This window comes from Bos indicus x Bos taurus, chromosome 2, assembly GCF_003369695.1.
Source record: "Bos indicus x Bos taurus breed Angus x Brahman F1 hybrid chromosome 2, Bos_hybrid_MaternalHap_v2.0, whole genome shotgun sequence".
In the NCBI taxonomy this organism is placed as follows: Eukaryota; Metazoa; Chordata; class Mammalia; order Artiodactyla; family Bovidae; genus Bos; species Bos indicus x Bos taurus.
The window spans coordinates 110890373-111034551 of NC_040077.1; the positions used below are offsets into that span (position 1 = coordinate 110890373).

The 144179-nt window shown below is 41.3% G+C and overlaps 1 protein-coding gene across 2 annotated transcripts; it reads left to right on the top strand.

Annotated features, from left to right (window-relative positions):
* The first annotated feature begins 36781 nt into the window (after nt 1–36781).
* ACSL3 (acyl-CoA synthetase long chain family member 3) lies at nt 36782–111870 on the top strand. Of its 2 annotated transcripts, none has more exons than XM_027514648.1 (15): nt 36782–37030; nt 79010–79423; nt 89146–89323; nt 90485–90594; nt 91448–91586; nt 93188–93338; nt 94508–94631; nt 95374–95445; nt 97288–97427; nt 99336–99508; nt 101128–101202; nt 102252–102443; nt 104019–104133; nt 105509–105666; nt 109791–111870. In XM_027514648.1, the coding sequence occupies exons 2-15, from the start codon at nt 79046–79048 to the stop codon at nt 109946–109948; spliced, it is 2163 nt and encodes a 720-aa protein (XP_027370449.1). In that variant the 5' UTR covers nt 36782–37030; nt 79010–79045; the 3' UTR covers nt 109949–111870. The 2 variants fall into 2 exon arrangements, with proteins under 2 accessions (XP_027370449.1, XP_027370456.1); XM_027514655.1 differs by lacking the exon at nt 36782–37030 and adding an exon at nt 37471–37500 and having other exon boundaries at nt 109791–111521.
* Nucleotides 111871–144179: the final 32309 nt, after the last annotated feature.

Consider the following 144179-nt stretch of genomic DNA (forward strand, 5'->3'; position numbering starts at 1 on the left):
AGATGGTGACTGCAGCCATTAAATTAAAGATGCTTACTCCTTGGAAGGAAAGTTATGACTAACCTAGATAGCATATTCAAAAGCAGAGACATTACTTTGCCAACAAAAGTCTAGTCAGGGCTATGGTTTTTCCTGTGTTCATGTATGGATGTGAGAGTTGGACTGTGAAGAAGGCTGAGCACCGAAGAATTGATGCTTTTGAACTGTGGTGTTGGAGAAGACTCTTGAGAGTCCCTAGGACTGCAAGGAGATCCAACCAGTCCATTCTGAAGGAGATCAGCCCTGGGATTTCTTTGGAAGGAGTGATGCTAAAGCTGAAACTCCAGTACTTTGGCCACCTCATGGGAAGAGTTGACTCATTGGAAAAGACTCTGATGCTGGGAGGGATTGGGGGCAGGAGGAGAAGGGGACGCCAGAGGATGAGATGGCTGGATGGCATCACTGACTCGATGGACGTGAGTCTCAGTGAACTCCGAGAGTTGGCTATGGACAGGGAGGCCTGGCGTGCTGCGATTCATGGGGTCGCAAAGTGTCGGACCCGACTGAGCGACTGATCTGATCTGATCTTAACATGTGGGATCTTAGTTCTCCTGACCAGGGATTGAACTCACACCCCGTTCAGTGGAAGTGCAGAGTCCCAACCCCTGGACCACCAGGGAAGTCCTTGAAGACCTCACATTTTTATATCACACCTTCTGGAGTAGCTTTGCAAGCTGTGGGGTTTACCATCTCCTTGATGGAAATTGTGTAACTTGCCCATCCCTGCACCAATCTCTATGGCCAAGAGAGTGGAAGACATTCATAATCTTAATCAGCCTTTAACCCCTTCCCAGAGATGAGATTGATCCCTGGGCAGGGGTGAAATTCCTGCTATACCCTGTGAACAGGAAATGGGATCACAGATACAGAACAGGTGACCATCAGACACCATCCTCTTTCCTCTCCATCCTTTTATCTTTCTCATTGCCTTTTAATGGGACATGTGTGGACGTAGAAAAAGCTACCCAAGGTGTTGGCAGCTGATCTGACTGCTTTCAGATGGATGTCCTCTAGGGTAAACTTTCCATAGGGCAGAAAAAAAAAAATTTGTCCTTTTTTTTTTAAAATGTGTTTATTTATTTTTGCCTACACTGGATCTTTGCTGCTACACACGGGCTTTCTCTAGTTGCAGCGAGCAGGAACTACTCTTTGTTGCCATGGGTAGGCTTCTCACTGTGCTGGCTTCTCCTTTTGCAAAGCATGGGGTCTAGGCTCGAGGGCTCAGTAGTTGCGGTGTACAGGCTTAGTTGCCTTGAGGCATTTGGGATCTTCCTGGACTAGGAATCCAACCTATGGCCCCTGAAATGGCAGGTGGATTCTTAACCACTGGAGCACTAGGGAAGTCGTGTATTCCTTGTTGATGTAATTTAGTCAGTCATTAGCTCATTATTTTCCTCATTCATTTGCTTATTAAAAAAAAATATATATATATATTTATGTGTACATATGTATATATGTATATATACATATATTATGTATATTTATGTGTATATATATGTGTATGTGTGTATATATATATATACATGTGTCTGCCAGGTGTTGTGCTTTTATTCTCATCTCTTCCTTGAGGACTGAGTGAAGGTGCTGGGCCTGGTTGAAGGAGCTGAATCCAGGTAAAGCCAGTGTGCTCAGGGGTGACAGGAACAGAGGGGACAAGGTTTGAGTGATCTTCTTTCCAAATATGCAGGCCTCCGAGCGCTTTTTGTGATGCGTTTATAACTCCACTCCCACTCTTACCTAGAAACACCTGGAGATTTCAAGGGTTGTTAATTAACTGTTCAAAGATAATCCTTGGAAAATTCCTATTCTCAAACCAAGTGTCTTTTAACAGTATTTTAAAATTCTCTTCTTAGATAAAAGAGGTAATCACTGCCATTTATTGGACGCCTACAAGGCAGTACTTATTCATTTTAGTTACATTGTTTTAATGAATCTTTACAACAAAACTCCATGGTAGAAATTATAATTTTACCCACAAAAATATGAAAGCATACAGAGGCCTGGTAGATTTCCCAAGGTATAAAGCAACAGATCCAGGATGTAAAACTGTATCTGTACAAGGCCAAAGCCAGTACTTCTGTGGACTTCTCTCCCATATAGGTATACCGCACCCTGTTAGTAAATAACAAGTCATTTTCATTATTAAGTCAGCCTCAGCCTCATCAATCATATCAGTGTCTATTAAATTCAATTAAGTCACTCTGAAACTGATATCTGTCTGGACCTGGAATGAACCAACAAGACCATGCAACAGAACTACATTTTCCAGAACTTCGGTTTCCAGACTGACAACCCAGAGTTCTTTCCTGGACCCCACAAAAGAAATAACCCAGACCCCTCTTGAGCTAATGCTTGAGTCAGAGAATAAGGCTTACAGAAGATGACCTTACCCTTGGCTGTGACCTCTTTTGCTTTTCACAATTATTGAGAGAAATTGTCTCTCACATTGCCTCGTGTTCCACCTGGAGGAAATCCCATCAGAAGGACACGCCTGCGTTAGAATTGAGTTACCTGACTGGTGGATGGCCAGGATCCTGTACTTAATGGTGCAAGTTCCTCCGGTGAGTAAAATGAATCTATTTAAAATCTGCAAGGCTGCAATGACTGGCGCTTCACCCTCTTCCCTCTCTGCCAGAGCAATGCAAGGCAATGACCCCAGATACGTGCATCTGCTCAGGTGGTTGGTGCCACAGCTCAGACAATGATGTAGAAACAGAACATTCCCCAGCCCTGCCCTTTTGGCCACAGGCTTAACTCCATGATCTCCAGTCCACCGCCACTTTCATCTCTTACCTGTTACTCTCCTGCTCTTATTTCTCAGTTGCTCCAGAACTCCTCAGGGGAAGAAAGAGGTGTTATTATTTACTGATCTCTTCAGACTCCCCTGGTGGCTTCGATGGTAAAGTGTCTGCCCGCAATGCGGGAGACCTGGATTTGATCCCAGGGTTGGAAAGATCCTTTGGAGAAGGAAATGGCAACCCACTCCAGTACTCTTGCCTGGAAAATCCTGTGGACGGAGGAGCCTGGTAGGCTACAGTCCATGGGGTCTCAGAGAGTCGGACACGACTGAGCGACTTCACTTCTTTCAAACTCCCCAAATATAAAGCATCCACTTTCTTCTTTACTTAAAACTCAGCAACCATTGTGGCTTATTCTGGAGTGAAAAGAATGCAACATAAACCTTCTCTATTAATATAATTTTAATTTGCATTATAAATGCTTGGCAATGATTTGTGAAGACGTACTTTTTAAAAACATGTAACTCCTTTTCCTTGGGCCCATGGCAATTCATTTGACTGTAGTAGGGATCTGTGGTATGGGCTTCCCTAGTGGCTCAGACAGTGAAGAATCTGCCTGCAATGCAGGAGACTCAGGTTCAGTCCCTGAGTTGGGAAGATCCCCTGGAGAAGGGAATAGCTACCCACTCCAGTATTCTTGCTTGGAGAATTCCATGGACAGAGGAGCCAGGTGGACTACAGTTCATGGGCTCACAAAAGCTGGACACGACTGAGCAAGTAACACTAACAAGGGGTCTGTGGTGGCCTGTATCCCAGCCCACCACTCACTCTGATTTCAGCCACACTGAGTTGGAGGGTTGTCTGGCTCAGACCATCCTATCTCAGAGAGATACCCTGTGCTGCTCCATTTTCAACCTCAGAGTCTTCTCCCAAGCTGGACAGCTGCTCACACAACCTGCAAGAATATCCTGGAATGGTGGGGAGTCAGTGTCTACAGGGGCAGCCCTCAGGTAGGGTGGGAGTGGAGCCCGTGAGTACATAAATGCTCCAGACTCCGTATCTACCAAATAAATGCATGGATAATTCTGGGAGGCATTGGCAACACTTTGCAGGCGATGCCAAAGGAACTGAATGTCTTTTGCTCCACAGAAGTGATGGATCACACACCCTTCCATGAGCGCGTCTTCTTTCCTGTCTCTGCTCTCTGGCTCCTGAGGGATCACCTCTCAGTTCACTGCCTTTGGGGAAACTCCAAGTGAAGCAACGGCCAAAGAGGATATAACCTATCCTCTTTGATATAACCTGTCCAGGAAGAGCAGACGCCTCTTCCCTTGTGCTGGATAATCCTTTCCCAACCTACCTGGTACACTAAACACAGCCCCCCACCCCAAACACACATGCATGTGTATACATACACACTCAGCTACAAGTGTGCACACATACACACAGAGATAGACACAGAGACACACAGACATACACAGTGACACAAACACAGACACTCACAGAGACATATATATACAGACACACACATACAGAGGCAGACACACAGAAACACACACATAGACACACACAGAGCAGGCCCTGATCATTGTTTCAGGTCAGGTTTTACATCACTTTGGGCTAAGTCACTTCAATCATGTCCGGCCCTTCATGACCCTAGGGACTGTAGCCTGCCAGTCTCCCCTGTCCGTGGGATTCTCTAGGCAAGAATACTGGAGTGGGTTGCCATTTTCTCCTCCAGGAAATCTTTGCAACCCAGGGATCAAGCCTGCACCTCTTATGTATCCTGCATTGGGAGGCAGGTTCTTTACCACTAGTGCCACCTGGGAAGCCCTTTATGTCATTACTTAAGGGTAAAAAGAAAGATCATCTCTCCATCAAACTGTGCCTCGGAATGCTGGCCTTGTCTCATAGCCTGGGCTTGTCTAGCTATCTTCTTAATGTGTCCTGTTCGCTACAACCAAGCCACGGGCTCAAGGGCAAGAAAACATCTTATAAAACTGAGAAAATGTCAAGATTTTAGTTGAGCTGAATTACAATACAGTTTCAAGTTCCTTTGTTGGCTTATCCTTGCTGCTGCTGCTGCTGCTAAATCACTTCAGTAGTGTCAGACTCTGTGCGACCCCATAGACAGCAGCCCACCAGGCTTCCCCGTCCCTGGGATTCTCCAGGCAAGAACTCTGGAGTGGGTTGCCATTTCCTTCTCCAGTGCATGAAAGTGAAAAGTGAAAGTGAAGTCGCTCAGTCATGTCTGACTCTTCGCAACCCCATGGACTGCAGCCCACCAGGCTCCTCCGTTTATCCTTGCTAGGAACAGTTAAACTATATACATTTGCTCTCCTTTCCCCATTTTAGCCAATAGGCTGTCCCTTTAGATCTCAATGCCTAAGTTTTTCCTAGACTATCTTCATTCTTTTGTGTGCATTACTGTTATTTAGTTCCTTTTGGGGTTTTTGGAGGAAGACAGATAGAAAAATCCAAATCTTCTACTTGGATTCCAGGACTATTCCTTGAGATGCTGAATAAAACGTTTACTTTAGAAGCAGTGTCCCACACAATCTTTCCTGCTGTCTCACTAAACCCATAGTCTAGAATCCTACTTCATTTGTATCCGCATAGTGGGGTTTTTTCTCTTGGAGTCTCCATGTTTGGGGTCCTGTGACAGGTTGTGCTTCCCCAGGAGCATACACTGTAATTACCATACAATATATTTGTAAGGGAATATTCCTGAGGCCAACAGCTAGGGTAGGAGTAAGAAACAAGAGCAATACAGGGCAGAAGGAGAAGATGGGCTGCAATGCAGATGCAACAAGGCCTTAACTCACAGAGTCATGAACTAAGAAGGCTTTTGAGGGGTCCTCCTGAGTTGGTGCAAAAATCTGGCCTTCAAGATACGGAAGCAACCTAAGTGTTCATCAAGAGATGAATGGATAAAGAAGATGTGGTATATATATATATAATAGAATTCTATTCAGCCCCACAATAGAATGAAATTTTGCCATTTGCAACAACATGGATGGATTTGCAAGGTATGCTAGTGAAACAAGTCAGAGAAAGACAACTCCTGCATGCTATCACTTGCACGTGGAATCTAAAGAACAAAACACACTAGTGAATGCAACAAAAAAGAAACAGACACAAATAGAACAAACTAGTGGTGACTGGTGGGGAGAAGGAAGCACAGAAGGGCAAGACAGGGGCAGAGGATTAAGAAATACAAGCTACTATGTATAAAGTTGGAGAAGGAAATAGCGACCCACTCCAGTACTCTTGCCTGGGAAATCCCATGGACAGAAAAGCCTGGTGGGCGACAGTCCATGGGGTTGCAAAGAGTGGGACACGACTGAGCACAGCACAGCTACTGCTGCTAAGTCGCTTCAGTCGTGTCTGACTCTGTGCGACCCCATAGACGGCAGCCCACCAGGCTTCCCTGTCCCTGGGATTCTCCAGGCAAGAACACTGGAGTGGGTTGCCATTTCCTTCTCCAATGCGTGAAAGTGAAAAGTGAAAGTGAAGTCGCTCAGTCGTGTCCGACTCCTAGCGACCCCATGGACTGCAGCCTACCAGGCTCCTCCATCCATGGGATTTTCCAGGCAAGAGTATTGGAGTGGGGTGCCATTGCCTTCTCCACAGCACAGCAACATGCATAAAGTAAATAAGCTGCAAAAATATATTGTACAGCACAGGAAATATAGCCATTATTTTATAATAACTGCATTATTTTTTAAACTTATTTATTTTTAAATGAAACCGAAATGCATATTTTAATGATAACAGGTACAATTCAGGAAGAATTATAGACATCATAAACCATTAGAGACCTAATAACAAAGAAAAAAGATACATAAAGCAAAAATCAGAAGAAATGTAAGGGAAAAGAAAAAATATATAATCATAGTGAGGCATATTAACATTTCTCTGAGAATATTTTATCAAGTGCAGAAGAAATAAGAATAGGAGCATCTTGAATGGTCTCATTAATAATTTAAATATAATAGATTTGTATTTATATTAATTTTTATTAATCTTATACCCTACGTATAATAACTTTAAAAGGAGTATAACTTGTAAAAATTGTGATTTTCTAGGCTGTACCCCTAAAACTAATGTAATATTGTAAATCAACCATATCTCAATTACCTGTGTGGGAACCAGTGCTTGGATGCTGGCTGCTCTGGGAAGAGATAGTGACCTTGGGCGTGGCTGGGTGACTCAGGCCAGGCAATTCCTGAAGAGGACTGACAGCAGAGGTCTGCTGGCTGAGGGCTGAGGGAATAGATCTGTCTGCCTGAAGGAATGGGGGAGGGAGCTGAGACTGCGTCATCCTCTCTTCTTCAATCCTTGTCTCCTTATTTCTTCCCCAGTCAACCCTCATCGGCTGTGTCCCCAGCCCTCTGTCTAGAGATCTTCTGGGTGAAAATCAAAGATCTTGCTGTTGTTCAGTCACTCAGTCGTGTCCAGCTCTTTGCGACCCTATGGACTGCAGCACACCAGGCTTCCCGGTCCAGCGCCGACTCCTGGAGTTTGCTCAAACTCATGTCCATTGGGTCGATGATGTCACCCAAACATCTCATCCTCTGTCACCCCCTTTTCCTCCTGCCCTCAATCTTTTCCAGCATCAGAAAATCAAAGATCTAGCAATGTCTTTAAAAACAAACAAAAAAAAGCCTGTAAAAGTTGTGGTACGAGGTAGTCTAATGTCTTACAAAGGAAAAATTGAAACATCAAATCTTTTTTTAAAAAAATATTTTGGTTAATGAAGGTTTATGTTCCAAATTATATTTCTGAAACCTAAGACCTTCTTTTCCAGATACACTATATGAATTCCATAGGAAAGGGAAAAACCTTAAGAATAAACCTTGAAGCAATTTAAAAATATAGACGACCTTCCTTTTGAACCGATGCTAAAAGTTAAGCAGGCCCACAGGCACTGTGAACCAAACTTCTTAAGAGTTTAACCTTTGAAAAGATTGCAATACCAGATGTCCTAGAGTATGTGGCAGGATTCTTAAGTAGTTTAGGGAATACAGAGCAGGCATCCAGTTAGAAATGAACACTTTTTTCCCCTAAAATTAAATACATTCTAAAGTCCTTTAGTGTCTTTATAAAGTTATATGCAAGCCCATTTGGAAGTTTGAACAACTCAACATTCGAGCCACCAGAACTGAGACAATGACTGTTGTTTAAACCTCTCAGTGTGTTGGTTGCTGAGCTGTGTCTGACTCTTTGCGACCCCATGGACTGTAGCCTACCAGGCTCCTCGGTCCATGGAATTTTCTAGGCAAGAATACTGGAGTGGGTTGCCATTTTATTCTGCAGGGGGATCTTCCTGACCCAGGGATCGGGGCTGGGGTCTCCAGTACTGCAGGCAAATTCTTTACCATCTGAGCCACCAGGGAAGCTCTAAGCCTCTCAGTACTGGAACTTTATTACTGCAGCCCCAGGAAGCCACCCTGACAGCACCTTTTCCCTTCGGCTCACACAGTCTCCCATGAAGGCAGCTCAGAAGTCTGGTGGACTTGATCTCTTTTCATCTGGACAACTTACATAATTTTCTGAGCATATTTTCTCAGATGTAAAATAAGAACATTAATAATACTGACTGTAGCATTCTTTTGAGTATTAAGAATGCTAAAATGGAAAACTAAGGCAAAGAGAAAGTCTCATGGCCAAATAGCTACTACCTGAAGAACTGGGAGTAGATTTGAGCCCAAGGCCTTCCCCAGTGCTAATTAGATGATAAATACATTACTCTACCTACAATCTAACAAGATGGCCCAAATATAAATATCCATTTTTTCTTTACCACAATAGTTCCAGGTTAGTAAGGAAGATGGTCCCTGGGGGCCAAGTAAAGAAGCATTTCCTGCCTCTGAAAGGAAATTGAGCAGTTTTCTCAAATCCAATGGATTATTTGTAAAGAGAAGGTTTACCTTGAAAGTGCCACTGGAATGTTTTATGTATTTGTAATCTCAGTTGCCTGGAAGACAGTCAGAGATTCAGAAGTGAGCAAAAATCACCTGATAACAATCCATGCTGCTGCTGCTAAGTCGCTTCAGTCGTGTCTGACTCTGTGCGATCCCATAGACGGCAGCCCACCAGGCTCCCCCATCCCTGGGATTCTCCAGGCAAGAACACTGGAGTGGGGTGCCATTTCCTTCTCCAGTGCATGAAAATGAAAAGTGAAAGTCAGTTGTGTCCAACTCTTCGTGACCCCATGGACTGCAGCCTACCAGGCTCCTCCATCCATGGGATTTTCCAGGCAGGAGTACTGGAGTGGGTTGCCATTGCCTTCTCTGGATAATAACCCATAGGAAAGCAGAAATGAGGAAAATTATATTCAACTGGCTATTATGTTGAGGCTATAGCCTCTTTTGCTTATTTTTGCAAAGCCTTTTCTTATCCCAACTTCCACTCTGCAGCTTTGGCAAGGAGGAGCTGGTGAGGGCAAGGGAAAGAGATAGTTTTACAAATGACTATGAAGAAGACAAGGCTTCCCAGGTGGCTCAGTGGTAAAGAATCTGCCAGCCAATGCGGGAGACATGGGTTCAACCCTGGGTTTGATCCCCGGGTCAAGAAGATTCCCTAGAGAAGGAAATGGGACTCCAGTCCAATATTCTTGTCTGGGAAATCTCATGGACAGAGGAGCCTGGTGGCCTACAGTCCATGGGCTGGCAAAAGAATCAGACATGACTGAGCGACTAAACAAGTGAAGAAGAACAGCTTCCCTTCCTGGTGAGGCAGAATCCTCACTGTTCCCTTTCATGTTTGCTCCTTTCATTTTTGCCTCTTTTTTGACTCCTCTTTTTCTATTGGACTTCTAAATGTTGGTGGCGTCCAGGATTCTTCCAACTTCTCTTTTCATATTATACCCTCCCCTTGACTGACCCATCCACACAATGGCTTCAGCTACTCCTGGCCCCTGATGACATCTACATGTCCAGCCCTGATGGCTCTGCTGAACTTTGGGCCCTTGGATCCATCACACATCTCCAACAGGATGTCCCCAGCCATATTTATCCTTTTCCTCTGAAGCCTTGGTTTCTGTTGGAAAGACAGCATCAACCAAGCAGTCAGCCAAAGCAGAAAACTGAGAACGCTCGCAGACTCTCTTCTCCTCTCCCTTTTTTCTCTTTGTGCTCCTTAGTTTTTCTGCCTTATCAACTTCATCTCCTGTACATGGCTCATCCACTCCTCCTCCGCCCCCACAGTCTTTTGTTTTCGTCCTCCTTATCAAAACCTGCCAGCATTGGTCTCTCTACCTCCCATCTTATTCTTATGCAATCTGCCGTCCAGAAAATGATTAAACAAATAAACAAAGCCACAGTTGGTCATATTTTTCTTCTGCCTAAAAACTTTGAATAGCTAATGCTGCTTTCAAAGTAAATTTCAAACATCCAGACTTGGCATGGGTGACAAGCTCATTTCTGTTCCTTATAGCCTTGTCTCAGGCCACTTTCCTACACACTCCCTGTGCTGTGGTTCACCTGGCCTCCTTACAATTCCAAAAATGTGCCATGGCTCACCTTGCCTTTGTGCTTGGGCACGTACTGTTCTCTCTACCTAGAACACCACCCACACCTTCTCTGCATAACCTTTGTTAGTTTTTAATAACTTTTATTTTCTTGGGCTCCAAAATCACTGCAGATGGTGACCACAGCCATGAAATTACAAGACGCTTGCTCCTTGGAAGAGAAGCTATGACAAACCTTAGTTCAATTCAGTCGCTCAGTCGTGTCCGACTCTTTGTGACCCCATGAATCGCAGCATGCCAGGCCTCCCTGTCCATCACCAACTCCTGGAGTTTGCTCAGACTCACATCCATCGAGTCAGTGATGCCATCCAGCCATCTCATCCTCTGTCATCCCCTTCTCCTCCTGCTCCCAATCCCTCCCAGCATCAGAGTCTTTTCCAATGAGTCAACTCTTTCCAGGAGGTGGCCAAAGTACTGGAGTTTCACCTTTAGCATCATTCCTTCCAAAGAAATCCCAGGGCTGATCTCCTTCAGAATGGACTGGTTGGATCTCCTTGCAGTCCAAGGGACTCTCAAGAGTCTTCTCCAACACCACAGTTCAAAAGCATCAATTCTTCAGCGCTCAGCCTTCTTCACAGTCCAACTCTCACATCCCTACATGACCACAGCAAAAACCATAGCCTTGACTAGACAGACCTTTGTTGGCAAAGTAATGTCTCTGTTTTTGAATATGCTATCTAGGTTGGTCATAACTTTTCTTCCAAGGAGTAAGCATCTTTTAATTTCATGGCTACAGTCACCACCTGCAGTGATTTTGGAGCCCCAAAAAATAAAGTCTGACACTGTTTCCACTGCTTCCCCATCTATTTTCCATGAAGTGATGGGACCGGATGCCATGATCTTCATTTTCTGAATGTTGAGCTTTAAGCCAACTTTTTCACTCTCCACTTTCACTTTCATCAAGAGGCTTTTTAGTTCCTCTTCACTTTCTGCCATAAGGGTGGTGTCATCTGCATATCTGAGGTTATTGATATTTCTCCCTGCAATCTTGATTCCAGCTTGTGCTTCTTCCAGCCCAGTGTTTCTCATGATGTACTCTGCATACAAGTTAAATAAACAAGAATACAGTATACAGCCTTGATGTACTCCTTTTCCTATTTGGAATCAGTCTGTTGTCCCATGTCCAGTTCTAACTGTTGCTTCCTGACCTGCATACAGATTTCTCAAGAGGCAGACCAGGTGGTCTGGTATTCCCATCTCTTTCAGAATTTTCCACAGTTTATTGTGATCTACACAGTCAAAGGCTTTGGCATAGTCAATAAAGCAGAAATAGATATTTTTCTGGAACTCTCTTGCTTTTTCCATGATCCAGCAGATGTTGGCAATTTGGTCTCTGGTTCCTCTGCCTTTTCTAAAACCAGCTTGAACATCTGGAATTTCACGGTTCACGTATTGCTGAAGCCTGGCTTGGAGAATTTTGAGCATTACTTTACCAGCGTCTGAGATGAGTGGAATTGTGCGGTAGTTTGAGCCTTCTTTGGCATTGCCTTTCTTTGGGATTGGAATGAAAACTGACCTTTTCCAGTCCTGTGGCCACTGCTGAGTTTTCCAAATTTGCTGGCATATTGAGGGCATCACTTTCACAGCATCATCTTTCAGGATTTGAAATAGCTCAACTGGAATTCCATCACCTCCACTAGCTTTGTTCGTAGTGATGCTTTCTAAGGCCCACTGGACTTCACATTCCAGGATGTCTGGCTCTAGGTGAGTGATCACACCATTGTGATTATCTGGTCGTAAAGATCTTTTTTGTACAGTTCTGTGTATTCTTGCCACCTCTTCTTAATATCTTCTGCTTCTATTAGGTCCAAACCATATCTGTCCTTTATCGAGCCCATCTTTGCATGAAATGTTCCCTTGGTATGTCTAATTTTCTTGAAGAGATCTCTAGTCTTTCCCATTCTGTTTTTTTCCCTCTATTTCTTTGTATTGATCGCTGAGGAAGGCTTTCTTATCTCTTCTTGCTATTCTTTGGAACTCTGCATTCAGATGTTTATATATTTCCTTTTCTCCTTTGCTTTTCACTTCTCTTCTTTTCACAGTTATTTGTAAGGCCTCCCCAGACAGCCATTTTGCTTTTTTGCATTTCTTTTCTATAGGAATGGTCTTGATCCCTGTCTCCTGTACAATGTCACGAACCTCATTCCATAGTTCATCAGGCAGTCTATTTATCAGATCTAGGCCCTTAAATCTATTTCTCACTTCCATTGTATAATCATAAGGGATTTGATTTAGGTCATACCTGAATGGTCTAGTGGTTTTCCCTACTTTCTTCAATTTCAGTCTGAATTTGGCAATAAGGAGTTCATGGTCTGAGCCACAGTCAGCTCCTGGTCTTGTTTTTGCCGACTGTATAGAGCTTCTCCATCTTTGGCTGCAAAGAATATAATCAATCTGATTTCGATGTTGACCATCTGGTGATGTCCATGTGTAGAGTCTTCTCTTGTGTTGTTGGAAGAGGGTGTTTGTTATGACCAGTACATTTTCTTGGAAAAACTGTATTAGTCTTTGCCCTGCTTCATTCCGTATTCCAAAGCCAAATTTGCCTGTTACTCCAGGTGTTTCTTGACTTCCTACTTTTGCATTCCAGTCCCCTATAATGAAAAGGACACCTTTTTTGGGTGTTAGTTCTAAAAGGTCTTGTAGGTCTTCACAGAACCGTTCAAGAGGAGAACGGTTACCGAGAGGAGTTACCCCACATCTGAGGTCAGGGGCAGCAGTTGAAAGTGCCAGGCTGCAACAGCGCAGGAATGGCCGAGAGGAGCTACCCCACCCCGGAGGCCAGGGGCCAAGGCCAGGAGGACCTACCCCACGCCCATGGCCAGGGGCAGTGGTCAGGAGGAGGAACCCCACCTCCAAGGAGCAGTGGCTGTGCGAGTACAGGAGGGCCTAAAAGAGCTATTCCATGTTCAAGGTCAGGAGGGGCAGTGGTGAGGAGATACCCCTCATCCAAGGTAAGGAGCAGTGCCTGTGCTTTGCTGGAGCAGCCTTGAAGAGATACCCCACATCCAAGGTAAGAGAAACCCAAGTAAGACGGTAGGTGTTGCAAGAGGGCATCAGAGAGCAAACACACTGAAACCATACTCACAGAAAACTAGTTAATCTAATCACACTAGGACCACAGCCTTGTCTAACACAATGAAACTAAGCCATGCCCATGGGGCCACCCAAGATGGTTGGGTCATGGTGGAGAGGTCTGACAGAATGTGGTCCACTGGAGACGGGAATGGCAAACCACTTCAGTATTCTTGCCTTGAGAACCCCATGAACTGTATGAAAAGGCAAAATGATAGGATACTGAAAGAGGAACTCCCCAGGTCAGTAGGTGCCCAATATGCTACTGGAGATCAGTGGAGAAATAACTGCAGAAAGAATGAAGGGATGGAGCCAAAGCAAAAACAATACCCAGTTGTGGATGTGACTGATGATAGAAGCAAGGTCCGATGCTGTAAAGAGCAATATTGCATGGGAACCTGGAATGTTAAGTCCATGAATCAAGGTGTCATGAGAGTGTATGTTCCTCGGTTCTTTGTCTCGTCACAACAAAGATTTGGAGCAACGGACATTAAAGCCCTCGGCGTGTCACAGCTCTCGGGTCTTGGACAAACCGTGCTACAGATCTTAGGCAAATCAGTGTTACAGCTCCACTTTATTTAGAAGATAGCAGGAGAATCCAAGACTCGAAGAGAAGAGAGTGGAGGAGTGCGTGGGGAGGGAGAGAAAGAGAGTGAGAGAGAGAGAGAGAAAGAAAAGAGCACACGCACGCGGGAGAGAGAGTCCGTGAGAAAGCGCTTTGGCTCCTCTTTGTATATGTTTTTTCCTCCACCTGGGCCTGCCCTATGCAAATTGGGCTTAGCCAAGAGTGCTCTTTGTTCTGCCTGAAGTCTTCACTCTGGTCCTTGGATCTTCCTTTGACCTTCCTTATCTTTTAGCCACCACCATTTTGGACTCCTTTCCCCTGTTCTACCTACCTAACAAAGGCAAATTGGAAGTGGTCAAACAGGAGATGCCAAGAGTGAACCTCGACATTCTAGGAATCAGCGAACTAAAATGGACTGGAATGGGTGACTTTAACTCAGATGACCATTATATCTACTACTGCAGGCAGGAATCCCTCAGAAGAAATGCAGTAGCCATCATGGTCAACAAAAGAGTTCAAAATGCAGTACTTGGATGCAATCTCAAAAACGACAGAATGATCTCTGTTCATTTCCAAGGCAAACCATTCAATATCACAGTAATCTAAGTCTATGCCCCAACCAGTAATGCTGAAGAAGAATACCCTAGAACAGAGGCAACCAAGCCCTGGACTTCAGACCAGCACCTGTCCATGGCCTGTTAGGAACCAGGACACACAGAAGGACGTGAATGGTGAATGAAACCATCCCCTTCCCTACCCAACCTGTTCGTGGAAAAATTTACTTCCATGAAACTGGTCCCTAGTGCCAAAAATGTTGGGGACCACTGTCCTAGTGGGTGCAGGGGGTCTGAAACTATGGCCTGACTAGAGGAGACACATATTTTCTCTCCTTCCAAGGAGGTTTTTCAAAATTTATTTTGGATTTATGTTTATTTTAGTTACTAAGCTAAAATGGCAACCCTCTCCAGTACTCTTGCGTGGAAAATCCCATGGACAGAGGAGCCTGGTAGGCAACAGTCCATGGGGTCACAAGGAGTTGGACATGACTGAGCGACTTCACTTTTAGTTATGAAGCAAACATGAGTGCATTTTTCTTATAGAAATTAAAATACAGAAAACACATAACGTCTTCTGGCTTTTATTGATCACTCCCCTCCAGAGGTTACCCTGTAGTCAGCTTGTATTCTTTAAGCCCTATAACTCAGTGTAGACACATACAGGAACATAGTGGATTCTTTCACATGGTGTCTAGGTCGGGATGGTGGTTGTGATTGTGTAGGTTCTCATCACAAATGCACCAAGAGTAAAGTTACATTAAAAAGTCCCAACTACAGAAAACATTTCCCTCTAATTTTCATCTAACCCCAGAACTGTCTCTTCCTATAAACCCCGTTTATGTATTTAGTAATCTTTTCTAAAAGATTCTTTCTAATCTTTTATTAAAAAGTTTCCTGGATTGATACAGCCACTATGGAAGACAGTATGGAGATTCCTTTAAAAACTAGGAATAAAACCACCATACAACCCAGCAATACCACTTCTAGGTATATACCCTGAGGAAACCAAAACTGAAAAGACACATGTACTCCAATGTTCACTGTAGCACTGTTTACAGTAGCTAGGACATGGAAGCAATCTAGATATCCATCGACAGGTGAATGGATAAAGAAGCTGTGGTACATATATACAATGGACTACTACTCAGACATAAAAAGGAACACATTTGAGTCAGTTCTAATGAGGTGGATGAACCTAGAGCCTATTATACAGAAAGAAGTAAGTCAGAGAGAGAGAGAAAAACAAATATCATATATTAATGCAGACATGTGGAATCTAGAAAGATGGTACTCATGAATATATTCACAGGGCAGTAATTGAGACACAGACATAGAGACAGACTCACGGACAAGGGCAGAAGGAAGGAAGGAGAGGGTAAGATGAATGGAGAGAGCAGCATGTAAGCATATACACTATCATATGTAAAATAGATAGCCAATGGAAATTTGCTGTGTGACTCAGGGAACTCAAACTGGGGTTCTGTAACAACCTAGAGGGGTGGGAAAGGGCAGGAGGTGGGAGGGAGGTTCAGGAGGGAGGGGACATATGTACACCTGAAGCTAATTCATGTTGACATATGGCAGAAATCAAACCAATATTGTAAAGTAATCATCAATCACTTAAAAATAAATAAATATAATTTTAAAAAACTTTCCTGGAAAAGAAAGTATAAGTTAAACTACATTTCTTCTCACTCATTTTGTAAAAATTACATATGAACACATGCTTAATGTGAAAGATTAAAAATATACATAAATACATGGAATAAAGTGAAAATCTGCCTTCATCTCATGATCCCACTTCACCATTCCCCTTCCCCCCATTATATTGTGTATTTTTCTGGTTCTTTTACTCTGCATTTTCATTTTATATATATATACAGAGAGAGAAGCTATGTATTCTAGAAACTTTTCCATGTAAGTATAATAAGATTAAAGGATTAAGTTATGAGAGGCAGAGAACAGGCCCTTAGGTAATAAGATACAGGGCAAGGTTTGAAGGAGGGGGCAGGAAATCTTTGTACAACAAGCCTGTAGAGGGAGGATTGGGCTGCTGAGGTGTTGAGAGCTTGTATGGTGAGAAGCACTAGCAGGACTGTTTCAAAAGCAAACCTGACCAACTGCCCAATTTTTCCATCTTTCTTCTCAAATCTTGAGGCTGAGTGATTGGTTGTATTTCTGGCAACAATTAGACTTTAATTTTTTTCTATTTTTAGCCCAATTGAGTAATTTTTTAAAAACTCAGTAATTTAAAAAAAACATAGTATCTATTCTTTCCTTTTTCAGATAAATCAAGCTAGATATGTTCCCAGGTGGCTCATGTGGTAAAGAATCTGCCTGCAATGCAGGAGACACGGGTTTGATCCCTGAGTTGTAAAGATCCCTTCAAGAAGGAAATGGTAACCCACTTCAGTACTCTCGTAAGGAGAAGTTCATGGACAGAGGAGCCTGGTGGGCTACAGTCCATGGCGTCGCAAAAAGTCAGACATGACTGAACAACTAACACCCACACTAAAACTCAGTAATTTTTAAAGACATATTATCTATTCTTTCCTTTTTCTGATAAATCAAGCTAGATAACTTTTTTTTTTTTTTAAACTACATATGAGTTTTAAGTATGGCTAAATTGAGATGGATGGTCTTTGATGAGTGATTCTTTTATTTATTTATTTGGCTGCCTTGGGTCTTAGCTGTGGCATACGGGATCTATGCTGTGTCATGTGACCTTTGGTGGATCCTGTGGGATCTTTCATTGCAGGGCATAGTCTCTCTAATTGTGGTGTGTGGGCTACAGTGGTTTCAGGGTGTGGGCTTAACTGCTCCGAGGCAGGTGGGATCTTAGTTCCCCGACGAGGAACTGAACCCATGTCCCCTGAATTGCAAAGCAGATGCTTTTTATTTTTCTTATTATTTTTTAAATGAAGTATTTACATTTTTTCTTTATTTATTTATTGGCTGTGCTGGGTCTTCTTTGCTGCCTAGGCTTTCTCTAGTTGCAGAGAGCGTGGACTACTCTCTAGCTGCGGGGCACAGGCTTCCGATTGTGGTGGTTTCTCTTGTGGAGCATGGACTCTGGGTGTGGGCTTCAGTACTTGCAACTCCTTGCCTCTAGAGCACAGGCTCAGTAGTTGTGGCTCATGGGCTTAGTTGCTCAGTGGCATGTGCGATCTTCCTGGAGCAGGGATTGAACTCCTGCATTGACAGGTGGATTCTTTACCACTGAGCCACCAAGGAAGCCTGCAAGGTGGATTCTTAACCACTGGACCATCTGTGAAGTCCCAAAATGAATGATTCTTGTTTTGAGTTCTCTTTCTTTAACTGGTAGAAATTTCCTCTTCCTCAACCTCTTCTTGCTCTTTATTCATCACTCTTCCTTCTCCTCCAGGATTCAGCTTACTTTTTTTTTAGGGTGGCGGATGTGTTTTCTTTATTTTCTTTCCATTTTGGACTCTCATTTAATTCAGGCTTAATCTTATTTAACCTGCTAAGTATTTTACACTGAAGCTTAGAGAATGCTGATCACAATTCCAAAATATTTGAGTACAAACCACCAGGATGACTGAACTATTGCCCTCTTCCCTGGGAAGCAATATAGTGCCGTAGAGAAAATCGTGAGCTGGGAGTCAGACTTGGGTATGTGTCCAGGTTCTGCCACACACTAATTTCAGGATCTCCAGGCAGTACCTAACAAAGTCTCAGTGTTTTCTTCCATGAAACAGGAAAATACTTAACTAGGGTATTTGCTTTTTTAAATAAAATAATATACACAAACCACTGATTCAATACACAAGTGCTATTTTTCCACTCTAACATTTTGATTTAGAGAATAGTCCAGAAAAAATTTCACACCATCCATTCAGTTAACCAGGACAGAGGAGGAGAGAGTGACACAGGCAGAAGGTCTGTCTAAAAGGAAACACTGTTTTATGTTTCTCTTTTATTCACCCAGAAACCTGAGCTTGCATGACCTAGGGCAGGGAGTAAAGGAAGCCCTAGAAATGCGACTCCTGCTTCACAGACAAGGGATGATGGAATATATAGTAAATGACTCTGTTTGTTTACTAAAGACATAACCACAGTTTCATAATAGTAACAAAATACCTTCCTGAGCATCAGTGAATATCATTTTGAAATCCTTCTTTCATTTTCTTGTTTGTATTCCAGTAAGTGTGTGCTGTGAATAAGTAAAAACCAGAAAGGCAATGCCAAAGAATGCTCAAACTACCGCACAATTCCACTCATCTCACATGCTAGTTTACTAGTAATGCTCAAAATTCTCCAAGCCAGGCTTCAACAATACGTGAACCGTGAACTACCTGATGTTCAAGCTGGTTTTAGAAAAGGCAGAGGAACCAGAGATCAAATTGCCAACATCCGCTGGATCTTGGAAAAAGCAAGAGAGTTCCAGAAAAACATCTATTTCTGCTTTACTGACTATGCCAAAGCCTTTGACTGTGTGGATCACAATAAACTGTGGAAAATTCTGAAAGAGATGGGAATATCAGAACACCTGATCTGCCTCTTGAGAAATGTGTATGCAGGTTAGGAAGCAACAGTTAGAACTGGACATGGAACAACAGACTGGTTCCAAATAGGAAAAGGAGTTCGTCAAGGCTGTATATTGTCACCCTGCTTATTTAACTTATATACAGATTACATCATGAGAAACGCTGGAGTGGTAGAAACACAAGCTGGAATCAAGATTGCTGGGAGAAATATAACCTCATATATGCAGATGACACCATCCTTATGGCAGAAAGTGAAGAGGAACTCAAAAGCCTCTTGATGAAAGTGAAAGTGGAGAGTGAAAAAGTTGGCTTAAAGCTCAACATTCAGAAAACGAAGATCATGGCATCCAGTCCCATCACTTCATGGGAAATAGATGGGGAAACAGTGGAAACAGTGTCAGACTTTATTTTGAGGGGCTCCAAAATAACTGCAGATGGTTGCAGCCATGAAATTAAAAGATGCTTACTCCTTGGAAGGAAAGTTATGACCAACCTAGATAGCATACTCAAAAGCAGAGACATTTCTTTGCCAACAAAGGTCCGTCTAGTCAAAGCTATGGTTTTTCCTGTGTTCATGTATGGATGTGAGAGTTGGACTGTGAAGAAGGCTGAGCGCTGAAGAATTGATGCTTTTGAACTGTGGTGTTGGAGAAGACTCTTGAGAGTCCCTTGGACTGCAAGGAGATCCAACCAGTCCATTCTGAAGGAGATCAGCCCTGGGATTTCTTTGGAAGGAGTGATGCTAAAGCTGAAACTCCAGTACTTTGGCCACCTCCTGGAAAGAGTTGACTCATTGGAAAAGACTCTGATGCTGGGAGGGATTGGGGGCAGGAGGAGAAGGGGATGACAGAGGATGAGATGGCTGGATGGCATCACTGACTCGATGGACGTGAGTCTGAGTGAACTCCGGGAGTTGGTGATGGATAGGGAGGCCTGGCATGCTGCGATTCATGGGGTCGCAAAGAGTCGGACACGACTGAGCGACTGAATTGAACTGAGAGTAAGCTCACACACACACACACACACACACACACACACACAGGTACTGACTTATTTAACTGGAAAGAATAGGAGTGGGCTCAAGCACCACTAGATTTGGGGTTTCTCACCACTGTCTCTTTCCTGAACTGTACTGGGTTGCTTGATGGCCGCCAAGACAGAGCTGATCTGGATTCAGCAAACGCTATGCTTGTATCATCCCAACTCAGCTTCTTTCTGAGAATACAGGTGTAAAATGCTTGGAACAGACTCTTCTTGGGTCTTCTTGGACCATATCATGGCCCTTGACCCAGTGGCTGGGTAGGGGAGATAGGATGTTCTGACAGGCAGGTTCTGTGGCCAGTGCAGACAAGGGTTAATGACTAGTACTTCTGCCAGAAACATATAGAAATGAAGAGGGACTCTTTCCCAATGTCAGGTTTTCCTGACAGTTAGGTTTTCCCCTATTGAAAAGCAGAGACACTACTTTGCCAACAAAGGTCCGTCTAGTCAAGGCTATGGTTTTTCCATTGGTCATGTATGGATGTGAGAATTGGACTGTGAAGAAAGCTGAGTGACGAAGAATTGATGCTTTTGAACTGTGGTGTTGGAGAAGACTCTTGAGAGTCCCTTGGACTGCAAGGAGATCCAATCAGTCTATCCTAAAGGAGATCAGACCTGGGTGTTCTTTGGAAGGAATGATGCTAAAGCTGAAACTCCAGTACTTTGGCCCCCTCATGGGAAGAGTTGACTCATTGGAAAAGACTCTCATGCTGGGAGGGATTGAGGGCAGGAGGAGAAGGGGATGACAGAGGATGAGATGGCTGGATGGCATCACTGACTTGATGGGCGTGAGTTTGAGTGAACTCCTGGAGATGATGATGGACGGGGAGGCCTGGCGTGCTGCAATTCATGGGGTCGCAGAGAGTCGGACATGACTGAGCGACCGAACTGAACTGAACTGAATTACAGCTGTTTATACACAGGTGTGATAAATCAAGTACTCACTTTGGTTAATGCTTTGACACTTCCACAATTTATATGAATTTGAGAAATATGCTCCTAAGCAAGGTGTGACCACATAAGGACTACTAGGGTGGTGTGATTTAGAAATTATGTACAAAGTATATAAAATAGATAATATATAAAATGTTTTTATATTTGTGTATGAATCCTAGTAATGTTCACAAGATCATTAGAGACTCAGCATATAAATGAGAATAAACTAGCAAGATGCAAAAATAAACAATCTTCAGCATTTTAAAAAATTGAATGAATGTTCTGGCATAGCCTTACTTCATTAAAATTTTCTAGACTAAAAACTTTCTTTACTAAGATAAATGCAAATGATAAAGCTTTTCAAGATCTAGAGGAGAAACAGAGAAAAACTAAAATGACTTCTCTTTTTTGATTTTGACCATAAGTCTCAATTCTGTTCACCTGATGCTTCTACTTTTGAAACAGTGGAAAGAGGGAAAGAAAAGAAGGAAGAATTGGAGGGAAGATAAAGAGAAGAGTGCAGAGGAGGGTATTTGGGATTAATTTTTACCTTCTCAAAAGTGGGGTAATGAAATGGAACAATGTAGGTCCTGGTGTAGATGTTATTGTATTTTGAACATCAGCTTGCTTTCCCCCACCTGAAGCACGTTTACTCAAAGTCCTTCCTCACTCAAACCCTGGCTGGGGTTGACCATTGCTGACTCCACTCTCAGCTCTAGGGATGGGCCGTGACTAACTTGAGTCAGAATATTTTGTCTCCCAACAGGTATGGGCTGTTTTAGAGGTAGTGATGGCAACTAACCCAGTCATGGCCAACACGATGAAAGATGTTCCTAGGACTTTTGAAAAAGATAATCATTCTTTCGGGCTTGATTTGGTGATTTGACACAGAGTAGCTTAGGGTGAGGGTAGCCATGGATTAAGAAGTCAACTCAGGAAGAAAGACAGTTCCAGAGAGGCAGAAAAATGGAGGAGCCTGCTGACGCCTGAATCTGGAGGAAGCTGCATGAGAAGCCAGCTCTACCTGTAGAGTTTCAATCATATGACTAATAAATGTTGTTCTTTATATAAATTTGGGCTTCCCTGGTGGGTAAGGAATCCACTTGCAATACAGGAGACCCAGGTTCAATCCCTGGGTTGGGAAGATTCCCTGGAGAAGGAAATGGCAAACCACTCCAGTATTCTTGCCTGGAGAATCCCATGGACAGAGGAGCCTGGTGGGCTACAGTCTATGGAGCTGCAGAGTCAGACATGACTGAGCGAATATCACATACACCCAGAGTGAGAGTGAAAGGCTCTCAGTTGTTTTCGACTCTCTGCGACCCCATGGACTACACAGTCCGTGGAATTCTCTGGGCTAGAATACTGGAGTGGGTAACCTTTCCCTTCTCCAGGGATCTTCCCAACCCAGGGATCAAAGCCATGTGTCCCAGGTTGCAGGCGGATTCTTTACCAGCTGAGCCACACACGCACATATAAATTAGTTTGAGTTGGGTTTCTGTTTCATTGAAAATGAAAATGACCTTAACTGGTTTTCTTGGAAGCACATGAATATTATTCCTCTTTACATCTCTTCCCCACTGTCCAGCCTGATGCTTTTTCATGCAGTGGTTGTTCACTGAATGAATGAATGAATGCATTAATATAGTGGAAAGCTCTCGGGGTTGGAAGTTAAGACCTGCTTGTCTAAATCGTAGTGTATGTAATACAAAAATATGTAACTAAGTAGACATCCAGGCTTCCCAGGTGGGTCAGTGAGTAAAGAATCCTCCTGCAATGCAGAGACCATCTGCAGTGCAAGAGATGTGGGTTCGATCCCTGGGTCAGGAAGATCCTCTGGAAAACGAAATGGTAACCCACTCAGTATTCTTGCCTGGGAAATCCCATGGACAGAGGAGCCTGGCGGACTATAGTCCATGGGGTTGCAAAAGAGTTGGACACAAATTAGTGACTAAACCACCAAGCAGACACCACCCACCCGTTGGGACTCCAGGTTCTCATTTGAGATATGAAAGGATTGGACGAGTTCCCATACTATTGGCCTTTGCTTTCTGTGAGTTTCTCTTCTGCGGATTCCACTAACTGCAGATACCAAGGGCTTTCTGTATGCACAATGCTGCACCATTTTATATAAGGCATTTGAGCAGCCTTGGATCTGGGTATCCACAGAGGACTGCTGGAGCCAATCCCTTGCAGATACTGAGGGATGGCTGATATTATGCCACTCCCCTTCAGTGAGGAATTACTGACAGTTTACATCTTGGGTCCATTTTGATTTTATTTGGTCAATACTTTCATTGTGCTAGTTAAATATTTTAAATCTCTCTCTGCTCAAATGTAGAAAATGAAGTGGAACTAAAGAACCTCTTGATGAGGGTGAAAGAGAAGAGTGAAAAAGCTGCCTTAAAACTCAACATTCAAAAAACTAAGATCATGGCATCTAGACCCATCACTTCATGGCAAATGGACGAGGAAAAAGTGAAAACAGTGACAGATTTTATTTTCTTGGGCTCCAAAATCACTATGGACGGTGACTGCAGCCAGAAAATTAGAAGATGCTTGCTCCTTGGAAGGAAAGCTATGACAAACCTAGACAGTGTAAAAAGCAAAGACATTACTTTACTGACAAATATCCATATAGTCCAAGCTATGGTTTTTCCAGTAGTCAGCTACAGATGTGAGAGTTGGACCATAAAGAAGGTTGAGTGCTGAAGAATTGATACTTTTGAACTGTGGTGTTGGAGAAGACTCTTGAGAGTCACTTGGATTGCAAGGAGATCAAATCAGTCAAACCTAAAGGAAATCAACCCTGAATGTTCATTGGAAGGACTGATGCTGAAGCTGAAGCTCCAATACTTTGGCCACCTGATGGGAAGAGCTGACTCACTGGAAAAGACCCTGATGCTGAGAAAGATTGAGGGCAGGAGGGGAAGGGAGCAACAAAGAACAGGATGGTTGGATGGCATCACTGACTCAATGAACATGAGTTTGAGCAGACTCTGGGAAATAATGAAGGACAGGGAAGCCTGGAGTGCTGCAGTCCATGGAGTCACAAAGAGTCAGATAGGACTTACTAACTGAACAACAACAACCACTCAAATGTATTAATTCAATTAACATTTACTGAGTGCCTGTTACCTGTCAAGCACTATGTTTGGCACTGGGTCACTGTGGAGAGTGAAACGATGTGGTCTATTGTTTTCATGCATCTTATAGTCCAGAGCTATGCTGATGAATGCAGTGGCCACCAACCATAGATGGCTGTTGAGCACCTGAAAGGGGTCTAGTCCAAATTGAGATGTGCTGTAAGCACAAAATAAACACCAGGCTTAAATGAGTTACTGCAAAGAGTGTGGCATTAATTATTTTTTAAGCTGATTACAAGTTGAAATGATAATAATTGGGATAGATTGAATTATAAAAAATATACTATTAAAATTAATTTGGCTTATTTGCTTTGTACTTTTTAATGTGGCTGCCAGAAAATTTTAAATTACATACACAACAGTGCTAGTGTAGAGCAGGAGACTGATAATTCTTCAATTTTAATGTTGTCTATGAATCCTCTGAAAAATCTTGTTAAAATACAGATGTGGTTCAAGTAGGTCTGGGATTGCACCTGACTGAGATTTTGTAATTTTTTTCTTTACAAGCAACCAGGTGATGCTTATGCTACCTCTCACAGAGCACACCTTTAGTAGACTAGAAGTGATCTGTAGACTTACCAAATGGGAAATTAAATGTGGATTGAAATATATGATTGAGGAAAAAATATATATAGGAATGAACTCACTGTAGAAAGAATGACTATTAAGATAAACTAGGGGCGTCCCTGGTGCTTCCGTGGTAGAGAATCTACCTGCCAATGCAGAAAACACAGGTTCGATCCCTGGTCTGGGAAGATCCCACATGCCATGGGGTAACTAAGTCCGTGTGCCACAACTGCTGAGCCTGGGTCCTAGAGCTGGGGAGGCACAGCTACTGAGCCCAGGTGCTGCAACTTCTGAAGCCCGGGAGCCCTAGACGAGGCTGTGTATTACAACTAGAGAGTAGCCCCCACTCATCGCAACTAGAAAAAAGCCCTCGCAGCAACTAAGACCCAGTACAGCCAAAAAAAAGTAATAAAATGAATAATTAATTTAAAAAAAACAGTAAAGTAGGTATCACAGAAGCAAGAACTGAAACAAATGTAGTGTGAGGACAGTCTCTCAAATTTAAAAAAATTACAGTTTGATGTTTTGTGAGAGATTTAAATGTACCGTAAATACCATGGCTGGTGTATGTACCCCTCTATTCTTCGCATGAGTGTACAGGATTCAATAGTTGAATTTAGCAAATATCTGTTGAGCTCACTTGGCGCAAGTATTGTCTATCAGCACGTAGAGCAGACAGACCTTAGGGAATAAGAAGATGAAAATGTACTTCTTCTCAAACAGCTCATCATGCAGTTAGAGAAAGATAAACACAGCTGACCTAATACGGCGCAAGAAGCACTAATCTCATAGTAATGCTACCTGGTGCTTTTGTTTACTTTCACCTTTCTCTTATTGGACACGCTCTGATTTCCCTGTGGGTCATCTACACCCACCTTCCAACATTTTCCCTCGTGACCTCCACCCTCGGATCCTGGATGCAGCGAGTGAGTCAGGTCTGGACAGACAGCAGGTACTGTTGTGGACACGTTGGGCAAGGAGGGACATATAATTCCTCAAGAGGAAATGAGATTTCTGTAGCAGAGTTGGAATTTCCAGTGGGATAGGAGTCTTCCAGAACCTCCAGCCACCTTGCTGTCCTAGAGATCGGGGGAGGGGAGGGTCAGGATGAAGCAAATGCCATCACCAAGGAAGTAGATCTGAGGAATGAAGAAAGTTAAAGCCCCTCTTTCTAATCCTTTGGAACCCTGTCTTACTATCCCTGAAGGCATATATGTTCCCTTTAATTCGTAACCAATAAACTTTATTTGTTTTAGCAAGTTTAATGTGCATTTTCTGTTCCTTGTAACCCAAGGAAGCCTCACCGATTAACCAATAGCATGAACAAAGCAGAGAGAATGGGACAAATAATCTTGCTTGGGAGCTTCCCAGAGCACTTGACACTGAGTTCAGTGCCTTAAATGACAAAGCAAGATCTAATGGACGTTGGGGTGATGGGACTGTGCTCCTTGTTATAATATTTATGGATTCTGCAAACTGAGCAGGATTTCTAAAAATGCCAGGTCATGTCCACAAGAATATGTTCTTAGTTTCTGGGAGAGGCTCTCTGAGTGGCAAGATGACTTTCCTGCCAAAAATATCAGCCAGTTCCTCATGAGGGCTTAAATGTCACCTCTCAGAGTTGTCTTTCCTGACCTCCCTATAGAAAATTCTTTATTGCTCTTTTCTCCCAGTCATCCTGTTTAAATGTCGGAAGAGCATTCCAACTTTGGAACTATCTTTTTATTTTTATTTATTTACTGTTGTTGTTGTTCAGTTACTAAGTCATGCTCTTTGTGGCCCCGTGGACTGCAGCATGCAAACCTTCCCTGTCCTTCCCTATTTCCTGAAGTTTCCTCAAACTCATATCCATTGAGTTGGTAATGATATCTAATCATCTCATCCTCTGTCACCCCCTTCTATTTATTATAATGTCTTACCTTAGGGTATAAGCTTCCTGAAGGTCAGGACCATTTTTGTCTCAATACATGCTATAATTGTAGCATCTCCTACTGCCCCCAATCCCTCCCAGCATCAGAGTCTTTTCCAATGAGTCAACTCTTCCCATGAGGTGGTCAAAGTACTGGAGTTTCAGCTTTAGCATCATTCTTTCCAAGAAAATCCCAGGGCTGATCTCCTTCACAATGGACTGGTTGGATCTCCTTGCAGTCCAAGGGACTCTCAAGAGTCTTCTCCAACACCACAGTTCAAAAGCATCAATTCTCCAATGCTCAGCCTTCTTCACAGTCCAACTCTCACATCCACACATGAACACAGGAAAAACCATAGCTTTGACTAGACGGACCTTTGTGGGCAAAGTAATGTCTCTGCTTTTCAATATGCTATCTAGGTTGGTCATAACTTTCCTTCCAAGGAGTAAGCGTCTTTTAATTTCATGGCTGCAGTCACCATCTGTAGTGATTTTGGAGCCCAGAAAAAGAAAGTCTGACACTGTTTCCACTGTTTCCCCATCTATTTCCCATGAAGTGGTGGGACCGGATGCCATGATCTTCGTTCTCTGAATGTTGAGCTTTAAGCCAACTTTTTCACTCTCCACTTTCACTTTCATCAAGAGGCTTTGTAGTTCCTCTTCACTTTCTGCCATAAGGGTGGTGTCATCTGCATATCTGAGGTTATTGGTATTTCTCCTGGCAATCTTGATTCCAGCTTGTATTTCTTCCAGTCTAGCGTTTCTCATGATGTACTCTGCATATAAGTTAAATAAGCAGGGTGACAATATACAGCCTTGACGAACTCCTTTTCCTATTTGGAACCAGTCTGTTGTTCCATGTCCAGTTCTAACTATTGCTTCCTGACCTGCATACAGATTTCTCAAGAGGCAGATCAGGTGTTCTGGTATTCCCATCTCTTTCAGAATTTTCCACAGTTGATTGTGATCCACACAGTCAAAGGCTTTGGCATAGTCAATAAAGCAGAAATAGATGTTTTTCTGGAACTCTCTTGCTTTTTCCATGATCCAATGGATGTTGGCAACTTGATCTCTGGTTCCTCTGCCTTTTCTAAAACCAGCTTGAACATCAGGAAGTTCACGGTTCACGTATTGTTGAAGCCTGGCTTGGAGAATTTGGAGCATTACTTTACTAGCATGTGAGATGAGTGCAATTGTGTGGTAGTTTGAGCATTCTTTGGCATTGCCTTTCTTTGGGATTGGAATGAAAACTGACCTTTTCCAGTCCTGTGGCCATTGCTGAGTTTTCCAGGTTTGCTGGCATATTGAGTGCAGCACTTTCACAGCATCATCTTTCAGGATTTGGAATAGCTCAACTGGAATTCCATCACCTCCACTAGCTTTGTTCGTAGTGATGCTTTCTAAGGTCCACTTGACTTCACATTCCAGGATGTCTGGCTCTAGGTCAGTGATCACACCACCGTGATTATCTGGGTGGTGAAGATCTTTTTTGTACAGTTCTTCTGTGTATTCTTGCCTCTCTTCTTAATATCTTCTGCTTCTGTTAGGTCCATACCATTTCTGTCCTTTATCGAGCTCATCTTTGCATGAAATGTTCCTTTGGTATCTCTGATTTTCTTGAAGAGATCCCTAGTCTTTCCCATTCTGTTGTTTTCCTCTATTTCTTTGCATTGATCATTGAAGAAGGCTTTCTTATCTCTTCTTGCTATTCTTTGGAACTCTGCATTCAGATGTTTACATCTTTCCTTTTCTCCTTTGCTTTTCGCTTCTCTTCTTTTCACAGTTATTTGTAAGGCCTCCCCAGACAGCCATTTTGCTTTTTTGCATTTCTTTTCTATGGGGATGGTCTTGATCCCTGTCTCCTGTACAATGTCACGAACCTCATTCCATAGTTCATCAGGCACTCTATCTATCAGATCTAGGCCTTTAAATCTATTTCTCACTTCCACTGTATAATCATAAGGGATTTGATTTAGGTCATACCTGAATGGTCTAGTGGTTTTCCCTACTTTCTTCAATTTCAGTCTGAATTTGGCAATAAGGAGTTCATGGTCTGAGCCACAGTCAGCTCCTGGTCTTGTTTTTGCTGACTCTATAGAGCTTCTCCATCTTTGGCTGCAAAGAATATAATCAGTCTGATTTTGGTGTTGGCTGTCTGGTGATGTCCATGTATAGAGTCTTCTCTTGTGTTGTTGGAAGAGGGTGTTTGTTATGACCAGTGTATTTTCTTGGAAAAACTGTATTAGTCTTTGCCCTGCTTCATTCCGTATTCCAAAGCCAAATTTGCCTGTTACTCCAGGTGTTTCTTGACTTCCTACTTTTGCATTCCAGTCCCCTATAATGAAAAGGACATCTTTTTTGGGTGTTAGTTCTAAAAGGTCTTGTAGGTCTTCATAGAACCGTTCAACTTCAGCTTCTTCAGCGTTACTGGTTGGGGCATAGACTTGGATTACTGTGATATTGAATGGTTTGCCTTGGAAACGAACAGAGATCATTCTGTCGTTTTTGAGATTGCATCCAAGTACTGCATTTCGGACTCTTTTGTTGACCATGATGGCCACTCCATTTCTTCTGAGGGATTCCTGCCCGCAGTAGTAGATATAATGGTCATCTGAGTTAAATTCACCCATTGCAGTCCATTTGAGTTCGCTGATTCCTAGAATGTCGACATTCACTCTTGCCATCTCTTGTTTGACCACTTCCAGTTTGCCTTGATTCATGGACCTGACATTCCAGGTTCCTATGCAATATTGCTCTTTACAGCATCGGACCTTGCTTTTATCACCAGTCACATCCACAACTGGGTATTGTTTTTGTTTTGGCTCCATCCCTTCATTCTTTCTGGAGTTATTTCTCCACTGATCTCCAGTAGCATATTGGGCACCTACTGACCTGGGGAGTTTCTCTTTCAGTATCCTATCATTTTGCCTTTTCATACTGTTCATAGGGTTCTCAAGGCAAGAATACTGACGTGGTTGCCATTCCCTTCTCCAGTGGACCACATTCTGTCAAATCTCTCCACCATGACCCGCCCATCTTGGGTTGCCCCACGGGCATGGCTTAGTTTCATTGTGTTAGACAAGGCTGTGGTCCTAGTGTGATTAGATTGACTAGTTTTCTGTGAGTATGGTTTCAGTGTGTTTGCCCTCTGATGCCGTCTTGCAACACCTACCGTCTTACTTGGGTTTGTCTTACCTTGGGCGTGGGGTATCTTTTCATGGCTGCTCCAGCAAAGCGCAGCCATTGTTGCTTACCTTGGACGAGGGGTATCTCCTTGTCCAAGTTCAATAAGGAAGTTCAATAAGGAACTCTAAAAAGAAATAAGACAGTTCATGAAAGGAGAAGGCTTAGGGGTTATTTACTTATTTCACAATTATATGAAGGTTCTTTATCAGAAAAATGTAGAAGTTTCTCTCTATTATTAAAAATGCTCTATTGCCTTTTACATCCTTCTTTTCTTCCTTCTTGATAACTGCCATGTGTGTGTGATGACTGGAACTCTAACACCTATTTTATGACCTTGAATATGGAAGTCACATATGAAGAAGCCACACACCGAGAATAGCAGAACAGAAAGAGAGAAGCATTCTGGGTCCCTGGTGGCTCAGATGGTAAAGAATCCATCTACAGTGTGGGGGACCTGGGTTCAAGCCCTGGGTTGGGACGATCCCCTGGAGGAGGGCATGCCAACCTACTCCAGTATTCTTGCCTGGAGAACCCCCATGGACAGAGAAGCCTGGCGGGCTACAGTCCACTGGGTTGCAAAGAGTTGGACATGACAGAGCAACTAAGCACACACAATAATTTCATGGAGTGGTTGTACTAACCTTGGAGTATCTGGTTCATACTCCTTATTTGTAGAATATGTGTAACCTTCTCATATTAGAGCCACTTATTTTGCATTTTCAGTTACATGCAGCCAAAATTAATTCTAGCTGATATTCTAGGTTTTCTCTCTCTGTCTTTTTAATCACATATAGAATCCAATGTTCTTGCCTGGAGAATCTCAGGGACGGGGGAGCCTGGTGGGATGCTCTCTATGGGGTCGCACAGAGTCCGGACATGACTGAAGCGACTTAGCAGCACCAGCAGCAGCAGAGTCTCTATTCCAGAATATATTTGAAAAATAACAGAAAACTAACTATACTGGACAGCTTAATATAACTGCCTGAATTCAGAGTTCTTTACAGATATACTTAAAAGATGGATAGGAAAGTCATATGAGTTGGTAAATTACAGAGGTTTAATAAAAGTATTATAATATAAAAGCTAAGTATTCAGAGACTCATTCATAAAAAAGTAAACAAGTCCAACAATGGATTTGAAGAGATTTTTAGGCATATAAAGTGAAAGTGAAGTCGCTCAGTAGTGTCCGACTCTTTGCGACCCCATAGACTGTAGCCTACCAGGCTCCTCCATCCATGGGATTTTCCAGGCAAGAGTACTGGAGTGGGGTGCCATTTCCTTCTCCAGAGGATCTTCCCGACCCAGGATCGAACCACGGTCTCCCACATTGTAGGCAGACGCTTTACCGTCTGAGCCACCAGGGAAGCCTAGGCATATAAGTATGTGTCAATCATTAAGGAAATCAGTCCTGAATATTCATTGGAAGGACTGATGCTGAGGCTGAAGCTCCAATACTTTGGCCACATGATGTGAAGAACTGACTCACTAGAAAAGACCCTGATGCTGGGAAAGATTGAAGGCAAGAGGAGAAGTGGATGACAAAGGATGAGATGCTTGGATGGCATCATCGACTCGATGGATATGAGTTTGAGCAAGCTCTGGGAGTTGGTGATGGACAGGGAAGCCTGGCGTGCTGTAGTCTATGGGTTCTCAAAGAGTCAGTCATGACTGAGTGACTGAACTGAAGTATATATAGCTAAGAAATGTTCACTGCCTTAACTGGAAATTATCATTAATCAAAATGAACTGGGAATAAAAAGAAATATGTGATCACTTTAAAAAGTCAATTAATTTTAGGCTATTTTAATGAAATTCTGACAGGCAAGAACTTGGAATGGATTCTTTAAAGATATTTTACAATTTTCAGGCCCTTGCTATAGTTTAGATATTCTGTTTTGTCTTTCAGGAAATGAAGAAGGGAGAAGAAAAATAAAAATGACTAAAGAGAGATAAAACAGGTCATTTGGAAAAGATTTTTTAAAAAAGATAGTCTAGCCTGGAAAAGAAAGAAGTAAAAGTGGAATTTAAAGCATTTCATGAATTTGAAATCTGCTTAGTCGTGTCCGACTCTTTGTGACCTCATGGGCTATAGAGTCCATGGAATTCTCTAAGCCAGAATACTGGAATGGGTAGCTTTTCCCTTCTCCAGGGGATCTTTCCAACCCAGGGATCAAACCCAGGTCTCCCACATTACAGGCAAATTCTTTACCAGCTGAGCCACAAGGGAAGCCCATGAATATTGGAGTGTGTGGCCTATCCCTTCTCCAGGAGATCTTCCCGAACCAGGAATTGAACCAGGGTCTCCTGCATTGCAGGCAGATTCTTTAACTCTGACGTATCAGGGAAGCCCTGATAGGTTCCCAAAAGGAAGGTTCCCAATCACTAAAGTGGAACAAAGTTGAACTACCCTAAATTGAAGAAAGAACACATTACTAGAGTGTTTACAGAATCCTATGTCATGGAAAGAGGTTGAGTTTTATAATGTCACTTCCTAGAGATCTTTATAGTCTACAGTGGATATGAAGTTTTCCCAGTGTGATGTCTCAACCCGTGATCAACCATATACATCCTTTCTGAGCTGATACCTGGGTAGCAAAGGGCTTCCTAGAAGGACCACAGGATTGGGATACACAGGATCGCTTAGAATTATTCTGATTCTTTCCTTGAAACTCAGTAATTAGACAATTTCTTGAAATACATTTCAGCTTTTTTTGAAACAAAAGGCAGACACTGTTGATTGTCCACCTGTAGCAGATTCTGCTGACACCCTGAATTTACCACCAGGTATTCTCGAGTCCAGGACATTCTGACAGCATCTGTGGATCTCTATCTTAGAGCTTTCTCTCTACCAGAGTGTAAGGCAGTAATTTGTCCCTATTGGGTTTAATATGTAACCCAGGCTCGAGTCTTCCAATTCTGCTTTCTGAGTCTTGCTAGCTCCACAATCTGAGGAGGGCTCACAGAGTATCTGATTTGCCTTCATGGCATCTTGTATAACTCTGATCTGCAAATAAGAAGCCCATTTTCCTGCAGAGTGGCAGCAATGGGCATGTGACTATAGGATCCTTGGGTGCTACCATATGCATGCCACCTGACAGAACTCAAATAATTCTGAAAGGCCCAGCTAAGGAGTCAGCTTGAGGTTTATACTTTTTTGGGTGGGACCCTGTACTTCAAAATATGAGACATGCTTTGAACCAAAGGTCAAATGATGTTCTGTCCCCAGTTGTTAAAATATACTCTCCCATTCTCCTAGTGAATGATCTATGATTGAGCTAAGCTTATCAGGGCAATTTCATTTGATAATTACTGCTTTAGGGGAAGTGGGTTGAGTACATCTTGGAAGATAAGAAACATGTACTGACATGTAGAAGCCAATTTTCCTCTCTGACTTTGGATGGAATATTAAGTAAAGATAACAATGGAGAAAAACAAAACAAAACAAAACAAACAACAACAACAACAAAAAAAAACAATGGAGGGACTTCCCTGGTGGTCCAGTGGTTAAGAAAATGCTTTGCAATGCAGGAGACATGGGTTCGATCCCTGGTTGGGGGACTAAGATTCCACATTCAGTGTAGCAACTAAGCCCGTGCTCTCGTGCCACAATTAGATAGCCCATACATTCCAACGAAACATCCTGCGTGACACAGTGAAGATCTCATGTTCTGCAACTAAGACCTGACACAGTCAAATAGATAAATAAATGCTCGGAGCAGTTGCAGCCATTCTGTTACCAGGAAGAGAAAGAAAATGAACACCGAGAGTGGCAGAGTAAAGACACAGAAGGAGCTGGGTTCTTACACCAGTGAGCCCTATGAAGAAATCCTGGAATTGCCTTCCTCTGGACATTTTCAGTGACATAAGAGATAATTTTATTGTTTTAGCCACTTTTAGTCAGAGATGGGTAATTTCCAGTGATGTCCGTAGTGGACACTGTTGATTAGGGCTTCTCACATTTATTCCTTTCCATGGCTATTTCTGTGTTGATGGAGTCCACCTTCCACTATAAAGGCCAAAAATGCTGATTTTTCCTGGCTTACCTTGCAGCTAGAATATGACCATATGACCCAATTCTGGCCGATAGGACTTGAAGAGCACTCAGTTATTAGCTTTCTGAGAAAGGATTTCCTCCTTAATTAGAAGTGACATTTAGGAAACATTCTCCTATTCTTTGACTACACACTATTGTGTTCTCATGTGACACTTGAAACTGTGGTGGCCATCTGTGAGTGTGATGGTCTAAGGAGAAAGCCAGAGTGAAAGATGTAAAGACTCAGGTCCTCAGTGACCTGGCAGAGTCCTTGAACCCATCTTAGATCTGCCCTGCCTCTTGAGTTATATTTAAGTGAGGTACATAAATGTCATAATCTAAGTTGATTGTTGTTGGATGTTCTGCTCCTTGAGGCCAGAGCCATCTTAACTCAGAGGTCTAGGGCTGTTACATCACTTCAGTCACTGTCTCGTATGTGTGTGCGTGCTCAGTAGCTCCAGTCCTGTGACCCTGAGGACTATAGCTCATCAAGCTCCTCTGTCCATGTGATTTTCCAGGCAAGAATACTGGAGTGGGTTGCAATTCCTTCATCCAGGGGATCTTCCCGACTCAGGGATTGAACCTGTGGCTCCGGCAGTCTCCTGCAGTGCAGGTGGATTCTTTATCAGCTGCGCTACCCTGAAAGCCCATCAATCACTGTCTTCCCCTCCTGTTGCTGCTGCTGCTGAGTCACTTCAGTCATGTCTGACTGTGTGACCCCATAGACGCCAGCCCACCAGGCTCCCCTGTTCCTGGGATTCTCCAGGCAAGAACATTGGAGTGGGGTGCCATTTCCTTCTCCAATGTCTTCCCCTCCTAATCTACCAGAAATGAAAGAACAAAAAAAGTTTCTGTTGAACTTCTAAACACCAGCTGGTTCTGGTTTTACATTTTACTGATGATGAAAAATGCTAATAGTATATCATTTGCTCTACAATCACAAACTATTTCTGGGCCCCTCCACAGAAGACAATCATTAGGTATTCATGAAAATTACAAAGACGTCTCCTCTCAACAGTCCTGCAATTTGGAGAAATAACAAAACTGTAAAAGGAATTGTTGGATGTTTTCATTCAGTTGGGCATTACAGCTTCTGAATTGAGTTTTCCTAAAAAAAAAAGGGAAATACAACCAAATTCCCTTATTCTTTCAGATGCTGTAAATAAAAATATACTGAAAACCTGTCTAAAAGAAGAGCAGTTATGCATGTATTATTTTATTTAAACAACAAAACATCATAGAGACTGGAAATATTACTGTTTACTGTAAGCGAACAGGATGAGAATTTAGAAGGAACATTTTCTTTTAAAAGTATATATCATACCCACACAGCTGCTTAGCCACACACATACACTAGTAATATCGAAAGAGATAATGAAGATGTTAGGATGTTGCTGGAATTCTACAAGTCTGCTTTATGATTATTGATGGGGAATAAAAAAAAGATTCCTGCCTTGGAAATTACTTATTTTCTAGAGACTTTTCCTGGTTCTAGAACTACCACTTTGATGGTATACTTTGCTCAGCATGCAGAATGATGGTGGTCTTTTAGGTAAGAAATCTTCAGGACTTAATCCTTTGATAGGGCTTCGACAGATTGGGAAGCAACTGAACCTCTTCCTCTAGCAAGAAGAGCAGGTTTCCTGGGTCAGGGATCCTTTCCTTTAGGTAGTTAAATTGGCTTGGGGCCCAAGGTGAGTGAACTTTCTTTGCTCCTCGACTCATCACTCCAGACAGCGCAAGTTCAGGCGGCTTCACAGATTTCCCAAGAGAAATCGAGCCCCTGCTTTTGCCCAAGGCTGGCTCATGCACGTCACCTTTCACCTACTTTAAAGATAAGTTTTGCATAGCATGGTGGTTTACTATTCAAGTAGCTATTTCTAGCTCCTTCATTACTTCAAAACAAAATGAAACCCTCCAAATGTTTTACTTCTTGTGGAATCGAGTCTGACTTAAAAGTTATAACTTCGTTCACAGACCACTAAATAATATGTTGAATTAAAGAGAGAGAGAGAGGAAAAAAAAAAAAAAAAGCTCAACCCCACTACAGCTTGCGTAATGAAAGCCATCTTTTTAATAGTGTATTGTAGTTGTTATTTTAGTCATTTGTGTTTTGCTTTGTTGGCTTGCAGGAAGGCAGTCTACCTGCACTCTTTTCCCCATTAATAGTGTCTAAAGTGAAATATAATGGCAAACTCTTCAAAATACAGAAACGCGTTCAGCTTCATAAAAAGAAGTCCAAAAATAGTACTGAGGGGTCAACTTTATCCTTTAGAAAACAAGTATCAATCTTGTATATGACTTCCCTGGTAGCTCAGACGGTAAAGCGTCTGCCTACAATGCGTATAAAGAGTGAGTGCATCGAGGGGAGATGGGCTATTTGCTGGGTTCGGTGAAGCCAAAGCAAGAATAAAAAACCTGCTTTGAATTCCTGAGCCCCTCTCGCTTCAGACATTTCCCCAAATCATTTTATTTTCCAAAATCTGACAAATCTGTGCAAGAACGAAACACATAATCCAGTTAAGAAGGAAGATAATGGCGCACTTTTTTTCCAGAGCTATATTAAGATTTATAGATTACAGCAACATCTGCGTTTGTAGTTTTTGGGAGGGGCGAGGCGCTGGTCTTTCCAACCCTAGGGGAAGGGCCCTCCCGCAGACCGAGCCGGACGGCTCCTCCTCCACCCACGTCCCGGCCGCACAGTCCGGCTCCCCTCCCCCGCCGCCGCGGTCCAGCCCTTCCCCGCCGACCGGCCCCCGCCCCGCGCAGGCTGCGGCTGGGTCCCGTCCGCCGCGGCTCGGGCGAATGACCCGTAGTAACCCCGCCCCGCCCCCGGCCGCCCGCCGCGCTCCCGGCCGGAATTCGATAGGCCCAGCCCCGCACGCGCCACCGCCCGCGGGCCAATGGGCGGCGGCCTCTCTGCATATGCAACGAGCGCCGGCCGGGGGTGCGCGTCCCGGGCGGTTCGGCTCAACAGACGCTGGTCTGCCGGCGCCGGGGTGCGAGTCCGCGCTTGTTGCCGCGGCCGGGTCTGGGACGAGGCGGTGGCGGCGGACCGAATAGCAGACGGCCGTCTCCTCGCAGTGCGACCGCGGCGGCAGCGTCAGGGTCCCCAGGAGGCGGCCCAGGGCGCCAGTGCTCTGGGGGCGCAACCCAGGCCTGCGTGGGTCTGAGGAACCGGGGCCCCGGCGTCGCGGTGAGTGCGGCACTCGTTGTGGGCACGGCGGGGCCTCCGCGTGCGGAAGGGCTGCTCCCCACGGGCGACCCTGGCCCGGGGAAAGGATGCGGCCGGCCTGGAGGCCCCGGATCCCCGACGTCGCCGCCTAGCCCGGCGGTGCGGGGGTACCGGGCCGCCCCGCGGCGAGGGTGGGAGGTGCCGCCGTGGGGTCTGGGAAGCGGGTGAGGTGGGGCCCGAGGCCGCAGAGCCCACGTGAACCCGGGGGGAACCGCAGCCCGAGTGGCCGAGTTGTCCGGAGGAGGAAGGATGCGCGGGGTTCCCTCCGGGCGCTTTGGGGGCGGGGTGGGTTGGAGGTTGGCCACTTTCACTAGCCGGGCTCTGACGCGGTCCTCGGGAGGAAACACCCCTGCGGTTTCCGAAACCCAGGCTGGAGGGGCGAGCGGGGGGTGTGTTGCTGCCGGCCATGAGGAGAGATTGGGGGATATGAGGTGGGTCGACCTTGGTTTTTGTTCTGGCCGCGATCGGAGGCGATGGGCCTGGGATGAATCCTATTTGTCTGGGGTTGGGAGTTGAAGGTTTACTTTTCTCTAGGTATATTTTAATTATGCACCGGTAATGGAATGGGTAATTCCGAGCAACTCGAGCGGGGTAGGAATGATGCAGCCCGTTTCACAGATGGGGAACCCGAGGCCCAGAAACATTGAGCTGGTTTGTCCAGGCTGGCTTTGGAAAAAGTGCTCTAAGCTATTGTGTGTTTTGTTGTTTAGTCGCTAAGTCGTATCCGACTCTCTGCGACCCCATGGACTGTAGCCCATCAGGCTCCTCTGTCCACGGGATTCTCCAGGCAAGAACACTGGAGTGGGGTGCCATTTCCTCCTCCAGGGGATCTTCGCGACCCAGGGATCGAACCCCCTTGTCTCCTGATTGGCGAGCGGGATTCTTTACCACTGAGTCAGCTAGGAATCGCAGAGAGAATCACAGCTTCTCTTTGCCATGATTTGGGGGCAAGTTAATGTGTCCAAACAGCAGTTCTCTCCACCTGTAAAATGGGAATAACCACCACCTTAGAGAGTTGTTAACATACTATGCAGAGACTCTTCGTAGGAAACCTGGAATGTTATAAAGGCTCAATAAGTGTCAGCTGAGAGGGAATAGGCCTTGTGAAATTGATTGTGGCGGAATAAGATGACAAGCAGCTGACACTGAGTCTTTATAACATTCCAGGTTTCCTACGAAGAGTTTCTGCATAGTATCTCTAAAACTGTTAACAACTCTCTAAGGTGGTAGTTATTCCCATTTTATAGCTGGAGAGAATTGCTGTTTGGACACATTAACTTGCCCCCAGATGACTGCAAGTAAGAGGGGAAGCTGTGATCAGACCCGCCTGTGAAAATCTAGAGCTCTCTTATCCAAGCGTTATATTATACTGCCTCTCTTTGGTGGCTGGCTGAATAGTTGTCACAGTGGAGTTTTGTTTGAGTGGCCAGGAGAGCAGTCATTTGATGATAACCTTTTCTGGTTCCCCAGGTTTGTTTCAGGAGTTGAGGGGTGCTGCTGAGTTGCTCCTAAAACTGTGTATTAGAAGGTTATTACTGGGAATAAGTGTGGCGACGCGGGAGTGTACTGTATAGACTGTTCTTTTGTGTTCTGGAGTGTTCTTATGCAGTTCTTAACACTTAGGAATGAGTAAGGCTTCTTCAGTCACTGGCATTTTCCTTTTAGTCTTTCCCTAGTTCGTTCTTTTTCTGTAAAAAGAGTCGGTTCTGTAGTAAGATGGCGGTGTTGGGTGTAGGCTGGATGTACGGAGATGTACACTGGATATACGGGGTTGGGGTGACAAGTCACCTAGTGTCCTTGGGTCTCAGTTACTGGGCTTGTGAGCTGTGTGCACTGGATGACTTAATGTTATCCTTCTTGAAGGAAGGATGGATGGGGAAAATCAATCCCTGCTTGGTTTGGGGCGTCAGAGCCCCAAAAAAGTCCCAACGATTTTCTCCTTGCTTGTGTGCTCTTCTGCTGTCCTGTTTAATAATTCCTTATTTAGTTAATTGCTCACTTAGAGCCTTTAATTCCTATTCTGTGTCAGACAGCATGTAAGGTATGCATGTAAGGGAATGCAGCAGAGAACAGAATTGATGCCATTTTTGCCTTTAGGGAGGAAAGAATATGAAACAGGTCATCATATAAATAATAGATAATTACAAATTATGATATGTATAATGAAGGAAAAGTAACATGTGAATGAGTAGTATATAGACTGTTGTGATTTAGATGGAAATCTAGTCTAGGGAGGGTTTTTTTTTTTTTAAATGGTGGGTGACAAGTGCTTGGGTGACTAGACTGGGTACTATTAAAAAAAAAAAACTTTTAAATTTGGGCATGATTTTAGATTTATAGAAAAGTTGCAGGAATATTCCTATATACCATAGCCCAGCTCCCCTGCTGTAATATTAGCATGTTGCATAACCTTGGTTCATGTGTCAAAACAAAAGGTTAATATTGATACTATACTCTTAACTAAATTATAAACTATGTTCAGATATCACCAATTTTTCCATGAATGCCCTTTTTTGTGTTCCAGGATTGAGTCCATGATACCAGCTGGCATTTTGCGTTCATGTTATTTTAGTCTCCTCTAGTATTAAATACTAATTTAAAAATTTCCCTTTTATGAGTTACTTTTTTTTTATGATTTACTTTTAATAGTTTGTAATAGTAAGTGGTATAGAACACTAAGAAAGTAAATATATGGATATGTAAAATAAACTACTATATATTAACCCTTTTAGTGGTTCCAATTTTGTTTAAATTAGGATTGCCCAGTATCAGTATGTAGAAAATTTCTTTCTAAGCCGATCATCAGTTGACAGGCACTTGGGTTGCTTCCATGTCTTGGCTATTGTAAATAGTGCCGCTAATATATATGTATTCAAATGTTCATTTTGAATTACAGTTTTCATCTTTTCTGGAGTGGAATTGCTGGGTCTCGTGGTAGTTCTATTTTTAGTCTTTTAAAGTACCTCCTTACTGTTTCTCTAGTGGCTGCACCAAATTACATTCCCACCAACAGAATAGTAGGGTTCTTTTTTCTCCTTTAGTATTTATTATTTGTAGACTTTTTGATGGTAGCCATGCTGACAGGTGTGAGCCTCATCACTACCTCATTGTGGTTTTGACTTTTCGTTTCTCTGGTAATGATGTCAAACATCTTTTCACGTGTGTGTTGGCCATCTGTATGTCTTTTTTTCCTGAGAAATGTCCATTTAGGTCTTCTGCCCATTTTAATTTTTTTTGATAGAGTTATGTGAGCTGTTTGTATATTTTGAATATTAACCCTTTGTTGCATCATTTGTAAATACTTCTCTCATAGGTTGTCTTTTCATTTTGCTTACTGTTCCTTTTGCTGTGCAAAGGCTTTTAAGTCTCATTTGTCAATTAAAAGATGCCTGCTCCTTGGAAGAAAAGCTGTGACAAACCTAGACAGCATATTAAAAAGCAGAGACATTACTTTGCCGACAAAGTAATGTCTGTCTAGTCAGAGCTGTGGTTTTTCCAGTAGTCATGTATGGGTGTGAGAGTTGGACTATAGAGAAAGCCGAGGGGAGGGAGGTGGGAGGGGAGTTCAGGATGGGGAACATGTGTACACCTGTGGTGGATTCATGTTGATATATGGCAAAACCAATACAATATTGTAAAGTAGCCTTCAATTAAATAAGTTCATATTAAAAAAATAAAAATAGTAAAATATTAAAAAAAAAAAAAAAAGGCTGAGCGCCGAAGAATTGATGCTTTTTAACTGTGGTGTTGGAGAAGGCTCTTGAGAGTCCCTTGGACTGGCAGGGAGATTAAACCAGTCAATTCTAAAGGAAATCAACCATGATTATTCATTGGAAGGACTGATGCTGAGGCTGAAGCTCCAATACTTTGGCCAACTGGTGGGAAGAACTGACTCATTAGAAAAGACTCTGATGCTGGGAAAGATTGAAGGAGGAAGGAGAAGGGGATGACAGAGAATGAGATGCCTGGATGGCATCACTGACTCAACTGATATGAGTTTGAGCAAACTGTGGGAGATGGTAAAGGACAGGGAAGCCTGGAGTGCTGCAGTCCATGGGATCACAGAGTCAGACATGACTGAGAGACTGAACTGAACTGTATTTTTATTTCCTTTGCCTTGGGAGACTGATCTAAGAAAATACTGCTATGATTTATGCAAAGAGTGTTTTGCCCGTGTTCTTTTCTAGGAGTTTTATGGTGTCATGTCTTATATTGTGTTGCTCAGTCATGTCCATTTCTTTGCCACCCCATGGACTGTAGCTCGCCAGGCTCCTCTGTCCATGGGGTTTTCCAGGCAAGAATACTGGAGTGGGTTGCCATTTCCTCCTCCAGGGAATCTTCCCAGCCCAGGGATCGAACCCACATTGCTTACCTCACCTTTGTTGGCAGATGGATTCTTTACCACTAGCGCCTCCTGGGAAGCCCTGTCTTACGTTAGATCTTTAAACAATTTGGAGTTTATTTTTGTATATGTTTGGAGGAATGTTCCAACTTGTTTTACCTGTAGCTGTCCAGCGTTCCCAGCACCACTCACTGTAGAGCCTGTCTTTTTTTCTGGGGAGATTTTTGAATTGATTTGGTGAGATACTACTAGATACTACTAGATGACAATCTTGCATTCTGGTGCTGTAGTTAAATGTACATATAACCAAGAGTTAGGGAACTTTTTTGAGCAACAGTACTTTTTAAACCTCAGTGTCTGTTCCTCCTCAGAATGTCACTCCAGCTCACATTGCAAGATGTGAAAATGAGAGAGGGACTTTTTTTCAAGACGTCATTCTGCCTGCCTTTTGAGTACTTACAGCTTAAATATTCCTGTAATATTTAAACTTTCCCTGTTCAAATGAGCAGTTGGGAAGCAAGAAACTTTATATGAGTTTTGGACATCAGGCTGGGATTTGGATGTTTTCAGGAAAGCTAGGCCAAAAAAAGGTGACAGTTTTTTCAAACTTTAGGTAAGTAGCAATATATTTATCAAAAGTACCTGATGTAGTTTATCCTTTACAGAGTGACTTAAAATTCTAATCTCTTAGGAGTCAAATGATGACATGGTTTGGGAAATACAAGCCGTTAAATGTGTGGCTCTTTGAGTTGAATGTGTATTAAAGCAGTACAAGTGACTCATTGCAGTGCCTTTACTGAATTCCATTTGCAGAGTACTGAGCTAGATGCATAATGTGCAATAAATAAAAAGATGAACTTGTGAAATCCTTGCTTTCAAGGAGATTTCAACTTAATGAATACTAATACTCAGATTTAATTTTTTTCCCCTTTTTAAGCTAACATGAAAGTGCTTTCATGTTAGCTTATTTGATTTTTACAGCCTTATATCATTAGCAGAAATACTGAGAAAAGGGAGATTTAGAGGCAAAATTGCCAGATGTGGTAATTAATAGTAGTCAATGGATTGGCAGAAGGGGAAGCTGAATGATGACTAGTTTACCATTTTGGTGCCATCAGTGGAGAGATGACGGGTGAGATTGCCTGTGGAGAAACTAGAAAGAGAAGTGGAAGAGGCTGAGTTTGTCCAGGAGATGGACACAGTGGCTAGTCATGTGAGAGGGACAGCCTGAAGCAGGTGTCCCTGCTGCCGTGGAGAAGCACTCACCACTGTGGAATGCTCCTGTGTGAAAACTGGAGCACCATCTGTTGGATTTAGCAACTGAGAAGTCACGCTGACCTTGGGAGGAGATACTGATATGATGGTCAGGATGGGGTGGGGAGCAGAAGTAAGGGGAAGATGGGGAAAATGGGAATTGCAAGAGTAGGAAACTGCTCCGGAGAGTGTTGATTGGTAGCACGATATATACCTGTGGCTGATTCATGTTTATATTAGGCAGAAAACAAGAAAATTCTGTAAAGCAATTATCCTTCAATTAAAAAAACAGGTAAGCTTAAAAAAAAACATGCTGATGGGAAAGTGTCTGACTGGGGGGATGTTGAGTATAGATCAGGAAGCTGTTACTTGTTCATGCAAAATGGAGCCTTGAGCAATTTCCAGAAAATTGCCAAGAACTGTTAAATTCCTAAAAATCAGCCACTTTTCACTGACTCATGACAGTCTTTTTAGAAAACCTCACTACACAGCATTGTGTAAAGCTGATTTAACATGTGACTTAGTCTTGATTTTATTCACCTTAATATAGTATCTACTTTCATCTGACTTTTGATCATAGTTTTTCTTTTATAAAGAAGGAGACATTATAAACATTAAATCCTGTGATTTCTTCAGTGTGCTATTTTTAGTTTCATAATAAACGTTTTCAGACTGCTTCTGTTTTCCTGACATTTTAAGTGCCTAAATTCTTTTTGTTTAAAACTGTAACTTCTATTTTTACTGAAATATGTTTACTTTTGTTTCACGTTTCCCATTTTGAGGAATAAAGAATTGTCAGATGATTCAGCGGGTTTAACTGATCTGCTAATTTTTATTTGGAGCTGAAGATACCAAAATAACCAATGTTTTGGATAAACTGGCTAACTATAGTTATCTACTTGTTTGTGAAGGTATTATGAGGATATGTAGGGGGCATTGATTTATTTATATATATTTCTTTTTTAAAATTTGTTTTTAATTGGAGGATGATTGCTTTACAATATTGTGTTGGTTTCTGCCATACAACAGCTTGAATCAGCCATAAGTGTATATGTATGCCCTCCCTCTCGAACCTCCCTCCCACCCCCACATGCCACCCCTCCAGGTTGTCACTGAGCACCTTGTAACCCTGTTGAGCTCCCTGTGTCATACAGCAGCTTCCCGCTAGTTGTCTGCTTTGCATATGGCAGTGTATGTGTTTCAGTGCTACGCTTTCAGTTCGTCCCACTATCTTCTTCCGCGGCTGTGTCCACCAGTCTGCATCTCTTGTTCCTGTTCTGCAAATAGGTTCATCAGTACTGTTTTTCTAGATTCCATATATATGCATTAGTATACTACAATTGTTTTTCTCTTTCTGACTTACTTCACTCTGTATAACAGACTCCAGGTTCATCCACCTTAGTTCAACTGACTAAATTTGTTCCTTTTTATGACTGAGTAACTTTCCATTGTATATATGTACCACAGCGTCTTTATCCCATTCATCTGTCAGTAGACATCTAGGTTACTTCCATGTCCTGGCTATTGTAAATAGTGCTGCAATAAACATTGGGAATACATGTGTCTTTTTGAATTGTGGTTTTTCTCAGGGTATATGCCCAGTAGTGGGATTGCTGGGTCATATTGTAGTTTTAGTCCTAGTTTTTTTTTTTTTTTTTTTTTTTTAAGGAATCTACTCAAATTAGTGCATATCTTGCAAGACACTGGGAATTTGAAAATGACTAAGGATCGTCCCTGCTCTAAAAGAGCTCAGGATTCATGAAAGGAAATGTATGAACATTATATGTATAAGGGAAGAAGGTATACGAGCTGTTACTGTGCAGTATAGCTCATACAGACGGAACAGGGCAGGAAAAAGGGGAGACTTGACAGGGGAGGTCTTGTTTTTTTTCTTTCCTTCAGAAGTAGTTTTTTGGCAGGAAGTAGCAAGGTATTGTGAATCCAGCACGTGAGCAAACCCGTCAAGCATACATTACTTAAAGGGGACTAGGAAATACTAATTCCTTAAGAATGAGAGTGTTCAAGCTATCTGAAGATACATAAAAGATATGGTTAATGTTAAGTGAGCAATACAGAGGTTATAGTGATAGTGAAGTCGCTCAGTCGTGTCTGACTCTTCACGACCCCATGGACAGTAGCCAACCAGGCTCCTCCGTTCATGGGATTTTCCAGGCAAGAATACTGGAGTGGGTTGCCATTTCCTTCTCCAGGAAAGAGGTCCTATTGACCAGGGTCGCCAGGAAAAGATCAGCTGAGCAAATGAAACATAGATTGGATTAGAAAAAAACAGTTGGGTTTAAGGTAGAGGTACTCTAATGGGGATGTCCAGGGCAATTGGGGAGGAGCAGGATTGACAAATCAATTGAGGCATCCTCTGTTATGGGGGACTAGAGAAACTGTGAGCATAAGTCACAGAGAAACATAAGTCATAGAGAGACAAAAACACCAGAGCCTTGGAGGATGAAGACTATTAAGACCTTGCCTAAGACTCATTTATTGATTCCTTCAGCTCACCAAGTACAGTTGGCCCTTGAACAACATGGGTTTGAACTGTGTGGGTCCACTTACTTGTGGATTCCCCACCTCCCCACAATGCAATGTATACTACAGCACTACACAATCCAAGGTTGGTTGAATCCCTGGATGTGGAACCATGAATATGGAGGGCTGACTATAAAATTATATAGTAATTATAAAACCTTGTGTTGTTGAAGGGTCAGCTGTAATTGTCAAAAGAATGGTAGCAAGGGATGGGAATAGGAAGGGAGACTGGGCAGCCAGTAAGTGAAGAGAACCCTATGAACTCTGCATTTCAGGTCTGGCCGGAGTTGTTTCTAACACTGCTGTTTGTGGGTGTCGCGCTGCCCATACCAATTAGCCTTTGAGGAGCTGTTTCCTCGTCTGTAAAGCTTTCTTGCTCAGCGCTCTTGTGAGCTGCTTCTCCATCAGTGCTTTTTTGCTTTTATTCTCTTTCCATCTCTTCCTTTTACTTGGCTCAAGACTTTTTCTGTTTCTGCCTTATTTCTTTTTTCAGCTTCTTTGAAACTTTATCAGTTAACGTTTTGTGTTTCCCCCTGTGTTTACGTGTTTGCTACTTGTAATTTACTAGGGCATTTTCATGTGTTTTATTAAATACTGGGCTTCACTTGTGACTCAGCTGATAAAGACTCTGCCTGGGTTTGATCCCTGGGTTGGGAAGATCCCCTGGAGAAGGGAAAGGCTACCCACTCTAGTATTTTGGCCTGGAGAATTCCATGGACTCCATAGTCCGTGGGGTCTCAGAGTCAGACATGACTGAGTGTCTTTCACTTTCACTAATTAAATACTAATTACTCAGATATGCAGTTGACACCTCCCTTATGGCAGAAAGTGAAGAGGAACTAAAAAGCCTCTTGAGGAAAGTGAAAGAGGAGAGTGAAAAGTTGGCTTAAAGCTCAACATTCAGAAAACTAAGATCATGGCATCTGGTCCCATCACTTCATGGCAAATAGATGGGGAAACAGTGTCATGTCAGACTTTAATTTTTTGGGCTCCAAAATAACTGCAGATGGTTGCAGCCATGAAATTAAAAGATGCTTACTCCTTGGAAGGAAAGTTATGACCAACCTAGATAGCATATTGAAAAGCAGAGACATTACTTTGCCAACAAAGGTCCGTCTTGTCAAGGCTATGGTTTTTCCAGTGGTCATGTATGGATGTGAGAGTTGGACTGTGAAGAAAGCTGAGTGCCGAAGAATTGATGCTTTTGAATTGTGGTGTTGGAGAAGACTCTTGAGAGTCCCTTGGACTGCAAGGAGATCCAACCAGTCCATCCTAAAGGAGATCAGTCCTGGGTGTTCATTGGAAGGAATGATGTTGAAGCTGAAACTCCAGTACTTTGGCCACCTCATGCGAAGAGTTCACTCATTGGAAAAGACTGATGCTGGGAGGGATTGGGGGCAGGAGGAGAAGGGGACGACAGAGAATGAGATGGCTGGATGGCGTCACCGACTCGATGCACATGAGTTTAAACTCTGGGAGTTGGTGATGGACAGGGAGGCCTGGCGTGCTACGATTCATGGGGTCACAAAGAGTCAGACACGACTGAGCAACTGAACTGAACACTGCTGCATAAATCTTTTTATAAATATGTATATTTTATTGAAGTATAGTTGATTTACAGTATTTCAGGGGTACAGCAATATGGTTCAGTCATACTTTTTGAATATTATTTTCTAAATTGGTTTTGTTAACATAAAACAGTTTGTTTTTTTCTGCATTGCTGTTTCTGGGTTATAAAATATTCATTATCATTTTGGCCAGAATTATGAAAAGTTGCTACTTCAATCAGTGAAATTTCTTATTTTCACTTTCATCATGGTTGTTGAAGTGATTCTCATTCTAGTCCTTGACTTTGGCTGTTTCTTTTTTTAACCATACCATTAACTGTCAGAAATCTTCTTGTTCTCTTTGAAAACTGACTTGATCCCTGAAGTTGTTGCCTCTTGTTTGGGAGAAGGTTGGGGTAATTGAGTTCCTTCTAAAATGAAGTAGGGAGTTTGTTTTAGTTCCATAGAGAACTAGAATGAACCTGAGTGGATTAATCTTAGAACTGTACTGGGCATTTTTACAGAAAGAGAATTGACCTTCACTGCAGTTACACCAGGAGTCATTTTCCTTTTGTACTGTAACTGCCACACTGCTAGTGTGTTAGAGCCCGAGAACTGGTGTTCATCGTTGACTCTGAAACTGTGCCTGCCTTCTAGGCTGCTGCCTGTGTACTCTCCAGCATAGTGCCCGGGTAGTGCTCTTCTTAGAGATTAAAAATGTTTAGTTTGTATAACACTTTTTTGAGGTGTAATAAGATGTTGTCTCCAGGAGCATCTTGAGGTGGAAGGGTTGTGAGAGGTAGTGGCTGGTTGGGAGTGAGGTGAGAGTTCAGAGAAGGAGCTCAAATATAAGGAATGAGATTGACCTGGCAGAGAGGAGGGACGGTGGGCATCCAGGTTGGGAAATACTATGGAAGTTCCTTGCAAAACTGGGGCTACAACTACCATGTAATTCAGCAGTTCATCTGAAGAAAATGTTCCATATTAATTCAGAAAGTGTACGCATCCCCTTGCTCATTGCAACACTGTTTGTCCCCACTTTTAGCACAGAACTCCTAAGTCTGTTGGAATTTCCTGATTCTCAGAATCTTATTCAAAAAAGCCCCTTTGGCTCACACCTGAGTTTAATGAAGTGACTTAGGACCCAGTCCCTAGAGTACCTCAGGACAGGGCTGGTCACCAGAAAGACCCAGGGATTAGAGGGCTTGAACTTTCAACCCTTCTCATTGAGGATTTGAACCCGTCTCCCTGGCTCCTGCAAGGAGCGAGGGGACTGAAGACTGAGCTCTGTAAAAACTCTTGAAAAGGGGATATTCAGTAAGCTTCCGGGTTGGAGAACATTTCTGTCCAGGTTCTGGGAAGGCAGCACCCCTGGAGGGAGTTTGGAAGCTGTGTGGTCACTCCCCGACCTTGGTCCTTTGCCCTGTGCATCTCTTCCGTTTGTCTGTTTCCGAGTTGTAGCCTTTATAATAAACTGGTAAACGTAAGAGTGTTCTGAGTTCTGTGAGCCATCCTAGCAAATTATTTTTTTGTTGTTACTTTTTCAAATTTATTTTTAATCGGAGGTTAACAAGTTACTGAACCTGAGGAGGAGTTTGTGGAAATCCTGATTTATAGCTGACTGGAGACTTGTAACTACAACTGGGGAACAGTCTTGTGGGACTGACCTCTCTTATGAAATAGATTATAAAACTTAGACCAATTCTGGCTTAAAAATTATTTCTCAGACTTTTATCAAAGGAGTATATGCATACAGTGGCTAAGGCTCTGCTCCCAGTGCAGGGGGCCCAGGTTTGATTTCTGGCTGGAGTGTGAAATCCCACATGCTGCAATTAAGGGTCCACATGCTGTAACTAAGACCCATCGCAGCCAAATAAATACATAAATAAACATTAAAAAATTTTTTCCACAAAACTTGGGAGGCATTGTTCATGGCCTTGCAGTGTTGCAGAGCCATCTGTTGTCAGTGGGATTCTTACTCCTTTATTGGAAGGATGACTGTACACCCTCGTTTGTCTGGAACGCCTTCAAATTCATCTTATAATAGTACATGCTTTTACTCTCCGAAGTATCCTTCTTTGCTGATTAATTATAGAATTACCTGATTTGTAAGTGACTTGGTGGTGGTTTTTTGGGAGCTTTCTTACACCTGGTGGTCTGAGAATTCACAGGGCTGTGTCTGGAGTTCAGGTTCACACTCCCCCCCAGCCCCACATTCATCGGCTCAGTACTTAGCAGGCCCTTTCAGTTTGAAGACTAGGGTTCATCAACTCTGGGATAGGTTATTGCAGAATGCTTCAGTAATTTCTGCCTCTTCATCCTCTTTGTTCTTTCTTCATAGAACTTTTAGTGGAACTTGGCCTTTGGGATTAATTTGACACCTGATTAAAAAAAAAACTTTTTAACCTCCGGTTGTCTACCTCATTGTTTTTGCTTTCCTTTCTGGAAAAATATTCCCAGCTTCATTTTCTAATATACCTGTTGACTGATCTTTTTCTGTCTTCTGTATGCCATCGTATTCTTGTTTCATCCACAAGATGGTCTCTCTTATCCCTTTGAGAAAATTATACACATATTTAAAGTGTTTCCTGTGTTTTCCTACCTCCGTTTCATCCCTCTGCCCCTTTTTTGTCTTCATCTCTTTCATTGTGATTTTCTGCCCCTCAAGTACCTGGTGATTTAGAGCTTTATCTTCTGTTCGGATGTTTGGTTCTGATATATCTTCGTGTTCCTAGTTTTTTCCCATTAACAAATTCTTAACATTGGGGTTAGATTTAACATTGTGAGGCAGATTATGATTCTGCTGTTCTGCTGCACAAAAATCTGAATGGCTCTTCAGAGACCTGAATAATGTCTAAATCACTTAGCATCTAGCATGGCACACAGGGCAGTGGAGTGGGGTGCAGTATTTGCTTCTTAGAACTGCTGTCATGCCACAATTTGGTGGCTTAAAACAACAGGAATTTATTCTCTAATAGAGGCCAAAAGTTTGAGTCAGCGTTACTGGGCCGAAATCAAGGTGTTGTCAGGCCTGGGCGCCCCCCAGAGGCTCTGAGAGACGAACGAAGCTTTTCACTCTTCAGCGCCTGTGGCACCCCTCCAGGCTTCCAGGCCAGCGTCTTCATATCTCTGCTTTATCTTCACTTTGCTTTCACGGTGCCTGTCAAATCTACTGCCTCTGTCTCTCTCAAGGACACCTGATGCCATTTGAGGCCCAGGAGTGTCTCATCTCAAATGCCTTACTTTAATAACACCAGCAAAGACCCCTTTTCCAAGTAAGGTAATGTTCACCGCTTCCGGGGATTAGGACCCCATACCTCTGAGGTGGTTAATCAGCTTACGGCAGATACTTTTCTTAAATGGCCCTTTTGTTGAATACCTCTGCCTTTGAAGATACCATTACTGCCTGCAGTTTCTTCCAGTTCAGTCCAGTCCCTCAGTCGTGTCTGACTCTTTGTGACCCCATGGACTGCAGCACGCCAGCCTTCCCTTGCATCACCAACTCCCAGAATTTACTCAAACTCATGTCCATCAAGTTGGTGATGCCATTCAACCATCTCATCTTTTGTCATCTCCTTCTCCTCCTGCCCTCAATCTTTCCCAGCATCAGGGTCTTTTCAAATGAGTCAGCTGTTCGGATCAGGTGGCCAAAGTATTGGAGTTTCAGCTTCAACATCAGTCCTTCAATGAACACCCAGGACTGATCTCCTTTAGGATGGACTGGTTGGATCTCCTTGCAGTCCAAGGGACTCTCGAGTCTTCTCCAACACTACAGTTCAAAAGTATCAATTCTTTGGCACTCAGCTTTCTTTATAGTGCAACTCTCACATCCACACATGACTACTGGAAAAACCATAGCCTTAACTAGACGCACCTTTGTTGGCAAAGTAATGTCTCTGCTTTTTAATATGCTGTCTAGGTTAGTCATAACTTTTATTCCAAGGAGTAAGTGTCTTAATTTCATGGCTGCAGTCTACATATAAGTCAAATAAGCAGGGTGACAATGTACAGCCTTGATGTACTCCTTTTCCTATTTGGGACCAGTCTGTTTGTTCCATGTCCAGTTCTGTTGCTTCCTGACTTGCATACAGATTTCTCAAAAGGCAGGTAGGTGGTCTGGTATTCCCATCTCTTTCAGAATTTTCCACAGTTTATTGTGATCCACACAGTCGAAGGCTTTGGCATAGTCAATAAAGCAGAATTCTGGAACTCTATTGCTTTTTCGATGATCCAGCGGATGTTGGCAATTTCATCTCTGGTTCCTCTGCCTTGGGGCTTCCTGCGTAGCTCAGTCGGTAAAGCATCTGCCTGCAGTGGGGGAGACCTGTGTTCAGTTCCTGGGTTGGGAAGATCCCCTGGAGAAGGAAATGGCAACCCACTCCAGTATTCTTGCCTGGAGAATCCCAAGGACAGAGGAGCCTGGTGGGCTACAGTTTGTGGGATCCTAAGAGTTGGACACGACTTAGCGCTGTCTTTCTTTTCTTTTCCTCTGCCTTTTCTAAAACCAGCTTGAACATCTGGAAGTTCATGGTTCACGTATTGCTGAAGCCTGGCTTGGAGAATTTTGAGCATTACTTTACTAGCATGTGAGATGAGTGAAATTGTGTGGTAGTTTGAGCATTCTTTGGCATTGCCTTTCTTTGGGATTGGAATGAAAACTGAGCTTTTCCAGTCCTGTGGCCACTACTGAGTTTTCCAAATTTCCTGTTATATTGAGTGCAGCACTTTCACAGCATCATCTTTTAGGATTTGAAATAGCTCAGCTGGAATTCCATCACCTCCACTAACTTTGTTCATAGTGATGCTTTCTAAGGTCCACTTGACTTCACATTCCAGGATGTCTGGCTCTAGGTGAGTAATCACACCATCATGATTATCTGGGTCATGAAGATCTTTTTTGTACAAAAATGTATGGGTAAATAAATCTTTGTTGAGATTCAGCATTTATTGAGGGTCAGTTCAATTCTAGGACTTGTCATGTTAGAGTAATTAACAAAACAAGGTAAAGTTAGTATGCACCTGTGTCAAAGCTTCTCCAGGGCAAATTTCTCAGAAGGAATTTGCTAAGTCATAGGAATTTACGTTTTTAGCTTTTGCTGCCAGATTGCTCTCCATAGTGGCTACACTTCTCCCAATAATGCCAAGAGCTGCCTTGTTTCCTGTATCCTCACCAATACTTGTGGTTTTTTTTGTTTAAAAAAAAATCTGATAGGGGAAAATTTTACTGTGTTAATTTGTATTTCCTTGATGACCAGTGATGTTGACCATGTTTTTCATAGTTAATAGACATTTGGATTTTTTCCTGTGAATATACATAGCCTGTTTTCTAGTGAGTTGCCTTTTATTTATAGAAGTCTACAAATATGGGTATAAATTGTTCACAGTGTAATTGCTGTCCTTATTTATATACGAGGAAACTTGCACAGAAATAAGTTAAATTGATAAGATCCCTCCCATCCCTATGGACAGATGGATAGTTGAATGAATAAATGAATGAACATGTCTAGAATCATAGCTAATAAAAAACAGAGCAGGCATTTTAGACTGAGATTTATCTAATTTTAAGGCCTGTCCCTTTTAAAGTATATCTGGCTGTCTTGTAGGGAATGAGGAATTTAATAGTGAGGCAGTGGTGTGCTGAATTTTGACTCAAAATATTTAATTATTTGTTCTACTTAACTGTTAGCTGTACTTCTGGCTCTGAGTTTAGGCTGATGTTTGTTAATGTATTTTTTTTTTAAATGACTAATGACAGCTAACCTATCTGCTTTAAAAATGACTAAGAAAACATTGAGATAGTATTAATAAATTACTATATACACAGTGAAATACTATTATATATCTAATTCTTCTTGACCATCGTAACAATGAATGAAAACCTCAATATACTTTATAAAAAGTTTTGGATATATCTTTTCTTAATAGACTTTATTTTGAAGAGTAATTTCAAGTTCACAACAAAATTGAGCAGAAGGTAGAGAGATTTCCCATATATCCTCTGTCCTCCCATATTGCACAGCCACCCCCATACTCATCGTCCTGCACTAGAGTGGTACATTTATTACAGCCAGTGAACCTATACTGGTGCATCACTATCAGTGTATGTTAGAGATCACTCTTGGTGTTGTGCTTTCCATGGATTTGGACAAGTATGTAAGTCATTTATCTACCATTATAGTATGGGTGAAGTCCAGGAGTTGATGATGCACAGGGAGGCCTGGAGTACTGCAGTTCATGGGGTCGCAAAGAGTCGGACACGACTGAGCGACTGAACTCAACTGGTAGTATCATACAGAGTAGTTCCACTGTCTGAAATCCTCTCTGCTCTGCCTGTTCATCCCTCCTTCATCCTTAACCTTTGGCAACCTTCTGCTGTAATCTGTCTCAAGAGCTTTGCCTTCTCCAGAATGTCATATAGTTGGAGTCATATAGTATGTAACCTTTTAGATTGACTTCTTTCACTCAGTAATCCGCATTTGAGTTTCCTCCATCATTTCTTGGCTTAATGACTCATTTCTTTTTAGTGCTGAATAATATTCCATTGCCTGGATGTAGCAGTTGTACATTTACTTGCTGAAGGACATTTTGGTTACTTTGAAGTTTTGGTATTTACAAAGGCTGCCATAAACAGTTGTGTGCAGCTGTTTTTTGTCTAGGCATACGTTTTTCAGCTCTTAAGTAAATATCAAGATCATTTGCCAGATCGTATGATAAGAGTATGTTGAGTTTTGTAAGAAACTGCCAAACTGTCACTCAAAGTGACTCTATCATTTTGCATCCCCACCAGTGTTGAATGAGAGTTCCTGTTGATCTGCATTCTTATAGCATCCAGTGATGTTAGTATTTTGGATTTTATAATATGTTTTTTTTTGGTAAAAGTATACATGGTAAGTGTCATTTGCTAGTATAATAGAAGATGATTCCAGAAAAGCTCAGCAGAAATTTTTCTGTGAGGTTTGGAGGTAGAAATATCTCCAGGAAAAGGTTGATTTTTGGCTTTCAGATTAACTAGATGAGGAGTAGTAATGGTTGCCTTCATGTGTTTGTTTTAACAGGTACTGAAACAAAGGCACATATCTTGAAGGCACTAGCACCTCCTACCATTGTCAACTAAAAATGTTTAATTTTTTTAACTACAAAATTTCTACTAGGTGTAAAGTGTATTAAGTTAAAACCAAATGTGGGTAAATCATCAGAAAGAAATATTTTCTATTTTGTTATTGTAGAATTATGAAAGCTATGAGACAGTAGCTTTTCTATTAATTTTACTTCCATATGAGCCCCATTGGAACATTGGGCCATGTTGTTCAGCAGTACTGTTTAACCTGCCTTTCCTCAAGTTGAATTTCATTAAGTATCTTGGCAAGAATTTGAAGTTCAGTTCAGTCGCTCAGTCGTGTACGACTCTTTGCGATCCCATGAATCACAGCACACCAGGCCTCCCTGTCCATCACAAACTCCCGGAGTTCACTCAGACTCCCGTCCATCGAGTCAGTGATGCCATCCAGCCATCTCATCCTCTGGCGTCCCCTTCTCCTCCTGCCCCCAATCCCTCCCAGCATCAGAGTCTTTTTCCAGTGAGTCAGCTCTTCGCATGAGGTGGCCAAAGTACTGGAGTTTCAGCTTCAGCATCATTCCCTCCAAAGAAATCCCAGGGCTGATCTCCTTCAGAATGGACTGGTTGGATCTCCTTGCAGTCCAAGGGACTCTCAAGAGTCTTCTCCAACACCACAGTTCAAAAGCATCAATTCTTCGGCACTCAGCCTTCTTCACAGTCCAACTCTCACATCCATACATGACCACTGGAAAAACCATAGCCTTGACTAGACGGACCTTTGTTGGCAAAGTAATGTCTCTGTTTTCAATGGGCTATCTAGGTGGGTCATAACTTTCCTTCCAAGGAGAAAGCGTCTTTTAATTTCATGGCTGCAGTCACCATCTGCAGTGATTTTGGAGCCCAAAAAAACAAAGTCTGACACTGTTTCCACTGTTTCCCCATCTATTTCCCATGAAGTGATGGGACCAGATGCCATGATCTTCGTTTTCTGAATGTTGAGCTTTAAGCCAACTTTTTCACTCTCCACTTTCACTTTCATCAAGAGGCTTTTTAGTTCTCTTCACTTTCTGCCGTAAGGGTGGTGTCATCTGCATATCTGAGGTGATTGATATTTCTCCCGGCAATCTTGATTCCAGCTTGTGTTTCTTCCAGGCCAGCATTTCTCATGATGTACTCTGCATATAAGTTAAATAAGCAGGGTGACAATATACAGCCTTGACGTACTCTTTTTCCTATTTGGAACCAGCCTGCTGTTCCATGTCCAGTTCTAACTGTTGCTTCCTGACCTGCATACAGATTTCTCAAGAGGCAGATCAGGTGGTGTGGTATTCCCATCTCTTTCAGAATTTTCCACAGTTTATTGGGATCCACACAGTCAAAGGCTTTGGCATAGTCAATAAAGCAGAAATAGATGTTTTTCTGAACTCTATTGCTTTTTCCATGATCCAGCGGATGTTGGCAATTTGATCTCTGGTTCATCTGCCTTTTCTAAAACCAGGTTGAACATCAGGAAGTTCACGGTTCACGTATTGCTGAAGCCTGGTTTGGAGAATTTTGAGCATTACCTTACTAGCATGTGAGATGAGTGCAATTGTGCGGTAGTTTGAGCATTCTTTGGCATTGCCTTTCTTTGGGATTGGAATGAAAACTGACCTTTAGCACTATTTAGACAGTAACATTTCAACATGTGCTGGTCCTTTTATTTTATGCTTATTTAAAATTTTTAACTGGACATTTTAACAGAAACTGTAGGTCGAAGGCTAGGAAAATGGTTATCTATCTATCTGTATACATTAATCTAGGAGTACGTCAAGGCTGTATATTGTCACCCTGCTTATTTAACTTATATGCAGAGTACATCATGAGAAACACTGGGCTGGAAGAAGCACAAGCTGGAATCAAGATTGCCGGGAGAAATATCAATAACCTCAGATATGCAGATGACACCACCCTTATGGCAGAAAGTGAAGAGGAACTAAAAAGCCTCTTGTTGAAAGTGAAAGAGGAGAGTGAAAAAGTTGGCTTAAAGCTCAACATTCAGAAAACTAAGATCACGGCATCTGGTCCCATCACTTCATGGGAAATAGATGGGGAAACAGTGGAAACAGTGTCAGACTTTGTTTTTTTGGGCTCCAAGATCACTGCAGATGGTGACTGCAGCCATGAAATTAAAAGAGGTTTACTCCTTGGAAGAAAAGTTATGACCAACCTAGATAGCATATTGAAAAGCAGAGTCATTACTTTGCCAACAAAGGTCTGTCTAGTCAAGGCTATGGTTTTTCCAGTGGTCATGTGTGGATGTGAGAGTTGGACTGTGAAGAAAGCTGGGCGCCAAAGAATTGATGCTTTTGAACTGTGGTGTTGGAGAAGACTCTTGAGAGTCCCTTGGACTGCCAGGAGATCCAAGCAGTCCATTCTAAAGGAGATCAGCCCTGGGTGTTCTTTGGAAGGAATCTATAGCAAGAGCTGCCTGTTAAATAGTTGTCATGGAGTAAAATATAGCATAGTTTTATTCTTTCCTTCCTGTGACTTCTGAAGTAAGTTAGAGTTTGTAAAGTTTTGGGCCAGAAATTTAAAGATCAAGTGTCTAGAAGTTTTTAGCATTTTGAGAAATGAAAATAAAATTGAATAGAACTGTTATAAGGAAGAGTCTAGTTTGGTCAGATGCTTTGAGGCTATAAAAACAACGTTTTATCTATTAGAATCATGCTTATTGACATTTAGCTTCTATTTCAGAAGATTAGTTCAGAATCTTTGCTCACATCTGTTGTGTTTACTGATTTTACATTTTCTACTGATTTGTAAGAAATTACACAAATAGTGTTCATTATTAAAAATGATACACAGTATGAAAGTGAAAAGTGAAGTCGCTCAGCCATGTCTGACTCTTTGGGACCCCATTGGACTGTAGCCTGCCAGGTTCTTCCATCCATGGGATTTTCCAGGCAAGAGTACTGGAGTGGGTTGTCATTTCCTTCTCCAGGGGATCTTCCCGACCCAGGGGTCGAACCTGGGTCTCCCACATTGCAGGCAGATGCTTTACTGTGTGAGCCACCAGGGAAGCCCCTCTATGCAGTGTAAGAGTGTTTGCAGGGAAACTTCTTGATTCTTTTTTTTTTTTTTAGTTGTACAGTTGCTTTACAACGTTTTAGTTTCTGCTGTACAGCAGAGCGAATCAGCTGTGCGTATACATACATCCACTGTTTATTGGATTTCCATCCCATTTACCCTGTCCCCTGATTCTTTTGCTCGAGTTACCCCTTACCAATCTGGACTGTGTCTTCCAAACTTCTTAACATGCATGTCCAGGAGTGCTATCCTTTAATGAAGCAAGTGTGATGGAGAAAGGACTATACCTTGCCCATTGGTGTGCCTTCACTTTACTTTAGACAGTTCTTTGCCTACATGTTCTTAAGCAATATACTTGGCTAAATGAGGAATGCTTAGAAGTGACCAAATATATTAGAGCATAGTATTTTCTCTGTAAATTTCTTTCAGCAACAATAAAAGGGAAATTCTTTGGAAACCCCAAATTTTAAATTTGTAGCTAAGAATAGATCAATGGAATTCAGATTTATATTGACATTGCAGAGTTAATTTACTGTGTATTGAATTATAGGTATTAAATAGTAAAGCATTCATATAAATGACTACAGTTAGTATGGCCTTTGTTGAGAGTCAGCCAGATGGGGATACAGAAAGAAGTGATTTGGGAATTTTAGTTCATCTCCTTAGGGTAGAGGAGAAACAAGTGCTATGGCAAAGTGGCAGAGGTAACTGTCTCATAACTTTGCCTAGATTTGATCAGGTACCCAAAAAGGGTAAAGGAGATCCATTGTTCACATAGGTTAATTGTTCAGTCGCTCAGTTGTGTCCTACTCTTTGCGACCCCAAGGACTGCAGGACACCAGGCTTCCCTGTCCATCACCAACTCCTGGAGTTTGCTCAAACTCGTGTCCATCGAGTCGGTGATACCATCCAACCATCTCATCTTGTGTTGTCCCCTTCTCCTCCTGCCTTCAGTCTTTCCCAGCATTAGGATCTTTTCCAGTGAGTCAGTTCTTTGCATCAGGTGGCCAAAGTATTGGAGCTTCTGTTTCAGCATCAGTCCTTCCAATGAATGAATATTCAGGACTGATTTCCTTTAGGATGGACTGTTTGGATCTCCTTGCAGTCTCCAACACCACAGTTCAAAAGATCAATTCTTTGGTGCTCAGCTTTCTTTATAGTTCAACTCTCACATCCATACATGACTACTGGAAAAACCATAGCTTTGACTAGATGGACCTTTGTTGGCAAAGTCATGTCTCTGCTTTTTAATATGCCTTCTAGGTTGGTCATAGCTTTTCCTCCAAGGAGCAAGTGTCTTTTAATTTCATGGCTGCAGTCACCATCTGCAGTGATTTTGGAGCCCCCCAAAACAAAGTCTCTCACTGTTTCCATTGTTTCCCCATCTATTTGCCATGAAGTGATGGGGCCGGATGCCATGATCTTAGTTTTCTGAATGTTGAGTTTTAAGCCAACTTTTTCACTCTCCTGTTTTACTTTCATCAAGAGGCTCTTTAGTTCTTCTTTTTTTGCCTTAAGGGTGGTGTCATCTTCATATCTGAGGTTACTGATATTTCTCCTGGCAATCTTGATTCCAGCTTTTTCATCCATCCTGGCATTTCACATGATATACTCTGCATATAAGTTAAATAAGCAGGGTGACAATATACAGCCTTGATGTACTCCTTTCCTAATTTGGAACCAGTCTTAATTGTATTATGACTGTAATTAACCAGGTTAATTGTATTGTGAAGTAAATAGAATTTCATAGATGATTTGAGAAACCCAGTGTCTTGAATTCTAAAACTTAGAATTCTACCTCTTCACATTTGGGAGCTACTCATATTCAGAAGTTCTAAGAGTTAAGAAACAGATTTTGATTAGAATTTTATTTTAATGCTAGTTGTTAGTAGTATTATTAGTTAACATTAATATTAGTTATTAGTAGTCCCCCTAAAAATGACATGTAGAATTTAAATGAAAACATTAACAAATAGAATTGTATGTGAATACATTTAGATTCATTATCATTGCTACTCAATAGTATTTTAAATCTATGTTACAGATTCACAGCAAGTTGATGACTTTCTTGATGTTCAGTTATATTGATTAAAAAGGAAATTCTATCCACGATTCTAGTGATTCATATTTAAAATATTTTATAGAGTAGCGAAGTTTTGATGGCCTTCACTTGATCCAGTATTCTACATTTGGATGGTAGCAGAAAGTATTAGTTGTGTGTATAGTCGTGCAGCAGAGAGGAATTATTCAGAATTTTATTTTTGTATGTGAAGGTGATTAGAAGTTTGGAAGGAGATGGGACAATGTCAAGGTTGCTGCTCCCTTGACTTCACATGAAAAGATTTCTTAGAGTTGGGCCAAATACTTCTCATAGCTATCTTTTTTCTTACACCTTCTACTTTTAAAACACAAACTAGTTTTTGAACATTTATGAAAAAGCTGCAGAGGGCAGGAAAAACTGGGCACATCGAAGAATGGAAGAGAGGAGCAGGAAGACAGCTCTTTGTCTTAGTAGCTTTTAATTTTGAAACCTGTTCAGATTAATGGTAAAATAATTGAGTTTATGAAAAGAAGAAAGCATTTTATGTAATGGGACTGGAGTGGGATCCAGAGACTGGGCTTCAGTAGTTCTTTGTCATAAAATCCAAGGATATGTAAGTATTTGCATGGAATATTAGATATGCAAAAAATACTAGTATATGTATTTTCTTAAACATAAATTTGTAATTATCTAACTAAAGCTCATGGAAAGAAATTCCCAAAATTGACTAGCTGGCTAAGGTGGCTGAATGGACTGGTGCCAATTCCAAATACACGATGTGTTAAGCATAGTTATTTTCCATTATTTTATAAGGGACTCAAGGATATATATGTGATTTCAGCCTCTTCTAACTTTTGAATCTTTATTGTGTGCGTAGTCGCTCAGTTGTGTCCGACTCTTTGTGGTACCATGGACTGTAGCTCGCCAGGGTCCTCTGTCCATGGGGATTCTCCAGGCAAGAATACTGGAATGGGTTGCCATGGCCTCTTCCAGGGTATCTTCCCAACCCAGAGATTGAACCCAGGTCTCCCACATTGCAGGCAGATTCTTTACCGTCTGAGTCACCAGGGAAGCCCTGAGCCACCAGGGAATCTTTATTAAATCAGTAATAATAGCGCTGGGAATTGTGTACTTATTATGAGGCAAGTGTTATATTCTTTACATGCATTAGGTGTTTATGTGATACAGATATTTCTCTCCCCATTTTACAGGTGAGGAAACGAGGGTTAGATAATTTATCTCAAGTGACATTTAGTATGAATGTTCTGAATGTTCATTGAATGTTCATCGGAAGGGCTGATGCTGAAGCTGAAACTCCCAATACTTTGGCCACCTCATGCGAAGAGCTGACTCATTGGAAAAGACCTGATGCTGGGAAAGATTGAAGGCAGGAGGAGAAGGGGATGACAGAGGAGGAGATCGTTGGATGCCATCACCGACTCAATGGACATGAGTTTGAGTAAACTCCGGGAGTTGGTGATAGACAGGAGGCCTGGCAGGGTGCCGTCCATGGGGTCGCAAAGAGTCGGCCATGACTGAGCAACTGAACTGACTGGACTGACTGACTGACTGACATTTAGTAAGCAATTGAGCTAAGTGTCAAGCCTAGTCTTTTTGGCTCTATAGCCTAAGCTTTCAGTAAGAGTACAGTTGAATTGACTTTAGTACCTTCAGAATCAGAGGGAAGAAGAAATTATCAAGGTAAAACAAAATATTAATGTTGGTACCCACAGTTTTATATATATATAAACAAATTTAAAATGCTACTAAAACTTACATTGTGTTTTGTAATTTATGTAGAGTGCTTTCACCTACTTTCCTGTTTTTCTCTCAAGGGAGTTTTGTGAGATATTTGTTATCACCCCAGTTTTACAGTGAATCTGAAGCTTGGGGATGCTGATTGACCTGAAGCTTGGGGATGCTGATTGACTTGTCCCATGTTACACAGCAGGTGAATGAGGGGCCATCATCAAACCTAGAGCATAGCTGTAGTTCTGAAAGGAACAGATCTGTTGAACAGTTTTTATGTGCAATCAAACCAGTGTTGCAGGTAGTAGGACCTTTAGTAGATCTTATAAAAAGTGTGTAAATGAAGCAAATACCTGTCTGCTTTGAAACTCCACATGAAAAAGAAATTTGTACCAAAACCAGCTATACTACTAACTAGCATTTATCATGCCTTTGCATTTTTCCAGAGTCCCTTATTACCTGTTCTGTGCTTAGTCACTCAGGTCATGTCCAACTGTTTGCAACCCCATGGACTGTAGCCTGCCAGGCTCTTCTGTCCATGGGGATTCTCTAGGCAAGAATACTGAAGTGGGTTGCCGTGCCCTCCTGCAGGGAATCTTCCCAACCTAGGGATCGAACTCAGGTTTCCCGCATTGCAGGCAGATTCTTTACCGTCTGAGCCACCAGGGAAAGTCCCCCTTATTATCTACTGCACTTTAAATTTCGTGCATATGGGGAAATAAGGTACAAAAAAGTTATTTCATTAATATCACACTTAACTACTGGTGGATCTCAGGCTGTAACTGGTTTGCTTAGTTCAGGAAATGATTAATGGCAGGATGACTGGCTCATTCTGGTTTGCTGGGACTTCCCTGGTTTTAGTACTAAAAAGTCCTGAATCCCAGGAAACCCTAAAGTCCTAGGCAAACCAGAGTGGTTGAGTATCCTGATTGTCCCACTTTGTGACGGATTGGGGATACGAGTAGGGTTCCCATACAAAATACCAGGCATCGGAATTTCAGATAAGCATTGAATAATGTTTTACTATGTGTCCCAGATATTGCATGGACATATGTTTGCTGAAATTTGTTGTTGAAATTCAGCTTTTAACTGGACTGAGTTTTTGTTATTTGTTAAATCTGGCAACCTTAAGGAAGAGTGAAGGGACATTCCAGTGGGTAAATCCACTTTACTGCCTTCTTGTGTGTGGACCTCAGGCTTTTATACATTTATCTGTGTAAGAGATCACCTGGCAGTTTCCTTTTCTGGGGTGCTTGACTCGTTCTTTTAGCCAGGTGGCCAGAGATGTGAGAGATCAGGATGAATGTATGAAATCTGATTTTGCCAATGCATTAAAACTTGTGTGTGTTGATTTGAGCAGTTCTCCTTTACTTGGCAGGAAATTTAACCCAGATCTGAACTCCTCTCCTCTTTGTTGGATCTACCAGCTAAATCTCATAGACTACCCACATCATCATTAGACTTTGTGTTAAAAAGTACTTCTGTTTAAATAGTACATTCATGTGATTCAGAATGAAAAGGAAGTAAGGGCTTTCCATACTCCTTTCTTAAACTTGTTCTTTTTCCCACCGTGGAGACAATCTCATCTGATTGGAAAATGTTAAGTTTTTGAAATGAATTTGTAGAAGTCTTCTCATTGAGGGTTTTTCCTTGTTTGTTATTTAAAACTGAGAACTCTTTTCTTACTTGTTTTCCCTTTACCCCCCAAAGGAGAGGGGAAAGTACCTTATATAGAAGACAGAAATGGGTTCCACAGGTCATTTAAATCTCCAATGTTTGATGGTCTGTTGGTACTTCTAAATCATTTTAGGAGTCCTTTACATCAGTAGAATAGAACTAGTTTAATTCCATCAACATTAGTGGTGAGCAAATTAGGGTCTAGTGACTTGAACAATGACATAGTATTTGGTTGCAGAGCTGAGATTGGTGTAGGTGTGTATTTGAGTATTCTTGTGCACAGATGTATTTATTAAAATCCTTGTTCTAAGTCAGTCAGAAAAAGATAAAGATTCCCCTGTCTAATTTCTTTGTTTCTTATTTAATTTTATGCCAAGACCCAACATTTTTTCTTTTTTAAAAAAAAAATATCCGTCTTGGACTTTATTTAGAAAAGGAAAGTGGAGTAAAAGTAGTAAATTTAAATTATTTCAATCAGGGTTAGGGAAGTCAAGGTACTGTATTTGTAGTTCAAGGAGAATACCCAAGAGTCCTAAGTTATTTCAACTATTAGTATAAAAGGACTGAAAATCTAAAAAGTACAGTGGAGGACTGAAGATTATGTAAAGTTGTCTCTCTTCAGCAGCTTTTTAATTTTTAAAAATATTTCAAAAATTTTAATTTTGAAATTTAATGTTGCTTTTCCTTTATTGAAGCATAGTTGATTTACAGTATTGTGCATTTCAGGTATATGGCAAAGTGATTCAGATAGATATCTGTATTTTAGATTATTTTCCCATTATAGATTATTATGAGATATTGAATGTAATTCTCTGTGCTATACAGTAAATCCTTGATGCTTATCTATTTTATGTATAGTATTAATAGTTTGTAGCTTTTAATCCCATACTCCTGATTTATCCTCCCTCCCTTCCCCTTTGCTAACCTAAGTTTGTTTTCTGTTTTAAGAATCTGTTTGTTTTATGTGGATCCATTTGTATTATTATTATTTTTATCCTTTTGAGAAAGCTGAATTTTTATTTTAAATCATTGATTTACATTGTTTCAGGTATACAGCAGAGTGATTTCAGTTTTTATATGTATGAAGAATACACATAAGAATTGTTATATATATATATATAAATATATATACTCACTTGTATATATATGTAAAGAATGTATAATAGAATATAAATACCTTTTCAGATTCTTTTTCTTTATCAGTTATTTCAAAATACTGAGTATAGTTTTATGTACTATACAGAAGGTCCTTGTTGGTTATCTATTTTATATATAGTGGTGTGTATATGTTATTTCCAAGTGCCTAATTTTCCCTGCCTCCCTTTCTCCTTTGGTAACTATAAATTTGTTTTCTGTGTCTTAGGGGTCTATTTCTGTTTTGTAAATAAGTTCATTTGTATCTTTGTGTTTAGATCTGCATATAAGTGATATCTATGATACTTTCTCTGACTTGGTATGGTAATAGATCCATCCATGTTGCTGTAAATGGTGATATTCTTTTTTATGGCTGTGTAGTATCCCATTTGTGTGTGTGTGTGTGTGTGTGTGTGTGTGTGTGTGTTCTTTACCCATTCTTCTGTCAGTGGACATTTAGGTTGCTTTTCCTTAGGACATTCAGAAGCAATAGTTCATGGCTATTGTAAATAGTAATAGCTGCCATGAACACTGGGAAGCATATGTCTTTTTGAATTAGAATTTTCATCTTTTCCAGATATATGCCCAGGAGTAGGGCTGCTGGATTATATGGCAGCTCTATTTTTAGTTTTATACTGTTTTCCATAGTGGCTGCACCAGATTGCATTCCCACCATAGGATGGGTTCCTTTTCTCTACACCCTCTCCATTATTTGTTATTTGGAAATTCTCATTGTGGTTTTGATTTTCATTTCTCTACTAATTAGTGATGTTGAACATCTTTTCATATGGCTGTTGGTTGTCTCTGTGTCTTCTTTTGAGAAATATCTATTTAGGTCTGCTGCTCATTTTTCGATTGTTTCTTTTTTTTTTTTTGGATACTGAGCTCTGTGAGCTGTTTGTATAGCTGTTTGTACATTTTGGATATTAATTCCTAGTTAGTCTTGTTGCAAATATTTTCTCCCATTCTGTAGGTTGTCTTTTTATGGTTTCCTTTGCTGGGCAAAAGTGTTTAATTAGATCTTATCTGTTTATTTTTGCTTTTATTTCATTTGCCTTGGGAGACTGGTTAAATTTATTTCTAGCTTTTTTTTTTTGGACACAATTTTTTTTTTAAGCTTTTTATTTTGTATTGGTGTGTAGCTGATTAACAACATTGTGATAGTTTCAGTTGGACATTGAAGGAACTCAGCCCTACATGTATATGTATCCGTTCTCCCCCAAACTCCCCTCCTATCCAGGCTGCCACATATAAATATGTATACTCACTTGTATATATATGTAAAGAATGTATAATAGAATTCTATATTATATAATAATATATATATTATATAATAATTGGGCAGAGTTCCATGTAGTATATAGTAGGTCCTTGTTGGCTCTCCTTTTTAAATACAGCAGTGTGTACATGTTCACTGATATACAACTTTAAATGGGATTTTTTTAACTGCTTTTCAGTTTTTAATTTAAATATATTTGTGGTGAAGACTTGAATTTTCCTCCCTCCTTCCTTCCTTTCTCTCCTTTTCCCTTTCTTCTTCCCTTCCAATGTGTCTTTAGCGCCAAAAGCTTTATTTTCTGAGATTAGAATAAATAAAAGCCTTGTAGTTTTCTTAAAAAGAAAAGATCAAACCATTATTTCCTCATCACATTTCCTAGTTGTGAACTGAAAGTTCATTTAATCCAGATGGTAACATGACTCAGTCCTCTAAAAATGTCCTTAATAGACTTTCTGGTCCAGAATCTCTTGACCTTTTTAATTTGTTGTATTGAGGAAGTACTTACATGGATTAATGGGCTTGATTTTTAGCTGTACAGTCTAATTTCATTCATAAAACAGTAACAGCTGTGAGGTCAGATTTCAGATTTTAAATGTTGTTAAAGATTTTATTAATATTTGAAGTTTTAGAAAGGAAAAATCTTTTTCAGTAAAGGAAGAGTGAGAATAAGTGCAGTACTGAGTCAAGGTAATAAATTAGCTTATATGTAAGAGTTAAAAATTTTCCTACAGTTGGGTCTGGGTGGTGTGTTTTTGTTTTTCCAGCAGTGCGCACAGTAAGTGAATGTTAAAACCATCCTTCTGAAGCAGATGTGTATGTTTCATAATTTTATTAGGATCTTAGTATTGGGAGACTGGGAAGCAAACATGTTCATCAGAGCCAGGGGCCTGCCTAAAGAAACGCTTTACTGATAGCAAATCATAATTGCTGGCTGCATTTCCCATTACAACTCATAAAGCCTAGTTCTGGGAAGGAAATCTTTCTTTCTGCCCTTGTGACCCCAGTTTCTCATTTCAGAATAAGTAATTTGGATAATTTATCAGGACTCTTTTGGTTCTGTAGGAATGTGACTGCAACTTTTGTGGAAAGGAGAATATATAAGTCGTGAGGGCCTTTTTATCTTCCTTTCCCCCCTTTTAAACTAATAATAAAGTATTAGCTCTAGAGTTTAGGGAGTGTGGGGAATTAAAGTTCAGGTGGGCTTTGGAGTCAAACATTTTGGTTAAAATTTCACCTCATCTGTTAGATGTGTCTTTGGACACAATCTGCCTGAGATTGGGTTTTTGTGACAATTAAAATGAGATGATACAAAGCTCCCTACACCGTACTTCTTTGCTTGATACTCAGAATTGCTTCCCATTTATTGCAAGTTGGGTGAAAATTATAGTTAGACTTCTTGCCACCAAATACAGATTTTTGCTTTTCATCACTGTGCAATTCACTTACTTAAACTTTGTTAGAGATAAAATGCTAAGCTGAATATTTTTCCAGATATGAATAGTTATGTAGTCTGGATGCATATTTAGTGTTGTAGGCTACAAGGAAGACAGAGCGGGGAATAGAATTGGGTGGTGGGCAAGGTTTAACCAAGACATCAGTTAATTGTCTGTGGGCATCACAATGCCCCCTCTGGAGCATTTTCTTGTCACCTTTTCTCCCTGTGTGGGTCACTCTCTCTGCCCCCAGTGAATTTGTAGGAGAATTTTCAAGTGTAGGGGTTCTTTCTCTGCTCTGGAAGTTGAAGTTTCAGATGTATTTTCTTGGTGGGGGTGAGTATAGGAGCGTAGAAGACTCTCTGTGTTGTCAGGGTAAACATAATAAGGTTTATTGTCCCTCCTGTGGCTATGACAAGGGTCGTGGATTCAGAGCAACTCCTGTTTCCATTGTCAGTTCTCCAACTTGTGGAGGTTGATGGGTTGAGACATTGTTATGTGGCATCTCTCCTGAGCCTGTGACATTGTTGTAGATGAACATGTCTGAGCAGGCAGAACCATGGAATATTACAGTGTGAAGGTGGTCCCTTTGACTGCCTGTGCCCCCTACCCCATAAATTCAGGCATTTACAGTTTTTTTTTTTTTTACTGTTATTGAAACACGTTGTCTCTGGAAGCTTTTCATATGAGGATTTGTAGCTTTTTGTGGGGAGGGGGAGTTAATACAGGTTGTATGACTATGATATTACTGATACCCCTTGGTAACAATTTAACATCAGAATTTCATATACTCCTGAAGCATATTATTTGAAGGTGATTTTGCAGCTGAGTATTCATCTCCATTACTTTATGTATAATTATTTTCATAACTCCAACTTCTGTCTTCTCTTTTCTGACAATTACTCATAATTCTGTCTGCCCTCCTTCTGCCTCCACTCTAAGTCTCCTGTGTTCTTCTCAAATAATAGATACCACACAGGGAAAGATTTTCTTTTAACTTGATCATTATGAGTTTAAACAAAAGCTAAGTAAAATTATGTAAGATGTAAATAACTTATTTTGACGTAATACAGTTGACCAATCTATATAGAATATTTTAAAAACATTTCAGGCGTTTGAACCTAACTAGGTATAATCACACAGTTTCACATTTAAAGATTTAGTGTTGACTAATCTTTCATTGCATAAATAATGATGGTGCCAGTGCTTAGTCGCTCAGTTGTGTCTGACTCTTTGAGACACCATGGACTGTTTGCTGCCAACTCCTCTGTCCATGGGATTCTCCAGGCAAGAACACTGGAGTGGGCTGCCATTTCCTTCTCCAAAATAACGATGGGTCATCTTCTAAAGTTAAACTTGACTCATCTTGTTATTTTAATTAGCAGTTGTAAGAGTATAGTAAAGGTGGACGTTATTATAGTCTTCAAAGATTAATGCACTTTGACCAATTATAGCTGCTTTCAATTTTTTTATAATTAGTACGGTACGTTGAAGTCCCTCTAGGTTAACTACATGTACATATAACTTATTTTTAATGGCTGTATATCATCTACATTGTGGATGTATAAGTTCTTTAACCATTCTTTGATTTTAAATTGTTTTCTGTTTTCAGTTGTTCAAAAAAAAATTTCCAGACAATTTTCCTATCTAGTAGGATTTATTCAGGGATTGGGGATTAGTTCAGGGATTGGGCAGCATCCAGTCTAGCAGACAGAAAGGAGCTCCAAAGAGTTGTACGAAGCAGGAGATTTTTTTTTTTTCCCCCTGGCAGACCATGTGGCATGCAGGATCTTAGTTCCTCACTAGGGATTGAACTGTGTCCTCTGCAGTGAAAGTGCAGATTCTTAACCACTGGACCTCCAGGGAAATCCCAGCAAGAGATTTTTATAGATAACAATAAGTGAGAGAAAGGAAATTATGCTGGGCATTTGCTGCTTGGTTCAAGAGGGTTACTTTCCTTTATATGGAGCAAAGGGTGGGATTGGAGCCGGGTCAAGTAACTTGTGCTGAGCAGGCAAGGCTGATTGGATAACAAACGCCTGCAGTTTCTGGGAAAGCTGAGCACAGAAACTTAGCCAGGTTGTACTTTGCTAACATGGGGTTTAGCATGAGCTACTCCATCTTGGGCCTAATCTGGTTACTTCAACAGTTTTTTGCCTTTGAAGCAGTACTACCTACATCCTCTAAGCCTTGCCTTCCAACTATATGCTTACCATAATTCCTTGTTGTTATAGTCATCTCTCCTTTTGTTTCTTAAATACTAGAACCTCAGGCTTTCTGTCACTCATTACTGCTGTCCTATCCTGAGTCTTAATGGTTTCAGTCTTACCACAGCCTTTCCGCTCCTTGGCCTCCTGTCCTTATTAAATGATCTCATATTCCAGTCTGCCTCTGCTTCCCCTTTCTCCATTACTATATGTATACCTCCCCATGAGCAGTAACTAAACACCCTCAGCAGTCCTAACTTGAGACATTCTACGCAGACTACTTACTACCTCCTGTGGTTCCAACTTACTCCTTTTTAGTACCTCAACTCCAACAATTCTGTTGGAAGAGAGGATCTCCTTCTGTTGATCTGTGTCCTCATAAACCTTTCCCTCCTCATGGCATTCCTTTCTCAAGCTAAAATTCCCTTATCAGTCATTTAATTCACTGCCTTGGAAATAGTCTTAATTACCCCCCCCCCCCCACCCCCGCTTTACCCTGTTTTGTTCTGCTGTTGCTGCTAAGTTGCTTCAGTTGTGTCCGACTCTGTGCGACCCCGTAGACGGCCTCCTACCAGGCTCCTCTGTCCCTGGGATTCTCCAGGCAAGAACACTGGAGTGGGTTGCCATTTCCTTCTCCAATGCATGAAAGTGAAAAGTGAAAGTGAAGTCGCTCAGTCGTGTCCGACTCTTAGCGACCTCATGGACTGCAGCCTACCAGGCTCCTCTGTCCATGGGAATTTTCAGGCAAGAGTACTGGAGTGGGGTGCCACTGGTTCTGGTGCTTGCCTGATAAAATCCCATTGTTGGTTCATTACGCTCTCCCTGATCCGTATTTGTGCTCCGCCAGCTGGCCTTGTCAGGGAAGCACACAGCTGGCTTGATCCGTGTCACTTCACATCCATGACTGCTGACCACAGGTGGGCCTTGTGAGCTGCCAGGTGAGCCTGCTGTGTCTCCTACTCCACTCAGTCTCCTGTAAGATAGATGACTATCTTACATTTTTCTTTTTCAATTTTCTAGGCGTTTCCTTTCTTTCTCCCTCTTAGCTGGTGTTGCTTCCTGTTACTCTGATCACATAGAAGCACCCAGAAGAGGATCTCCCACCAGCTCCTTCCCACCCACATGCCTTCCTGTTCCTGTCTGAGGCCAGCCTCTTCCACTTGGGTCCCATGCTCACCCTCTCTCCTACCCAAAGATGTTACTGTCTTCTGCACACAGTTGACCCTTGATATCTGTCATCTGCATCCATGGATATGGAGAGCTGGCTGTACTGTGTCATTTTACGTAGACAGCTGGAGTATCCCAGGAGTTTCCTGGAAACGGTCTTCCTAGGATTCAGAGTAATGACTGTAATCCTTATCTTTCCTCTTTTGGGTCATAGCCATCACTGTCCTTGCAAGCTATACTATCTCTTACTATAAATTTTATTTTATTAGCCACCCTACACAGCCTGTGGGATCTTAGTTCCCTGACCAGCAATCGAACCTGGACCCTGGCAATGAAAGCACCAAGTTCGAGCCACTGGACTGCCAGGGAATTCCCGTGTCTCTCTAATTTTAAAACAAAAGGAATGGCTTTGTCCTGCCCTATTACTCATTTCTCTAATCCTCTTCCTAGAGATCTCTTCTTAATTTTTCTTTAACTGTCTCCAGTTGGGCTCTGATCTTTAACCTCAGTTCTTTTCAAGGTTGATAGTGACCTTCACATTGTCAAATCCAGTGTCTAATTCTCAGTCCTCCTTTTTTTTTTTTTTTTTTTGAATTAAAAAAAAAATTTTTGTCTTTCCTTGTGGCTCAGCTGGTAAAGAATCTGCCTGCAATGTGGGAGACCTGGATTCGATCCCTGGGTTGGGAAGATCCCCTGGAGAAGGGAAAGGCTGTCCACTCCATTATTCTGGCCTGGAGAATTCCACGGACTATATAGTCCTTGATGTGGCAAAGAGTCAGACACAATTGAGTGACTTTCACTTGATTTTCTTTTCACTTTCATTTAAAAAAAAATTGTATATATAACAGTTTACCGTTGTCTGGTGCATTGGCATCAAGCATGCTCACACTGTTGTGCACCGTCAGCTGTCTCCAGACGTTCCCATCATCCAGCAAACACAGCTTTCATTCCCTCGGCTCCTGGCAACTCACCGTCTCTGTGCCTTTGCTTATTGTAGGTATCTCACATAAGCGGAGTCAGATATTTGTCCTTTTGTGTCTGCCTTATTTCACTTAGCATGATGTTTTCAGGGTTCATACATATAGCATGTATCAGAACTTCATTCTTTTTTTAAGGCTGAATAATATTTTATTGTGTGGCAGTCACATTTTGTTTATACATTTACCTGTCTTGAATATTCAGCTTGTGTCTTTCAGCTGTTATGAAATGCTGCTGTGAACTTTGGTGTACAGATACCTGTTTGAGTCCATGCTTTCAGTTCTTTTGGAAGTATGCCCACAAGTGGAATTGCTGGATTGTTGTTTAATTTTTTAAGGGACATCTGTTTTCAGTAGCAGCTGTACCATTTTACATTCCCACCAGCATTAGTAAGTGTTCCGGTTTCTCCACTTCCGCCTCCCGGCCAGTGCTTGTCATATTCTTTTTTTTCCTTCCTTTTTGATAATGGGTGTGAAGTTTCATCTCATCGGTGCCTCGGTTTACATTTGTCTTGGTTGACAGCACGTGTACAGCTGATCGGTCCTCCTTGACTCCACTGTCCTGTTCCTCTGTCAACACTGGCTTCTCCTCTCCTGCCCTGTTTGCTGGCCCTTCTACATGTGGACATGCCACAGGGTCTGCCATTTGCATGTGTTCCCACTTCCGAGGTCATCTCAGCCAGTCTCACAGTTGAAATATCATAAATAGGCTGAGAATTCCCAAAGTTATCTCCATCAAACAGAATTAGTTTTTTTTTGGCCGGGGCGGGGAGGGGAGGGGAGCAAAATCTGCCGTCTTGCAGTCTTCCCTTCTCAGTAAATGCAGCTCAGTATTTTTTCGATGTCTCAAGCCCCAAACTTCAGAGTTGCTTTTGACTCCTCTTTTTCTCTCTCACTGTATCCAAAGCTGTACCTTCAAAACACAGTCAGAAGCAGGTCTTTTCTCACTGCCTCCTTCGTCCCCATTCTGATCTAAGCCAGTATCATCATCTGATCCCCGTCAGAGCCCCCGCAGCAGCCACAGTCATCCTTTGCACGGTAGATCAGATGGTCTCACTCGAGCCAGCTCAGTTCTCATGGTGGTGCCAGCCCTGCAGGATCTGATCCCTCTCAGCATCCTCTCCACCCTTATCTCCACTCGCTGTTCCCTTCCTCCCTGGGCTCAGCTAGAATGCTCTTCTTCCAGGTACCAGGTGACTGTCTACTCACAACCTGCGAGATGCCGCCTCTTACAGTTTTATGATGCAGCAGTTGTCTGCTCTCCCAAATTTATTCCCTTGCACCTGCTTTGTTTTTCTTAGTAGCTCCGGTACCTCTTGGTATTTAGTTATTTGTGCGTGGTCTGTTTGCTCCCCAGATTTTGTTTATGACCATGACTTCGTCTTCTGAAAGTGTTCTGGGTGTGGAGTCTGTGTTCAATATTTGTTTGGCAAATGAGTGATTGAATGCTTGTTTTTATGTGTTTGGTAAGCACTTGCTTTTCTGTAGAATAGTGTTCTGAATGTGGGATTGCCAAGGGGGTGTGTGTGTGTTTTTTAAATACTGCCAGATTATCTCAGTGCACTCTGGATATTGTAGTCTTTTACATGTTTGTGAAACTATTGGATAAAAATTAGTATGCCTTCATTTGAATCTTGATTACAAGTTTAGGAGAACATATTGTCTGTATGTTTTAGCCATCTGCTTTTCCTTTTTTGGGCTTCTCTGTATGTGTTCTTCGCCTAGTTTTCCTTTTTATTGCTTGAATTAAAAAAATTATTGAAATTCTTTGTGTATCTTGTCATGGTATTTTTTTTTCCGTAAATGTCAAAATGTGGTTGATTTATAGTGTTTTAGGTGAAGAGCATAGTGATTCATTTATATATATTCTTTTTCAGATTCTTTTCCATTATAGATACAAGATATTGAATATATTCCCTGTGCTGTACAGTAGGTCCTTGTATTTTTTAAACCTATTTGGTATATAGTAGTGTTTATCTGTTAATCCCAGATTCCTAATTTATCACCCCCACCCTTTCCCCCTTGGTAACCATGTTTGTTTTCAATGTCTGTGAGTCTGTTTTTGTTTTGTAAAGAAGTTCATTTGTATAATATTTTTTAGATTTTCCATATAAGTGATATATGTTTATTCCTTTTTGATCTTTTTAAATTGTGTTTCACCATAAAGAAATATTAAATCTTTAAAATTTATATATAATTCAGTTCAGTTCAGTCACTCAGTCGTGTCCGACTCTTTGCAACTCCATGAATTGCAGCACACTGGTCCTCCCTGTCCATCACCAACTCCCGGAATTCACCCAAACTCATGTCCATCGAGTTGGTGATGCCATCCAGCCATCTCATCCTCTGTCGTCCCCTTCTCCTCCTGCCCCCAAACCCTCCCAGCATCAGAGTCTTTTCCAATGAGTCAACTCTTCGCATGAGGTGGCCAAAGTATTGGAGTTTCAGCGTTAGCATCAGTCCTTCCAAAGAGTACCCAGGACTGATCTCCTTTATCTGTAAGAATTGATAAGAAAATTTTGAAAATTGTGACTAGTGAAGGCCTCATCAGATATTTAAAGCAGCAGTTCTCAAATATTAGTGTCCATTAAAATCCCATGGTTGCTATTTAAAACCGAGTCCACCAGTAGTTTTCAGCTTGTAGGTATTGGGAAGGTGAGAAAGGGAAAGACGGGTCTGAGGAATCTCCATTAAATATGGTCTAAGGTAGTTCTGAAGGGGTTGGTCCATGGACCACAGATAAAGGAGCGCTGCTGTGAGTCTGTCCCTGGTGTGTGGTGTGTCAGCAGACCTGTGGGCAGGTACATCCAAGAAACAGAACAGGGCTGAGAACTGAATCCAAGTATGAATTGTAAATTATTGAAGGTGACACTTTGGTTAGTTGAGAAAATGATGGTTTATTTTATAAATGTTCAGACAGTTCATCTGAAAGAAAAAGTTAGCTTTCTCCCTTACAATTGAGAAAAATAAACTCCATGTTGATTAAATATAAAGAATTTGCAAATACTAGAAAAAATATAGGGCATAGGGTGCTAGTGGTTTAATCCTGGCATGGATGAGGCCTTCTTAAACTAGATTGGAAACGTCCACACTGTGAAGGAAAAGATTAATAGACTTAATGGTTCAATGGAAGGTGATAATCATATTCTAAGGTGTGGCAACATAATGCAGTAGCTGTGACTGGTTTCCTAATGTGGATGAAGAATGTTGCCTTTCATATCAGTAAACAGAGGATGTTGTGGCCAGGAAGCCACAAGCCTCTGCAACTGCCTGAACTGAATCCTCAGGAGATTCAGGGTAGAGAAGAACAGAATACCGGCCCTAGACAGTTAAGGTGTGTATCAAAGGAATGATTTCAGCGAGCCAGGCTCTTGCATCTTCCTATGCATAGAAAGGCATTAATAAATTAATTAACTTGGTGTTTGTTTTTTTCTTCAATTATCAGAAATCTTTTGATGTGCAACTACCTGGTTTGTTTCTGCAGAACTCATATATACCCTGGCTCCATCTTTATCTCTCTGCAGCAGTCCTTCAGAGCTATCTGAGAGCCTGTCTCCTGGGCTTCAGTCCTCAGTATGTCTGCAGAATAAAACATAAACACTCGACTTTTTGGTTGTGTGTTCTTTTTATTTCAGTCAACACTAGTCTACATTTTCTGTAGATACTTGAGCAGATAGAAGGATGCAGAGTTTTGTTATTTTACCTAGTTTGTCTAAATCACTGTAGAAAAGTCAGATATCTTATTTGCATGTGACTGTTGCATCTAGGCTGCATCTGACACCACTTGCCTCTTTCCTCCCTTGACTTTCCTAACCCCGCCCTCTCCAAGTTCTCCTTCATTGATCTTTTCCTTGGGATTTCCCCTCCCTCAGTCTTGGCATTTGTTTCCCTCCAAAGTTTTCTGTTCTTGAACTTATCTTGGCGATCTCCTGTGTGTTCTCTTTGGGTAGCTCTGACTTCTTGTAACTTTCACAGCTGGTGTGTTTGGATGACTCACAGACATCTTAAACCCATTATGTTCAGACTTGTATGCCCCTCCCTTCCCCCAGTCTTCCAGCCACTGACCAGCCTCTTCATTGTATTTCGGTCTCAGTTGAAGGCACCACACTGTTTGCCCTCCTTTCCTTGCCTCTGCTGTAACTTGCAGCTTTATTCTGTTTGCAATCCAGGTACAGAACCACCCTCAGGTATTAAAGCAGAAAGATTTCAGTTGGAAAGGCTGCAGGAACAGCTGCCACCTTTGCCACCCGCTGGGCAGTTAGGAGCTGGGGATCCTAGCTGCTTGTTCCATGTCCTACTCAACACAGCCTCCTAACCGTGGAGGGGAGGATTATTTGTTATCTTTAATGTGCTTTCCTTCCCTCCAGTTCCTACTGCCTTCAGGTTATCCTTGAAAGTGAAAGTGAAGTCGCTCAGTCGTGTCCGACTCTTTGCGACCCCATGGGCAGTAGCCTGCACCAGGCTCCTCCGTCCATGGGATTTTCTAGGCAAGAGTACTGGAGTGGGTTGCCATTTCCTTCTTCAGGGAATCTTCCTGACCCAGGGATCGAACCCAGGTCTCCCACATTGTAGACAGACGCTTTACCATCTGAGCCACCAGGGAAGTTCAGGTTATCTTTGGTGTACAGTTATTTTCTAATACTGTGTGTTTCTGTACTTTGGAATGTAAACTAAGTTTCTTCCTCAGCATCAAAGGCCACAACAATTTGACCTTTAAAATTTGGGGCCTTTAATACCCTGCCCTCATCTCCTCATCCCTACCCTGCTCTCCTGGGTGGCTGATTGTTTCCTGAACTTTTGGTGTTTGTTCACGCTATATGGTATCATCTATTCAAAATCTCTCTTCCTCTGTCCACACTTTGAAGATCATAGTAAATTACTGTTTGGGCCAAGAAGACTTTTCAGAAAAAGCCTGAACCCACCTCTTCCTTTTACTGTACTCTTCCTGAAACACTACTCATTCTCAGTGATTAGTACTTACTGAAGTTTTATAGTTTCAGCTCTTATATTTAGGCCTATGATCTGTCTTAAGTTAATTTTTTTGTATGGTATAAGGGGTTCATCTTTGTTCTTTTACATGTAGCTGTCCAGTTGTTCCGGAGAAGGCAATGGCACCCCACTCCAGTACTCTTGCCTGGAAAATCCCATGGATGGAGGAGCCTGGTAGGCTGCAGTCCATGGGGTCACTGAGGGTCAGACATGACTGAGCGCCTTCACTTTCACTTTTCACTTCCATGCATTGGAGAAGGAAATGGCAACCCACTCCAGTGTTCTTGCCTGGAGAATCCCAGGGGCGGGGGAGCCTGGTGGGCTGCCGTCTATGGGGTCGCAGAGAGTCGGACACGACTGAAGTGACTCAGCAGCAGCAGTCCAGTTGTTCCACTGTTTGTTGAAGAGACTGTGTTTTCCCTGCTGAGTTTTTTGCTGTCTTATTGAAATCAGTTGTCCTAAGGTCTATTTCTGGACTCTCCGTTTGTTCCATTAGTCTGTATGTCCTCTTGCTAGTAGCACAGTGTCTTGATTAATACTGCTTTGTATTAAGGCTGTTCCGGCTAGTTTGAATTTCCTTGTGAATTTTAGAAACAATTACTCTCTTAAGAGCAACAAACTCTCTTAAGTCAGCAGAGATTTTAATAAGCTTCATATTGAATCTGTACATCAGTTTGGGGAATGTTGTCATAAAATCCTTAAACAATGTTTTCTGTTTAGGTGTTTAGTATCTTTAAACAATGTTTTGTGGTTTTCATGGTACAAGTTTTGCATTTCCTGTTATATCTCATCCTAGGTGTTTTTGAAAGGGTTGTAAAAAAAATTGTTTTCTTACCTTCACTTTTCTTTATTCATTGCTAGTGTATAGAAATACAGTTGATTTTTTTTTTTTAATATTTACCTTATGCAATCTTTTGCTGAATTCTGTTCTGTTAGGTTTTCAGTGTGTTCATTAGGATTTTCTATAATGCAGTCATATCATCTGTGGATAAAGGTAGTTTTTTTAAATCACAGTATTTTTAAATTTAAGATAGAAATATGCAGTATTAAATTTCAGAGTACTTAATGAGGTATCGTCATTCTCCTGGGTTATTAAGTGCATCTGTTCTCTGCAGTTCTGGTATCCTGGAAGTGGTAGGGCCCTTATTTTCATTGTACCACTTGTTTGTATGGAAACCTTCAGTGGCTCCCCATTCCCTTTCTGGCAGAAATCTAGATCCTTTGGACTCATTCTTCAAGGTACTACCTAACACATTGTCAAAGAAGAGAGCTGGGAATGGTGAACAGAGCCCAGAGATGAGTTGGGAGTCTTTGGCTTCTCACAAAGTCTTTGGCTGCTTCTTTATGTGTGAGCAAATTCAGAGGGGTTCCTTACCTTTTAAAATTTGCAGAATTTGTGGTTTAATTTTTGAAGAATGGTTTCCTTTAGTTCTCTGAGCATAGTTGTAATAACTACTTTGATACCTTGTCTGCTGAGCCTGACATTTGGGGTCTCTCGAGGATTTCTGCTGCCTGTTTTTCCCCCGATGTGTGGGTCATACTTTTCTGTTGATTTGCATGCCTCCTAATTTTTTGTTGTAAATTGGACATTTTAGTTATTTATTTAGATAGCAGTTCTAAAGACTAATGCCCCCCCCCCCCTTTTCTACACCTTCCTGTGTTGTTTGCTTGTTTAGTGACTTAGCTGACCGGTTTTGGTGAAGTTCACCTTTTCTGCAGTGGGTGTCCTCTGATGGTGCCCCTTCAGGGCCTCGCCTTGGGAACACATGCAGTTACTTGGAAGTGCCCTCTTCAGGGGGTGACAGCACGGTTTTAGTAGGGCTCCCTTTAGCCATCTGTCTCCATGACCTGCCTCTGTTGGCGCCACACCCAGCACATATTGTCCACTGCTAGCGAGTCAGTTGCTTTCTTGTTTTGGACAAAGCCGTGGGCCCTAAGATGCCCCACAGTGTGTCCAGTTAGATTAGATGCTCTTTGTAGGAGTTGTGTTTGAGGCAGTCTGAGCTTCCCTGGCTCCAGGAGGGGTCTTCCTCAGTGTCTCTTTCCATGATTCTGTTGAACTTCTCTGGATACCAAACTTCCCTTTGGCATGTTTTCTATTGTGGACCTACCAGCTGCATCTTAGGTGCTCACAACCAATGTCTCCTTTGTTTTCTCCAGTGCCATTGAGCTTGGACTTGTCTGTTCTGTGTTCCAACTAAGTCAGTCCTAAGTTAGTGACTGCTAAGGGGCTCTGTATCCTTTCAACCTGCTTCTCTGGCTTGTGGAGAATCTCCGTCCCACTGCTGCAGGGGCAGCACCTTGTCCTCTGCTCTTGGTCCTGGCCTTGTGTGCAGCCACTAGTGTCTGGAGCTGCTCTCCCCGCATCGACCTGATGAACCACAGTGCCCAGTATTCATGGTCTGCTGCATCAGCAGTAGAACTTCTGCCCTGAGCGGAGACGGGGTGAAGGGATTCCTCAGGGCTCTCGGCCACACTTTCCTGGAATAGAATTTCTGCAGCATGGAGGTGAAGAGTGTCAGAAATCACAATCCTGGAGGCAGAGCTGGATGGAGTAGTTGGTAGTTTGTTAACTGATAGTATCACCTACCCGCGGTAGAAAGGCTGCGTCCTCTGCCTAGTGTCCTTCTTCCCCACTCGGCTCAGGTATCACTGGCCAGAGAGGCCCACCCGAATCCTAGAGCGGCCTCTGCAGCCTTGCCTGGTCACCTCGTGTTTCCCTGACTGGGTTCACTCTTTCCTCATCGGGTTTCTTACCCACCACCTGGCGCTAGTTGTCTTAAACTCTCCCAAGGAATGTATCTGCTCCATGGTAGGAGAGGCTTAGGCTGTTTCCTTCCCTGTTCCAGTCCCTGACTTAACACATAGAAGATTCTCAATAAATCTGAGAAATGCAACATATAAAATGATCAAAGTCCGCTGCCTTCTTGCTTTATAATGTAACCTGTCTAAAGTGAAAAATATCTAGAATCTCTGTGGAAAGGGAATTTCATGCGGTTTGCTAACTCCAGTTGCTTGCGGCTGCCTGGAGTGAGACAAGGGGGCGCCCTGGGAAAGAAAGCAGTGGCTCCAGGGGCCGGGAGAAAGGAGACTGTGGCCTTTGTACTAAGTGTTTGCCATCCTGAATGTAGTGAGACCCCAAAGAACAGGAAGTGGTGCAGTGTTGGTCTCCATCCTGTCGTAGGCCTGCTGGCTTGCTTTCTCCTCACCACTGGGAAGTCTTTGTGGTTACTTGAGGTTAGGTTGGAAAAGCCACCTGTTTACAGAATGATGTGGAAGCTTTTCTGTAAAAAATTCCATGGTTAATAGATAACAGCACAAAATAAGTGTCCCACAAATAGCAGGAGTGGACAGCATGTTGGCTACTTATGGGGGGGGGGGCGGGGGAAGTCATCTGCCTAACTAATGTGAAGACTTTTCCTTTAAAATTATTGGAGAATGATTTTTGACCAATAACTTTCTTTCTTTTCCTTCTAGATTCTTACAGAAAGCTGTTAATTCTTTTTGAACACTATGAATAACCACGGGTCTTCAAAACCGTCTTCCATGAAGCTGAAACACACCATCAACCCCATTCTTTTGTATTTCATACAGTTCATAATATCACTTTATACTATTTTAACATACATTCCATATTATTTTTTGTCTGAGTCAAGACAAGAAAAATCAAACCGAACTAAAGCAAAGCCTGTAAATTCAAAACCTGACTCTGCATACAGATCTGTTAACAGCTTGGATGGTTTGGCCTCCGTATTATACCCTGGATGTGATACACTTGATAAAGTTTTTATGCATGCAAAAAACAAATTCAAGGACAAAAGACTCTTGGGAACACGTGAAATACTAAATGAGGAAGATGAAGTGCAACCGAATGGAAAAGTTTTTAAAAAGGTAATGTGGTCTTTCACAGCCTTTGAATTTGCTCTCAATAAAGAAATGGTGACAAGGGACAAATGCGACCTGCTTCTATTGGAATTTGCTGATGTGGCAGGAGAAATGGAGGTATGAGGGACTAGACTGCAGTCTGTTTCCTTTCTGTACCCCTGGTTTGGATTTATTCTGAATTTTACAAAGACATTGAGTGTGGAGCACTTCTGAGCCACCTGAGTGTCTACAAGGCTTGGAATAGAAGGTCTAGGGCAGTTTGGGGTTTGAAGCTGTATTCCCTGGTAGTTCCAGAAGCACCTGTGTGCTTGAGATTGCTCTGGGTTTTGGGGTGTGACCTGCTTTTTCTGATTATAATGTAAGTTCCATTGGATGTTTAATGTCTTGGTACTTGGGTTGTGACAAATGCCTTGTTTTTTTTCTTTTGGAGAATTTCTTTTCACAAATATTAAGCCATCCATTATTGATTTGAAAACAGAGGATAAGACCTCCTGTACTAGCAGTGTCACCTGGTGGCTCAGAGCCCGGACTCCAGATCCAGGCTGTGGGTGGATGTCTTGTCCTTGCCGCCCACCAGCTGTGTGTGGCTTTGGAAAAGCTACGTAACAAGTTTGCCTCCAGGGTCTTTATCTTTAACATGGAAGTAATGATCCTTCCTGACATTTTATTAGCATTCCTGATGAGCCAGGCTGCTTTAAGAGCTTTACATTTATCAACTTAGATAAGACTTAAAAAGCCCCATGGGTTAGGGTGAAAAGGGACACCCTCCTTTTCAGATGACAGCTCTGAGGCACACAGAGGTCACTTGCCCAAGGGCATTGCGGCTGGCGGGGGCCGCTGGGCAGAACCCAGGCTGACCAGCTCTGTGCTCCTTAGACTAATCCCAGCTCAGGGCTGTTGAGAGAACTGATAGAGAAAGAGCCTGAGAGAGAGATTTTGTGTGTGTGAGTGTATGTTCTATACTTATGTGTGTGGAATAGTTTGTGGTATCTAGTGTAAACGCTGTAGCTTCTATTATCATTTGGGAATTCACTGGGCAGAACTGTGTGAGTGACTGAAGGCACGTGGTGCAGCCCCTGTGAAGAACAGGAATGGCGTGAAAATGCTGTTTCTAAACTCGGGTGTGTGTGTTTCTTATAAACTGTTCTTGAAGCTCTGGTAGGTGAAAATTGAAGATACAGTTTTTTTTTAGAGTCAGTAAGATGATCTGTTAGTTGAGAATTTGGCTAGGTTAGAGGTTTAATACCTGTGTAGGTGAAGTTGTTTTTCTCTTAACTACCTTTTCCAACTGCATCCTGACTCCAGCTGCTTTTTTTTCTGTCGGTCATGAAGGAAGTCCCAGATCTTGGAGGAGAGTCCAAGTAAGCACAGCGATGGAATGAGATGTTCCCATTTCCTCCCATTACTGCACAATGTGTGTGTGTGTGTGTGTGTGTGTGTGTGTGTGTGTGTCTGTATGTGTGTGTTGTTTTACTTAATGTGTAGGGAGGGGGTGGTGGTGGGGTTGAGAATGATATTATTTTACTTAATGGTCCATGAATTTTACCACACAAATTGTAGTGATCTTCAAAACATAAAGGAGATGTCAAGCAAGTTAATATCAGTAAGTCCTAGAAATTAAAAAAACTCTATTTTAACTCCGGACAGCAGAATCTGTATGTGTTCCTAACCTTCAAATAGACTGATGTTTTATCTAGTTTTATATGAACAGTCCTGACTTGTACTTGTTACTCAGACGTTAACAGTGCCCCCCCTTGCAATCTCAAGAGTGATTTGGATAAATTCTATGTTCACTCTACTTTTAAGGCATTTTTCCTATCTCTTTTGCTGACTTAGTTTTGCCTCACTTAAATGATTTTTTTTGCGGGGAGGGGGTGCTAAGTTGAAATCTAGCTGTGGTTAGTTAACAGCACGTTTCGAGAAATTGAGATCATATGGTTAAACATGTCTGATTACTCGTCTCTAGCCTATAGATTATAATTTGCAAAATACTTTATTATAGTGGCATCTGATTTTTGTCATATTTAGTCACTACTTTTTATGATTAAACATACCATCCTTCTTTCTGTCTCTGAGAGATCTGGTAGTTATAAAAGGTAATAAAAACACCTTTTAAGTGCTAAAGTTTTTCACTACTTTCTTTCTGTGCTTTTTGTATCTAAAATAAACATTCACATCTATCCTTTGACAAACTCCTGCTATTTGAATTCAAAGATAGGGTTCTCTTACGTTTAATGTAGCGTATATCACAAAAATCCTATCTTAGCAGAAAGTTTTATTTTTCTCCAGTCTCCCCCACACACAACATGCGTTTTATGGAGTTAGCACTATCAGTCATTCAGCACTCACAGCAGCAAACTAGTTCCCAAGAATTTGAAAAGGAGAAAAATATGGTGAATATGAAATTCTTCTTAATTCAAGTTATCTGTGTAATTAGGACAAAATAAAATCCTGGAGCTATCATAGTTGTTCCTTGAATGTGGCCAGATAACCCAGTGGTCACAAGCAAAGTTTTTATGCCCTGTGCATGTTTTTGCATGTGTGTTTGTATGTATGTATGTGAGTGTTACGTGGTTCTTTTCCTCCCTCCTTGACCCTGGTGCGTTTGTATTCATTGTTTATTCAACAGAGAAATATTTGAACTCCAGTAAAAGTTAGAAGTCAAGAAAAACTATTTTCAGTTAATCGTTTCTGTCTCTACTACATCACTGTTAGAGGGTCTACCTAACACTGACATTTGCCATTAAATTTGCATGTAATTCATCAAACTTTTTCCAAAAGCCTTTATATAAACTTTGATATAAAAAATACATAATATTTCTTCTTATTTGAAATTAGACTCATTGGGAAAGTAGGTTTTGTGTATCATAAATGAAGCAAATATTTTCTGTTAAACTTTCTCAAGAAGATGTGCTATACCGTGGGTTAGCCGAGACTCCAGTTTCTGTTGGTCTGCACGCTGGACAGGGGTATCCCCACTGTGTCTTAAACTAGGCTTCCCCACCCCCACCCCTTGGTTTCTTACTTAACAGCCACTGTCTTGCAGCTGTAGCAGAGCTGGCTATGAAAGAATAGAGGGAAGGGGACCTTTCACAGCCTGCCCTTCAGTGGAAGAGTGGAGTTGCTTAGGCAGTGTGGCCTTTGCTCAGAGTTCTTACTGAGAGTGGGAAATATTTTTGCTGAAGTGTATCATCATTTAATAGTTTCCATATTTGAAGATAATCTTATGTTGGAAAAAAAAGCTAATGATGAGCAATATCCAAAAGTTGTCTCCCTGTTTTGGGAGACTGAGCTTTGGGGATTAACCCTAGAATGTATCTGGCATGGTTGAAACAAAGATACTGAAAACTTTATTTCAAATCTATGAACTCTGAAGCTTTGTTTTCGTTTTATCTTAACCTGTTTTTTGAGCTCCCAAGGGAAGGTAAGTGGGAGAAAAGGTGGTGGTGATGGTTCTGCTACAGTTGTGCCCGTGGTAGTGTGGGCATACCACAGTAGTGTGGGCAGGCTGATACTGTCAGCTTCACCAAGAACAGAAGGCAGAGGAGCAGAGGCTGCTGTGTTCCTGAGGCCCAGCAAGCTTGTCCAGGACTGTTGTGCTGTCATTCTGAGTCTCCTATGGTTTTATAAAACTGTGGCTGAGTGAAGCATGTGGAACCAGTGTTGGTAGCTCCTGATTTCAGACTTCCCGGAGCAAGTGCTTGTACTGATGTTTTTTTGAAATTAATTAATAATGAAGTGATCATTTTCTGGAACAGTTTTGAAATACATGCACTTATAATAAAACAGTTGCAAAGAATAAAAATTTTTTTTACAGTGAAACAGAAAACATGAAACCAGCTTAAACATTTAGTGATCTAACTACCAGAGACACTTTACATTTTTTCCCTATATGTTTTACATACCTTAGAAGAAAATAGAAGGAATTGGAGAAGGCAATGGCACCCCAGTCCAGTACTCTTGCCTGGAAAATCCCATGGATGGAGGAGCCTGGTAGGCTGCAGTCCATGGGGTCGCTAAGAGTCTGAGCGACTTCACTTTCACTTTTCACTTTCATGCATTGGAGAAGGAAATGGCACCCCACTCCAGTGTTCTTGCCTGGAGAATCCCAGGGGCGGGGGAGCCTGGTGGGCTGCCGTCTATGGGGTCGCACAGAGTCAGACACGACTGAAGTGACTTAGCAGCAGCATGCAGTCATAGTGCTTAGAAAGAGAAGTTTCACTGTTACTCCTTCTGAATTGATCAAAAAAGATACTAGAAATACTTGTTTCTGTTCTTAGGAGTTGACTTAGCTTTTTTTCCCTCTTAGTGCCTGCTTTTGTGTTATTTCATTCTTGAGTCACATTTTTATCCTGTTTGCACATGTATGACTTTTATTTTTAACTTATTAGGATATTTACATGCTTGATTTGTATAAAAAATAATGGCTGATCTCTTGGTTAGAATTTGTGGTTGGTTATTATATTAATACTCTACCCAGCCAGAACTCTTGGTTTTCCTTTCCACACTAGCTCCTCACCCTGTCATTTATTAAAGGCTCTACTGTGTACCAGGTGGCTCAAGGTGAAACCCAAGAGTCTGATTCTTTTTTCATTTCCCTCCTTACTGCTCTTTCCACTCCCCCCACCCCCTCCTTTCCTTTAAGCAAGTCTTCTGCTTCCACTCTTGCCTCTACTATTAATACAGTCCATTCGAACACAGACCTTTTACACTTGTTATTCAGGCCACCTGACTCACCTGCCCAGTAACACCCCAACTCCTTCTTGTAGTGCAATTGGAGTGTGTGGTTTAGTGCTTAGACTCTGGAGTGAGTCTGCCTGGATTCGTATTCTAGTCTGTCACTTAATAACTTTGGGATTTGAGCAAATTATGTTTACTCCCTCAGTATCTCAATATTCCCATCTGTAAGATAGGGATAATAATAGTAACTGTCTTAGAATCCTGTGAGTGTTACTTGCAGTATGCCTAGCACATAGTAAACACTAGTTGAGGTTAGCTGCCTTCTTATCATCATGGTTATCACCAACTGTCCAGATCTACTGAATATTTTCACTCTCTCTGGCTCCCTCACAATAATTTCTTTAGAATGATGCTCATTTGCAGAGAGAAATGTAAAATGAAGCCAGGTATACTTTGTTGAAGGTAGGAAGTATATACTTTTGAAATACCTCTATTCTGCATGGTTAAAGTAAAACTTCTAATGCTGATAAAGGTTAAACTCAGCTACCTGAAAAGTTAATTTTTATAGACTGACTCATTCTCCAGGGCCCTGACTGGTTAAGTATTGTGTGATTTGTTTTATGGCATGTTCTGTATCTTATCTCCATTTTATTTTTATAGTCCTCTTTTGAGATAAGAGGCCTTCCTCATCAGCATAATCTAGGTATCTAATTTCATAGGTTCCTGAACAAAAGTAAATTCCTGAGTTCTGTGGCCCTGGCAGCAACAGTTTGAGTGATAGCACTGATGTTTACTTGTGTGTATGTCACACCTGTCACAGAGTAAGAATACAGCCAATCAAATGTGAGAGAGCAAAGTGACTGGAGGGATTCTTTAGCCCCCAAGTAGGTTTACAGATGAAGAAACTGCTCAGACTCCGTGGTACACTAGTTGTGTATTTTCCTGACTCAGGACAGTCAGACATGTTTATGTCTTGTGGGTCACAGAAAAGAATATTTGAGGTGGGAGCACAGGACGTATGCGATTGAAGGATGATCAGAACAAAAGAAGGCGTGGAAGTTAAATGATCAGGTGCATATAGACTTTTTAAAAAAGAAATCTTTTAGAAAATGAGTCTTCTGGAGGAGAGGTGGAAGACTCTGAGGCCCAGAGTGAACTGAAGTTGTTGGGTTGCACCAGTTCTTTCCACACATTTAGCAAATAATTGCTGGGTGCCTGCTATGTGCTAATAGTGGCCTAGGCACTGGAAGACACTTCCTGAGCAAGACACACAGGTTACTTTTCTCTGGATCCTACGTTTCTATGGGAGGAAGAGAGATGATAAGTAAGAAGGTAACAGATTTAATTGTAAAGAAAGAAAGCTGATTGGAGATCAGGGGTAGCCTCTCGAGTCAGTGATGGCCTAGTGGAGGCCTGAAGGACACGGAGGCGCTAGCTTTGTGAAGATCTGGTAGGAACCCTCTCTGCAGGGGGACAGGATGGTGCAGTGGCTCTGAAGTAGGAACCAACCCAGCTGGGTGAAGCATGAGGGTGCAGAGTTCATAATGGCGCTCAGACCGGAGACTGAGTGCCTCCTTAAATTTTGTGTCCTAAGCACCTGTCTTCCCTCATCCTGGTTCCCGCGCTGCCTCTTTGAAGGACAGAAAGGACAAAGTTGTATTTATAGGCAGTGAGTCAGGACAGAGGGTTTGAGATGGGCCCAGGGACACTGCCAAAGTCTAGGGCCCTTAGGACTTTGTAAGGCAGAGTGTGGTGTTCTGATCCCATTCCTACTGGAAAGGCAGAACACTTGCAGGGCAGTACGTGGATTTATGTTTTTAAAAACTCACTACTGTAGGGAGAAGGGGCTAAAGAGGAAGAAGAGTGGAAGTTGGCCAGTCAGCATTCATTAGTTCAGGAGAGATGGGCTAGGATGACAGGGCAAGATGGAGGAAGTGTCTGTTTTGAGGGGAGTATCAGTTAAAGTCATCCTTAGATGAATAATCAAGTGAAAAAGTAGGTTGGGTACCCACGTACGAGTTAGGCCTAGAGATGGCAATTTAGGAAGCTCTTCAAAGTCCTAGTGAGTTGGATTTCCTTCAGGGACACTTCAGCCACTGTCATGCCCTGGGGACTGCAGACCGTGTGTGTACATGTATGGTATTGAGCTTGGTGGTAGGAAAGCAAGGGAGTTTCTGTTTAATTTCTAATTTCTCAGTGGAGTGTGAGGTAGTGTCATCAGGTAGAAATGGAGAAGGGAGAGAGAAAGAGTGGAGGACATTTGAGGAGAGAGGTTTCAGATAGGGTGAGAAAATGAATATGCCAAGGAAGCGCAGTAGGATTGCTGGATGGTGAGATGTGTGATCCTGGATTTTAAGTTTGGTATTCTTCAGCAGTGTTCAACAGTATAGACAGGGAATAGAATAATTTAATCTCCAGGTTGGATTAACCATAGGGACCAAGTTAGGATCAGAAGCCTTTTCTAGCAGAAATTAGATAAAATTACAGTGTAGGGAGTCCCTTAAATATAATCTTTATGGGAAAGATCACTCCTAGAAAATTCAGTGGTTTAAAGAATTAAATTCAGAATTCCCTTACACTTGAATTAAACTCTTAGCTTGATTTCTTTGCAGCGTCTTTTGAGTTTATATATTTGGGTTATATATCTAGTGCTTTTTCAGAGCACATATATTCTCTGAAACTTATGAAACTCATTTAGATTCTAGAATCTAGGAGGTAGCTCATAGGCTTATCTTTGGAGTGTGAAATTCTTAAAAATTGTAATCCTACACGTTTTGGCCAAATTCTCATCTGCTTTCTCACCCCCACAGAGCTCCTTTTGAAGTCATTGGAGCTCCTTGTGCTGAGCATTTTGTAGGGGGAGGGTGCAGTGAAAGTTTGGGACTACTAAGTTAAACAAGTATCTTAATTTCAGTTGCCTTAACCATCAAGTTCAGTTCAGTCGCTCAGTTGTGTCTGACTCTTTGCAACCCCATGGACTGCAGCATGCCAGGCTTCCCTGTCCATCATTAACTGCCAGAGCCTACTCAAACTCAAGTCTATTGCATCAGTGATGCCATCCAACCATCTCATCCTCTGTTGTTCCGTTCTCCTCCTGCCCTTGATCTTTCCCAGCATCAGAATCTTTTCCAGCAAGTCAGTTCTTCGCATCAGGTGGCCAAAGTAAGTATTGGAGTTTCAGCTTCAGCATCCATCCTTCCAATGAACATTCAGGACTGATTTCCTTTAGGATGAACTGGTTGGATCTCCTTGCAGTCCCAGGGACTCTCAATTGCCTTCTCCAACACCACAGTTCAAAAGCATCAATTCTTCAGTGCTCAGCTTTCTTTATAGTCCAACTCTCACATCCATACATGACTACTGGAAAAACCATAGCTTTGACTAGACGGACCTTTGTTGGTAAAGTAATGTCTCTGCTTTTTAATATGCTGTCTAGGTTGGTCATAGCTTTTCTTCCAAGGAGCAAGCGTCTTTTAATTTCATGGCTGCAGTCACCATCTGCAGTGATTTTGGAGCCTCCTAAAAACAGTCTCTCACTGTTTCCATTGTTTCCCCATCTATTTGCCATGAAGTGATGGGACCAGATGCCATGATCTTTGTTTTCTGAATGTTGAGCTTTAAGCCAACTTTTTCACTCTCCTCTTTCACTTTCCTCAAGAGGCTCTTTAGTTCTTCTTCACTTTCTGCCATAAGGGTGGTGTCATCTGCATATCTGAGGTGATTGATATTTCTCCCGGCAATCTTGATTCCCACTTGTGCTCCATCCAGTCCAGCATTTCTCATGATGTACTGTGAATATAAGTTAAATAAGCAAGGTGACAATACACAGCCTTGATGTACTCCTTACCCGGTTTGGAACCAGTCTGTTGTTCCATGTCCAGTTTTAATTGTTGCTTCTTGACCTGTGTACAGATTTCTCAGGAGGCAGGTCAGGTGGTCTGGTATTACTATCTCTTGAAGAATTTTCCACAGTTTCTTGTGATCCACACAGTCAAAGGCTTTGGCATAGTCAAAGCAGAAGTAGATGTTTTTCTGCCATGGACTATACAGTCTATGGAATTCTCCAGGCCAGAATACTGGAGTGGTTAGCCTTTCCCTTTTCCAGGGGATCTTCCCAGTCCAGGGATTAAACCCAGGTCTGCCGCATTGCAGGCGAATTCTTTACTAGCTGAGCCACAAGGGAAGCCCCTTATCCATTAAAGTAAGAATTTATTTCTCAAGTCCAACTTGGAATTGGACCCTAGAGGGCAGTATTCAACTATTTTTCCATTTTTATATTCATCCAACCTGCTTAATTCTATTATCGAAATGCATTTTTGAAAATGAATATGGTTAGATGGTTTTAAGGTGTGTGAGACATATGTTAATGACACAGGCATGTTTGGGAACTGTCAATAGATTTTTGCAGCAAGAATAGCTTTCTGTCTAATCTGTGTAAAATTAAGGATTTATGGTTTGATCTAAGTTGGAGAAAATTCCTAGACACTTGAAAGGGGATTGCTACTAAGATAAGACTTGATGTTACCTGCACAAGTGAAATGTTGAAAGCCCTGCTGAGCCAGTGAGTATTCTACAGAGGGACTTTGGTGACTAGTGTAGCTACACCCCACCTGGCTGTATCAGTGGAGACTTGTCTATCAGTACTTTGTGTATCCAGAATTAGTTACAGCAGTTCAAATTGAATGGCCATAAACATTTCTGTTAGCTTGGGTCTGGCCAGTGTCTGTTTGTGAATCATATTGTACTATCTGATATTGAAATCCAATAATTCTTAAGTAGTAGAAGTTATTTTTAAAAGAAAAACAATTGCCCAAATGATAAAAATTTAGCATAAAATTTTAAGTTGTCATAGAAGATACCACAAAATAGCTAATTTTCAAAATAGAGTTTTCCCTTGAAACTTGCTTTCTAGCTTTTTGTTAGAACAAAATAGTCTATATACAGACATAACTTTCTGTTGAAATTTGGAACACATCCTGGCATCCTTCTGGAGATTAATATTTTGATGATTGAAAGCTCTTTGTGTGTTTTTTTGTTTGTTTTATCAGGTTATTCTTGGAAGCTATAATTGGCTTTCCTACGAAGATGTCTTTGTGAGAGCCTTTAATTTTGGAAACGGCTTACAGATGCTGGGTCAGAAGCCCAAGACCAACATCGCCATCTTCTGTGAGACCAGGGCAGAGTGGATGGTTGCTGCACAGGCCTGCTTCATGTATAATTTTCAGCGTACGTGGGCTTCCTTACCTTCTCGAAGCATGGACCTGGTGTTGTGGGAGAGATGATACTTACTATTTATGATAAGTATTTCCTCCCGGGATAAAATTCTGATGTTAATTTTAACCTTTGTTACAATTTAAGACATACTGGTTTGTTCAGTTGTGGAACAAATTACCCGTGTAGTAAGAGGACTTGAACCTATTCTGAGGGGACTTTGTGGGTCTGGGGAACTAAATCTACAGCTGTGGGTCATTGCTCTGCTACCCCTTCTCAGAATTGTCCTTTAAAGTTAGTGTCATCTTGTTAGGCCATTTTTACAGTTGACAGCTGGCCTCTAAAGCACTTCCAACACTCAAACCTAGCTGCTAGTTAAACGATAGAGACTTTTTATGTTGTATAAATATAAGACGACTTGTGGAAGTTGTGATGCCTGTGAGGTCGTCTGAGAAGTTTCGTTCAGAGGTTATGGTGTCAGTTGTGGTATTAAACATGGACATTGTTTTATACTTCAGATGAAATGGAAAGGATACTTTTTATCATCAAATTTCTTTTTGTAAATGCCTCCACTGTATTTTGTTTTTAAACTGGTATACCTTTTTGTTTTCATAGGTTTGGGTTTATAGTATGTTTCTTTTAAGAAGCTTTAAATTATCTCTTAAAGTGACTTTGTTTAACTTCTCATTATTATTTAATTTTGACATTTCTAAGACTATTTTTCTTAAAATTTTTCTACTTTAGAATAAGTAGTATTACCACTCATTAGTGCTATTTTTTAAAGAAATAATATCTTAAATATGACATTCAGTGTCTTATTTTATTGGTATATTTTTTATATTTTGGTATCAAATAGTTAACATCTATGACTTTGACATTTTAGAAGTCAAATATAATTCCTTTCAACATCACAGTTTCAGAGTAGCATCTGTAGGTGAAAGAAAACAAAAAAATTTTTAAATGTTGAAATTTTGTGGGGGAATTATAGAAGAGTGAGTAGGCGTCATGTTAATATATTAAAATAATTTAGAATAACACAGCACAATTAGACCACAAATTATGGATCTAACATTTTAGGGTTTAGATGTTCCATCAGTGGTCAGAGGCTTTATTTAATTGCACTTGGTGCTTCTATGAAATGTCAAGTATTTGACTTGCCCTTTCTTTTCCCTGTAGTTGTTACGCTGTATGCTACTCTAGGGGGTCCAGCAATTGTTCATGGATTAAATGAAACAGAGGTGACCAACATCATTACTAGTAAAGAACTCTTGCAGACAAAATTGAAGGTGAGAACTAGCTTTTCTACCTTGTGCTCATCTATTTTCAAGTCTATGTTCAATAAATTTTTAATTTTAAGCGTTATTTTTAAACTAGTAATTCACTTATTCTGAAGCATTGAGTACAAGTTTCAGAACTTTTTAAAGGAAAGTTAATGACTTTACGAAACTACAAGAGAAAGGAATTTTAGTTTCTGAACTCTATGAAAACAATAATATCTGATCCCCCCACCCCCCTTTTTTAAACAAGTTTATAAGAGTATTCCCTTCCTTTCTCCCTATATCTTTATTTGCCTCTTAAAGCATGGGGAACATTTGGCTACCCTGTAGTTCAGGCAGTATGTGTTTATATGCCCATTTTTGCAAGGAATTAACTTTATTGATTAAAATTATACCAAAGAACAGGTATACACAGTAAATCTAATGTTATAAAGCAGTAACATATATGTTTCAAACCAATAGTTGTCCATCCGAAAAAAGGGGTAGTCATGCCAGTACACTTCACCCTTGCTTTTTTGAGGCAAGAAATTAACAATTTGAAACATGGTAAACTACTTTTCTTGTGCCCTGGATTATTTGCCACGCTCGTTAATATAGAGTAATGAAGAATATGCTTCCCAGGTGGCGCAGTGGTAAAGCCTCCACCTGCCAGTGCAGGAGGTACGGGTTCGATCCCTGCATGGGAAGATCCCCAGGTGTAGGAAATGACAAGCTACTCTAGTATTCTGGCTGGGATAATCCCATGGACAGAGGAGCCTGGTGGGCTGTAGTCCATGGGGTTGCAGAGTTGGACACGACTGAGCACGCACACATGTTCACTCATGTTCAGAGAAAACTGCAGTGGATCCTTGTGTGTTTCCAGGACATCGTTTCTCTGGTCCCTCGCCTGCGGCACATCATCACTGTAGATGGAAAGCCGCCGACCTGGTCTGAGTTCCCCAAGGGCGTCATCGTGCACACCATGGCGGCCGTGCGGGCTCTGGGAGCCAAGGCCAGCATGGGTACGTGGCGGGTCCTTGCTTCCTTGTGTGTGTTCTGCAGTGACTGTGTTCTCTAGATGTGATCCAGGTATCTGATTCTAAAGTTAGATCAAGTGATAAACTGGTTTTCTAGATCATCACTTTGGGAAGAAAGGTCACCCTAAGTATACCATCTTCTACTCTTTAAAAAAAAACTTAAGGAAAAACACAAACATTAATTTATGAATGTTCTAAAAGTAGTATTTATTTGAAATTAATTTAAAATACTTTTTTCCATGATACAGTTTTCCTGTTCTCCTTTTTAGATGGTTTAAAGTTAGTTTTAGAAATAATGTCATTAAACTTGTAGGATTTCACAAAAGTTGTTAGGATGGTGGGACTATACTTCACTCGGCTTGGAAACAGGGTTATGCTGAGGTTAATTCTGTGCATGTTGAATTTAGGTGCACTAAATTCACATACAACTTTGTAGTGGGCAGTGGCGTGTTCAAGTCTAGTATGCTGGAGTTTGGAGTTAAACGATTTAGAAGCTGAGAACAGGTTTTAATTAAAGCCAAGGGAGTAGGTGACACCCATAGAGAAAGGTACCTTCAAAGGCCACCACGAATTGGCCGAAGAAGAAGGAAGAGATCGGTGGTGTGTGACTCATGGGGGTCGAGTGAAGGAGCCTCTCAGAAGGCGGGAGTCTTTCGTAGGACCAGGTGCACTGGAGGAGCCCAGTGACGCAGGGACTGCAAGAGCACCATTGGACTTCTTAGCCAGAGTCGCTTCAGAGAACAGTTTCTAGAAAATGGTGGCAGTGGAGAATGGTACCATGGGACAGAGGAGTGAATGGCAGGTTAGGAAGCAAGAACTTGAGTAATAACAGTTGTCAAGAAATACATCTTGACAGGTACGAGAGCAAGGGTGCACTTGGGAACAAGTTTAAAATGTTTTCCCTGTTTACTGAGAAGACCACGTTTAGGGTAGTTCCAAGATTAATTCAGGCAGAGGAGTGGTGCTGCCCGTGACATACTTCTCTTTGTCTTTCTACTGTGTCACCTGTCTGGGATGCTGGCTGCTGTTCCTGGGCTTGTGCCAAAGCGGGGAGAATTCTGAGTGTAGCCATGTTAGCTTCACACTGTGAAGTAGAGAACAGTTTTAGCAAATGCCTCGGTACCCTGGTCTAATTTCTTAGTTGAATCACTGGCATAGCCTTTTGTCTCTCTCCCTCTGTTGTTTCCTTTTTAAGTTAGGTAGCCACACAGTAGCTAACGTGATCCTTGTTGCGGACAAGCCCCTGTTCAAAGTGATGTTGCTTTCCACGCAGTGTGATATCCAGAGTCATGGGCCTGACCTTGGAGACTCTGCACCATGGGGTCCTGGCAGTTACTTCACCTTCGTTTCCTGCCACTTTTCCTAACATTTTCTCACCTGGTCTTGCTTTATTTTTCTTCATAACTCTTATAAATTATAGATTTGTGTACATCTATCCAAGTAGACTATGTCTCATGTGCAGGGACTTGATCTATTTTATCGGCCTTTGTGTGAGTACAGTTAGTAGTTGTTGAGTTAACAAATGATTATGAAAAAATTGGTGACATAGCTAAATTTCTCAGGAGTATGTGTCTTCTCTAATGCAGAAAACAAACCCCTTAGCAAACCAGCGCCCTCAGATATTGCAGTAATCATGTACACAAGTGGATCCACAGGAATTCCAAAGGGGGTCATGATCTCTCATAGTAACATTATTGCTGGTATAACTGGGATGGCGGAAAGGATTCCAGAACTCGGGTATGTTATTATTTACGTTAATTATTTACATTTATGTCATTTCTTAGTATATGATCAAATTAGTCCTTCAGAGTCTGTTTACAGTTAGGCATTTCTTCAAAAGAGACATTAAAATTACAAAATAATTATAGTTGTGGGATTTAAAAGGTATCATTGTTAATACTTACTTTTTACTTTAAAAGTGCAGACTTGACCTGATTTAAATGTCTTAAATATTTTAATCAGTTCATATTATTACCGTCATAGTCATTTTTATACCTTAATATTATAATTCAAGTGAACAGATAATATATCCACTAAGTATTTATTGAGCTTCTGTATTCAGTCTCTGATTTTCCCTTTTAAGACACAGTTGAGTAGTAGCAAGGGGAGAGTGGGTCTCCTGGAATGTGAAAGAGATCAGTGAGGAAGCCAGACGGGAGAGAGTTTTAGGGAAGCAAGGATAACATTCCCAGAGATGGAATCAGTATTGTGATGACTGATCTTGTACAGCAGTTGGATATTTTTGTTGCCTTTAAGTGTAACAATTATAAATACCCACATGTTACTGTGGAATTGAATTTGGGGATGCAGATAGAAATCTCTTACGTATGCAAAACTTTCAGGAAAAAAATTAAGAGCAACTAGTTCCTTCTAGGAAGTTGCCCTTCATATTTTGAGAATGAGAACAGTTCTTGAAATAATATGCACATGTATACATATACATTTTGTTATATAATGTATAATTTAACTTTCGGAACAAGAATCTCTTCCTGAGATTCCTGGCAGGCAATTGTGGATTCTCTTTGAACGGTCCTTTTTGATATCCCATTAGTTGTCAAATCCCTCCTTGGGGGATTTCTTCTGTGCTTCAGAATCCCTCATGTTTTTACCCACTCCGAGTCCTGATCTCTTCTGCTGTAGAGCTTTGCTTGTGCAGCGCTCAGTTAGGGAGCACCTTCCAGGAGGACTGGAAACGGAGCCACTTCTTGTGTGTCTGCCTCCTCAGCTTCAGATGGAGCTGTATCGTAATGCTTTTCTCCTGACACCCCCAGGGTCTGTCATACACACACGTGCATGCATGGAGCCCAGAGGGTCCTCCCATTGCCTTTTAAAGCTGCTCCCGCTGGAGTCACTTTTCACAGAAACAGCACCTGACTGTTGCTTCTTGGATCTTCCTTTTCTTCTAGGGAGAAAGATGTTTACATTGGATATTTGCCTCTGGCCCACGTCTTAGAATTAAGTGCTGAGCTTGTCTGTCTCTCCCATGGATGCCGCATTGGCTACTCTTCACCACAGACTTTAGCAGATCAGGTAAAGGAATTTCTGTGATTTGAGATACTGCTGCTGCTGTTGCTGCTGCTAAGTCGCTTCAGTCATGTCCAACTCTGTGCGACCCCATAGATGGCAGCCCACCAGGCTCCCCCGCCCCTGGGATTCTCCAGGCAAGAACACTGGAGTGGGTTGCCATTTCCTTCTCCAATGCATGAAAGTGAAAAGTGAAAGTGAAGTCGCTTGGTCGTGTCTGACTCTTAGTGACCCCATGGACTGCAGCCTACCAGGCTTCTCCATCCATGGAATTTTCCAGGCAAGAGTACTGGAGTGGGTTGCCATTGCCTTCTCCTTGAGATACTAAGAAACCATAATGATCTTTAACACAATTTTCATTCAGTATGACAGTATACTATAAGGATAACAGTTAATCATTTCAAAAGAACTTGCCTTTTAAGGTCTATTTAGAATATGAGTGGATTAAAATGGGCTTCCCTTGTGGCTCAGCTGGTAAAGAATCGGCCTGCAATGTGGGAGACCTGGGTTCGATCCCTGAGTTAGGAAGATTCCCTGGAGAAGGAAAAGGCTACCCACTCCACTATTCTGGCCTGGAGAATTCCACGGACTGTATAGTCCACGGGGTCACAAAGAGTTGGACCCGACTGAGCGACTTTCATGTCACATCACAGATTAAAATTACAAAATTTTGAAATATATTTTTTAAGTGTTTCATTGAATTTTTAAAATAATGATCACTTTATGTAAACCTGTTTTCTCTTTGTAGTCTTCAAAAATAAAAAAAGGAAGCAAAGGAGATACATCCATGTTGAAACCAACACTGATGGCAGCTGTCCCGGTAAGAATTGACCATTAATCAATATTGAGTGCTAAAAAAAAAGCATCTCCAGAATGTAACTGCTAGTGGAAAAGACATTGTTGACAAGGTAGTTTATGTAGGATTTACTCCTTATTTGTTACCTATGTTATCTTGAGCTCTGAAGTATTTATTCAGTCATGTTTTATCTTTTTCATCTTGTTTATTAAGCAGTCAACTTAATAGTAGTTTCAGCTTCCATATGATATTATCAATTCCTTTCCTTAAAGAGCTGCTTGCTCAAATCAGTTTTGTGATATCTGTTTGCTGTTAGTAGAGACCTGAAGCCCAGCAGGAGATAGGAGGAAAGGTTGGAGATCATCTCCTCCTAAGCAAATCACACCTCCTGAGTCCCTTAGGGAGAGTCTGGCCTAGACACCAGAAAAAAGTGACAGAGAAGTTGGTGCCACTTTGAATTGTCCGAGAATCACTGTGATGGCTCAGATGGTAAAGTCTGCCTCCCATGTGGGAGACCTGGATTCCATCCCTGGGTTGGGAAGATCCCCTAGAGAAGGAAATGGCAACCCACTCCAGTATTCTTGCTTGGAAAATCCCATGGACGGAGGAGCCTGGCAGGCTGCAGCCATGAGGTTGCAAAGAGTTGGGCACAACTGGATGACTGACAGAGAAGCACTATGCATCTTAATTTCGTGTCAGGCATAGGGAGGGGCCTGGGAATGAGACCAATAGAAATGGGGCGATAGTGATTCTCTGTGCCCCTAATGTACATTTTACATTAGACTTTCTGATTTTGTTTGAATTTTAACTGGATACCAAATGTTCCGGATGGCTCAGCTGGTAAAGAATCCGCCTGCCAGTGCAAGAGACGCAGGAGACACTGGTTTTATCCCTGTGTTAGAAAGATCCCCTGGAGAGGAAAATGGCAGCCCACTCCAGTATTCTTGCCTGGAGAATTCCATGGACAGAGGAGCCTGGCAGGCTGCAGTCCAAAGGGTTGCAAAGGGAAGACACAACTGAACTGCTGCACACACCAAATGTTCACATAATAATGTTCACATTATTATGCAGTTTTTCTAAAGGCAAATATAAATGATCAGTAGTTTTGTATGTTTCAGTAGGTATGTAGTTTCCTTAATAATATCTTTCTTTAAATTTTTGATTCATATGAATATTAAATATAGTATAAAATTGTGGAGAGAAACTATTTCAAGTCAGTAAAGTGTATGTCATAGTAATAGCAGTCGCAAGCAAAATACAGTTCAGGCAAGGAAATTTTTTCCTGGGTGCAGCATTAAAAATCAAAACAAGCAAAATAACCCCATGGTTTTTGTGAGCCAAGAATGTAGTACTTCATATCTTCATAAGATAAAATTAGGAGAATTTAAAAAGTCATTTCATATAGATGTTCATTTATTTAGTGAGTTTAGTTTTTAGCTCAGAATAAGTAAGATAACCTGGAGAAGGAAATGGCAACCCACTCCAGTATTCTTGCCTGGAGAGTCCCATGGACAGAGGAGCCTGGCAGGCTGCAGTCCACGGGGTTGCAAAGAGCTGGACACAGCTGAGTACACACACAAGTAAGATAAATAAACAAAGCAGTGTAAAGAATCAGTGGTGGCATATTACTGCCCTAAGGTTTTTTAATATTTCCCCTTTCTTTACTACTGCTAAACATCTATTAAAAATTGCTTTTACTGAAATCTCATTTTTAAACAAAGTGTGGCTCTATTTTAAAAGTTTATTATTGACAGAATGTCTCTTTTAAAATGTCTTTCTTAATGGAAATAGTAATCTGATGTTAAGCTTTTAAATAAGGTAGCTGAGAGCATTATTGACTATATTAAGTCATTTGTATATTTTTAGGAAATCATGGATCGAATCTACAAAAATGTCATGAATAAAGTGAATGAAATGAGCAGTTTTCAACGCAATCTGTTTATTCTGGCCTATAATTACAAAATGGAACAGATTTCAAAAGGGCACAGTACTCCGCTGTGTGATAGGTGCGTAAAAGGCTCTTCCTCCGTCATAATTTGATCATTTGTTCACATTAATTATCTTAAGGGTCTCTAAAAATTCCATCTCGCATAAGAATATGAGCAATGTTATTTGAAAAATATTACCACCAAAAATTTTATTGTACTAATAGTGTTTATATCTTTGGTGGCCACTTACATGATTTTAATTATTTTGAGAAGTAGTTTCTCTTTGCTTTTAAATTTATTTTGATAGGAATAGAAAATGGCAACCAGGTATTAAACGTTTTGTGACCTATTCCACCCCTTCCCCCATGGCACTAATAGGATAAGTATATTTAACTGTAAAGTAGTTGAGAAATTAGAAAATAACAGTATGATGACATTCAAATTACTTTTTATGGGGATATTAATAGTTTTCAAATGTGTCACATTTAAAGCTTTATAATTTTTTCCTGCCTTTTACTAATCTCTCCAGTGAGATACATAACTGCTTTGTAAACCTATTTTATATATATTTATATATATACATATATGTATTTATGTAATACATATGTATTTATACACATGTATAATATATGTGCATATATATATACACATATATGTATATATAATACATGTATTTACACACACACATAATATATATATGTGCACATATGTTTATGTGCATATATATATGTATTTATATATACACAGATATGTATTTGTATACTTTCCTGTAGCTCAGATGGTAAAGAATCTTCCTGCAATGCAGGAGACCTGGGTTCAATTCCTAGGTCAGGAAGATCCTCTGGAGAAGGGAATGGCAATCCACTCCAGTATTCTTGCCTGGAAAATCCCATGGACAGAGGAACCTGGCAGGCCACAGTTCATGGGGTTGCAAAGAGTCAGACATGACTAAGTGACTATCACTACTATATATACACACATATATATTTATATATACACATATATATTAGAAATATTTATATACAGACATATTTTAAATGGTTGCCTTTTGATCTTTGCCTTTTTCAAAGTTATTAAAATACAGACAAAACCCTTCCCTCTTTTCATCAAGGTAGTAAGCGGTCTCTTTATTTAGTGTATTTTCAGAAGCATTTCAATTAGATATTAGAGTTGTTTCCTTTTTAAATTTACCGGATACTTTGAATTAGTGAAATTCTAAAGAGCTAAATTGCTATTTACAGATATGTATACATTTCTAATGAAATAAGCTAAAGCAAAAAAATAATTTGCTTTTAATAATAAACTTCATGAAGATACAGTCAAGTTATTCAGTATTAATATGTATTATATAATGATATAAAACTAATTATTCTGGCCATAAGCAAAGGATTTCCGTTACTATACAAAATTAAACCTGGCAATTTTGAATTCTAATATTTCTTGCAGTTCTTAAGAGAAAATCACATTTTCTTGGTCAAGTAAACTTGGTTGGATAGACATTTAGATTTAAATAGTGCATCAAGAGAATTCTTAAATTGGCTTTGTGACTTCAGATAAATCACTTGGTCTCAACGTCTCACAGGCACACCTCATTGTGTTGCGCTTTGCTTTATTGTATTTCACAAGTAACTGTGATTTTCTTTTTAAACAAATGGAAGGTTTGTGGCGACCCTCTATTGTCAGGTGGTTAGCATTTGCCAAGAATAAAGTATTTCTTAATTAAGGTATGCATTGCTGTTTACACATACTGCTGTTGCACAGTTAATAAACCACAGTATAGTATAAACATAATTTTTGTATGTACCAAGATACCAAAAATTGAAGTGACTTGCTTTATTGTGATTGTCTCTCTATTGCTATGGTCTGGAACCAAACCCTAAATTATCTTCGAGGTGTTCCTATATATCAAAATTGAGAGATTAGTCTAAATGATTTGGAAAATCCCATTCAGCTTTAAAATTCTGTGATTGGATTTTTTATTTTTAGCTTTATTTTCCGGAAAGTTCGAGGCTTGCTAGGTGGAAATATTCGACTTCTGTTGTGTGGAGGTGCTCCACTTTCTGCAACCACACAGCGATTCATGAACATCTGTTTTTGCTGTCCTGTTGGTCAGGGGTATGGACTCACTGAATCTTGTGGGGCTGGAACAATTACAGAAGGTTAGTGTTGTCTGAAGAGTGGTGCCTATAACAGAGGCTGGGGTACAACTCCTGCCCCTTTTGGTATGGGTTGTTGTTTGCAAATATATAGAAAATCAGTTAAAATATTTGTGTAAATCCCAAGTACTGTGATTGTTGAAATCAGTTTTCAGAATGTGTTAGGTATGTCTGAATGTCACTAGTTCATGTAGAGGAGTTTTTCATGTTAAACTTATGATAGGTAGTATTAAAAACTACTTGCATTTAATGGCAGCAGCAGCATTCTAGAAAAGAAGGTTTAGTAACCAGCATTAGCTGTATTGTATACATATATGATCTTATATCAGTTATTAAATTTCTTTTTATGTAGAAAAATTAGTGTGTTTGTTTAGGTTTATAAAAGGGTCAAATTCAGAAATGTTTATTGAGGTGAGTGGTCTGTGTTAAAGTAAGTGCAATGAGAAACTAGAGAATCTAAATTTTAGTCTGGAGAATCTAATTCCCAGAGTTTATCATGGTGACGAGTTTAGGTGACTGGTCCATCACCCAGGTGGTTCCCAGGTGACTCTCTAGTGCCCCATGTGCTCTTTTATAGAGGAAAGTTACTTTGTTCTCAAGTCCAAGAAAAAATTATGCTTCTCCTTTGTTTTCTCTAGATATTTGTAGACACTAAACCTTATTCATGTTCCTTTCTTTGCCCTAAGTGATTTTGTGTACCATTCTTATGCCAGGTTTATCCTGCACTACTTCCATGTTTTCCAGTTTTCTGTTATGTCCTCTATCATTTTCATATTTTTGGAAGCTGCTTGTAAGTCTTGGTTTGCAGAAAACACACAAGCATTCTTAAAAACATGCACGTTTAGTTCCCAAGGAGCTGTAATTTCTTTGATTTTTAAGGTTTCCATTGGTTGTGCGATTAAGCAGTGATGGTTTATGTTGTAAATAAATCTGTAAAGTATCATGTATCAAACTTTTATTTCTGATATTTGAATGGTCCTTGAAAAGGAAACCTAATGCAGTAGTAATTCATAATAGTGGTGAAGTCTTGCCCCAGATCTTTGAAAGTGAACAGTCTGAACCTCCAGCCTGGCCTCTGAACTCTTACTGTATGAGTTTAAATAGGGTATGGTAGCGTAAGCTGAGGTGAGGGGAGCTTCAGAGGTCTCACTTTGAAGACTGGAGAGGTTATTTGTCCTGCAAAGCTGTGTGAAGTCGAGTAAGAAAGTGGAATAGCTGTAAACCATTGTACTCTTTCATCCTTACAAGCAGGGAAGGCAGAGTCATGAACCAAGCAGCTACTTAGTGGGTGTACGAAAATGTGATGGTATGGAATGTGGGAAAACTGGAGCAGGCCTGTCCTGTCTGTTAGGGGCTATAGTTGTTGCTGTGCTGGAAATGTGGACCCACGGCTCTTGGAGATTCTGTACTCTTCTGTAAAGTGTCTTGTTTACAACCACTTAAGATTAAAGAAACAAAACACCTCAGTGTGGGCTACACAGCCTGGTTCACCAGCGTGCTACTTCTGCTTGTAAAGGTTCTCTGGGGATATCTAAGCTTTGGGATAAATCTTTGTAATTAAAAAAAAATGAAGCAATTTATTAACTACCATAATCAAATACTTTTTTTCATTTACGTCATAGTGTGGGACTACAATACTGGAAGAGTGGGAGCACCATTAGTTTGCTGTGAAATCAAATTAAAGAACTGGGAGGAAGGTAATAACCTGTTTTAACCCCAGAGCATTAATTTGTATAGTATTAGAATTGTACTTCATTTTCTTCCTTATTTTAGAATATAAAATCACCCATAAGTGCTTACTTTTGTCTTTTGTAAATAGAAATATTTTTATCTAGAGCTGTGAGTGAATTTATTATGCTTGTTTCAGAGATGATTTTGAAGAATTGTTTTTTTTTTGCTTGTTTTATTACATAAATGCAAGTAAGAATTATGGGGAAAATTTGAAGATGTATTAAATGAATAATGCCCATAAATTGCAAATGATCATATTTTATAGAAACAAAATCGCAAAATTCATTCTATGAAATGGAAGATTTTTACCTATTCTTTTCTTTTTTCTTTCTCTTCTTTGACGGCTTCAACCCAAAATTATCAGAAGGAAATTTTTACTATAATTACGTAAAATTGTCTTGCTCATTCTGTTTAAATACTAGTCACTTTTAAAATATTTGATCCTATTAACATGTGCATATTATTTCTGGTTTGTTTGGATACACTTTTCTTTTATACAAAGAGATTCTAAGCCTTGGGTGTCACTTTTCAGCTGTCTTTTAGTAAAACTAGTGAAAATGTTTCATAAACTTGGAACTATTCTGAAGTTATCTGTAAGGAATAAATCCTCTAAAGGTATGCTAGTTTGACTTTATACTGAGATTGATTCTCAAAATGCACAATTTAGCACTTTTATCAGTTAATTAGTATGATATTTAAGCATCTCTACAGAATCCTTAAAGGAACTGACCTGCATAGTACATATGTAACTGTTTTATACACTAGATGTTGGGTTTTTGCGTTTATTTTTTTTCTCAGAATAGTAGTTTGAAAGCAGAAGTGCTTATGGTTAAGTAACTGAAAATTTGTAGCTAGATTTAATGATGAATTTTGTTCATAGTGTCTGCCTTACTTTGAGAAACCCTAATTGGATCAAAATCAGATGTCCCTATTTGGAAACTAGCAGTTTCAAATATTCACCTGATGTGTGAGGGATAAAACTATTCAATTAACTCTAAATTATTCTGTTTATTAGGTGGATACTTTAATACCGATAAACCACATCCCAGGGGTGAGATTCTTATTGGTGGCCAAAATGTGACAATGGGGTACTACAAAAATGAAGCGAAAACAAAAGCTGATTTTTTTGAAGATGAAAATGGACAGAGGTGGCTCTGTACTGGAGACATTGGGGAGTTTGACCCTGATGGTTGTTTGAAGATCATTGGTGAGCCAGCTGATACTGTTTTTCTTTAAGTAGATATTCCTGTAGTGTCTTTTCAAAAAAGAGATTGTATATTCAGAGAAGTTGTTTAATAGTGTAAGAATTCATCTTTCTGTAATGTTGGTATGGTTTCTGTATCAGCCCTGGAGTGTAAAAATGCACAAGAGGGACTGTATGGAATTTATAAGGCTTGACATGTTATGAGGCCTTAAGGTCTGTTCAGAAGTGGTATTTTTAATTACTACTAGATAACCCTTAAAGAGTCGAATTCTTAGTAGGGAGTATTCATTTTTGTGTGCTGTGCTTAGTTGCTCAGTCATGTACAACCCTTTGCGACCCCATGGACTGTAGCCCACTGGGCTCCTCTGTCCATGGGGATTCTCCAGGCAAGAATACTGGAGTGGGTTGCCATGCCCTCCTCTGGGGGATCTTCTCAACTTAGGAATCAAACTGGGGTCTCCTGCATTGCAGGCGGATTCTTTACCAGCTGAGCTACCTGGGAAGCCATCATTTTTGTGTATGTAGAGGTTATTGGGCAAGACTCTTGCCTGTCTGAAGCATTTCCTTCCCTTGCCATTGAGAGCTAAGGAATGCCTGGCAGCTCAGTACCAGGACTGACAGGTGAAAAATACATTCTCCTGCTTCTCCTCTTGGGTTCTTTGTCTCGGTTAATGGCACTTCTATCCCAGTCATGCCATCTAGACACTGGCAGGAGATGACAGCCTCTGCAGCCAGCTCCCATATAGTTAATCCATATTCCATTACTTTACCTTATAAAATATGCCTCAAGATCGTTCTGTCCATCTCTCCCTGTTTCTGTAATTGTAGGTCAGGTCTGCACCTTTTGCCACCCTGTTGCAAGAAATTCCTTCTGTTGTAGTGCCTACCTCTGCTGAATGCACCCTCTCGTGGCCACCACGTGATTACTGAACCCCTATCTCCCTGACTGCTTTCCTGCTGGAAACTTTTGAGTGGCTCCCAGAGGCTCAGTTGAGGGTGGCCCTGGTCACCCATCTGCCCCCATCTCTTTTGTGCTGCAGTAATGCAAACTGGCACAGCTCTGTTCTTTGCCAGTGCCATTCCACTTGGCTGCTGCTCAGTCTTCTCTGAAGACTCAGTTCAGGCCTCACTTGCAGGAATTCTTCCAAAATCAGCAAGTTGGAGAGTCTGAACACTTAGCACTACCATGTTGTACTGAAGTAATACAGTTTTTCATCCTGCTTCTCTTAAGATAGACTGTGAGCTTTCACAGGGCACTTGAGTATATATTCTTGACCTTTCTGGCATTAATGTGTCCCGTGGACGTAATCTGTCGAGCAGAACGTACCCGAAGCCCTGAGGATGGGGTCCCTTAAGAAGCTAAGTTTTTTAAAAAAATGTATTCAGTGGTACAGAAATAAGGGCCTCATTTTATTATGTGTTTTAAATTTCAGCATAACTCTTATAAGGAACTTAACTGATTGCAAATTATGTAGGGGATGGCCAGTATTTGTGGGGAATAGCCAGTATTTGTATGTATTAAAGGTGTGTTGATACTATCCTCCAATGTGCCCCGCTCCTGGCCCTGTTTTTGCACAGATCGTAAGAAGGACCTTGTAAAACTACAGGCAGGAGAATATGTTTCTCTTGGGAAGGTGGAGGCTGCTTTGAAGAATCTCCCACTAATAGATAACATTTGTGCATATGCAAACAGGTAAGAGCATAGAATTTATGCTGCTTAAAACATTTGGTAATGCTGTCGGCCCTTCCTTTCTCTGCTGGCCTTCTCTGTAAGAGGTTAGGGTTAGAAAACTTCTCATGGGTTTTCCTCTTCTCATTACAGTCACTGGCTGATTCTTGCCTTGTGATGCTCCTCTCCATATTGTCCTCTGTCTGATTTCTGTTTTACATCTTGGTGCAGAATCCCATGTGATTGGAAGGTGAAGAAAATAAACCCTCCTTTCCGCTGCTTTGGTTCTCTGAGCTACTTGTCCTTCCACACGAGGAGGCTTCCCGCAACCAGTCTAGAGGAGAGCTGAGTAAAGAAGGAAATTGGTCGGCTAACAGTGCTCTGCTCAGTTCTTACTACCACTTCTCTATTTGAGCCTGCCTGGGGCCCCAGGAACCCCAAAGGAGGGCTTCCTTCCCCCCTTAAGCTAGGTTAAGCTGTGGCTTAACACATAGCATCTCTTGCCCATGATGATTCAGAGGCAGCTGGGAAGGAGAGTTTAAAGTTAATCCCAGGAATGCACTCTTGGGAAATGTGTTGGAATTTCAGATTGACACACTGTTCACATTTTTCCGTAACACTACTGTGTGTGGCAATCATTCCCCAGTGGTAGTGATTGGGTGTTTTGTGGCCAGCCTAGAAGACTTACTGCTGCAGTTAACATAATACTTACTATGAAAAAATAAAATCTGATATTAGAAGAACCAATTTAGAAATAGAGTTTGAGGTACAGCCCACTTTAGAGATTTACCATCTCGATTTATAAATGATTCTGCCCTCTGTTAGTCATGAAGTGTTTTCTTTAGTGATGCTAACAGTTCTGGATTTTCTGGTGTGATACTAACCAGGACTGTCTTTCTTCTGATGATGCTGTCGTTTCTTCAGCTGACTGCTTTCTGTGGGCGTGCTTAGAGTTCCTCTAGAATACAAATTCTCATGATAAAAGAATATATAATCACATTAGTTTGACTTGTTGCCAGATTTTCTTAAAAACAGCTTCTTACTTTCATTAGCTTTTATTTTCGTTTATAGTCTATTGATGTGAATTACTGACTTTTTAAAGCTAAATTTTCTAATTTCTTTTAAAAGCATGATTCATAATAGTTACTATATACATAGTTGAAATTCATCATGAAATGTCAGATTAAGGTTTATTTAGCAATGAATTCTGCCGAAGCATCAGAACGTGTTATGAATCAGACAGTAAAAGTGGCTGTTGCATGAAGTAAGTGTGGCAAATATTATGTATGTTCTTTAAAATGGTAGAGAGTTGGCTTCTAAACTTGAGTGTAATCAGTAACCACAGTTAACATGGTGTGCCATTTAGTGCCCTAACCAAGTTGTCCCTTATGTATTTCAGTTATCATTCTTATGTCATCGGATTTGTTGTGCCAAATCAAAAGGAACTAACAGAACTAGCACGAAGGAAAGGACTTCATGGAACTTGGGAGGAGCTGTGTAACAGCTGTGAAATGGAGAATGAGGTACTGAAAGTGCTTTCTGAAGCTGCTATTTCAGGTGAGTGAGAGTGGTAACTGGTTCTGGGACTGAGATGGAGAGAGAATACTTTAACTTGTTTGTTCTGTTTTTGTTACAAGGGCTTAGGTTACATTTCCTGCTCAGAAACCAATCATATTTTCCTACCATTAGTTGGGAGAACATGCTTGTCACCCCCATCCATTCAAGCTCCTCTGGGGACACACAAGGCCACCACGCCCACCACTGATGTACACATATCAGAACGTTCTCTTCTCACAGTTTCTGTTTTCCGGTTTGGCCCTTTCTCCACTCTGCTCTGCTGTTTCCAAGGCCCTGCTGGGCTTCCCAGACACCCCAGCCCACAGTGAACCGTCCAAGACTCTTTCTACACTGCTATCATGTGTCCTCTACCCCTTTTGTATGTGTATGTGTGTTTTGTGGAGTGGGCACAGAGAGATGTAGTTTGATATTCTTGGTTTAATAAAAACAGCTCTACTGTCTGAGTCATCAGCGTTAAGTGAAATATAAGTGTGCATTTTTATTCTCCTTAGATATGTCATTCAAGATAATGAAAAATGTAGATCTCATTTAATCAGATGAAGTTATTCTGACCCTGTATTTCAGGAGTAATTATGTTTTTTAGCATGTCAGCCTGAATATAGTTTCCAGCTTTTCTAGGTAACTCAAAATCCTTGCACTGATGTTGAATTAAGTTAGAAACCTATATTGTTTCTCTGTAAGGTAGAATACTGAAACAAGCATAATTTAAAGTGTATATACTTAATATATATTTTTTAAAAATAAATTTTGTAAACAGACATATAATTTACACACCAAACATCTCAACCATTTAGTATACAATAGTTTTTAGTATGTTGGCAGAATTGTACACATTGCCATATCAGTTTCAGATTGTTATCACCTCATTGTCTTTGTCATCACCTCAAAAAAGAAATATTGTGTCCATCAGCAGGCACTTCTCATCATACCTTAGACCTCTTAGTCCTTGGGAGCCACTGATCTTTCTGTTTCTGTAGATTTGCCTGTTCTAGAGATTTTGTAAAAGTCGAACCATATTGTATATGGGTTTTTGTGACTGGTTTCTTTCACTTAGCATGAAATGTTCATCTCTATATTTTTGTTGTAGTGTGTATCAACACTTCATTTCCTTTTACTGGCCAAAGTATTGGAACTTCAACTTTAGCATAGTCTTTCCTATGAATACTCAGGGTTGATTTCTTTTAGGATTGACTGGTTTGATTTCCTTGCTGTCCAAGGGACTCTCAAGTTTCTCCAACACCACAATTCAAAGGCGTCACTTCTTTGGCATTCCCCCTTCTTTGTGGTCTCTCTCACATCTGTACATGACTACTGATAAAACCGTAGCTTTGACTACACATGGACCTTTGTCAGCAAAGAGGTGTCTCTGCTTTTTAATATACTATCTAGGTCTGTCATAGCTTTCCATCCAAAGGGTAAGCGTCTTTTAATTTCATGGCTACAGTCACCATCTGCAGTGATTTTGGAGCCCAAGAAAATAAAATCTGTCACTATATGGGTCTTTATATATTTTAGATGCAAATCCATTATCAGGTATGTGATTTGTAAGTATTTTCTACCATTGTTTGGGTTGTGTTTTTACTTTCTTGATGGTATCCTTTGAAGTACAACAATTTTAATTTTTATAAGAAACAATTTCCTTTTTTTCCTTTGGTTGCTTGTACTTCACATTTGAGAAGCCGTTGCCTAATCTAAGTTACAAGTAAATATTTTATTTTCTTCTAAGAGTTTTGTAGTTTTTGTCCTTATATTTGGGTCCTTAATCCATTTTGAGTTAATCCATTTTTATATATGATGTGAAGAAGGGATCCAACTTCATTTTTAAGCCAAGTCTATATTCAATTCACACCAGAGAACAGAATCAGTAGGTTAAATATATTTAACTATAGAAACTTTTCAGGTAGGGAATTGGTTTGCCTTTTCACTGGGGGCTGGCTGGACAGACTGGCAATCTGTAGGACAGACTGTTGAAAAAGTGGACTGGAGCTCTTAGGCAGGGGTCAAAGCCCCTGTCCATAGGCAGAATTGCTTCTTTTTTGAGGGGGCCTCAGCTCAGCTCTCAAGGTCTTTGAACTGACTTAGCCATATCTATAAAACCACTTTCAAACTGAATAACTGGGAACTCCAGCCTAGTCCAGATGAGGCATAAAACCACCACAGTCCTCCTGTTGTCAGCTTGGCACCCACATACATTTCCTTAAACCATAGTTTAAGTTCCAAGTAAAGACAGTAACAAAGTCAGACTGTCACCTAACATTAAACAGTTATCTTGTGTGCAACTGAAAATACATGAACCTTTTCTCCAGAAGTGTTTGCACACCCCTGAGTGATTTTTTAACTCTGCTACTTTGATATCCTGTAACTTAAATACTGTGATATAAAGTTAACTTATTAATATATTATGACAAGAGAATGAGGGGAAGAAAACAAAAGTATTTGCTTACCATATATACAAACATATTCACAACAAAATAAGGAAGAAATACTCATAGTTTTTATTAGAGTCCCCATTTCCCCAACTGGTCATGTGATTGTTGCTCTGTTCATTTTTCTAAAACCTGGTGTAGATGATATCGCTGTTGCTAGCATCGTTTTGAGTCCGATCATGAGTGCAGTGCTGAGTGTTTATAGCTGAGCGTGGGCTTCCAGGGCCTGCGTGCGAGTCTCCACGCCTCTCAGTGCTGTCAAACTCGTGTCCTTTAATGCTTGGTCCCTACTGTACTGCTTTTTCTCATGGTGGCTTTTCCAGTTAGAAACCACTCCTGAAATACTTGTAATCTTTGAAGAATAAAACTTTGTTATTTGAGTTAATATATCATTTTTCTTCCTAAGGCATTTATATCTTGAATTCAATTCTTTTAAAATGTATGTATTATTATGGCTAAGTGTTTACCCTTTTCCCAATAGTATACCAGTTGAGAGCAGAAACTATTCATTTTTGTATTTTAAAACAATGCTTACTAAAGCATTTTACACAATAATTTTTGCTGGTAAATATTTGTGAAACAAGTGCTGGAAAAGTAAATCAGCCTTAATAAGGAAACGTGCTTCTTCAGATCTCATTCCCCCACCACCCCCTATCCTTCCCCTCTTGTGGATCTCCTTGATATTGAGCGGTGTGTGAGAAACACAGTAGGGAGCACACAGTTTTCCTCAGAGCTCACGGCGACTGTCCTGGCTCAGTCACTAGATTTCTGTTTTAACTTTATTATTTCTTAGTTGTTAAAGTGATTTTTAGAAAATTATTTTATTTTTGGCTGTGCTGGGTCTTTGTTGCTGTGTGGGCTTTTTCTCTGGTTGCAGAGAGCTGGGGCTCCTCTCATTCCAGCACGTGAGCTTCTCATCTTGCCGTGGCTTCTCCTGTTGCGGAGCATGGGCTCCAGGGCGCTCAGGTTTCAGTCGTCGCAGCTCCCGGGCTCGAGAGCACTGGCCCAGTAGTTGAGGCGCATGGGCATAGTTGCTCTGAGGCATGTGAAATCTTCCTAGATCAGAAATTGAACCTGTGTCTCTTGCATTGGCAGGTGGATTCTTTACCACTGAGCCACCAGGGAAGCCCTCTAAAGTGATTTTTTAAAAATAAATTCAAAGAAAACAAATAGGTATAAGATCAAAAGTGACACTTCCTTTTTTTAATCCTGGATACTAGCCCCTCGAGCATATGGTTTATTTTATCTGTATCCTCATCCTACACATCTAGTTGCATGTAAGTTTATATAGTGTTCAAACACAAGGCAAAATCATTTTTTTAAACCTAACAATATATGGTATCTTTATATACCCATACCAATAGATCTAACTTATTTTTAAAGAATGAATTGTGTACATTTTATGCCTATATCATAATTTACCCAACTCATTCTGTTGATGGACATGTAGATTTTCTAAACAGTTTTTTGCTATTATAATTCTTATATATATATATGTTTTGCTTCTAGTATTTCTGAGGGATAAATTGCTTAGAAGTGAGATTTATTAGCTGTAGATTTTACATTTTGATGGTTGTGTGGAGACTGAGGAAGTTAAAATTGTTTGCTAAGAATTTTAATTGTATATTTTTCATGGCTCTGTGTTTACTTTTTAATTTCTTTTTTCCACAACCTCAGCAAGTCTGGAAAAGTTTGAAATTCCAGTAAAAATTCGTTTGAGCCCTGAACCGTGGACCCCTGAAACTGGTCTGGTGACAGATGCCTTCAAGCTGAAACGAAAAGAGCTTAAAACACATTACCAGGCGGACATTGAGCGAATGTATGGAAGAAAATAGTTATTCTCTTTCAGCATCAGTTTGCTGCAGGGAGCTCAGATCAAATAGGAAAATACTTGAAATGCATGTCTCAAACTGTGAGGCAGAGTCCATTCCTCATATTAAACTGTTATTTCTCATGACATCACCATTTTTAACTGACAGGATTAGTAAAATATTAAGACAGCAAACTTGTGTCTGTCTCTTCTTTCTTCCCCTCCTCCAGTTTACTTTACCACCTAGGACTGCACTTGTCAGCATGAGGACTTTTATGAATCATATTGGGGAACAGTGATTTTAAAAAACCTCAAGTTTTTAAACATGATTTATATGTTCTGTATAATGTTCAGTTTGTAACTTTTTAAAGTTTGGATGTATAGAGGACTAAATAGGAAATATAAGAATTGGTTATTTGGGGGGCTTTTTTACTTACAGTATTTAAAATGCAAGGGTATGGATGTGAAATTATGTAAATTTCATTCAAATGCTTTTGAATCAAATCATTGTTGAACTAAAGATTTGTTGCTGTGTAATTATTGTCTTGTATGCATTTGAGAGAAATAAATATACCCATACTTATGTTTTAAGAAATTGAGACCTTGTGAATATATGCCTCACAGTGTCTTCTTTATATATTTATTTTTTCTTAGGGAAAAATGAAGTTGGGTTGGTGCTGCATGAAACAATAGCAATAGAGGGTTATGGTTTCATAGTAAAGAAGAAACACAGCGAGGGTATCGCCAGTGGACCATTAATCTCTAGTAGCTGACCATCAAAATATCTAGTCTTCTAGTTAGCTATGGAAACTAGGAAACTATCTAAATTTTTAGAATTGGGAACAATTCTAAAAGGTAAGGTAGAATTTAAAAACAATAAATCAAAGGATGGAATGTTATTCTTTATTTTCACTGACCGCATATATATATATATACATTGAATTGTCTGTGATTATGCCATATTAATGATGGAAAGCTATTTCTCATTTTACCTTTAGTCGAGCTGTGTAGTGAAACATCTCATATTAAAATAAGGATTATTTTCTTGGATAGTTTGCACTGGGTGTATATGTGTCAGGCACTATAAAGTGTCTGTTGGTGGCTTATTAAAAAATGCACCTTATTTTTTCTACCATAACCTTTCTACACTAGAAAATGAGATACTTTAGAATGCTTCTAATAGTAGCATTCTTACTATGATATATGAGAATTTCACTTTATAATGAGGTGAGTTAATTTGCAGCTTTTTCATGTCATTGTGGAAATTGTTTGATTCTGAAAACATTGTATTATAGTATGTCGTTTCATATGTATCGCTTGCCTATTATTAAGAGCAATATTGCACCAATTAAGATGTGTTCAGATTAGGATGTAAAAAAATCATAGGTACCCTGTTTTTCTTGTCATATTAAGTATCTTTTTGAGTCTCAGTTACTTTAGGCACCAAAAGGCAAAATAAAAACACATATATATGAAGAGAGATGAACATAGATCTGTGTAGGATGTGAGAGCGTTGCGGGCCTGCACCCTGTGGTTTTTGGTCATTTCAAGAACACATCATATTTGGAGATACTGCAATACAATATTTTTGTTTTAAACTTTTCTTGTATTCTTGTATATATTTGTATTATGTTTTGAATGCTTTTCTTGTCATAGTTTAAATTTTCAGTTTGAAAAAACTGCCAAGAAGAAGTAAAAATAGGAAAAATTAAATGGTGTATCTCTAAAATGTTGTGATCTGAAACTTAAAGTCACCTTGGGTGGAGAGAATTTGTTTCTGATGCTTTATCTTTAGAATAATTATTTGCTTTCAAATGTTGTTTGGAAAGTAGAAAAAACGGTTCATTGTTTCAAAGGAGAGATGTCAATATAATTGTGACTTGAAATAGTGGCAGATGAATATGTAGCTTATCACTGATTCAGAATAAAAGTTATTTTTCAGAAACATCTAATATTGCTGGCTTGATCTGTACACAGTCTTATTTTTCTCACTTTTTATGGTTCCTGTCATTCCTAAAATATCAGATACCAGGTGTCAGATGACACGGAAGAAATGAGATTAAGTAGCATCCCCTTTCCAATTACTTTAATCCAAACCATCTGTGGTGACTTGGAAACTTGTATGTTTTAACATTATCCTTTCAAGAATAAAAAGTTGGTTGATTTGAAAAAAAAAAAAGTGGGAGTGGGCTACGGATGAGATGGCATCACCGACTCGATGGACGTGAGTTTGAGTGAACTCCGGGAGTTGGTGATGGACAGGGAGGCCTGGTGTGCTGCAATTCATGGAGTCGCAAAGAGTCGGACACGACTGAGCGACTGAACTGAACTGACCCAACAATTATAATTTGAATATAAGAAAAATAAATATTGGTTTAACCAGAAGAACTTGAAGGGAAACTTCCAAGAATTATCTAACAGTCTCTTTTCAGATATGTGTATCAATTCTAAACAGAATGTTTTCTAACTGTTGTTTTCTGGAAGTAAGCTATATAGAAAATTGTTGAGTCTCTCCTGAAACAGTCTTACTCGCGTCCAATTCTGCAATCCCATGGACTGTAGCCCGCCAGGCTCCTCTCTCTATGGGATTTTTCAGGCAAGAATACTGGGTAGGTTGCCATTTCCTCCTCCAGAGGATCTTCCCGACCCAGGGATTGAACCCATGTCTCCTGTGTTACAGGCTGATTCTTTACCTCGAGCTATCAGGGAAGCCCAACAATATGGCAGTTTACAATCAGGTAGATGGGTGCCCATCTCTGCTCTGCACCAGCCCCCCACCTCCATCCCTCTGCCCTTCTCCCCAGGTCCCCACTCTCCCTGCTGGTATTTCTCAGCTTAAACTTCATTAGAAAGTTTTATTGACAACAGAACAAAACAAAGTTAGCTACTTTCTAAATGCTACTTGGTTTAAGTAATGGATTTGATGTCCGTGATCTCTAAAGCTTGATGTTTTTTCAGCAATGTTAAATCTGGAATGACTTTGCTTCCAGAATACACAAGGTTTTATAGTTTTCAAAAATTATTCCCTGTGATACAGCTTTGAAGCTTAATAAATCTCTGTGTGGGTTCTTTTGTGATAAGAATTATGTACATCTGTGATGTTTTAGAGGAGATGCACTTTTAAACTGTACATAATGGACCACACTGGAATGTACTGTACACTTTATATACTGAAAATCGGTTGTTCACTGAATTCATTTTCAGTGTTTTCTTGGTTATTGCTCTTTCTGCCTGAAAGAGTGCACATCAAAAAGAAGCAAGATAGCTACTATGTGGTATGGACTATATATTTGTGACTTGACATGAAGTTTGAAGAATAAAGATAGGTAAAAATTTTCTGATACTAAAACTCAATATTTTGTTTTTTCCAAAGAAAGAAAAGCTCTCTCCATAAAAGCTAATTGACATTCCTGAAATACTCATTGAAAAAGGCATTAGGGGAATTATCTTTCTTGGGCTGGCAATCCATTTGAAGGGAGACTTGATTCTAGGAGTTCTGTTCTTGATGTACTTTGCTAGCATCTGTCCTCACTTGCCCTGAGCCCTCTGGGCCCTTGCCCTTCCTGTCCTCCCTTGGGTTTTGACAGCACAGGAGCCATGCTCTGGTGATAAAAGGTTTTCTGCACGTAAGCATTCACATAGCATAAAGTCTTGAGATGATGAAGTTTGGCATTAAAATTTGTGGGGTAAAAGCAGTTCAGTTGCTCAGTCATGTCCGACTCTGCAACCCCATAGATTGCAGTATGTCAGCCTTCCCTGTCCATCACCAACTCCTGGAGTTTACTCAAACTCATGTCCATTGAGTCGATGATGCCATCCAACCATCTCATCCTCTGTTGTCCCCTTCTCTCACCTTCAGGCTTTCCCAGCATGGGGGTCTTTTCCAGTGAGTCAGTTCTTTGCGTTAGATGGCCAAAGTATTGGGAGTTTCAGTTTCAGCATCAGTCCTTCCAAACATTCAGGACTGATTTCCTTTAGGATTGACTGGTTGGATCTCCTTGCAGTCCAAGGACTCTCAAGAGTCCTCCAACACCACAGTTCAAAAGCATCAATTCTTTGGTGCTCAGGTTTCTTTATAGTCCAGCTCATCCATACATGACCACTAGAAAAACCATAGCTTTGACTAGACAGAGCTTTGTTGGCAAAGTAATGTCTCTGCTTTTTAATATGCTATCTAGATTGGTCATAGCTTCTTTTCCAAGGAACAAGTGTCTTAGTTTCATGGGTGCAGTCACCATCTACAGTGATTTTAGAGCCCCCCAAAATAAAGTCTCTCACTGTTTCCATGATTTCCCCATCTATTTGCCATGAAGTGATGGGACCAGATGCCATGATCTTCGTTTTCTGAATGTTGAGTTTTAAGCCAACTTTTTTACTCTCCTCTTTGATCAAGAGGCTCTTTAGTTCTTCTTCACTTTCTGCCATAAGGGTGGTGTCATCTGCATATCTGAGGTTATTGATACTTCTCCCAGCAATCTTGATTCCAGCTTGTGCTTCATCCAGTCCAGCGTTTCTCATGATGTACTCTGCATATAAGTTAAATAAGCAGGGTGACACTATACAGCCTTGATGTATTCCTTTCCTGATTTGCAGCAATAAAATAACTAGATTTTGTGCCAACTTTGAATCCTGGGGTTGTGGGAGGAAGTGTTCTGTCCTGCCTGATGTCTCAGAAACCTGCCTTCAGCTGCCATTTATGTTGGTTTCTGATAAGACTGGGTATAAGTACCTTTGTACTAACTTAAACTTTTGTAAAAAGTAGGTCTTTGAATGTAGTCTTGTAACTAATAGAACATCTGGGGAACTTCAATGTTTGTTTTATTTGAGTCAGTTTAAAAAGATGATTGTGCCTAATTCCTGTCATTAGCTTTGCTTGGTTTATTAAACATAGGTAGCTTAATGTTTCTACCATCCTAAATACACCTTATACTTTTAGGATGAGGTCGCTAGGTCATGGAAAGATTGTCATGGAAAGATTCCTCTGACATAACCCTTAAAAACAGCAGGCTATATACCAGTGTAGCCTGATTTGAGTCATGAAAACAGGTTATTCTTCAATTGGATTCCCCCCAAACTTTACTCCTGTCTCTGATTCCCTTCTCATTGGTCCATGTGCAGCTTGCAGACTGTAAGGGCATGTCTGTTTAGAAATCACTTCTCATCCCAGGACCTTGACATGGGACTGAACTTTTTTGAACAGATTCAAGTGTTGACATTATTACAATGCATATGTGTGTCCATGTTTAATGTTAAATGCATTTTTCTAGTCTCTCCAGGCTTCTAAAAACAGCCTTCAGCAAACCCCCATCAACGCCCCCTTTTACTGATACCTTTGAATACTGTTCACTTTGGTGGGATTCTTTCAGAAGCAACTCCTACCATTTGGTTGGGGTTCAGGCTGGGTTGGAAAGGGAGGGGACGGGATAGGAAGGTGCTGATGTGTAAGACATTAATAACACCCTAACAGCCCAGCAGTGTGTGCCCTGGGATCCAACTCCTCCCTCCACCCTGCCCCCATCCTGTGGAGAGCCCACCCCAGGCCCCATGCACCCTTTGGGTACTTCCCAGGCAAGCCCAGGGCATTCTCCCTTTCTTTGCTTATGTACTTGGCCTGCCCTGCGAAATAGCCCTCTGCTCAGTTGTAGAGCTGACGCCAGCATCACTTACCTACCTCTGGGTCTAATGACTTTTGGCCTCAGGAGGAGTGCATCAAGACCTTGGAGAATAAAAAAAAAGAAAAAATTCCCACAAATGGAGAAAAGATAGCCATTCTATAGCCAGTCACAAGTAGCCACCAGAATCCGACTTAAACCTGTTCAGTTGATCAATAGTTCATCTTATTTTGAAAAGCAAAATCCAGAAGAAGCGGAAAATATTATTATTTTTTTCTGCCCATTAATTCCACTTCTAGGCATCTAAGAAAATACCTGAAATGTGGCTTGAGAGTTCCTACAAGAGACCTTTATTTTGATGTTGTTTATAGTAATACCTAAACAGCTAGGTGTTATGTAACATTCATCTGATTGATTACATAGGCAAGAAAAGTATTGCTACCACTTCTTATATTTAATGTTATGCATTATTTGGGAAAAGAAAGTGGGAATAAAAATTCAGTAGGTCCTTCTGGTCATGAAATTGTGTATGTACATGTATGTACAAATGCGTGTGTATGTGTTGTGTGTATACTGCATTAGAGAAGAGCCTGGAAGGAAGTGTGCTCACATGGTGGTTTATGAAGTGTGACTGACTTATTTTTCTCTTCATGTTTTATTAAAAACTTTTTACAATGGCATTACTGCTGTCATAAAAATCCAAGCTTATGAGAACAACTGATGGCTCAGCAGTAAAGAATCTGCCTGCAATGCAAGAGATGCAGGTTAATCCCTGGGTTGGCCAGATCCTATGGAGAAGGAAATGGCAACCCACTCCAGTGTTCTTGCCTAGGAAATCCAAAAACAGAGGAGCCTGGCAGGCTACAGTCCATGGGGTTGCAAAGAGTCAGTCACGACTTAGTGACTAAACCACCACTGTGAGAACAACTAGTTTAAAGCTTTATTTTTCTGATCCTGGAAATAGTAATTTTTAAGAAAGAAGGCTAGAAATTGTTTCATGTTTTGGTAAAGAACTAACCAGAGACTTGTATTTTCTAATCTGGTATTTATATTAGTGTCCTAGGGCTGTCATAAAATAGTACCACAAATTGGGTGATTAATGCAACAGGAATCATTCTCTTGTGTTTCTGCAGGTGTCAGCTGGGCTGGGCTCCTGCCTTGTCTCTGTTTCTGGAGGTTTGCATGATCTTTGGCATTCCTTGACAAGTAGATGCGTCCTCCAATCCTCTGTCTTCACATGGCATTCTCCCCAAGTCTTCACATCATCTTCTGGGTCCAAATTTCCTCTTTTCATAAGGACTTGGTCCTATTGAGTTAAGGTCCACCCTAATGACCTCATCTTAACCAGACCATCAGTGATGTCTCTGTCCCCAGGTAAGCTCCCATTGGCTTCCCTGGTGGCTCAGTTGGTAAAGAATCCGCCTGCAATGCAGGAGACCCAGGTTTGATCCCTGGATCGGGAAGGTCCCCTGGAGAAAGAAATGGCTACCCACTCCAGTATTCTTGCCTGGAGAATTCCATGGAAGGAGGATCCTGGCAGGCTATAGTCCATGGGATCGCAAAGAGTCAGACACAACTGAAGGAACTTCAATTTCCTTTTCTTTTCTGAGGTTTGGGATCTAGGACTGTGGTGTATCTTTTTTTGAGGGAGGGGAGCAGGGGGCACAATTCAGCTTGGAGCTGAATTTGGGTGTTTTTTGAAACGCTTTCTTCAAATACACTCTTGCTTATCAGTCTTGTTCTGCTTGTTCTGTCTTTATAATGTGATATGTGATTACCTGCCCCCATCTTCCACCCTTACATTAAAAAAAAGTTTCCTCTGGTAGTTCCTTCCCTCTTTTGAATAGCTTTATTTTCACATCCTTCATCTGATTTTTTCCTCTTATTTACTGTTTCATGACTCTTTTTGAGTTTTACCATAACTGAATTCTGTGGACATTTTTGTCCTTCAAGCAGAGCTTTTAAGGCCCTTCATGTACATCCATCCTATACATCCTTCTCCTTCCCCTCTAATGTGCAACTTTATCAGTATCAGGTCAGGTGGTATATTGTTTTTCAGATCATTCATTTAATTAAGTGTAGATAATTTGCTAATATTTTCTTTAAAAAAAATTCTTGGATATAGTTGCTTTACAATGCTGTGTTTTTGCTGTAGAGCAAAGTGAATCAGTTATGTGTATACACATATCATTCTTTTTTTTAAATTTCCTTCCCATTTAGGTCACCACAGAGCATTGAGTAGAGTTCCCTGTGCTGTACAGCTGGCTCTCACTAATTATCAATTTTATACATAGTAGTGTATATATGTATGTTAATCCCGATCTCCTAATTTGTTCCCCCTCCTTTGGTAGCTACAGGTCTGAGGGTCACAGATGTAGAGAATTTGCAAATCTTTAAAAGCAGCTCCCACAAGAAATGGAAAATCAGAGAGATGGCACCTTCCTCCTCTTTTTCCTGAAAGCAAAAGTTCTCGTTTGCCTTTTGGTTCTGTCTTTGGCTGATTTTCTGATTCTGGTTCTCGGCACTTGTCGTGTCTCCTCTCTGTCCCCAGGCCAGCAGCCTCCCCTGCAGTGATGACACCAAGCATCTTTAAAGGACCTGACTGTGGCTCCAGCCTACTGAGACACACTATTTTTTTTTTTGGCACTTAAAAAAAAAGAAAGTTTCATTTGAAAGTAATTATAGACATAAAACATTGGAAAAATGTTTTTAAAGAATGGCTGACTTAACATGAATTTACACTCATAAAATTTCTAGCAATTCAGAAATATAGATTGAAAATGAAAACTTTTCATATACACACAGAATGTTTTAAAGAGCATGTTATGGGCTGAATTGTATCCAACCCCCGACTCCGCCCCCCCAACCCCGCCTCCCCGCCTCAGCTCCCCCCCTCTGCCCCCTCCCCCATGCCCCTCCCAGTTCATGTGTTGAAGCCCATGTGTTCTCAGCACTTCAGAATGTGACTATTTGGAGACAGGGCCTTTAGCAAGGTAATTAAACTAAAATGAGGCCTTTAGAGTGGGCCTTCCCTGTAACTCAAATGGCAAAGAATCTGCCTGCAGTGCAAGAGACCTGCCAATCCCTGGGTCAGGAAAATCCTCTGGAGAAGGGAATGGCAATCCACTCCAGTATTCTTGCCCGAAGAATCCCACGGGCAGAGGAGCCTGGTAAGCTACAGTCTGTGGAGTCACAAAGGGCCAGAAACAGCTGAGCCACCAACACTACTACTAACCCTGTATGGCTGGTCCTTACGAGGAGAGATTAGGACACAGACGTGCACAGAAGGAAGAACGTGAGAGACAAGCCAAGAAGAGAGGCTTCAGAAGAAAAAGCCCTGCTGATACCTTGACCTCTGATGTCCAGCCTCCTGAATTGTGAGAAAATAGATTTTGGTCACGGTATTTGTCTTAGCAGCCCCAGCAAGTTAGTATAGAACAAAATTGGACCACAATGTATATTTTGAAACTAGCCTTTTCATTGTGAGTGGACAATGATCATCTTCCTAGGTCAGTACACATAAGTTTGGTGATGGTTTAGTTGCTTAGTCATGTCTGCCACCCTCCTCTGTCTATGGAATTTCCCAGGCAAGAATACCGGAGTGGGTTGTCATTTCCTACTCCAGGGGACTCTACACATGGACATCTCCAGATGGTCAGTACCAAAGTCAGATTGATTATATTTTTTGCAGCTGAAGATGGAGAAGCTGTATACAATCAGCAGAAACAAGACCTGGAGCTGACTGTGGCTCAGATAATCAGCTCCTTGTTAAAAAATTCAGGTTCAAATTGAAGAAAGTACGGAATACCACTAGGCTACTCATGTATAACCTAAATCAAATCCTTTATGATTATACAGTGGAGGTGACAGATAGATTCTAGGGACTAGATCTGGTAGACAGCGCAGAAAGAACTATGGACGGAGGTTCTTAACATTGTACAGGAGGTGGTGACCAAAACCATCCCCAAGAAAAAGAAATGCAAGAAGGCAAAATGGTTGTATGAGGAAACCTTACAAATAGCCGAGAGAAGTGAAAGGCAAAGGAGAAAAGGAAAGATATACCCAACTGAACGCAGAGTTCCAAGGAAGAGCAAGGAGAGAGAAGAAAGCCTTAAGTGAACAGTGCAAAGAAATAAAGGAAAACAATAGAATGGGAAAGACTAGAGATCTCTTTAAGAAAATTAGATATACCAAGGGAACATTTCATACACAATGGACACAATAAAGGATAAAACCGGCAAGGACCCAACAGAAGCACAAGAGGTTCAGAAAAGGTGGCAAGAATACACAGAAGAACTGTACGAAAAATGATCTTAATGACCCAGATAACCACCAAGATGTAGTTACTCACCTAGTGCCAGACATCCTGGAGTGTGAAGTCAAGTGGGCCTTAGGAAGCATTACTATGAACAAAGCTGGTAGAGATGATGGAATTCCAACTGAGCTATTTGAAATCTTAAAAGATGAGGTTGTTAAAGTGCTGCAGTCATTATGCCAGCAAATTTGGAAACTGAGCAGTGGCCACAGGACTGGAAAAGGTCAGTTTTCATTCCAGTTGCAAAGAAAGGCAATGCCAAAGAATGCTCAAACTACCGCACAATTGCACGCATTTCACACGCCAGCAAGATTATGCTCAAAATCCTTCAAGCTAGGCTTCAGCAGTACGTGAACTGAGAACTTCCAGATGTACAGGTTGGATTTAGTAAAGGCAGAGGAACCAGAGATCAAATTGCCAACATAGATAAAGCAAGGAAATTCCAAAAAATCATATACTTCCGTTTCACTGACTACGCTAAAGCCTTTGACTGTGTGGATCACAACTAACTGTGGAATATTCTTAATGAGATGGGAATGCCAGACAATATTATCTTTCTTCTGAAAAACCTGTATGCAGGTCAAAAGGCAACAGAACTGGACATGGGACAACAGACTGGTTTCAAATTGGGAAAGGAGTATGTCAAGGCTGTATTTTGTCACCCTGCTTATTTAACTTATATGTGGCATATATCTTGTGAAATTCTGGGCTGGATGAAGCACAAGCTGGAATCAAGATTCTTGGGAGAAATATCAATAACCTCAGATATGCAGATGACACTACCCTTATGGCAGAAAGTGAAGAGGAGCTAAAGAGCCTCTTGATGAAGGTGAAAGAGAAGAATGAAAAAGCAGGCTTAAAACTCAACCGTCAAAAAACTAATATCATGGCATCTGGTCCCATCACTTCATGGCAAATAGAAGGGGACAAAATGGAAACAGTGTCAAATTTCATTTTCTTGGGCTCCCAAATCAATGCCAACAGTGACCGCAGCCATGAAATTAAGACACTTGATCCTTGGAAGAAAAGCTATGACCAACCTAGACAGCATACTAAAAAGCAGAGACATCACTTTGCCAACAAAGGTCCATCTAGTCAAAGCTACGGTTTTTCCAGTAGTCATGTATGGATGTGAGAGTTGGACCATAAAGAAGACTGAGTGCCAAAGAATTGATGCTTTTGAACTGTGGTGCTGGAGAAGACTCTTGAGAATCCCTTGGGTAGCAAAGAGGTCAAACCAGTCAATCCTAAAGGAAATCAACCCTGAATATTCATTGGAAGGATTGATGCTGAAGCTGAAGCTACAATATTTTGGCCTCCTGATGGGAAGAGCTGACTCATTGGAAAAGACCCCGAGGCTGAAAAAGATTGAGGGCAAGAGGAGAAGGGGACGACAGAGGATGAGATGGTTGCATAGCATCACTGGCTCAATGGACATGAGTTTGAGCAAATTCAGGGAGATAGTGAAAGACAGAGAAGCCTGGCATGCTGCAGTTCATGAGATTGCAAAGAGGTGGACAAAACTTAGCAACTGAACAACTCCAGGGGATCTTCCAGACCCAGAGATATAACCCACATCTCTTGCATTGCAGATGGTGTCCTGAATTGGAAGGTGAATTCTTTACTGCTAAACCACCAGGGAAACCCATGCATAAGTTTACCTAAGTAATTAATAATTTGATCTTCTTGTGGCTTCATGGTATTCCATAGCATGAATGTATTGTTATGTATTTAATTATTTTTTATTGCTGGGCATCTAGGTTATTTCAGTTTTTACTACTAGGATCAGTGTGACAACAGACAATTCTTACTAATATTTTGTGCCTAAGTGAAAACTCATCTACAGGATAGCTCCCTAATAGTGGACTGGCTAGATCAAACCTTAGAATTTTTGCAGGCTATTCAACTGGTATTTTGTTTCGACTGTATGTAACCTAACTCCTCTGGTAAATTTAAATTCTGGAGGGTAGTGATTTCTTTATATCCTCCAAGTCTAGTGTACTATGTCTTTCTCCTAAGAGATTCTGAGTAAGTGTTTTGTACAGATTTGCGTTCATCACTTAGTCTTTAATTTGGGCTAAAATGCAGGAAAGAAGGGGAAAGAAGTCAGCCACTATGGACCCTGTGTTGGGTTAGGATCTTTGGTCATGTGTTTCCTCCGTCCATCCCTCCCTTTTCCCCCTGATTATAAATCATAATTTCATATGCCTTTTGAGTCATTCTGTTTCCTAGGAAATAGACTAATAATAACAGTAAGCCCAGTACTGTTTCATGAATCAAGCAGAAGAGGAGCACATGGGCATTTGCTGTAGAACTTGAGGCAGCCTTGCTGTCGTGTATCTTGCCTTCCCTCCTCTGGAGCATTTATGGGAAGGGCTGCGTGGGGATAACTGATGCTTCTGTCTGCAACCGTCTGCCACCCTTCTCCTCCCACGAATCAGCAGCCCTGTGATGCTGTCCACCGTGCATGTGGATGGTCATCAACTGCGGCTTCTTATTTTCCTGATGGGACAGAGACACAGAGGCGATCTCCTGCAGACTCGGGGGACTCTGGGCAGCAGGAAAGTGTATTTCCAGAGGCAGAGAGAATGGTGGACACAGGCACTGTAGCAAGACACCCACGACTACTGGTCACTTCCCTGCCTATGATGTTGAAACCGATGATGGTCCTTGGGTACCACACGTTGGCTATGTGCAGACAGGAAAACGACTATACCCTTAGAATGGAGCTTTGTTAACTTTGGTTGAGAGGGGGCAATCTAGCTCTCCTGTTCCTGACATGCAAGTCATTCTAGTAGTTTCTATTTTGATTTGCATCTGATGATGAGAGCCACATTTTCCATTAAAATTTTCCATCCACTGGTTTCCTTTTTCTTAAAAAAAAAAAAACCAAAACTTTATTGAGGTAGAATTTATATACCATAAAATTCACCCATTTTAAGTGTGTAATTCAATGAAATTTAGTCAATTTATAGAGTTGGGCAACCACCACCACGAGCCAGTTATAGAGTGTTTCTCTGACCTCATAAAGATGTCCCACGCCCATTTATAGCCACTCTGAGTGCTTCTTTTGCTCCCTCCTGCCTCCATCCTGGGATTTTAAATTCTTTCTCAAGGAAGGGGACAGAATTTGCACTGTGGACCCTCTGGGACTTCGTTAGTATGGCATCAGTGCAAACAGCCTGGCTGTTGGTTTTCTAAACTCTGTGGCTTCAGAGGCTGGCTCCTTCAGGGAGACCTCAGACACCTGCCGCCTCTCCCCTGGCGACTTCACCCAGAGCCTCTTGCTACAGGGGACAGACACCCATTGGAGCCCCAGAAGGCTCCCCTCCGGCCTCCGCCCAGTCTTTCTATGGGCTCTTTCACCTTGATGGGCCTCCCAGGTGGTGCTAATGGTAAAGAACCTGCCTGCCAAGGCAGGAGACACAAGAGACGCAGGTTTGATCCCTCGGTTGGGAAGATCCCCTAGAGAAAGACATGGCAATCGACTCCAGTGTTTTTGCCTGGAGAAGCCCATGGACAGAGGAGCCTGGCAGGCCACAATCCATAGGGTCGCAAAGAGTCAGTCACGACTAAAGCAACTGAGCACACATGCACGCTTTCACCTTGATGGAGAGATGGGGGAGGAAAGAGATGGCATGTCCTTGGGTACCACAGACAGACTTCTCTGGGTTCATGGTCAGAGCAGCCCTCCCCACGATGCCCTCCCACTCAGCTTGGGGGAGTGGTGGTGGGTGGGTTTGCTTCTGTGGCTTCTCCCGTCTCATGAGGCTGCAGCGTCATCTTCCCACGATCTTTCTTCCAGTTTTGGCAGCCCTGGGGGTGGCTTGCCAGTTCTGCTGTTGAGCAGAGCACCAGTAGATGGAGTGTCTCCCCCACCCCACCTCAGGAGGCAGTCGAATGAGAGTGTGCTGTGTTCCTATGCAACCCCAGACCCCTCTTCTCTGTCCACTTCACGTAGTTGTTCGTTTGCAAAAGTCGCCAGGCAGATGTGCCTCTTGTGAACTGTATGTGGACTGAGATCCTCTCACCAGGAACTGGGCTCCTTGAGCTGAGCTACGTCGAATCTAAAATCTTTGTTTTCCCTGGGCGCTTGGTCCACAGCAATCCCTTCACCTCTTGTTTGGGTACTTCACACACCAGTGCTCCACGTGCATACACAATCCTGAGGCTGAGAAAAATTGAGACTTAGAGACATTAAATAAACTAGACATGGTCACACGGCAGAGATACACACAAACGGGGCCTGTCTGCAGATGGGAATGTAACGAGGCTCATGGAAGAAATCTTGGACCCAACACCGAGGTATAGATTAAAATGAAGGTACAATCCTATGATGGACTATTATGTGCTTATTAAAATTCATCTATTTAAAATTATTTAGGGCTTCCCTGGTGGCTCTGTGGTAAAGGATCCACCTGCCAGTGCAGGAGACACTTAAAAATTTTATTTATTTATTTATTTTTAATTGGAGGCTAGTTACTTTACAATATTGTAGTGGCTTTGCCATGCATGACATGTATCAGCCACAGGTGTACATGTGTCCCCCATCCTGAACCCCCCTCCCACCTCCCTCGCATCCCATCCCTCAGGGTTGTCCCAGTGCACTGGCTTTGAGTGCCCTGCTTTATGCATTGAACTTGGACTGGTGAGCTATTTCACATATGGTAATATACATGTTTCAATGCTATTCTCTCAAATCATCCCCCCCTCGCCTTCTCCCACAGAATCCAAAGAGACACGGGTTTTTAATCCCTGGTCCAGGAAGATCCCATGTGTCATGGAGCAACTAAGCCCCTGTGCCACAACTGAGACTGCCCCCTAGAGTCCAGGAACCGCAACTACTGCGCCCACAGGCCGCAGTTACTGCAGCCCACGCTCCCTAGGGCCCATGCTTCACAAGAGAAGCCACCACAATGAGAAGCCAGTGCATCACAACTAGGAGTAGCCCTCTTTGCTGCAAGTAGAGAAGCCTGTGCAGCAGTGAAGACACAGCACTGCCAAAATAAATAAATGAACAAAATCATAAAATTATTTAATTGAGCAATTGAGCCAGTTACAAGCTATGGGGGAAAAAATGGAGCTTATAAACACAGAGTGAAAACTTCAGCCCAGCATGGGATGTATAACACCCATACTCACTCCATAGAAGAATGAACATTATGAAGCACATGCAAACAAAAAGGAGAATGAAGATAAAGAGAATGAATATAGAGCAATGAACATTTGAATAAAAGAGGTAATAATATCATAGACAAATATAAATACAATATAGATTCCTGGAAGCATAACTCCCCTCTGGCACCACTCCCCTTACATTTCTAGGTCTTTCTTCAGCTTCCCTGTATGGGTGTACCTCCTTCTAGCCAGCCATTTAAACAGACAGGGTTGCTCAGGCTCAGCCCCTAGCCCTCTTCTCTCCCATGGTAATCTTGTCCAAGCCCCAAACTTCATTACCAAAACATACTGGGAACCCACAGCCAGGTGGCGCTAGTGGTAAAGTCCCCATCTGCCAATGCAGGAGACATAAGAGATGTGGGTTTGACCCCTGGGTCGGGAAGATCCCCTGGAGAAGGGTATGGCAACCCACTCCAGTATTCTGGCTTGGAGAATCTCAGGGACAGAGGAGGCTGGTGGGCTAAAGTCCATGGGGTTTCAAAGAGTTGGACACAACCAAAGTGACTTAGCACGCATACCATCCACACACTGCCTTCCCCAGCTGTCTTCCCTGAATACCAATCCAGAGACTCTGTTTACTGAACAACTATATTTAAAAGCCCCAAAGCACCTCTAAATTAAACCCATAATGATCCTGTCCATAAAACAAGCTTGGCTGTTTCAGTATGCTCTCTCTTAGTGAATAGAACCATTTATCCATCTAACATGACCTGGGTGTCATCTTGGGCTTCTCTCTCACGCTTATTTCCACTAGTCAACTAGGCACCAACTCCTGTGTATCCCACCTTCTAAATCTCTCTTGAATGATCTGTATCTCCATCCCTGTTACCACCACCGTAGTGCAGTCTGTCACCAACACCCACCTCAACTGTGAAAATAGCCTCCTCACTGATCTTTATGTGTTCATTTTCTACACTCCTGATTCTTCCCACACTGCTACCAGATTGATCTTTCCCAAACATAAATCTAATCATGCCTTAAATAAAAGTCTTATTGAGGTATAATTCACATACCATATAATTTACCCATTTAAAGTATAAAATTCATGCTTTTTAATATATTCACAGAGTAGTGCAAACATCGCCATGATCTAATTTTAAGCATATTTCCATCACCCTCCAAAGAAACTACATATCCATTAGCAGTGACCTTCCATTGTGGTATATTCCTAGCCCTAAGTGACCGCTAGTACTTTCTGTCTCTATGGATTTGCCTATTCTGGACATTGTCTATAATCATACAGTATGTGGTCTTTGGGGACTGGCTTCTTTTACTTAGCATACTATTTTCAAGGTTCATCCATGTTGTAGCATTTATCAGTCTCAGCTGAATGAATGAGTGATGGATTTGGGATCTGAGGACGTCCTGGGTGAATTCTACTCTAGCACCAACCAGCTATGTAACACAGTTGCCCCTCAGTTTCCTCTGGGATTGGATCCAAGACCCCCTCAGATATCAAAAGCCACGGGTGTTCAAGTGTCTTATATACGATGGCATGGTATTTGCATAAAATCTGCACAATCCTCCTGTATACTTTAAATCATCTTCAGGTTACTTATAATACCTAATACAGTTGCTGGAAAATGACAGATTCAAGTTTTGCTCTTTGGAACTTCCTGGAATTGTTTTGGAATATTTTCCATTGATGGTTGGTTGAATCTATGGATGTGGAACCCATGGATACAAAGGGCTATATATTGCTTCTTTCTCCCAGGCTGAGTGTTCTGATCCATAAACGAGAGCTGTAAGCTGGCTGTGATGATTCCACTGGCTACAGTACGCAGGGGCTTAGATTGGTACCTGGAGATGCTGATGCTAGGGAAATGGCCTGATTCTATGCGGTTTCCATGGGCACAAACCATGCTTTTTCCTGGTCTAAACTCTTGTTTACAGGTCTTGGGTTCTCTCCTCTTCTCCCCATGGGTCAGAATCTGGCTCATTCTTCCAGGCTGAGATGAAAACTACCCCCTTTTGCCATCTTTTCTTACTACCCAAACCTCTGACTTCTCACTGTCTTGTATTACTTCTTTGATATCTTCTACTTGTTTTGTTTCTCTTTTTTCGAGAAGTCTTGTTAGTCTGATATTAGATCCATAGATTGGTCTTCTAGGTTTTCATATTAAAAAAAAATAGCTTCATTTATTTATTTACTTATTTATTTTCAGCTGTGCTGGATCTTCGTTGCTTTTCGGAACTTCCTGGAATTTTTTTGGAATATTTTCCATTGGCGGTTGGTTGAATCTATGGATGTGGAACCCGCGGATACAAAGGGCTGACTGTATATTGCTTCTTTTCTCTCATTGCTTTTTTCTCTAGTTGCAGGGAGCAGGGGCGACTCCAGTTGTGCTGTGCAGGCTTCTAGTTGCTGTGACTTTTCTTGTTGCAGAGCATGGGCTCTAGGCCCATGGGCTTCTGTAGTTGTGGCTCCTGGGCTCTAGAGAACAGGCTCAGTCGTTGTGGTGCATGGGCTTAGTTGCTCCACAGTGTGAGATACTCCTGGACCAGGGATCGAACCTGTGTCTCCCACACTGGCAAGAGGATTCTTTACAACCAGGGATGCCTCTCTGCTATCTTTTATATCATCATTTTTTATCTCTCGTATTTTGGACCTGATTCTGGTAAAGTTATCAAGGTTTTATTTTCCAACTCTTTTGATGATTTGTTCTGTTGACAGTTAAAAAAATTTAATAGCTCTTATTTTGGTCTACAATTTTCCTTTATTTAGCTTTATGGTGCAGTTACTAATTAGAGTTTTCTTTTTTTTTCTTTTTTTGAGTTCTCATCTATACCCCATTTTTCTTTAAATTGGTTGGAGTCATTAAAAAATAAAGGTCTTTATCCTGAATGGCTGGTTATCCTTGTGTTCATTCAAATTAAAGTGTGAAGCAATAAAGGTCTTTATCCTGAATGGCTGGTTAGCCTTGTGTTCATTCAAATTAAAAAGTGTGAGGTACTGCCCACACACAGTGTCCTGTGTGTGGGCAGTACCTGTCAACTGGATAGCACATTGAAAAGCAGAGACATTACTTTGCCAACAAAGGTCCGTCTAGTCAAGGCTATGGTTTTTCCAGTGGTCATGTATGGATGTGAGAGTTGGACTGTGAAGATAGCTGAGTGCCGAAGAATTGATGCTTTTGAACTGTGGTGTTGGAGAAGACTCTTGAGAGTCCCTTGGACTGCAAAGAGATCCAACCAGTCCATTCTGAAGGAGATCAGCCCTGGGATTTCTTTGGAAGGAATGATGCTAAAGCTGAAACTCCAGTACTTTGGCCACCTCATGAGAAGAGTTGACTCATTGGAAAAGACTCTGATGCTGGGAGGGATTGGGGTCAGGAGGAGAAGGGGACGACAGAGGATGAGATGGCTGGATGGCATCAGTGACTCGATGCATGTGAGTCTCAGTGAACTCTGGGAGTTGGTGATGGACAGGGAGGCCTGGCGTGCTGCGATTCATGGGGTCGCAAAGAGTCAGACATGACTGAGCGACTGAACTGAACTGAACTGAATGCCAGAATGCAGAGATATTTCTAGGGGGGCCTTTTGATTTGTTTTGAGGAGACCTCTCTGATGTTTAGGGAATTGGGTGGGTGGGAAATGCTGTCTGGCTTCCAGGCATTTTAGATGAGCGCAGTGGGGCAGAGCAACTGCTTCTTGTACGTACCTTCATTTCACTACATTCGTCATTCCTGCTGTTTCTGAGTTCTGAACCTCACTGGGGATTGTCTATTGGCAGAATAGACAACTTTTTTTTTTTTTCCTGAAATGGATGCCTTTCCACACGGACTCACTAGACTGTGATTTCTTCTTATTTTCATTTTAACATGTCTTCAGCCATCTTTTCACTTCCAGACCTGTGTTAAGTTATCATTAAGCTCCCAACTCCCTTTAATTTTCTTCACTGTTGCTGGTTCATGTCCACTTAAATTTTCTGGTTACCATTTTAACAAAAACTAAGGAGTTAATATATTCAACCTTTCATATAGAACTTTCTATGCTATTTATTTAATGAGCTATTCAAATCAACATAGTTTTCTGCTTATGAGACTAGGTTTTTAAAAATGAAAAACTGGGCTGTTGAGGATCATGCTTATTCTTTTTCTTGTTTGTTTTGATTTTATTTTGGAGTATTGTTTTTAATTAATATATATTTTATTGGAATATAGTTGCTTTACAATATTGTGTTAGTTTCTTTGTACAGCAAAGTGAATCAGTTATACCTACATATATATCCACTCTTTTTTAGAGCTTCCCATTTAGGTCACCTACCGTAGAGCACTGAGTAGAGTCACCTGTGCTATACAGGAGGTTCTCATTAGTTTTCTGTTTTATATGTAGCAGTATATATATGTCAATCCCAGTTTCCCAGTTCATCCCACCCCTCATTCCCCTCTTGGTAACCATAAGTTGTTTTCTAGTCTGTGACTCTGTGACTTGCAAATAAGGTAATCTGAACTGTCTTTCTAGATTCTACATGTAAATGGTATTATATGATATTTGTCTTTTTCTTTCTGAATTACTTCACTCAGTATGACAAGCTCTAGGTCACTGCAAATGGCATTATCTTGTTCCTTTCTTATGACTGGCTAATGTTCTGTTGCATATATATACCACATCTTCTTTAGCCATTCCTCTGTTGATGGACTTGTAGGTTGCTTCCATGTCTGGCTATTGTAAACAGTGCTGCAGTGAACACTGGGGTGCTTGCATCCTTTTGAATTCCGATTCTCTCTGGATATATGCCCAGGAGTGGGATTGCTGGGTCATAAGTTAGCTCTATTTTAGTTTTTTATGGAACCTCCATGTTGTTCTTCATAGTGGCTGGATCAGTTCACATTCCCACCAACAGTGTAAGCGGGTTCCCTTTTCTCTACACTCTTCACACCCTCTCCAGCATTTATTGTTTGTGGATAGTTTGATGATGACCATTCTGACGAGTGGGAGATGATCCCTCACTATAGTTCTGATTTGCATTTATCTAATAACTAGTGATGTTGAGCATCTTTTCATGTGTTTATTGGCCATCTGTAGGTCTTTTTTTGGAGGAATGACTATTTAGATCTTCCACCCATTTTTTGATTGGGTTGTTTGTTTTCTTGATATTGAGTTGCATGACCTGCTTGTATATTTTGGAGATTAATCCTTTGTCAGTTGCTTCATGTGCAAATATTTTCTCCCATTCTGAGGGTTGTCTTTTCATTTTTCTTATGGTTTCGTTTGCTGTGCAATAGTTTTTAATTAGTTCCCATTTGTTTATTTTTGTTTTTATTTTCATTACTCTAGGCGGTAGATGATGTTTATTCTTTCTATTTATTTTCAATGAAGTGTGCATGCAGACTAAGTTGCTTTAGTCATGTCCAACTCTTTGTGATCCTATGGACTATAGCCCACCAGGCTCCTCTGTCCATGGGATTCTCCAAGCAAGAAGATTGGAGTGGATTGCCATGCCCTCCTTCAGGGAATCTTCCCAAATCCAGGGATAAAACCTGTCTCCTGTATTGCAGGTGTATTCTTTACTGCTGAGCCACTGGGGAAGCCCCCTTAATGAAGTATAGTTGATTTACCATATTGTGTTAATTTTTGATGTGCAGATAAGTGATTCAGTTGTGTGTGTGTGTGTGTGTGTGTGTGTGTGTGTGTGCATATATTCTTTTAGATCATGTTTATTCTCTATTTCATGGACTCTAGCCCAATTTTTTCTGTGTGGGTGCTCCATTAAGGTTTTTCAACTGAGCTTTAACATTTAAGCTCCCCATTTTTCTTCCTGTTTCCCAATTTTATCTATCCTCACAAGTGCAATTTCTCCTAAAATGGACTTACATCTGGAGAGCCATTTGAATCTTCACTTTATGGCCTTTCTATTTTCTGTCTTAACTATGCACTTCTGCAGGATTTGAAAGAGGTGAGGAAATATGGTAAGTACTCTATCTAGAGAAATTCATTCTGTAACTTGTCTTCAGAGTGATAGTCCTCTTGGCTTATTTTCTTTCCGGGGGAAAGCATAACCTGGACATTTATCCCTTATCTCTTGCCTTGTTTGGTTCACTGGGAAACATAGGCTAGTTCATCTTGTTTGTTCTCTGGGTCGGGGGTGATGTCCCATCTTCCCCATGGCTCTGAATATGTTGGGGAGCACCCCTGCATGACCACCCCCCCCAACACACATATCCTAGTATACTTTGGACATTTTTTCCCCTCAAAAGAAAATCAAATTGGTACTTTCATTTCATCTAAATAAAAATTATCAAGCGGAACACTGTGACACAGTCCTTAAATCCCATAGGCCGCATTTTTGGCAAATAGCTACGTCCTGTAACCATCATTCCCATAATGTCCAGCTTACTCATCCTCAAATGCATGGCTTTTTCTTGGCCCTGGAATGTTCCATCTCAATTAAATGTAGAGGACAAAAGTCATTCTTCTACACTGTGCATGGAAAAAAAGTCCATCATGGAGACTTTTCTCATTGAACTGCCAAAGAAGAAAAATTTGTGTTCTGCTGGGGTCTCCCAGTGACATGCCTGGTCCAGCTTGGGAGGAAAGCTGGAAGATTCTTTTCTACTTCATATTGTGTACTTGGAAAAATTCATGGTCATGTCTTTTCTTTCTGTGCTTCAGTAATTAATAAAACCACCACAGTTAATTCACAACATCTATTCAAGATATTCTCACAGAATCAAATTTAACAAATCCATAATAAAACCCCTTTGGAATTAGACAATATAGTCAAAAGAACATTGATTTTGGGAGCCTGAGTTACACAACTTTGAATAATAACTCAGCATCATTCTCTATCTTTCTGTTTATCACTGTGGTAAAACGTGTAACATAAAATTTAGCATTTTAACCATTTTAAGTGAGCAATTCACATATTCACAAGGTTGAGCCAGTATTACCACTCTTCATTTACAGAACTTTTCATCATCCCAAACTGAAACTGTGCCCATTAGCATCATTCCCATTACCTGCCCTGCCCTCCAGTAACCCTTGTTCAGTGTTTTGTCTCTATGAATTGAATTGACCTATTCTAGGTACGCTGCCGTCTATGGGATTGCACAGAGACGGATACGACTGAAGCGACTCAGCAGCAGCAGCAGCAGCAGCAGCATGTACAACAATTGTCCTTTCGTGTTTGTCTTATTTCACCCAGCTTTCAAGCTTCATCCATGTTGTAAAATGTGTCAGAATTTCATTCCTTTTAAAAGCTGGATTCACTATATGTATGAATGTAGCACATTCTGTTTATTCATTCATCTGTTTATGGATATTTGGGCTGCTCCCATTTTTCAATTTTTTGGTGACTAATGCTATGTTGAACAGAGTCAGACACCAGTGGGTGACTGAACGACAACCACGCTGTATTGAACACTGGTGTACAATATCTGCTTGAGTTCCTGCTTTCACTTCTTTGGGATGTAACACCAGATTAGGAATTGTGGGACCAGAGGGTAGTTCTAAGCTTAAGGTGTTAAGGAATCATCAAAGTTTTCTGCAGCATCAGAATCATTTTATAGATGAGGAAAATGAGGCTTGAAGAGGTTACATTACTAGTGCAAGATCACAGAGCTGATCTCTAAAGAGAGTTGTTAAATTTAGATAATTATGTGTGTAATAAGTCTAGATAGAACTTTCCATAAGTAGGCTCTCAATAAATATTTATTCTCTTCCCTTCTCCTTCCTGTTTACATTTACTCAAGACCCCACACTCTTTCATGTTCTTTACAGATCTTACAAAAACAAACAAACAAACAAAACCCCCCTGCATCTTGGCTAAAGTGCTTCAAGAAACTTCTTATCCTTTGGAAGTGCCAGCCCCTTTCAAACAACTCATGGGTTAATGACAAACCACCCATCTGTGTCCACAGTCTTTTGTGAAACTTTGGTGGCTGTAGTTAATTTGTAGTTTGGGATTCTTAAGGGTTATAGGACTGCTTTATCAATTGTTTTAATGTTGAATTTTCAGAAATGAAGATTGATCTGCCCTTTTCCCCTCCTCAAGCCCAAATACACAGGACGGAGGTAGTGAGATCACTCTGGGCTGAGCAGGAAGCAAAGGGTAGGGTGTGTGAAGTTGAATTTGAAGGCTCTGCTGAACTTTCTTTGTCCCAAGCTCTGCTCCTTGGGATCTGCCTTTAAACTTCACCTTCTGGCTGACAAGTGACCTTCCTCTGTCCTCACTCTTTAACACATGCCTGAAGGTTGGATACCGGACATGTAAGTTGACATGATTGGAAATTAAGCTGTCACTTCTCCCAGGAGTATTTAATCTGAAGCCTGAGTTCTGATAGTGAAATCAAAGGTATCGTATTATAGCAGTTCCAACAGGCTGGTGGGTGAGATGGTTGGCCTTCCATGATGACATGGAAATCGTGCCTCGTAGGGTAGCTGTTTTCCACATGAAACACTGAAGTTACCTGTAGTATGTCCTGACTTACTGACTAGAATTGGGTGAAGCTGCTAAGCAGAACAGTTTGGGAGAAGACAAAACCTCAGGCACCCTCGGTTTTTTGGGCCAGGAGGAAATCGATTTATTCCTGAAAAAGGAGATCACCAATCTAAAACACTCCCAGTCATGGAGGAGTTTGGACGTCAAGATGATGAGGAGAGAAGGAGTTGCATTGCTTTTAGGATGGGGAGGAGAGAGGTAAACAAAAGCCTCGAGTCTCAGGCCCTGGAGCACAGGAAAAACCGGTCCAGGAGGTGTAGTTCCCACTCTGTCCACAAGATGGTGCAGAAACTCCGCTCTCAGCCTCTCCTCCGAGGCGAGATTTGTAGTCTCAGCAAGACTCCTGGTAGACTGATAAATGAAGCCTTCACCGTGGCGAAGATACCTTCTGACATTTTAAGTATTCAGACTGAATGTTCAATTAGAAGTGGATGGAGTTCCTAATAAATTAAATGAAATTACGAATGTGTACGAGTGCCTCTGCGAGGGATCAGTGCCAGACGGAAGCGAAAGGAGAGACTGGACATAATTCTGGGTGGGGTGATGCAAAGCATCTCCCGTTCCCAGAGCATCTTGAAGTCTAGCTGAGGATTCGATCCTTCTTCACATTGGGCGTTTACTGCAGACGGCTCTGCTCTGGCGGCTGTGCCAAAAGTCCCCAGCCTGTGGAGAGCTTGCATCCTCTTGGGAAGATTAGACAAATTCGATTAAAAAAAAATATGGTGATAAACAAGCTAGATAAGAAAAATATGGTGATATGCACTGTGGGAAAAGTATTAAAATTGACAAAGGGAGGTGGAAGTCTGCAATTTTTAAATCATGTGGTCTCAGCAAAAGAGACACTGATGTATAGAACAGCCTTTTGGACTCTGTGGGAGAGCGAGAGGGTGGGATGATTTGGGAGAACGGCATTGAAACATGTATAATATCATATATGAAATGAGTCGCCAGCTTGGGGCTGGTGCACTGGGACGACCCAGAGGGATGGTATGGGGAGGGAGGAGGGAGGAGGGTTCAGGATGGGGAACATGTGTATACCTGTGGCAGATTCATGTTGATATATGGCAAAACCAATAGAATATTGTAAAGTTAAAAAAAATATAAAATTAAAAAAAATAAAAAAATAAATCATGTGGTCTCTCTGAGAAGGTGACATTTGGATAAGACCTGAAAGACTGATGGGGCAAGCCATGGGGAATTTTCGGGGGAGATTGTTCTAGGCAGAGGGTACTGCAAAGGCAGACATCCTGAACTTGGGGGTGTGTTTGATTGGCCAGCATGGCTGCAGAGTGAAGGAAGAAGAGCAGTAGGATATGAGTCAGCAAGATACTGCTGGGGTAGACTAGGGGATTTCGAAGCAGATGGATCGTGTAAAACCTTGCTAAGAAATTATAGGAACTGGGCTTTATTTTGGCTTTGATAGAAGCCATTGAGGATTCTGAATACAGAAGTGACAGGATTCTGACTCGTCTTATAAAAGGATCACCCTGGCTCCTGAACTGAGAAGGGGTTAAAGGTAGGAGCAGGGAGACCTGTTAGGAGACCACTGTGATGCTCTTGGTCAAGGGATGAGGGTGGCTTGGGCCATGGTGATAACAGATTTCATATGTGTTTTGAGTCAATAGGATTTAATGGTAAACTGAAAGTGTGAGAGAAACAGAGGAGTCAAGGTGACTGCAAGGTTATCTCTCTGAGCAACTGGACAGATGGAATTGCCATAAACTGAGGTTGGTTGGGGGAGCAGGATTTGGGGGGAAAGATCAGGAGTTCACTTTTGGATGTGCTGAGTTTTGAGATGACTTGGAGATGTCCATGGGAAACGATTAACATCTGTGAACCTGGAATTCAGGGGCGGGGGGGGGGGGGTCCGGACCAAGATTTAAAATCAGGGGAGGGGTCTGGGTAGGGGTGCAGGTATTTCAAGGTGTGGACCGGAGTGAGACTGGGCGGGAGGATGAAATCCAAGGACCGAGCCTGGCACACACCGGTGTTTAGAAGTTGGGGCACTGAGGCGGGGACACAGAGGGATGGGAGGACAAACCAGGGCGGCCGGAGGAGACATGACAGGCGTGGTGTCCTGGAAGCCAAGTGGGAGAAAGGGCAGAGGAGGGAGAGCTCTGCGTGTCAGCTGGGCCGGCACGCGAGGCAGCCTCCAGCAGGGCGGCTTTCTTAACCTCAGCTGCCGATGTTGGGGGCTGGAAATCCTTTGTTGGGGGGCTGTCCTCTGAGCTGAAAGATGTTTAGCAGCACCCCCCAGCATCTCCCCACTAGATGCCAGTAGCACCTCCCTCCCAGTGGTGACAATAAAAAAAAAGTGTGTCCATCAGAGTGCATGTTTCTTTTTCTTTGTTCGTTTTGAAATAAAATATTTTTAATTGGAGCATAATTGCTTTACAATGTTGTGTTTCTGCTGTACAATGAAGTGGATCAGCCACACTTATACATGTGTCCCTCCCTCTTAGACCTTCCTTCCCTTCTCCTGCATCCGTCTAGATTATCACAGACCACCGAGCTGAGCTCCCTGGTACATGTATCTTTTTGAATTAGAGTTTTCCACTATTTACAATAGCCAAGACATGAAAGCAACCTATACATCCACTGATTGAGGAATGGATACAGAAGATGTGGTATGTATTTATATATACACAGTGGGACACTACTCAGCCATGAAAAAAAGAAAATAATGCCATTTTCAGCAATGTGGGTACTGGGTATTATTGTACTAAGTGAAGTAAGTCAGAAAGGTTTATCATATGATACAACTTATATGTAGAATCTAAAATAATGGAAACATATGAACTTATTTACAAAGCAAGAATAGACTCAGTTCAGTCGCTCAGTCGTGTCTGACTCTTTGCGACCCCATGACTTGCAGCACGCCAGGCCTCCCTGCTCATCACCAACTCCTGGAGTTTACTCAAACTCACAGATATAGAAAACAAATTTATGGTTACCAAAGGGGAAAGGTAGAGGGAGGGATAAATTAGGAGTTTGTGCTTAACAGGTACACAGTACTGTATAAAATAAATTAACAGCAAGGACCTGCTGTATAGCACAGGGAGCTGTTATCACTATCTTGTAATAACCTAATGGAAAAGAATATGAGAAAGAATATATACGTATGTGTATAACTGAATCATTTTGCTGTACAAACAAACATAACATTGTAAATTAACTATACCTGAATCACGAAAATGTGTCCAACATGTACTCCAGTATTTATTGCAGCAATATTTACAACAGCCAGGACATGCAAGCAATAATCTAAGTGTCCATTGACAGATGAATGGATAAGGAAGATGTGGTACATATATACAGTGGAGTATTACAGCCATAAAAAGGAACGAATTTGAGTCAGTGGTAGTGAAGTGAATGAACCAAGAGCTTGTTACAGAGAGTGAAATAAGTCAGAAAGAGAAAAAACAAATATCATGTATTAATGCATACATATGGAATCTAAAAAAATGGTACTGATGAGCCTATATGCAGGGAAAGAATGGAGATAAAGATGTACAAGATGGACTTGTAGTTAAAGTGTGCAGAGGAGAGGGTGCGATGAACTGAGAAAGTAACGTTGACATGTGTACACTGTCTGTATAAAACAGATAGCTAGTGGGAACTGCTGTATAACACAGGGAGTCCAACCTGGTGCTCTGTGATGACCTGGGTGAACTGGGGGGAGTGGAGGGAGGCTCAAGAGGGAGGGGATACATATATATATATATATATATATATAAAATTTTGACTGTTTTGCATTGTACAGCAGAAACCAACATTGTAAAGCAAATTTTCTCCAGTTAAAAAATAAATTAAAAAAAATGTGTCCAGACATTGTCACAAGTCTCCTGAGGCATAAAGTCCTGCGATTAAGAACCATCGCTCCAACTCAAGGTCTGAAGAGCTAATGTTTAGGGGAAGGAAGATCTCTCACCGAGTTGGGAGGAAGATATGGAAGAGCTGATCAACCTGAATTTGACTTTAGAGGTTGGGTTGAATACTGGCAGGGGTAATGGGACAGAGTGGGCCAGGGCGTCTCAGCCAGGGGACCGTTCCTGATGCTTGACTACCGACTCTGTGGGGAGACTGACAACTTCCTTCGGAGTCATGGCAACAATCCTATCATTTCCACCGTCTCCGGCTTTTGGCACAAACATATTTTCATGACATCTTTCTTTCTCACAAAGAAAGGCTGGAGGTTAAAGGATTTTTTTTTCCCTCTGAAATATGATTTAGGGAGTAGACAAAGCAATACATATTAAACCATTTAAAAGCTGTGATTGAAAAAGAAAACTACTCTTCCACAGCCCTCTGCTGCCTCTCCACCCCTGGCATCTTTCCAAAAGGATAAAAGAGAAGCTTGTCTTTCCCTTAGTTTCCAAATACCAGGTCAAATCGTTTTTCCCCTATTGGAACACACAATTAATTTGTTGCTTTGCTTAAATCTGACTCAAAACTCTCCTCCCCTCCAAGACACACACACACACACACCCCAGCCTAAATAAAAGTCTTTTTTTTTTTTTTTTTGAGCAGAAACTCCATGGATGCATTAGGACTTTTACTAAGCACCTGTCAGACTAATTATTTCCCCACTATTCTTTTTTTTTTTTTTAATAGCCCTCATAGAAAAACTTTATTGGAAAGCAGGGAAAACTACCAAGATATGAATGAAGACAAAAAATAAAAAAAGTTCAGACATAAAGTGTACGACCTTGGTTTAAGTGGAAATGGAACCGTTTGGTGGTTTGTAGTTAGTGACCTATATTTTCACTTTGTGGCACTGCTGCTGCTACAGCTAAGCCGCTTCAGTCGTGTCTGACTCTGTGCGACCCCATAAACGCCAGCCCACCAGGCTCCTCTGTCCCTGGGATTCTCCAGGCAAGAATACTGGAATGGGTTGCTATTACCTTCTCCAAGGCATGCATGCTAAGCCGCTTCCGTTGTGTCTGATTCTATGCGACACTATGGACAGCAGCCCACCAGGCTCCTCTGTCCACAGGATTCTCTAGGCAAGAATACTGGAGTGGGTTCCCACTATTCTTTTACTAGACATTTAACCACTATGTTCCAAGGGTAAACTTACATTGCATTTACCAGATTCTCAACAGGAAAAGACTTCAGTGTGGAAAGGGGTAAGCAGGATTCCGCTTTGAGAGTGGAGAGGTTCAGATACAGCTCAAGATAATGGCTGGTTTAAGCAGAAAGTGTGAGGACTTTGGAAGGAGGGACTTTTTGCAGCAAAGGAGCAGGAAAACTCCTGGATACTTAGAGGAAACGGGCTACTGGTATCACATTATCTTCTTGGAACTTGCTGGACAACTTCCCAAAGGCAAGTTCCAAGGATGATCACAAATGAGCAGATGATGTTCTGGTGTAGATTCTGTAAAGTTGGGTAAGGAAATGGCCTTTTCCCACAGTTCCCAAAGTTAGTCACCCATCACAATCATCATTTCAGTTCAGTTCAGTCACTCAGTCGTGTCCGACTCTTTTCGACCCCATGAATCGCAGCACACCAGGTCTCCCTGTCCATCACCAACTCCTGGAGTTCACTCAGACTCACTCAGTCAGTGACGCCATCCAGCCATCTCATCCTCTGTCATCCCTTTCTCCCCAATCCCTCCCAGAATCAGTCTTTTCCAGTGAGTCAACTCTTTGCATAAGGTGGCCAAAGTACTGGAGTTTCAGCTTTAGCATCACTCCTTCCAAATAAATCCCAGGGCTGATCTCCTTCAGAATGGACTGATTGGATCTCGTTGCAGTCCAAGGGACTCTCAAGAGTCTTCTCCAACACCACAGTTCAAAAGCATCAATTCTTCGGTGCTCAGCCTTCTTCACAGTCCAACTCTCACATCCATACAGGACCACAGGAAAAACCATAGCCTTGACTAGATGGACCTTGGTTGGCAAAGTAATGTCTCTGCTTTTGAATACGCTATCTAGGTTGGTCATAACCTTCCTTCCAAGGAGTAAGTGTCTTTTAATTTCATGGCTGCAATCACCATCTGCAGTGATTTTGGAGCCCAGAAAAATTAAGTCTGACACTGTTTCCACTGTTTCCCCATCTATTTCCCATGAAGTGATGGGACTGGATGCCATGATCTTCATTTTCTGAATGTTGAGCTTTAAGCCAACTTTTTCACTCTCCACTTTCACATCCATCATGAGGCTTTTTAGTTCCTCTTCACTTTCTGCCATAAGGGTGGTGTCATCTGCATATCTGAGGTTATTGATATTTCTCCCGGCAATCCTGATTCCAGCTTGTGTTTCTTCCAGTCCAGCGTTTCTCATGATGTACTCTGCATATACGTTAAATAAGCAGGGTGACAATATACAGCCTTGACGAACTCCTTTTCCTATTTGGAACCAGTCTGTTGTTCCATGTCCAGTTCTAACTGTTGCTTCCTGACCTGCATATAGGTTTCTCAAGAGGCAGGTCAGGTGGTCTGGTATTCCCATCTCTTTCAGAATTTCCCACAGTTTATTGTGATCCACACAGTCAAAGGCTTTGGCACAGTCAATAAAGCAGAAATAGATGTTTTTCTGGAACTCTCTTGCTTTTTCCATGATCCAGCGGATGTTGGCAAGATGCTTAAAACCATGGGGCCCCACCCCTGGGGTCCCAGGTAAGTCTGTGTGGGGTAAGTTCACGGCATCCGTAGTTCCCGTATGTTTCTCAGATGATTCTGACCAGCCCTGGACTCCCCATTGGTATTTGGGAATTATTTGCCCAATTTTAATAGAAATGAAGACATTGTAGGTCTTAGACAAGGGAAAGGTTCTTTAACTCTGTGACCCTGACTTCTCCATGTTTTAAAAGTCAACAAATTGATATCTAAATGAAGATGTTAATATCATAGCAGATATATAGCTGAGAAAAATGGCTTTTGATTTTTTTGTTTGTTTTAGGGAGATTCCTGTTGAACATCTGGCAAACTTCTTCATTCCTCTCTCTTTTTTTTTTTAATTCTTCCAGTTCATCTTGGCCATGAACCCTACCATTTAGCACTATTGTACTTTGGCCGGTGATTCCCTGGCAGGGCTTCCCCAGTGGCTCAGCAGTAAAGAACCTGCCTGCAATGCAGGAGACACAAAAGATGGCGGTTTGATCCTTGGGTTGGGAAGATCCCCTGGAGGAGGGCATGGCAACCCACTTCAGTATTCTTGCCTGGAGGATCCAGTGGAAAGAGGATCCCGGCAATCTACAGTCCTACAGTTCAGAGGTTTGTAAAGAGTTGGACATGACTGAAGTGACTGAGTCACTCACACACACACACACACACACACTCACATGCATGCCCTGACATAGGCAGCTGCGATGAGATTCTGCTGGCCAAAGTTGTTTATACGTGTTGGTGGGAATTTGTCAACATAGTTTATACATCTTGGTGTGCAATCAGCTGAAATGATGGACTTCATACCTTCTCTCTTTTGAGGTCTCAGTCTCAAAAAACTCATCCCTCATGTCCTCTTGGCAAGCTTGGCTGTATAACTCCATCATCAGGGATGGGGAAAGGCAAACGTTTCCTAATGAACGGCCACTGTCATGCCATCCCTTTTTCATTAGTCATGATGCAAAGTCCCACTCAGCTGGCAGGGTTTTACTTCACTGCCTTGTGTCTGCCATCCCTATTTTTATGGTCACATCCCAGCACCAAATGAAGTGATCTTTTTCTATGAGCAGAGGAAAGAACATGACTGATGGAAGACCACTCTTCAAAGATCCTCATTTACTCTGAAACCATAAACATACAATGATGTGAACTATTTAAGGAGTGTCTCCTCTGTAGGATCTGAAAGGCTCCCTGCAAAGTCCTAACTAGCCTTGATCAAAGAGTTGAAGGCAGAAGTCTACCTGTGTCCATTTAATTTGTTTCCCCACCATCAGCAGGGGTCTTTTCTTCTTTCCCAGGTGGAGTAATATTTGCAAAATGGCTCATTCTCTGTGAAGAGAGATGGTTCACTTACAAGGCATCTTCAGAGATGAATAAACATAATGATAATATTATTTCTGTTAGCACTTATCAGCAACTAAACACTCCACTAAGCCTAATCTCATTTAATTTTCACAACAATCTTGAGGGAGTTATTAACATTATGGTCATTTTACAGATAAGTAAGATTGAGGCTCAGAAGGGTTAAGAAACTTACAAGAAGAGGGTGTTGAGAGGCAGAGCTAGGCTTGGAACCAGGTCTGCTTGATTCTTGACTTCATGTTTTTTAAACGTCTTTGCTACACTGCCCTCTGTGGGCTTTGGATATGATTTCTGCATCGTGGAGGCACTGGATCCAGAAGCAGTCTGGCCAATGTAGATTCTTGTACATCTTTCCAAGAACACCATCTGTATGTGAAGGCTGCTGACCTCAACTTGAGGGCAATAGCTCCCACTGTGGGGAATCATGAAAGTGAATTGAAAGTATTAGTTGCTCAGTCATGTCTGACTCTTTGCAACCGCATGGACTGTGGCCTGCCAGGCTCCTCTGTCCATGGAATTCTCCAGTCAAGAATACTGGAGTGGGTAGCTATTCCTTCTCCAGGGGATCTTCCAGACCCAGGGATCAAACCTGCATCTGCCTGCATTGCAGGCAGATTCTTTTCTGTCTGAGCCACCAGGGAAGCCTGCTTTATTGCGATATAAATGAATAAATGACCTGTCTTGCTGCTCATCGTCTAATCATCCCAGGAAATCAAGTTGAGGATTAAATCCTGAATTCACCAATATTATTAGTTGTTGCCATCAAGGGTGTTAGCCCATTAAGTAGCATCAAGGCCCTACTATGTCACTGATTTTTTAATTATCAGCTAAAGAGAGCAAGACTAGCTCCATGAATCTGTGCTGTCCTAATTGCCAATCAAGTTGCTTTCAGACAGTATGCTCTGTATATTCTGGAGACTTTAAATTGCCACCAGAAATTTTATGATCAGGCAGGAAACTTCCAGACATCTTTAAAGGATGTTATTTTCCTGGCAGTGTTATTTCCACTAATGAGCCCCGAGGGCAGGGCGACCTTGTCTTTCTCCTTCAAAACACCTCTCCATCCTTCTCTGTCTGCTATTTATGTTGCCACAAGGGCTGTCTTCACCAGGTGTCTGTTTCGCTGAAATGTCTTCTTGAATTCAAGCAATTTATTTTCACTTAGAAAAGAAGCAATGCCTCGGGCTCAAGAAGATGCATTTGCAGTATCATGAGCTGTCTCTAGTGTGCGCTCGCCTGGGGGTCTGTTCTCACCGCGGAGGTGTACTCAGGCTGCTGGTCCACCTGTCATATCCGTGGTCATCGAGGTGCAGGTGGGTGGGTGCAACTCCCTGGGGAGTGAGAGTGAGTGTGAACAAGTTGAAGAGACCGGGTTTCTGTTTTAGGGAGTTTACAATCATTATGAAGGAAAAGAAAAGTGTACAAATAAACACAAAACAAGGGAGACTATAATGGATGTCTTAAGAAAGCTTTCCAGCAAAGCGCTACAGAAATTAAGAGGCAGAAAGGGTCCTTTCATGGACACCAACTTGGTCTTCAGGTGTATTGCAGGAGCCCACGGTTACTCCAGCATGATACTAAATACCCTGCTTCTGCTGCTGCTGCTAAGTCGCTTCAGTCATGTCTGACTCTGTGCGACCCCATGGACTTATGCCTACCAGGCTCCTCCATCCATGGGATTTTCCAGGCAGCGGTACTAGAGTGGGGTGCCATTGCCTTCTCTCACTAAATACCCTACCTACCCTCAACTTGGGGCTTCCCTGGTGGCTCAGACAGGAAAGGATCTGCCTGCATGCAGGAGACCCAGGTTTGGTCCCTGGGTATGGAAGATCCCTGGAGAAGGGAATGGTGACCCACTCCAGTATTCTTGCTTAGAAGAATTCCATGGACAGAGGAGCCTGGCAAAGTACAGTCCAGGAGGTCGAAAAGAGTCAGATATGACTGAATGAGTAACACTTTTGCTTTCACCCTCAACTTAGTTTGATTCTAATTTTTTCCTACCAGTGATCCTATGTTGAAAAACTTGATGGTAGCTATTGCAAATACCATTTTTCTAGATTCCATATATATGTGTGTTAATATACAATATTTGATTTTCTCTTTCTGACTTACTTCACTCTGTATAACAGGTTCTAGCTTTATTCACCTCACTACGACTACCTCAAATTTGTTCCTTTTAATGGATGAGTAATATTCCATTGTATACATGTAGCACAGCTTTATCCATTCGTCAATGAACATCTAGGTTATTTAAGACATCTAGCCATGTCCTGGTTATTGTAAATAGTGCTGCAATGAACATTGGCATTTACGTGTCTTTTGAATTATGGTTTTCTTAAGGTATATGCCTGGTAGTGGGATTGCGGGGTCATACGGTAGTTTTTTTAAGGAATCTCCACACTGTTCTGCATAGTGGCTGCATCAGTTTGCATTCCCACCAACAGTGCAAGAGGGCTCCCTTTTCTCCACACCCTCTCCAGCATTTATTGTTTTGCAGACTTTCTGATGACGGCCATTCTGACCAGTGTAAGGTGATACCTCATCTAGTTTTGATTTGCATTTCTCTAATAATGATCTTCCCTGGTGGCTCAGACGGTAAAGCATCTGCCTACAATGCGGAAGACCTGGGTTCAATCCCTGGGTCAGGAAGATCTCCTGGAGAAGGAAATGGCAATCCACTCCAGTATTCTTGCTTGGAAAATCTCATGGACGGAGGAACCTGGTTAGGCTACAGTCCA

Bases quoted from the DNA above. Each gene is read 5' to 3' on its own strand.
- ACSL3 (XM_027514648.1), top strand. From the start codon at position 79,046: ATGAATAACCACGGGTCTTCAAAACCGTCTTCCATGAAGCTGAAACAC. The intron at 90,595-91,447 runs GTGAGAACTAGC...GTGTGTTTCCAG, and splicing joins TCTTGCAGACAAAATTGAAG to GACATCGTTTCTCTGGTCCC. The intron at 105,667-109,790 runs GTGAGTGAGAGT...CCACAACCTCAG, and splicing joins TTCTGAAGCTGCTATTTCAG to CAAGTCTGGAAAAGTTTGAA.